We start from the raw sequence: 132,570 nt of genomic DNA on the forward strand, positions 1-132,570 counted from the left end.
ATGACATTCCCATTAGCCTCAGCTGTTCATGTACTGTATAGTGCTAATTCACAAATGTTAGCATGCTAACACACAAAGGTAAACATTACACCTAAACATCAGTGCATTGTCAGTGTGAGCATGTTAGCATGTCGGCGTTAGCATTTAGTTTAAAGTACCGCTTTGCAGCCTCAGCTATGGCTGTAGACTGCCAGTCTTTTTATATCAATATCATTCTATTTCATCCAAAAGGAACACCAAATGAAGTTACTTCATTCATTTCAATACATATACAGTATATCGTCAATGAAAAGTCTCCCTTGATTGCCTTTTGTCAGCCATAGGCTATTACAGTATAATAGAAATCATCATTATAACCGAATGACATCTGATAGCATGCTCAGCTTATTCAATATTTCAATATTTTGTTTGGGACATGTCATCGTATTAGGCCTACATTTGCTATGAGGTGGTGATAAGAGAATATTTTTTCATGAGCTATTAGTTGTTGCCATGAAAAATGAATGCCTGTCTCTTTGCATATGCCAGTTGTCTCAAGTCATTTAAATGCCTGGCAGACTAATTAAGACACAATCCTCTCAGCGCAGAAGGGCTTTTGCTAGAAGTGTTGGGCTTTTCTGTCTTTCTGCTTGATTGTGTTGTTCATCTCGTGGACCTATTCCTCCCTAATCTGTATTCAGAGTTCAGCCTTTCTCTCTCTCTCTCTCTCTCTCTCTCTCTCTCTCTCTCTCTCTCTCTCTCTCTCTCTCTCCCCCTCTCTCTCTCTGTCTTCATCCATGGCTAGAAATCATAGGCATTTTACTAGACCCTTAACCCATGACTGCTATTTTTCAGCTCAGGCTTATGCAAAACTGACTTTTTATTGTGAACAGTTATTACCCTCACTCTCCCTGGATTAGAGAAGGGAGACACAACGGCCAAAAGAACAAGACTGTTCATTCTTTGTCTGGATGTGATGTGATCTTCTTTCCTCAGTAACAAGCAAAATCTAACATGAAAAAATATAATCAATATGTGCCGTCATTCTTTTAGGATCATACTAATGGGTGTCTGTTTGTGCATGCTTAAATTTGTTGCGTTTGCTGGTGCAATTATTGTTGAGACTTTTTCAAGGCCTTGAGAGAAAGAGGATGTATGAGTTTGAGAGGGAGTCATTCTTCTTGGAAGTTTGGCTGTTGTTGGTTTCATCTAAATCTAATAGCCCCAAATTGTCTGCAGATGGCTTCAAACACTTAATCAACGTAAGTCCTGAACACAGACTCTTGTCCTGATAGTAAGGCACTCATGATGTTTACAATTTACTAGCTATCAATTTGCTGTTTTGCTTGAAGATTGTTTAACCTAGTAAGCTCAATACAAGTACTTTCATGTTTATCAGGGTGTGACTGATTTTACAGAAACCTGGTTAGCTCCTCTTAGTAGGGCTAATTGAATATTCAGAAGGGACCTTGTGTGTGTTGATGTTATGTCTCAGGGGATTGTTTAATTCTGCTAACAGACAAAAAAAAGCCTGTGTCAGCCATGCTGCTGAGGCTGCAATCCACCCCTGGCATTCACCCTGACGAGGGTCTGCTCCTTCAGCTGACCTCTGTGAGTTAACCGTGGCTCTATCTCCAGGATTGTGCCCGACCAGAGAATGAACTCCAATTTTACGTATGCATATGGCACACCGCAGCTGTCAATTTATGCTAATGCACTTTTGAATTAGCCATGAAAAACAATTAATTTTCTGAGCAGGTTGATGAGGAGTTTTCACAAGGAGCTTAATCACAATCTTGTGCCAGAACACATGCTGACTATGTGGCTTGCGAAGCGAGACACGGACAGAATTCAAAGAATGTCCATTCAAGATTAGGAAACAATCTCTTGACTACTTAATATACTGTACACACCTGATCTGTTGTGATGTCAAGATGGACCCTAGTGATTTATTTGAGTTAGTTAGAATGATATCAGTAATCCTAAGTAGATAATTCTTGCTAATAATACAGACTTACAAAATAAAGGATATCTTACAAGTTACAATACACAATGTTTGAGAATTTGACAGTTTTTAGACCTTGAATGAGCTCATGTAATATTTATGACATAATATGTTTCACACACACTACTGTCTCATACTGTTGCGCTTTGCTTAAAATAAAAGATGTTTCAACCATATAACCTTTTAACAAGAAATACTATTATAATGTAATTATGTAATTACTAAATGTAATTACTATATATTTAAGCATGAATGTATGTGAATCTTGAAGTATAAATCTCCAACAACAACAAAAATGTCCTTGTAAAATATAGGCCAGTTTGGGTATGGTTGTGTGAAGCTGCAGTCTCAAGTCCCCAAAGGCATCATGTGCAACAAAGAGCAGTGCTGTGGTTATATACTGGGCTGCTAAATCACATGAAATGTCTTTAACCACACTATTTCACAGCTACCAATCTGTGTCCTATTTTTCTCTCACCCCTACTGTCACCTGTCTCTCATTTCCTGTCCTTGGGGAGTCAAAGTTCCCTTTGGCTTGAAAACCTCTCAAATCTTTTTTCATCTGCTCAACTAATTTCCAGTACGCCAGGCAGTAAGATAGTACTGGCAGAGGTTTCAGCACTACAGATGTCGTAGCACCAATTGCTCTACAGTTTTCTGGCACTGCAGTCTGAGAGACAATTTCAAGGGTGTTACTGAGGGGACAGCAATGTTGAGTCTGTACAACTACAGTGTTTTACTTTATTTGTGATTGTGTACTTCCTAAACCACATCAAATGATGCAAACATACCTGTAGTGTAGCAGCTGTCTTTTCTTAGTTTTCTGGCCAGATTGCAGTATGGAGGAACATAATGTCTTTTCGTGGATTTAGAGAAACTGGATGACAATGCAATTGGCTACTTTCTCTTGGGTTTGGGATGTTGAAAGGCCACACTGGGCAAATGGTGGTGAAACATCTGTGTGTATTCCATCAGTATTATATGGTGTGGATTATCCAAAATGTACCATCTGGGCTTTTGATCCCATTCATGAACTGTGGCACTACAACACTATATTCTGCTATTTCACGTTTGTGTTTTTCTGGTGTACAAAGATTGTTATTGTTAGATCGAATATCTCATTTCATGTGTGTTATCCTGTCAGAACTAACATACATATGCATATGTATAAGCATTTAGCTAATATATAGGCATATATGTAGTGTGCTGTAAAGTATAGTGTGTTTATTAAAAAAAAAAACACAACTGGCTGCTGCTGCTAAAAAAAAAAATGAGAGCAGTGAGCCTGAACTAAAACAGTAAAGTTGTGGACCGTAATACTAAAACAGCAGTGAGCTGAAAGACGCTAAAATGCTTTACAGAGCTGAGGGGAGCTGCAGAGTTACGTGATAAATGTATGTGCACAAAACTCACGTAGCTCACAGCTGAGCAGAGCAACAGAGGTCTTCTGAGATCTGCCAGACTGCTCCGAGCTCTGTGCATTGGGGCCATGGAAGGAAAGCCAAACACTGTTCATCTAAACACACTGCCCACACAAAGATGACACAGAGCTGGATTCAAATTGACAAAGTATACCTTTAGCTATGGTGGCAGATCAGAAAATTATTTTATAAATTTTTTTTTTGTAACAGTAACTTGTAGCAGTTTGAAGTGAAGATCCTTATTAAAAGTAAATAGTATTACGATAAATGTGGTCCTACATTTGATTGACTATTGCTATGATGAAATGGACCTTAACCTTAACTACTGTTTCATATTAATTCACTGTTGAAACATCAGCTTTATTAACACAGTTTCTGTGCTGTTTCTGTTTGCTGTCTTAGCTGAAAGCATATTCACACTTTTACAAGAATAGCACATAGGCTGACACATCCTTACTCCTCACCAATCCACACCTTACTGTTGTCCTCACTTGCACCACTAGCTATGGCCATAAAATGGTGTAAAAAAAACAACATAAAATAAATTTTTAGAGAAATATGTATTTATTTTCCAACAGAAAAAGAAGAGAAAAGATTGCAGCTGAGTCTTTTAGCCCATTCTTATGTTTTATAATGGCAACATGAAACATTGGCTTAGTCTTATCTCACTTAAGGCATTTCACTGCTTGAGTTATGTTCAATCGACGAGACGCAAAGCTTTCATTTTAGTTCTGAGCATAACTCATTTCCCCTCAAAGAACATATTCTCTCCAAACACGTATTAGATGACGTGTGCTTGAAGAAAAACTCCTTTTGGCATTAAATCTTTTGTGTTCTGCGTTCATGAGTGATCTCTGTGTCACAGTGACACAGAGATCAACTCAAGGAATGCTCCACTGATTTTATTGTTGGCTGCAGTGATAAATAGATTGGGAAACATTTACAGTAGTTGCTCATTTTGGTTATAGCTGCTTTATTTTATTCTTCCTCTCTGGCTCTCTTGCTCACCAATGCTGAGCACTACGTGACGAGGGTTTGGAGGAGAGTTGTGAAGCCAGGTCACCTGAGGTCTTTAAGTCTACAGTTCCAACAGTGAGTTTTGTCATAGTATTGTCAATCTGGATTGTTTGTACCATTAAGGGATAAAGGTTGAAAACAGTGTATTATTCCTTCGAGCAGCATAACAAGTGGTTGAACGTTCTTTAACACATGTGCCATGATCTCGGACCATCTGTGTGGATATGTAATCTCATCGTCTGACATTTTCCTTTGTCTTTCTGCACACTAGGCTATATGAAATGTTTGACACAGAGGTCTCTGTGAAATAAAACCTTGATTTACTGACAGCTCAAATGACACAATGATTTTCTCTGAGGAAACCACACGAGAAGAGAAAGACACAAGCCTCTTAGCAGTGTCTTATTAATTAATAAATCATCTCCAAGGGGAAACAGAAGTGGTCTTGTCACAGTGCATCTAATGTACTGTTGCGGGCACTTTGGGTGAAAAGTAGAAGACCTCAGTGATTTATAAAACTCTCCCTTTGTCAGCTATAATTAAGCAGCATTTTGATAAGGGGACAATGCTTAGGCCATTTTTAGTCTTCAATACAATGATCAGAATTAGCCAAATTATATATCTTAGCATGATGCATTATATGGTCTGCTTCTACAAATAATGGTCTCATGTTGTAAAAGTCTATTAAAATCTATTTATTCCTGTATTGAATGTATTAAAATAGCGAAAGATTGTCACTGATGTAATTCTACATAACTCTACATGTAAATGCATATTGCTGAAGACAGGTGTGAGCATTTGCAATACCCCTCCTACCTCACTCACAGGGAAAGGATACGTTTACAGTTCCACTGTGACCAATGAATCATATAATTAGTCATCGCAGAGTGACTCCCCTCTGAGCTACTATTAGATTACTATGTCTCCTAATTACTCTGAAGTGTCTGAATTAGCATAATATTTCAGCTCCATCCTCGCAAAGTTTACAAAGTAAAGCTGCAAGCAATTATCTGTCACCATCTTCAGTCTGGAGAATTGATGGTTTGACCCCACTTGTCTGAACATCACATATGACACTCATACTCCTGCAGGCAATGTCAAATGAGACAGCTGGGACTAACTCTGGATGACACACATCACTGGCTGCTGCTAAAGATGTACCATTTGTCACAAATAAACTAATATTTCCTTTCAGCAACAGCTCTCTGTTCCACTGCAATTCATTGGAAAGATCTTCTGTGTTACACACACACAGTTACATGTCTTTGTCCTCGAAGTATATCAGTCTTCTTGCTAATGTGATCCAAGGATTGCTCATGGAGTCTGGTCGAGATTAACTGTCTGTTGACAGTTTTTACAAGAAATAATGCTGCCAGACTAAATTCTGAAAGGACTTAAGTGAATTGCCCACCAGAAAGACAGCCATCACAGTGCATTGGGCCAAACATTGTGAAGACTACAGTACAGTTTATCATGGCCTGCCTTGATGGCACAACCCTGTACTCTTTTCACAACTTACCAGGGAATATACTGCACTCTTTACACAGTGGAATACACCTATAAATGACATGTCAATGTAGAGATTTGAAGTGCTCTATGCATGAATTGAATTGTAAAAGAACAGAGGAAATCAAAGAACTCCAACTATAGAAATGCGTGGGATTACATGAAAACAGGAGGCTTGAGGAGCTTATTGATGAATTAGTGGGTGGATTGTATCTCAGGCGTATCTAAAGATGCATAAGAGCATCTATAATGTATTGTTTCAGGGTGACTCTGTTTTCTTTAGAAAACAAAATGATTTTATTACAGGAGATTTTAACCACGAGCAATAGCTTCTCATCAAACGAGCATCATTTAAGTTTACAGTCACCTATAAGAATTGTACACACTAATGGGATTTACTAGAAGTGTATAGCATTTCTTACAAGGTCTATTTATTCTTCTGCAAATGAAGAACCTCTGTCTTAACCTCCATCATCCCAGTACAAGTCATACAGGCTTTGAATTAATGAGCTGTAACCTCTGTGGCAGCGCCATCTCAGTAATGGAGGGAGAACGGAGCAAATCCACATCATCTCACTGTAACTGAGCAAAATGGCCTGAGAAACTGGATACGTTTGTAAATGAAGACTGATGTGGATTTTGGTTTAGGATGGGCAAATGTACGTCATACTTTATAACAAGTTCCTAACTTACAATTACTAAAATTCTAGGTATCTTAAAAAAGGGGTGAACAGGAAACCGTTTTATTTTACACTGTGCATCCACTGTGATTGCACTATAATTGCAGTACATACATATTTGTCTTGGTATAAGTACTAAATAAGTATTCTATTGATACCCTGTATACTAAATAATGATATGTATTTATGGCTGTGGGCTGTAATCTAAACTGTTACCTAATCCTACACAGCCAGCTGACAAATTAGTACTGGCCAGTGCTAGTATTACATAAAAAGTATAACTATAAAACTATAAAATCTGGATGGACCTTCATTACCTCAGGCCGGGACAAGTGGATGTTGGAAGACTACCAAGAGCTTCTAAATAACACACACACACACACACACACACACACACACACACACACACACACACACACACACACACACACACACACACACACAGAGCAAACCAACGGGAGGTAAATGTGCACTCAATTACCACCAAGTGCAGGGAGGAGGAAGGCCACACTCATTTACATGAAACAGGCACTCAGTGACATCTGCTACAAACACCCTGTAATGAAAATTGATATAATTTTTTTTTAATACAAATTCAGTAGAACAACATACAAAAATAGCACCATGAACACAAAAACAAAGCTGTAGCATTTATTTGCCCATACCTAAATAGAGATCAATGTTCAAAATAAAACAATGTGTCAGGCAGGAAAGGCTACAGGCAACGTTGCAGTGGAAAGGTCCTATAATAAGAACAAAGGTAATGCTAACTTGAGGTCACAATAAGACCTGTTGATTATTCAGCTCATTGCAGTGAAGTAAGATGAATGGTTGTTGATGCAGAACTGACTTTACTGCTCTCACTTTAAACATACTTACAAAAAGCAATCAAAAATACATCATAAAATTTAAAAGCCATCACAATTTTAAAAGCCAGATAAGATACCTGTCATAAGCCATGTGTCATGTCCATGTCACCCTAAAAATAAAAAACTTCTCTGCTCTATTATATTCTCACTAATGTGCAGAGTGTTTGTAGGTTGTTACCAGGGCCACAGGGAGGAAGGAGGAGGCAGTTCTGAGTGCAAGAGCTTTCTGGACTACCACATAACCAGGTTTTATGCTGCAAAATGACACATATCCCTATCTCCATGCCATAATTTAGAGACTATATTTTCTAATCACTATCACTCAACCAAACTTCCACCATAGCCTTGTTTTAAGGATGTGATAGCTAAGGTTATTCCTGCCTCAAAGGCACACAATGACCTCAATAGGTGCTGATGGCTTCAAACCTCACTTTCCAAAATGGCCATGCATGATATTGTTAGACATTTCCATTAAGATGTACATTAGATCTCTGCTCTGGCCCATTGATTCTCTTCTTTAATTAGTTAGTTTACTGGCTGTCTTATTTATTTCAAATACAGGCCACTATAAACTGCCAGAAATCTGTCATTGCTGACACAATTTCTTACAGATAGAAGTCAAATAATGTATCATTTACTTTTTAATTCCATTATCATCTCGCCCTTGAATTACATAATTTTTGGTTTTGACTGCAACCACATTGATTTCACCTACAGTATGATCCAACCCTTTCTCCTGCCAGTTATGTTCAACAATGGCAACTTTTTGCAGATATTTCATCAATACTTTCATTAAGAAAATATTATTATTATTTAAGAATAATATTATTATCTGAAAGAATGTAAGTGGATAGACAGAAAAAGTCCAGTGATATTGGCTCTGTAATATCTTCCCCTGAAATATAGGGCAAAAGGAACATGCATATAATTAACTCTAAAATGTCGTGCTTGACAACATCTTCAGTATATTCACTATACTGAAACTTGCTCCTACTGTAAATTTAACTGGGTTTAGCCAAAGGAGCATGTTAGTTGACAAAGTACCACAGCACAATATGAAAATCTTTTAAGATAAGAGATAAGATAGAACAATTACAATTACAACATAAGAATACATTTTGATCTTAATCTCACCTTTTTTCTGTTTATTAACCTTTTGCTTTTTCTTCAAGCTTGAATAAGTTTGTGACTTTCCAATAAAACATTGGCTCAGAATATTGAGGCTAATCGTGATTCAAACTTGTGTATATCAAGGATTCCTTGAGGCCCCCTCCCCTCACATCCAACTCTCATTCATTCAAAGGTTTTTTTATTTTTTCATTTTTGTTGCAAGCAGTTTGATGTTTGAAATCGAATGTATTCTTGATGAGGGAAGCTGGGAATTGGCTGGCTGTCAGATCAGCACTATTATCTGCCTTTTAGGTTTGAAGCAAATTAGACTTGGGGTCCCCAAGGTGCCTGGACCCTTGCATACTGGCAGTGTTGAATTCTCAGAGCGTGTCACTTCCTTGATGGAAATTCACTTTAATCAGAAGAAGATTCACAGCCCCTCTGGACTTGTTCACAGCTTTTTGATTTATTTTCAGGGTGTGTCAGATAGAACATTTTCACCTGAAACTAAGAAATGCTCAAGTGTATCAATTAAATACCATATGACTTTTTGACCAGTTATTAATCTGGTGCAGGTGCGCTAAAAACGTTTATTATTGAACTATCTCACCCAATGAGACACACATACAACCTCAACACACGACAGGCCCAGTAGACATACTTTGATGTTGCAGCATGTACCAAGATTGTGACAGAAAAGTGAAATTAAGGTAAAAAAAAAAACATTCTGGGCAAAATATAGGTTAATGGATATGTACCATCTGCCATGAAAACAAATGGGTGCAATTCATAGAGCAAACTTCTCTTGGTACATAAATTGAAAACACTAAACAGTTAATTCTATCCCAAAAATGTGTAGTTGGCTACATACTGGGCATATAAACTGCTTTTGTTTTGTGTTTATCTTGACTTGAAGTATGCCAAAACAGTTGGGTGCAGTGCCTTGGGTAGAACAAGCTGAATGCTCTTGCTGGTGCATCTGTGAAATACACAATCAACTTTTCTGTGGTGGCCTTTGTTGAGGCACAGAAAGACAGACAATTATTTTTATTTTTTCTTGATATTTCTTGCAAAGAAAATGGAGATGCTGTCGTCTGAAACAATACACTGAGGATATCCCTGGTGAGAGGGCTTTGAAAATGTAAATATGTCTTAGGAACTAAATTTTAATATTGAAGCGCATGCTGTAATTTTGTTAATAGAAGGAGCTTTGTAAAGTGATGTTTACATCACTCTGGTGCAATTTGACGAATCTTTTTGATTCATTGTTCAGAAAAAGGCAACCGATTTAAATGTCCAACATAAGTTAGTTTACAGGAATCCAATGGCAATAACACAAGTCAGGAAATGTAATAGTCTGACCTTGTTTGTTGGGCTGCTTTTGTGTAAAATGCATGAATTGTGCAGTGAAGTGATTTTCGTTGTGAAATCTGCCTCTTGGACCTTGGTGGCAAAAATGAATCCTGACCCCCTAATGCTCACACATTGACATGCATACATGCTGTTTTCCACTTGTTTTCATGCCTCTGCTTTTTCATATACATGCATGTGCACACAGAAACGCAAATGAAACGCATTCTATCAGAGCACTCACATTTCTGTAACAGCACAGTCTGAATCTTGTTGCACCTTCTCTGTTCCCATCCATCTTGTGTTATCTGTGTTTATAAGCTATCAGGTGTGTTGTGTTTTACCGATTCCCACAGGTAATTTGACTTGCAATATATTTTCAGAACATCTTCCAGGCGCCCAGAATAGTCCAAATCATTATGGTTTCTGGCAGATACAGAGCCAGCGAAGGATTAAACCGGAGAGGAGCCAAGGAGTGTCAGGATTTGGTTTGTTTGTCCCAGCTGTGTTGTTTACAACCCCCTGTGCTATAGTCTGCTCAGTCCAGCACAACAGACCTCAGACGGCAAAGAGGCGTCGGACTACAGGAGCTTTGTCAAGCCCATCGCCCCACCACCCCCCACTCTTATTTGCAGGCTCTGTGTGTCCGCCATTGGAAAGTGATTGACCACTAGCCTTAGATTGAAATTGATTGCATAAGGGCTATAACAATGAGAGACTGTTGGTATTCTGGCAGTGGCAGTGGAGGAGTGTCAAAGGATGGGATGCCACTGTCACTAGAACAACTGGGTTCTATATTAATGTATTGTCTAGTAGTCAGATTTCTAAGATGGGAGTAGGCCTTTGATCCGAGAGATACTGTGTTTCTAATTGGGTTGTATTGATCTATCCCACTCCTGTTCATGACGGCACAGTCGTGATGAATGTCAGTCTGCTGTGCTGAATGAAAAACTGAAGTAACCATCCAAACGTTGCCTGGGGTTCAGCTGGGTTGTCTGCGTGATGTGCGGAGCCAGGTTCTAGACATTTAGAAGAGCATGAAACTTAAATGGCAGAAAAGACATCATTACTAGTCTGTTTTGGATCACAGTTGTGGTTTTAAACCAGTTCAAGGTCCAGTGTCAGTTTGTCATTCCCCTATTACCCCAATGAGAAACAAATCCCTGCCATGTCTTTTTTCAATCATCAAAAAAATAATTAAAAAATGAATTAAATTAAATGACAGAATTAGAGGAAATTTGTTCACGGCTGCATTTTCATGAAAAAGTGCAGATGAGTAGGTGTGAATGAGAAAAAAGAATGCCCCTAATCTCAACCTAAAGCTGTTGCGTTTATTATTATTATTGCGTTATGGCCATTAATGTATGATTTTAAAGTTACACAACCATCATTTTTAGACATGTTGTGTGGCATTTATTTAATTGCTCTGAGCAAATTGGTCAGCTTAATGCACAACTTTAAATAAATTCATCTGACATTTATAACAAGCGCCACAGTATAGTATACCAAATGCACAACATGTTTTGGATCATTTGTGAAAGTTTCATAGATCCATACCATTGACGTTGACACAGGATTCATCTAAGAGTATCTGCCACTGATTCATTATGCTGCATTAGATGCCTTGGGAGGAGAAAAGGGGCAAAGCTTGAAGGATTGCACAGCATATTAAATCTGTCTCGCTGAACATCAGTAGAATGAAGAAATGCCATGGAGATCCAAATGCAGATATAAAATAACAAGTCGCTGGTTGAAAACAAATGACTTTTAACTTGCATGCAATCCCAGGAAATGGATGGTCGCATAACTCTCTCACTCGCAGTGATATGATAAAAAAAAAAAGCAGGTCAATGTAATGTCACTTAATATAAATGGGTCATTTTATTGATAGATTTGTGTAGCTTTGTTGCCTGCAATGTTATATAACTGTCCCTTCGCATGTGGAACTAATTAGAGATCATCATTAAATGTAATCATGAGCACATGTTTAAGTAATCAATCTTCAAATATTTGCAAAATCTATAGCAACATAATGAATCGTTCATAATTATGGCCAGCTAAGTGTTTGTACTTGAAAAAAACCACGGTCTTTAAACACCACTACCATGAACGAGCCCAGACTAGACTGGGGCAGCCAGGGCCATCAGACTAAAGTTAAATCATTGAAATTGGCAGGTCTTCTGACAGCACACTTATCTTTATGTGCTAATCTACCCAGCTTCATTGCTTTACCCTGGCTGTTTGCTAGTGTTTGCAGGTTCTGTCAGGTGGAATTTCTCTCCTCGCAGTGCTCCACATTCAGATTAGACTGCAACCAATGTTAAGAGAATGCTAATTTATTTTCTAAATCAGCGGGTCCCAGGGGTAAAGGGGCATGGGCTTTGCTTTGTAGAAGATTGGAAAGGATTATAATTTAAAACTGTGCATTGTGTAAGTGCATTAATTACATTTTTGCTTTTGAGGTTTACAAACTACAGTACATTTTGGTTTACCTGAACAGGGCTATGCTACAGTCGATTGGAGTAGACACACAGGATTTATCAAGGAGAAAATGTGTTTTGTTACTTGCTGTATTTGCATACTGAAACTGTTGATCGTTCTTTGTTATATAATGGATTCACTTCTCATACTTTTCCCAAGACATGCCCCAAAGACATGTTTGTTTCTAAGGCAATAAACAATTGCTGAGGTGATGAAAAATGAGTAATGAAAACATATCCAGAGTCTTCCCTTGCCTCGGGCTTGTGGAGGATGTGTGGGACCTCTCTGGCCATACTTCACAGAAGACGCAGAGGAGTTCTGACGCAGAGATGCACAATTTTATCACCCATGCCTCAAATTTTGCACTTTTGCATATACCTGTAAGGTGTTGGTACAAATGTGACATTTAATTAGCTCATAAGAAGTCAGAAGAATTTGCTGTGCGCCTCTCTCTCTCTCTCTCTCACTCTCACTCTCTCTCTCTCTCTCTCTCTCTCTCTCTCTCTCTCTCTCTCTCTCTCTCTCTCTCTCTCTCTCATGGACATGGTGTGGAAGGAAAGACTGCCACAGGACAGTAAACCGGTGTGGATACTCTTGTACAAGCCTCCACTGAACAAAAGGAGGGTCCTCCACGAGGCTCTGGCAGTGAATCTCTTTCTGTCCAAGATTAATCCCACCATGTCCTCCACTTGTCCATTCTGTCCACAAACTGAAACCATCATTCACTGTTACCTGGACTGTCACAGACTGAAACCTCTTTTTTTAACATTTTAAAAACTGTGTTTTTAGACTGTGGGAAGGTTTTTACAGAGACTGCTTTTTTTTTTGGTGCTGCCTACAGAAAACAAAATACAAAGAAGTGGCAAACTGTCGATTTATAAAAGCAGAAAAAACAAAATAGAAAATGTGTCCGGACAGGAGCTGACAAAAATGTACGTGTCTCTGGTAAAAGCCAGAGTGAGAGTGGACTTCGGATTCTACTTTCTGATGAAGGACATGAAGGAGTTTTTAGACCAGTGGTGTTTCACCACGGCTGTGTGTTCAGTGCAGGAGGAAGAGCTTGTCTTTCACTCTGTGTTTTTATGATATTATTATAGTTAATACATATATATACATTTATATATATATATATATATATATATATATATATATATATATATATATATATATATATATATATTGTTTTTGTGCATTTGTATAACCATGATGTTCTGGTAAAAAAAGAAAAAAATTATTATTATTGAAAATAAAGATAAAAAAATAAAATAAATCTCTCTGTATGTTTGTTTCAATCTCCCTTCTATCTGAATTATGTGCTTCAGTTTTTCTTCATGTGTGTTTGACGCTGTTTTGATCTGCTTTTATAATCTGTCCTGAGGGAATCACCATCACAAGAGGACAGCTCTACGTTAGTATACACCTGGCAGTAGAATGTGTCTTCAATCAGATGCATCTTAAATTACCACGTGTGATCAGGATGGATTTAAAAACTAGGTGAAAACTGGGCTTTTGTGTAGCCTGTCCTCTTTCCAGGTTGCATGGTGGAGAGGAGGTTGTGTGGCTCAGGCTCTAGCTGTTTGGTGACAAGTGGAACCTGCTTGACATCCTGCTGGATCCATCTTTTTCATACCGTATATGTTCACATTCTATGTATCATGTTGTCATATGGATTGTCTATATATTGTAATTTTACTACTACTAACTATTCTGTACACCTGACATCTATTGCATGTCTGTCTGTCTTCCTGAGGTTTCTTCCATTTTTTTTGCCTTTTGGCGTAGTTTCATACTTATCGGAAGCGAAGGTCGAAAGGACAGAGGGTATGCTGTGTAGATTGTAAAGCCCCTTGAGGCCAATTTGTGATATAAATAAAAATGTATAAATCAAATTGACTTGACTTGACTATGGGATATAATTAACACAGTACAGTGAACAAGTATAATTCTACCAAATGCACGTCTTTATATATATACTTATGTATTATGTGTTATAATGAAGGAACAAGAGCAACTTCTTGTACAGCGGTTTCATCCCAGCAGTGAGAAGAAACTCTTTAGCTCTTTATGTGCTGGGCTCTGCTGGTTTTGTGTCTTTTTTTTTTAGATACATGACTTTGGGAAACTATCTTCTTACATAATTATGACATAATAAAAGGTTTACATTACAACAAATCCAAAAAAAGTGGAGAAGACTTGACTCTGTCCCAATCAGTGTATTTAAGGTTTGTAGGTATTTTTAAGTTTAATAATGGAGTTACAACCTACAATTATTAAGGATATTTTGACTTAAGATTTAATTTGATTATAAGTAAGGTTTTATTTTCTTTCTAGAGTATAATTATGGTCTGTAAATTATCTTTGGAAATAAGATCATAAACATTAATTCAACATTAATGTTTGACAGTATAGCAGATTATTACTTGCGCTTAAAGGTCCAGTGTGTAACGTGTTTAGTTCATGAATATTTACCTCAACCATCAATTCCAAGTATTCCTTTTGGCTTGAAATTTTACATTTGCGTTTGCATGAACTGGGGTAGACGCTCCATATTCATGCGCCATCTTGAAATACGTTAGCTGGTAAGGGAAATACAGGACATACTTCTCCGCCTTTCGCGTTTTCACTGTCACATGATAAACTCACAGGAGCTGCTAATGCTGCTAATGGGTATCGTAGCTTCCTGGCCCTGGCAAGTTTGAAGAAGGAAACATGGAGGACCACATATATTAAAAATCCAAATTTCAGGAACAGGAGTCTTCTTCTTCGCCCAGAAAAAGAAAAAGGATATTGAAAAGAGCAAGAGACCAGCTTTTTGAAGCGTGAAGGCTACCGTAGCTGTAATACATACTTTGAACTGCGTGGTGCGAGAGAGTTGATTGCGATATATGATCTCAACGCTAGATGATAGAAATTCCTACACATTGGACCTTTAAGTCTGCACATTAAAATATGCAATAAGGAAACCCTCAGTGAAAATGTAGTTCAAACTGATTTAATTAGAATCACTTGACTTGATTTCAGGAGATGGCAATTAGCTTTGCACCTGATGTGGAATGTGATTAGTTTTTTAAAACATAATTACAATCTGCAGTTAAAAGAACTGTGTACAAGTGAGGTGTTTTATTTTTCAATTTTTAATGAGTCATGTTATCCCTACAGGAATACTGATATTGCCATATAATATAAAATATTATAATATTTTAAACACTATCAACATGAAGCTCCTCAGCTTCACAGGAGATTCAACAGTCAAATTGATGATCCCATATAAATGAAAGTTTAACGTATATTACACTCACTGATTACTTTCACTGACACTTCAACTACTTTTACCACTTACAGTACATGTCAACTGACACTTGAACTGCTTTCATCTCTTTCTCTTCAAATGACAATTCAAAAGCTTTCAGGACTTCACTCAGCACTTAAACTTGAAGTGACACTTCAACTTCATTCAGTGCTTACACTGAAACTTATTTCAGCACCTCCTTTTTTCTTTTAGTGTTTGTCTGCAACTTTAACTGTTTCTGTGAGCACAGAATTGTTCAGAAATGTAGCCTTTTCAAATTCTGCTTAGAATGGTATCCCTTTTCTTCTTAAAAACATACATTTTAGACACATTGGTGGGTTAGAATAAGAATACACAACTTAAAACTTTACATGATTTTATTTGTGTGGCATATTCCACCTCAAATTACAGACTTATTATGGTGGAGGGGTTTGTGAGCCTTGATAGCCATTAAGTTGTTTTGAGCCTCATGCTCAAAGGACATCCAGGGTGAAGTGGTCTCAGGTGTAGGCAATAGCAATTCAAGAAGAGCTCAACAAACAATTTGATAAAACCTCACCGGCAGTAAAATCCACAGGTGCCCACTCTCAGTGCAGGCCTGGGAGTGGGTGCACACAGTGAATGATTTAGCGTCCAGGTAACCCTTAGGGCTCAAGAACTGTGTAATTGTTTTGATTAGGCAAGTTATTTAGCATCGGTGAAGCCAGTGTTTGTTTATTCCTTCCTCAGTGGGTCCTCTGCTGAAACATCTCTTTTCACTGGGAGTGGATTCAGAGTCCATGTCCTCGGAGCAGTAGATGTTATTTCTCCCCACAGCTTACAGACTACTCATGCAAAAGCCTGTTGTCAAATCTTAGATGTGTAGATGGGGACAGAGTTGCCAAAGGTATAGCTTGATACAGGCTATTTCTCCCCAGGAGGCATTTCAATTTGTCAATGCCAGAAAACACAACTAAAACAATAGACATCAAATAAGAATTGTTTAGAGGCTGATAGAAAAAAACACAAACACTACAACTTTTTCACATGCACTTATTTCCCAATTTCTAATGTTCAGAGTTTCCAAGTGAGGGGTGGGTTGGTTTGGCAGGTTGAAATGTTCACTGCATTAAATAGTTGAAATGATTTTTTTAACTGAATGTTCAGACACTCTCAATTCGAAATAAATTGATTTGTGGTGAGTTTCTTTCACTTGAAGAGCTTCAGAGTGAGAATAAAAGATTTTAAAAAGTATTCTTGTCCTCTTTATTGTAATTCAGAAGGGGTGTTTAGGAGGTTTGTGTGGTTTATAGCAATATACAAAAACTTTAGGTAGGAGGTTATTGATGTATATCATTATTTATGAGTTGATTATTGCTTAGCTCTCTCTTCTCTCTTTTTTTTATCACGTATGAATCCAGGGTCATCTTAAGTTGATTAATAATACAATACTTCCACAATATTTTGATGCATTGTATCATGACAAAGGGAACTCTATGGTATTTAATATACTGCAAGAGAGTCATCTACAAAACAACATGAAATCTATGTAGGAAAATACACCCCTGAAATGGCAAACAAAAATGTCAAAGCAGGAACCACAGCGTTAATAGTGCATTATGAAGTTCCAAGTATTATGATATAAATATAATTTATTATTTATTATTTTCTTAATGCAACCTGTATTTCACCAGGCTCTCTCTTGAGATAGAGTATCTGTTTGATAGAAATGTAGGCCTATTGAAATAAACTATTAGCCTAGTATGAACAAGTATACTCTTCATGAAAAATGTCTCAAAATTGGTGGTAATACAATAGCAGCAGTTGTAGAAGAAGTTGATCTTGTGAGATTTTTCCAAGGCCAGGGTGCATTGTATAAAAACACAGTTTTTCTCAGTTGAGCATAGACTGTAGGTGCACTAATGTTTATCCATTCAGATGATCTGGTATGATAACTGGTAGAAATGGGGGCTTTTCTACAAAGGTCCAAGAATGGCTTTAAATAGCTGTATTAGCAATCCTCCTTTCAACGTTTTCAATGTGGTCCATCCAGTTAAAATGTTTGAATTACAGTGATAAGTACATGATTCAACATCCAAATAGTGTAGAATGAATAAGAATGTGTGAATGGTAGAAATGACCAATCCTGCACAAATAGTCAGTGTGATACATGCAACAACAAACAACAAAAGGAGCACTTATTTGTTTATTTAACCCCTTGACGCCTGAATTTATTCACAATTATATAAACAAAATATTATGTGTGTTTCTGGCTCCAAGCTGATGCTAAATTAAGTTGAGATTGTTAATTTGTCTATAGCATATGGAATCGATATAAATTTAGGTATGATGCAAATTAGCGACAACAGGCATTATGGTAAAATTCTTTACAAAATGGTAAAATTAATAAAACACATAGTAAATTTCATTCATGTCACAAAGTTGTTAGAACTTCTAAACTGTAAATGACAAATACATGGATCTTGACAACGGCAAGAAAGAAAACACTCTCCTACTCCCTAACATTGACAGTAGTTTCTTTAGGGTTAGGGGTAGGGTTAGGTTTAGGGGTAGGATTAGGGTTAGGGGTAGGGTTAGGGTTAGGGTTAGGGGTTAGGGTTAATTTTGCTTACGTGAACCGGATGTATCTCCCACTCCTACCGGTCCTACGAGAAACCAGTGCATGCAAAAGGTTCCTAGGTATGTATCGCATGTAAACAAACCGGCATTGGGGGGAATACACACGCTATCTCGCCTGCAGTCGGAATGGAAGGGGTTTGATGCAAATTAGCGACAGTCGGCGTTAAGGGGTTAAATGTCAACGTGATCCAGTGATGAACTGAAGGGTTTAATGTCTGCAGGAAAGAAATGAACTTGTCTGCTTCAGTATCACAACAGCACATATAGCAATAATGATGTCTGTGTATAACAAATCTTAGCAAAACATGTCCACAAAATATTACAATACAGATGTTTTTGTCCCATGCCGACTCTCTAGGTTACGAGAAAAACGTCATGTGCTTTCAGCTACTCTAAAGAGTGGTGTGTTTTGCACAAACATAGATACAAGATTGTAGCCTGCTATGGTAGCTCTATGAAGATTACATGAAATTAAACGCTGAGGGGAAACAGTGACTTTGAAATGTTTTGTGAAGAAGCCATTATTCAGACTATGCATCATATAATGAACCCAGGATCACTAATGCAACAGTCCTATATAAACATCTTAACTGGACTAATGCTTTGCTCGGATAACTGTTCTTAATTTTACCAGCATGTAAAGAAACCACTGGCCATCAAGGTAAATAATTGAGTATTGTTTGGGTTGTTTAGATTCATTGTTATTATTGATTAAATTATGCCTTTAATTTCAACAATAGCAATGACAAGGATTTAAAGGGAGTAAAGCTCAGAGGTAGAACAGGTTTCAATAGCTACCAAAAATGTCCCAAAATATTAGTAAACATTAAGGTTCAATGCTAACTGACCAAACACTTGCATAAACATAGTTTCAGGCACATATGCCATTACTACTGAATGAATCACATAATAAGCAAGCAAGAAAGAAAGATGTCAAAGGCATAATCAATTTCAATACTTATTTGAATACAGACAATCCCTGCACATCCCCATGGCCGACCAACATCAGAAGCCCATTGGGCAATAGATAACAATCACAATATTGCACAATCACTTCTGCAACAACTGGACACCTAGAAGAGTGTGATTGTGAAGGTGTAATTGGTCTTTTGTCTGACTCATAAAAAACACCTTTCTTTGCAAACTTTCCAAACTATACTTGTTACCAGAGAGAGAGAATCACTTATCAGTTTTCTTTTTTGACAGGACTCCATTGCAGTAGTCCAAAAGGGAGGTAATACAAGCATGAACAAGGTTTTCTGTCAGAGAGTGATGGCCGGAGTCTGGAGATGTTTTTAAGATGAAATAAGGCAGATTTGGTGATAGATTTGATGTGAGTATGGAAAGAGAGGGTGGAGCCCTGGATTACACCAAGAACACGATTTGCATGACATGTCTTTACAGTGTTTGAGACATTTAGGAACAATACATGTTGCCTCGAAACAAAAAAACCTCAGGCAAGCTGCATCTTAAGGAAACTCAGGCTGTTGATCGGACCTTAGAGTCAAGAGTAATATCAGATTGCAGAACAATACACTGTTTTCATTTCAACAAAGATGAAGGGACCATAGGGAAACACTGACTTTATAAATTGTCATATAGCCTTTAGTCCCCATACATTGAGAGAGAGAGCTGTGTTCATATTGAGTACTTTCCACACATGACATCAGTTCTTCCAGTCAGGTAGACCACTTTGACTATTCACATATTCAGTAATTTTTCTATGACTGTTGTCATGATTCAAAGGAGAGGCAGAAATCAGTTAGTTTGTATTTAAATTCTCCATTTGCATTTTAAATTCCATCCAAAAACATAAAACCCCTCTGAGCTTTTCTGAGAAAAGAACACTTCTCCACTTTTAATATAAAACTTGTTCCACTCATAACTGAGCTGGTCTCCTTCTTAACTGATCATGGGGTTATTTTGTTCTTATCAAGCCACTGCACATGCACAATAACCTAGACAACTAATAAAACACAATACTTTTATACAGACCTTTGTAATACAAATATACACATAATTACAAATTGAGCTTAATTATTCATAGTCAATTTTGGCTCTTACAGGTTGACCTAAAAGGGGCAACTTCAACATTGGTCTTGCAGCTAAGTGAAACACCATGCACACACAGACTTGAATATAAAATACTTTGAAATATATCACAAAGGTATGTAAAACATGTACTTAAACCCCTTACACAAGCTCATATAAAATATAATGTGTATATGTACATAAGCATAAAATATAACACATCCGACCATCATCCCCCACCCATATTATGTGCGAGTATTTAACAGTTAGGGGTCTCCACTGCAATGATCCATGCTGGATCATGTTGAGATGTTTTGACCCCCATAACATTTGGCTGATGACCAAAGGAATAATTTTGCAAATACAAGCAGCCAAATAAGGACTCTCCACAAGTGATTGTTCTCACTCTGAGATATGGTGAAAAGGTTCCGCAATGTCACATGATCTCAAAGCTTAGATTAGTCATAGCTAAGATGAGGTGTTTTAGGTACCTGGTGAGGATGCGGCGCTCTCCAATGTGCTGATTAAGCAGCTGTCAGTGAACTGAACCTGTTTAACTATTAGATCATATGAGTTATTTCTCTTGGTTGCTTGTGTATGTGCCTTGCCTGATAATAGGTAGCTATTGATAAAGGTTGACAGTTTGGAGTATAATTATATCCTGTTTGAAGCTTTCTGCACTGTCAAGTGATCGCCAATGTTGTAGTTTAGTCATCTCAGTGGCTGAAGTGTTTATTGTTATGCCAAGAAAATTAAGTAAATTTTTCAGTACATCCTCAGTCTCCTTTAACTGCACTTGAGTTTGTGACTGACTATTTTTTTTACACCTTCCTTTGGAGGAGTGCTGGGTATGACCAGCTGGAAGGAGACCCCGCGATATCTTTTTGACTGGTCTGGGAAAGCGTGGGATTCCCAAAAGAGCTGGAGTAAAAACATGTTTTGGCAACGCAATGTATCTGAAAATAGAATATGCATACATTTCATTAATGGTGTGGACACGCACACGCACATGCGCATGCGCACACGCACACGCACACGCACACGCACACGCACAAACACAGAAACCTTTCCTGCAGCTTTAAAGTTTCATTAGGCAACTTAACAGCTATCTTAACTGAGAATTTCCCATGAAATTAATTTTTCATTGTATTAAAAAAATTAATTTGGATGAAACCATCTCTTGAGTTTCAAAGTTGGTTACGTTAATTAACTGTGACATGTCCAGGTCAAAAAGTCTTACAAGAAAAGTAGAGCGCAGAATTCACTGTCAGCATATGAGACTGCATTTGTACCTTAGATAACATAAACAATAGCATCACATATTATAGCCTACTAAAAAGCATGTTTACAAAAATGACTGACTTTCCTAAAAGCATTGACCTCATAAAAGCAGTGGATTTGGATGTTTGATCCTAAATATTCCAGGGCTGTGTCACCTTCTGAAACGAGTCACTTTAAAGCACCTTTCAAAATGTGGCATCCCATAGCAATAGGAACCCTACACAGTGATGGCAGTCATGTTAATCCACTGTTGATCTACCCTGGGATCAAGCTGTTCCGAAATCAATAAAACCATGAAAGCTTGCCTTCTGGTCTTCATCACATCCTTTACATCCTCTAGTTAATACAGTTTGATACCGTGCAACTGGTGTGTCGCTTTGGTGTCAGATGAATGTGAAAAAAGAAACTGTGGTCATGTACATTTTCTGAATTGAGTCAAATCCCAACACCGGAACATAACCACATAGGCCAAAAAAGGATGGTTAAGTGTTTTAAATCATATTTAGAAACAGAAAATAGAAGGTGAATAAACCACATTTTACATCTTACAAATATTCATATGTTGTTCAAAAAGAGCTGAAATATTATATTAAAAACAACTTAAATAGACCAATAAGGATTTAGAGTAGTAACAAGTTGTTACCTTATTGCATTACTAATATTTAAAATATTCCTACAGGGTTTTACAGAATCCCTGTAATAGTTATGTACAGCTGTATGTGTATTTTATGTGTAGCCTATTACAGTAAGTTCACAGACAGTTCACCCACCATCCTACCTATGTATTTTTTCTTATGTATACCCCTACAACATCTCTGCTAGTGAGTGCCGACCTCCCCCCCCCCAAAAAAGGGGGATGAGGCTGGATTCCACTCCATATTTTGTGTCCCGCTTTGCCTGGTCGGTGAATCTGATGTGAACACAGAGCGCTCCTCTCCACACAGCATTTCCTCTTCAGCAGAGCGATCAGGGGCTTCGTCTGCTCAGCGAAGTTGAGTCAACACGCCGGGAAACGCACTGCATGGATTCATGTGGCACCTCCACACTCGCAGTCCTATTTTTCTGCGGCGCCCGGGGACTTTGAATCATTATTGGTTGCACTAGAAACCCGTTTTGCTTTGGGAAATGTGTTGGTAGATACTAATTAGTCATTAATTACCTGCGGATCTACTGCAGGGAGTTATTTTTTTTTAATTTTTTTTCACGGATACGGCAGAGAACCTTAAACAAAAAGGATCTTCACAGAAGTGAACAATGCTCCGACTAGAGACCATCATTTGCACTTTTTCTGTGCTGTCTGTTGCAGCAAGAGCAGATTTTAAGGCACGGAACTGCAGCGATGTGAAGGAAGCTTGTATCGGGAAAGGCTTCAGCTTCGCACATGTTCCTCTTCAGGAGATCCCAGGTAAGGCTGGACGAAGTGCGACCCGTCAAGTAGGAGCACGTCCTGCCAAATAGAGCAGTATAGATAACCTCGGGAATAAACAGGCTCTTGTGTAATACACGCGTCTGTATTTAATGTTAGTTAAGCTCTGGAGGGAAAAGTTAAGAATCCCCAAATATGCCATTGCAACTCATTTATGATGCAAAGTCATTCCTACATTATTACTATAGGTCTTTGATTGGATGCTGCAGGTGTAGCCTGCTATACAGCAGCACCTCAACCACCTGTCACTCTGTGAGTTGCAGCGAGTCTTAAGTTTGAAACAATAGTCCTAATTGACCTGATTGGATGGCGACAAACAGCTGGTGCAGCCTCCTGCATCAGTGAGTTACAGGCCTGTTGTTATCAGAAAACCACTCATTTCAAAAGCCTGAACCCAGCTCTCCGTTAATGTGAGCTCATTTACTGATTATATATTCATGCTGCGACAACAATATCCTATCAGCCAGCATCAATAGGCTACTGGATGTGTAAAGAGTCCCCCAGGCAGCTTAGGGTAAGATCTGTGTCCAGTAGAGGTCTGCGACTGTGCTAACAAAGCAGAGATAATGAATGATCAACTGTGCAGATTAACTCCTGTCCTGCGAAAATTAAGTGATAAGGTGAAATGGAACTGAGGGTTCTTGCAGTGCTTCAGTAGCAGTCCATAACCATGAGTCAACTACATAATTACAGCCACTACTACCCTTTGGAGAAGTTATTTCAAATACCTTACATAATGAATGTCACATTTAGTGTAAAACATGCAGAGATAAATGATAGCCTACAGGTTTAGTAATGTAGTAACATTTTTCATAAACAATTTTCCAAATACATATTTTAGATGAAAGTGGATATAAATACATTCTGTTTTAGCAGTTCAGATCATTTAATACAATGACTCATGAAACGTCTTAAACAATGTTTTACTGCAATAACATTTTATATAATAATTCCTAAATAGTATTCTGTGATTTCACATGGTCAGTGAAAGCCATTTACTTGGCACATTATGTCTGCATCTGAAGAAAAGTAATTAGGAATAAAAGTTTTTTTGTTATGTTTTTACATTACCCCCAGCTGAGTTGTCTCTCCAGGTCGTCATTGTTGTGCTTCAGGGTCAATCATTCTCTCTATAAAGCAGGAAATCTGGCACAAGTAAAAGGCTGCATATTTGATAACAGGCACACCTGTTCAGAGATGGGCTGAATAACCAACTGATTAAATCCTTTGGATCCATGTCCCTGACATCACAACTAATCTCCCAAATGAGTGAAATTTCAATCTCATCTCTGAACGTTGTCACACTAAATAAACGTCTTTTGATGTGGTCTTTGAACGAGTCATAACCTTACGTGTCTGCCGGAGAGACAACGCATTATCAACACCTCAGCAAATTCGCACAGTGATGGGCATGCCCTTCAGACTCGTGATTTATTGCCTCTCACTCATGCAAACAATAATGGAGCTAAGTTATTTCTTAGATTAAGTAAAGGTGGAAATACCTTTTGTTTAAAATTACAACATCTTCTGATCAAAAAGTAAAAATCAAAGATCAAAAGCAGGAGCAGAAATACATCTTCACCGTTTAAACTCTGGAGATTAATATAATTAATAAATTTGATCTCATGGATGGTACTTTACTTTTCTGTACTATTTCCATTGGGTCTATTGAGAATAGAGTAGTTGCTTAGGTTTAGTAGTTTTATTTTTGGATAAATCTGGCATTGCCTGCTTTGATTTATCATTTAAGTATGTCCTTCCTCTGATTAAAGTGCACACAATCATAGTAGAATTACTGTCTATTAAATTGTCTATAAAGGACAAAAAGAGAACACTCTATTGTGGTACAATTGTTTGCATTTTGGGGGTTTTGCTGACAGATTGCAACATAAACACTGCACACAGACATTTGTGTAGCCTTTATTCATCATTCTCATGTAGCAGGTTTGTAAGTAGCTTTTTAGGAGCTGCCGTGTGGCAGATGGGGAGCATCTTCAGTGACGAGAGGACTTGGGAGTTGATATTCCAGTACTTGCAGATTAGTTAGTCCTTGTGGGACTCAGTGTAGCGGGGCTCTTAAAGCCTCCCGTATAGCTTATTGTTTCTGTCAGCCTTACAGCTGCCATCACACTCTATTCACTCACTGATGATTTGGCAAAAACGTCAACCTTCGTGTTACTGGTCCACCTTTATAAATGGCTGCTCTTTGCTGTTTGATTTCTTAAAATCTCTGTCGTTATCTGAGACTTCAACAGTAATGACGGGATGTGTGTGTGCTCCCGCTGCTTTTGATGTAAGATGCCATTAGAGACCATGTTAGACATCAAATGAGATAGACTCCACTTCACATTTCTCTTATGAAGTTACATATATGCCACATTTTCTGACATACATTATCTGTTTAAAGTTAATCCTATTATACTGGCTAATTCCTAATCCTATTTATGTTAATAAATGCTATTAGTTTCCATTAAGAGCTATTTGCCTTTTTCAGATTTGACTGTTTTTGTTGTTGTTGCCTTTCACATTATGATCACACTGTATGTTATTTTTCCCAATATAAAGCACTCATTACAAACATTAGAAATATAATAGAGAAATAACAGCAGGGTATTATTGCAGGAGTATTGCACTCCATCCGTTGCCATTTAGACTGCTCAACCACTGCAACAATGTTTTTCACAAAGCTAAAAATGAAAAGCTTACAGTCCCATAGTTTTGGTGTTGTGTTTGGTCAAACAGAAGGAACCAGGTCAGGTGGAATGACAGCAGTGGAGTCAGTGTTATTGACAAAAATGTTGTTATGATCCAAAGCCTAAAGGCTCAGTTGGTACAGTAATTCCACAAGACTTAGGCAACGCTTCTGCCTGCTGACCAGTCCAGACTGGAGGCTGTCAACAGCTATGTGGTGAAGGTGTTTTAAGCGACGGGTGCATGGACTTGTGGATAGCTCTAAAAGTCTTTAAGTGTCTGTGCATCTGAAACAAGGATCTGGTTAAAGATCAGACCTGCACTCTGCAGTCTTGCCCCTGTTGTCTCAGTTTCCACTCAGTCAGTGGATTACCCAACGTCTGAGACAAGATGGGAAGATATGGAAAGTGAGTCACGCAGCACACTGCTGGATTCAATGGAACTTCTTAACATGCCATACTCTATGCTATCATTTGACGGCCAGCTCTGTTTACTCCCAGCCAGGAGATGGAGAAGGGACAGAAATAACGGCGCTGATATTTTATGTGATCCTTGGCGGCCTGCACAACGAGGCAAATGTTCTCTGCTGAAGCGTGTAATGTGCCCAGGTTCTCTACTGTCATGTAATGGGATGGAGAGGATTAAAAAAGGGCTAAATGGGAGTGCCTGCAGAGGCAATGGCCAGGTGACTTTGTTAGCCTCCGCAGCATACGCCACTGTTGCTGTGATGTATCGTCAGATTATTATGACCTCCCTGTCACTCACACATGTGGAGAGATCTGGGAGTCCTGAAAGGTATTGCAGCTTTTGATGTGTTTGTGTTGTGTTTTTCTGCATTTACATTTCAATCGACAAACGATAAAATTGCAGATAATTGTTTTTTTGGGATTGGCTGTTTTGTTTGAGTTTGTATATGGTAGCACCACTATTTGAGGCTGCATTCTTCTACGTATATAATGTAATGTGAATGTGTCCTACTGAGAATCCAAGGGGGGCACTATCAGGGAGGAAGAATCCAAACAATCATCATTTTTCCCGCGGCAGAGGGGATTTCTCAAACGCTGCCTCCATCTCCATGTCATCAATCATGCTCATGAATGCCAAAATGGCCTCATGATGGGCTTTCTCTGCAGGTGTTCCATCTGAGAGCTGTAGGAAACATTGTGTCCCGCAAATGTTTTAGGGTTCCAGCATTAGAAGGAGAACAACACAACACTCAAAGCATATCAAAGCATAGGTTATTTGTATATATATTTCTTTTTCTTTTCTTTTTTACGTTTGTAGTTCCCTTTTTAAATTGATGAGATACAATTTGCTTTACCATTTTGTATGATATTGTATGCAGAAGTGTATGAGGTACACCTGTACAATTCAATGCTATCCAACTCATTAGTTCTGCATTAAATACCCTGAAACCTTATTTTTTCAGTTAGTGTCTTACTATGAGCTGTGTCAGACTGGCCCTTATCCCGAAAACAACCTATAGGTTGATTGTGAAAGCAGCTAATAACTCCCCATAATTATATTTCTTGTTAGGCGGCAACATCTCATTGCTGAAGTAATTATCGCGAGCAAACGAAGAAGCGAGGTGACAAAGTATAAGAGCGCCAAATTCCACGTAAGGAGGCAGGTTGGGGTGGTGGATGGGTCAAACAAACACAGGACTTTCACTCAGGACACCGGGATTCATGCACCGTGTAAAACCATAAGTCAATTGTCACTTTTTAAAATTAACTGACTTTAACCCTTACTAAGGACTTTTGTTGCCTAAACGTAACTAAATTAGTTCAGTTTTACAACGTTAACTACGCGTTTAAAACTGTGCCCATTATGTTAAATAGAATGGTCACATGATTAAAATTTCCACCACGGTCACGTTATGGTCACATGTTTTAAAACGGCCCCTGTGTGTCCTCATTTGCTCTAGCCGCGAGAGGTCGCTGCCTAACAGGAAACGTAATTATGGGTCTTTATGAGCTGCTTCCATAACGATCATATATGTTGTTTAGGGAGCCTTGACAATTGACCTGTTCTGTTATTTAATTATTAGAATCTGTTGGCCGTGGGGTCCAACATAAACATAATATTTTCTGCCAAAGTTTTCTTTACTTCACATTTCTTCACGTTTTTTTATTTAATTTTTTTAAGATAATTTTTGGGGATTTTCTGCCTTTTAATGGATAGGACAACTAGGTGAGAAAGGGGAGAGAGAGGGGGTAGACATGCAGGGGGGGGACTGATTACCCAGGACCCTCATGTGAGGAGGGCCCAAAAATATGCTAGAATGAATAGCTGTGGATGCGGGGAAGGGCCCCCTTTCCACAGGGCCCATCATTTTGTGCTACACCCCTGGCCCTTACTATTTATGTTGTTGTATGTTGTCAGCATTGTCAATCAAATCTGATCCAACCACACCTACACATCCCTAATGAAGCTGATTAACAAATGGGAGTTTTTGAGGAATTAACTCCAAATAACTAATAACTAAGAATGTTTTTTGTCTTTTTTACCCAAATTTAACTTTAATGTTGCTTATGTAGTCATGAATATTTTAAGTTTTATAGAGATATTTTTATTTGAAACCATGTTTTCAGGGGTTTTAAATCATGTGATTGTGAAGCTAATGTGCAGTTGACCTTATGTCAGAGATGTGTCATCTTGATCTTGGTTTATACTGGACTTAAGTAAGTAAGTAAAGTTTATTTGTATAGCACCTTTCACAGATAAAAATCACAAAGTGCTTCACAATAAAATGCAATATGACTTCATTATATTGACCTTTCTTTACATACATGATGAGCAGAGGTGTATTTAATAAACTGTTGGTAATGCAGTTTTCTTCCATTCTTTGTACATACTGTATCTGTTCCTTTATTATATGTTGGCTTTAATTCATCATCATCAGATATTCAAACTACCTCCATCACTGTCAGTTGTATATGGGCCATTTGATTTCTTCAAATGCAATATAGAAGCGTACCACTTGCATGATCACCTTCATAGCGCCATGCAATTAGCTTATTTTTTCTGACCAACAGTGCAAAACCCAAGTTATTTCATTCTGTCAGTCTGGAACCTGCAGTCTATGCACTAATGCTCCCAAAAAGATGTCTGTTGATTTTGATGTGTCTGGGTTTCTACAGAAAAGGAGGGAAACTCATGCCTCCAGGGTTACTCTTTTTCTTTCTTTTTTTAATACTAAAAGTAGTTTCTGGAAAATATTTCTAAACCCTAATCCTGTCTGTGACCCACACTTTCTGTTTATTCTGTTTGTGGCCTTCAGCAGGGTTTATGTCCAACTTTCTCCTGCTCATAACCCTGGTTGCTGAAATGTTAATACAACACACACTTTAAAATCAGGCAGTTAATTTACAGTGCACATTATGTGAAGAAGAAAATCATTATTCAGATGTTTTAAGTTGTCTTTAATTTGTTTCAATATAGCAACAAAGTTTTTTGTAAATTCTGAATACATTAAGATTGAAAACAAAAACATTAAAAGAGACACTTGGTTATTGAAGCTTCACCAAATACTGTAAGCCTGACGTGCCTTGTTTATACCGCTGATATGCAGTGGTTATCATAAAGGTTACTGAAGGAATGATGGTGAAAACACAGCCATAAAGAATTATTGTTTGTCAAACTCATTTGAGATAAATCTACTGTGAAAAACAAGGAAAATGGATTGAAGTGATTCTCCTGAGACGGCATGGCAATAGCTGTTTCATGGTTTAAGAATCATTTGAAATGTGAAAGAATGAGTGCTCCTGTTGTCAACAAGAGATTGAATAGATGTTATTTTGATCTATTAGTTCCTGTCAAAAACTGTCCAATTAAATTCTAACCTGGAGCCACTGAGAAAGGGCTTTTTCATTCCTCATTTAACAAGCTGGTATAAACACATTTCCTCTAAACTGATCCTGTTTTTAGTTCTTTTTTTTTCTTTCTTTTTACTTTTGACCAGTACAGACTACACATACTGCATAGATGCCGGATTTGTTACAGAAACAGAAGCATTCAACTCCTTTTGGTGGGTTACATTTTATTGTAATCTGTTTCAACCAAGTTTAATTGATACAGTGGACATCATTCTGTTCACATTCTAAACTCAAAATGGATGTTTTCACTTCTTTAGATTAAAGTGAAAGGTATGGAGGTGTTACCTTCCTTGGATACATTGTGAGATTGACTGTCTCGTCTGCAAATCCTAAAATGCCACAGGAGATAAGTTCTGTATGTGTAATATTATCAATATATAGATGACTGCAGTGGCGTAACGAGCCAACACCGGGCCCCTATGCAGGATTATCAAGGCAAGCTCCCCTACTACAGCACGTGATGACGGCGCAATGTCCATGAGTAGGCTACCATGAATAGGACAGGATAGGATCATAGAGACAAAGCATATAAGAGATGAGATGACTGACAAAATCAGGAGTAGCCTACGCGCCACAACAACAACAAAACAACACTGGTGAATGTGCACATAACACATGAAAAAACACACAAGGGCAGTCCTTCCAGGATTTCACGGCCTTTTTTTGAGATTGTTGCGGCCCAAAATGCCTGATTTCACGGGAGCTTTTGTAAAAAGAATTGCGATAAAAGTTGCGATGTCTTTTGTATGTTTGTTGCAATGAAGTTGCAAAAGACAGTGAAAGTTGCAAAAAAAGTTGCAATTTATTTTTTATAGTTCTTTAAAAATAAAAAGGAAACTTGTTTTTTCGGGAGAATAATAATTATTACTATTAATCAATTACTCTGGGCTGAGATTTCCTAGGAACCTTAACAAAAAGGCTCAGGATGCTGTAAATGTTGGTATAATATGAAAATGGCTGCTGGATTTAAGACAAAAAATAATGTATTGAATGAATCAAATATGAACATATATGTCACTGTCAGGGGCTTGTTGATCTTTACATTGTTAGTTAATTTCCTGTCCTGGCCACACACACACACACACACACACATTCATACGGTTTGATAATGTACTACAGTACCCTGATTGGTCCGGCCCCGTAAGCACCGCTTACCCTGCTTACCGATAGTTACGCGTCTGGATGACTGCCGTTATTATTCAGACATATTTGGCACATATCTACTACTTGATATCTGACTACCTCATGTGATTCTATTTTTATTTTATTTTTTTAGAATTGTTGTTTCCAGTATTTGACACAATTCCACTGTCTCTTTTCAAGCTATCACTGCCTTTTCAGAAAACAATCCTCAGGATCAATGTGCGTCTCTTCATTGACATGAGGACACAAGGATCAAATATAGGCTTTTGGCTGTGACGTATAGCTGGTACCTTTCCCCGACACTTCGTCTGCCTGTCATAACCTAGCCATCATGAAACAAAGCCCCCCTCGAATGCCGCGCCGCTGTCATTGGATCTATCTTTAGCCACACGTCTGCCACTCCTGTCTTGTTGACAACGTCTGACTAGACATGATGTGCAACTGGAGAGGATGCTTGCCTTTACACGGCTCCTTTGGGCGCTTCGGTGTGGCATTTTCCAGCAAGCCGCCGTGGGGAGCTGCGTGTTGTGCAGTTGTGTCCTCACCCTCTCACTTAAGCAGTCTGCTGACCTGAGGACACTTGCACTGTAACAAGTTAGCAGGGCTAATAATGTCCACTGTCTGTACACTAAGCTGTAAATGCTGAGTGAAAGGTAATGATCAGTGCAGGTCTCAAGGCCCTCCAGGTCTCCAAACAGCCACCAGCTGCTGCCTGTAGTGCAGTCCTCTGCCATGCTCCACTTAGCAAGTTGACGCAGGAGAGAGTGGCTTGCTTGCTCACGTCTCATTCTCAGGGGCTTCGAGGCGTGCTGCCCATGTGGATTGAATATCCACACTAGCCATCTCATGCCTCCACTAGGATTGTTATTACATAGTCCTCAATAAATATCAAAGCCAGACATAGTGCTACATATGCTGATTATGCGGTACTTGTGCTGCACATGGTGTTAGGGAAATCCATACATTAATCTTAGCTGTAATGATATTGGTGCACCTTGCAGAACGATATGGTACATGAATATTCCATAGCTGTTACCCTTGGGGTCAAACATATTGTACTTTTTGGTTGTATATATATCTTCTTGGCAAAGATTTATATGATGAGAAAGCTCTAGTCTTTGTGTATTGTTTTATATGGAAGGGGATTGCCTCACTGTACAACGTAATGCAGGGCTGAAACTAATTATTAATAATCTAGAAATGTGTTCAATCACCTTTATCTCTTCTGTACTAGAATACACAGACTTTTCAACTTTGAACCCAAGGGAGTAATTGTAGCTTCAGAGACAGTTCTATGTTCAAATGTCAGTGTGAAGCCCAGTTTTGAAAATATATTTATATATATATATATATATATATATATATATATATACAACAACTTCTTCAAAGCCTCTTGAAAATGTTTCTTCTGCAGTCACAGAGGCCAGCTATGCATTTATATTTCCTTCCGCAAAGAGATTTCTGTCGTACATTTAAAAATATTGAGTCAGACCATTGAGTCAACACAGCGTTGTTTTATCATGCACACAGCCTTGCACATGGCATGTTGCAGTGGAATATCTTGACATATTCAAAAAAGAAAATACTGACACATGTGCTAGGAGAATGAAACTGTTCCAACATCTTTATTCCTGTCCTTTTTCCCTTCACGCTGACTCTCCTGAGGATGAAGAATACCATCATACCATTGTACTGTGCTGCTTTTGTGTAGACTGTTTTATGTCACTGAGAATTCATTTCCTCTTGAACCTGTCCTCATTCACCCAAGGACATACACTCCTCTGTAACAGCATCCCACAGTTATTTAAAACACAAACATGCCTTTTATTATGACTTCTGACATGACCCAAAATGTGATAGGAATAATACCATTCAATTGTGATTGATGCAAGTTCTAACTTGAGCGAGAAATTTGGCTATTCTGTACACAAAACCCTCTAGAGACATTATTAAGAATGTCAAGGAAAGACTGTGGAATACATTGATTTATAGATCCATGATGCTGATGTTCATATGCATTCAATTCTATCCTCATGTGGTTCCTGAGAATCTGATCTCATTGTAGTTTTCTTAGTTTTCTTGCCAAAGTCTGATAGTCCATCAGTTAGAGGACATGTTCCAGTGTGCAATAGAGTGAGGGGTGAAAATGAAACTATGTATATTAAGTGCCTTGGATGTCTGAGAGTGCATGACATTGAGTGAATATGATGAGTGTTGGATAGAACAGTGATTTATAGCAACCTCTAGCTAACCTCTTGATTTATTTTCAACAAGGAGGTAAAACGATTGAGCAAACTTAGTATGTTTTTGGTCTGATATAATGAGATCCTTACAAGGTATCGTTTCTAGATGTGATGATGCTTATGAAGCCAGAAAATAATTTGCATATCAATGTATTCATACATACAGCTATATCATCCAACCACTTACTTCCTTGCAGTTTGACTAATTCCTTGATTTATTTGATGATGCATTTGTTCATTTACTTATAGTTAGCCTGTCCATGCATGCCTCCCAAGACATCACAGCTAGCGAGTGTCCTTAATTTGATTCTCTGCAATAGTGTTTTAAAGTGCATATTGCTTTATGTTTGTGTCGGTGCTATGGATTCAATGATGTGGCTAAAATAACCTGAGTCTCACAGAGGCCAGCCTAAATCTCTTTAGCTCAGACTTTGCAACAAGATATTTTTCAGGGAAAATCATTTGAGCCCATCAGTTACATAGAAGCTCTAAAGAAGTTGAATAGAAGCTGTCTATATGATAAAAGAATTGAGCAGCACTGTATTTTTGGAGTTGAAATGAGTGTAATATTTTGTGTGCAGCTTTGACTGGATGAAGGCTGATTCTGATGCCCATCTGGTAAGGTAGGGAATTAGATCAGCCTTGGACAGCCTTTTTCTTGGGTAGACTATAAGCAAACATCAACTGAGCCATTTCAGTCCACAGTGAGCAAAACAAATAATTAATCGAATGAAGTAATTATTTAAATAAGTAATTAATTAGTCAAAAATATTTTTTTGCATTCTGTTGTCTCTGTATGAGCTGGAGCACCAATGAAGCAATAAATCAGAAAACATTTCCAGAGCTTGTGAGAATGGCAGATAAAATGCATGATTTCAACAATGTGGTTCGGTAGGAAAAAAATGGGCAGAAACTTGGACTCACTTTACTTGGAATATTCTGGAACAAGAGTAAACGTGTTATTGTGTAAGGAAATAAGCTGTGACAAACCCTGACTAAAATATTAACAAGTTTAATGACTAATAATAAAGATGTCCAGAGATTTTGTTGACAAAAATTAACCAAACATATGAAGGAGTTCAGACTTAAACACAGGACTCTAAACCCAAGAAGGAAGTGTAGAACTATATTTAAAAGAAAAAAAAAAATATGCCAGAATTCAGAAGACTTCATAGTTGCTTTTAAGTGATGAAGTGATGTCACAAGGAAGAAGAAACTGCATAAGCAATGTTGATCTCATTAGGTCCGAGTGTGGCTTCAAGTGTGAACTCATACAGTTTGTCAGGGGGAACCAGGGGACACAGCAGATGGTAGAGTACATATGCTGTGGGTCTCTTTGGCCAGGTACACTGATGAATACTTCCGAGAGTTGGCCTACCTTTGCTGGAATGCCCAGGAACTTGGACAATAATTTCTCCCGGCTAACTCATAAGTTTGTAAAATATGCTAGTCATAATGTATTATAGACTAAAAAACTATTGGGATTGACAAAGCATATTGAAAACAACTGAAGTACTTCTTAAGTCATGTTCTAATTTTGCTCATAAGGACATGAAAGCGTGAACTACTTTTTGATTGCATCCTTCTCTATAGTAGTCTTCCCTACTAAATGTATTACATTTAATTTGCTTCACCTGTGCAAGAATGATCATAGCAACCAAATAGATTAGTGTGGAAACACTTGCATGCAAAGTTGACGCTGATCTTAACGCTGGGCTTAGGTGCAAGGCTGCGACAGCTGAATGTGACAGACCTTAACTAGGAACAATGATGTGTTAATGTGTGTAGTTTTGAAATGGTAATTTCCTACACAACATATTATTGTGGAAGGGGAATGGGGGAGCAGGGAAAACCTTGGAGTTTCAGTATTAACACTGAGTCAGACAGCTATTTCTCAGTGACATAGAACTTGCATTGGTGTGACTGAAGCAATTACAGAAATAGCGGGTTTTTAAAAGGCACAATGTGGAGATGTTTTTTAAATGTTATTAACTATTCCTTTATAAATAATGAACATGAAACATAAAAGCAATAGTGAGTATATCTAAAAAAAAAAAGAGACAGGAAAAAAACTATTTAAACATTAAATTAATGATGTAGGATTATTACATAGATTCCCGTCAAGAAGGTTTACAAGTACTTAATTTCGAAGGATGGGGAAATGGTTACAGCTATGGAAATCCCAGTCATATTGTATTTGTATTGTATTATAAAAAAGATCAATACTGAAATCCTACTATTAAATGGCAGGTATGCATTGTAAAATGTGAGCACATCTCAGCAGGAAATATATATTTTTTGTAGAGCTTCATCAGCAGTGATAATAGGCTTGTTGATTTGACTGACACTCCATTTGATTACAGACATGAGAGTGACATGAAGTAATTGAAATATATGATGACAGCTTGTAGGTGTTATTAAATCACAGAGCGCATGCATCACCCTTTCATTAAAACACAGCTTTGAATTTTTCACAGTTTTGTTGCATGGTTAACACTTGTGACACAGCATTGATATGTGTATATCTGTTTTGTTATTAATATGATAATGTGAGCAGGATCCGCTGCTCTGTATGCATGTTAAACATCTTGTGCCATGGCTTGATGCAAAGTGAAGTGTCCTGCTGTTGGCCCTGGACAAATAAAGGACAGGGAATGGGTTTGTACAGTGAGGTTAGGCTGTGACAAGTCTCTTTGTTTCACCCTCACAGCCCTCTTTATTCTGAATGACTTGTCAGCTTTGATACGAGGCTAGTGGGAAATAATTCCTGGGTCACAGACAGCTTTAGGGGGTAATCAGACTGGGTGCCCATCCATCCATCTATCCATCCATCTTCGTCCGCTTATCCGGTGGCGGGTCGCGGGGGGAGCAGCTCCATCAGGGGACCCCAAACTTCCCTTTCCCGAGCAACATTAACCAGCTCCGACTGGGGGATCCCGAGGCGTTCCCAGGCCAGGTTGGAGATATAATCCCTCCACCTAGTCCTGGGTCTTCCCCCGAGGCCTCCTCCCAGCTGGACGTGCCTGGAACACCTCCCTAGGGAGGCGCCCAGGGGGCATCCTTACCAGATGCCCGAACCACCTCAACTGGCTCCTTTCGACGCAAAGGAGCAGCGGCTCTACTCCGAGCTCCTCACGGATGACTGAGCTTCTCACCCTATCTCTAAGGGAGATGCCAGCCACCCTCCTGAGGAAACCCATTTCGGCCGATTGTACCCTGGATCTCGTTCTTTCGGTCATGACCCAGCCTTCATGACCATAGGTGAGGGTAGGAACGAAAACTGACCGGTAGGTCGAGAGCTTTGCTTTCTGGCTCAGCTCTCTTTTCGTCACAACGGTGCGATAGATTGAATGTAATACCGCACCCGCTGCGCCGATTCTCCGACCAATCTCCCGCTCCATTGTCCCCTCACTCGCGAACAAAACCCCAAGGTACCAAGGTACTCTCCCTACCTGGAGAAGGCATTCCATCGGTTTCCTGCTGAGAACCATGGCCTCCGATTTAGAGGTGCTGATCCTCATCCCAACCGCTTCACACTCGGTTGTGAACCGATCCAGTGAGTGCTGAAGGTCACAGGCCGATGATACCATCAGGACCACATCATCTGCAAAGAGCAGCGATGAGATCCCCAGCCCACCGAACTGCAACCCCTCCCCACCCCGACTACGCCTCAATATCCTGTCCATAAATATTACAAACAGGATTGGTGACAAAGCGCTGCCCTGGCGGAGGCCAACCCTCACCTGAAACGAGTCCGACTTACTGCCGAGAACCCGGACACAGCTCTCACTGTGGTCGTACAGAGATTGGATGGCCCTGAGTAGAGACCCCCTCACCCCATACTCCCGCAGCACCTCCCACAGTATCTCCCGGGGGACCCGGTCATACGCTTTCTCCAAATCCACAAAACACATGTAGACCGGTTGGGCATACTCCCAGGCTCCCTCCAGGATCCTTGCGAGAGTGAAGAGCTTGTCCGTTGTTCCACGACCAGGATGGAATCCGCATTGTTCCTCCTCAACCCGAGGTTCGACTATCGGCCGAACCCTCCTTTCCAGCACCTTGGAGTAGACTTTACCAGGGAGGCTGAGAAGTGTGATACCCTGTAATTGGCACACACCCTCTGGTCCCCCTTTTAAATAGGGGAACCACCACCCCAGTCTGCCACTCCTTTGGCACCGTCCCAGACTTCCACGCAATGTTGAAGAGGCGTGTCAACCAGGACAGCCCCTCCACACCCAGAGCCTTGAGCATTTCTGGACGGATCTCATCAATCCCGGGGCTTTGCCACTGTGGAGTTGTTTGACTACATCAGTGACTTCCGCCTGGGAAATCGGCGACAATCCCCGTTATCCTCCAGCTCTGCCTCTAACATAGAGGGCGTATTAGTCGGATTCAGGAGTTCCTCAAAGTGCTCCTTCCACCGCCCTATTACCTCCTCAGTTGAGGTCAACAGTGTCCCATCCTTACTGTACACAGCTTGGATGGTTCCCCTTCCCCCTCCTGAGGTGGCGAACAGTTTTCCAGAAGCACTTTGGTGCCGACCGAAAGTCCTTCTCCATGTCTTCTCAAACTTCTCCCACACCCGCTGCTTTGCCTCTTTCACGGCAGAGGCTGCAGCCCTTCGGCCCTTCGGTACCCTGCAACTGCCTCCGAGTCCTCCGGGATAACATATCCCGGAAAGACTCCTTCTTCAGTCGGACGGCTTCCCCTGACCACGGTGTCCACCATGGTGTTAAGTGGGTTACCGCCCCTTGAGGCACCTAAGACCCTAAGACCACAGCTCCTCGCCGCAGCTTCAGCAATGGATACTTTGAACATTGTCCACTCGGCTTCAATGCCCCCAGCCTCCACAGGGATGCACGAAAAGCTCCGCCGGAGGTGTGAGTTGAAAGTCTGTCGGACAGGGGCCTCCTCCAGACGTTCCCAATTTACCCGCTACTACGTTTGGGCTTACCAGGTCTGTCCAGAGTCTTCCCCCACCCCCTGACCCAACTCACCACCAGATGGTGATCGGTTGACAGCTCTGCCCCTCTCTTCACCCGAGTGTCTAAAACATACGGCCTCAGATCAGATGAAACGATTATGAAATCAATCATTGACCTTCGGCCTAGGGTGCTCTGGTACCAGGTACACTTATGAGCATCCCTATGTTCGAACATGGTGTTCGTTATAGACAATCCATGACTAGCACAGAAGTCCAACAACAAAAAACCACTGTGGTTTAGATCAGGGAGGCCGTTCCTCCCAATCACACCTCTCCAGGTGTCTCCATCATTGCCCACGTGTGCGTTGAAGTCTCCCAGCAGAACAATGGAGTCCCCCACTGGCGCCCCATGCAGGACTCCACTCAAGTTCTCCAAGAAGGCCGAATACTCCGAACTCCTGTTTGGTGCATATGCACAAACAACAGTCAGAGTTTTCCCCCCCACAACCCGCAGGCGTAGGGTAGCGACCCTCTCGTCCACCGGGGTAAACTCCACCGGGGTAAACTCCAACGTAGCGGCGCTCAGCCGGGGGCTTGTGAGTATCCCCACACCCGCCCGGCGCCTCACACCCTGGGCAACTCCGGAGAAGAAAAGAGTCCAACCCCTATCCAGGAGTACGGTTCCAGAACCGAGACTGTGCGTAGAGGTAAGCCCCACCAGATCTAACCGGTAACGCTCCACCTCCCGCACCAGTTCCGGCTCCTTCCCCCACAGAGAGGTGACGTTCCACGTCCCCAGAGCCAGTGTCTGCTGCCCGGGTCTGGTCCGTCGAGGCCCCTGACCTTCACTGCCACCCGACCCCAGCGGTTCCTCCCACAGGTGGTGGGCCCATGGGCTGGAGAGATGGGAGCCACGTAGCTTGTTCGGGCTGTGCCCGGCCGGGCTCCGTGGCAAACCCGGCCACCAGGCGCTCGCCGACGAGCCCGCCGTCTGGGCCTGGCTCCAGACGGGGGCCCCGGGCTTCCTCCAGGCAGGGTCACTCCATCTCTACCTTGTTTTTCCACAGGGTTTTTGAACCATTCTTTGTCTGGCCCCTCACCTGAGACCACTTTGCCTTGGGGGACCCTACCAGGAGCACAAAGCTCCAGACAACACAGCCCTCAGGTTCACAGAGACACACAAACCTCTCCACCACGATAAGGTGATGGTTCACGGAGACTGGGTGCCATACCAGCAAAAAACTAACAAAAACCCCATCTGCATAAGACTTGGCTCAGTGCAGAGCCAATGAGTAAGCTATCCCAAAGCTGTGCTAAGAAATTTATCTAAAGGACACTTTAGTGTTTTACTCTAGTTTTTACAACTGTTTTCACAAACTCTTTGCAACTCTCATGGGTTACACACACATTGTTATTCTGTTTAAAACATTGGATCTGGGGTGATAGGAAAGCTGATACAATCTTACAGCTATAGTAAACTTCATAATATAAATCACATTTTAAAATCTACACAGGTATCCAAAGTCAGTACAAAAGTACAATTTCATAATGTGTCTCTGCATGTATGTGTGAGTGATAGACAGGAGAGAGGAGCATTACTTCGACAATAGTTTGGATCAGTGGAAGTACATTTCCAGGATAATTGCCTGAAATCTGGTGCGTGAACCTTCCACTCTCTGTGTTGCCGTTCTCAAGCTCTGTTCGCTTCGGGAAAGAACAACATATTTTGAGTTACCAAGCTACACGCTAAAAATGGCAAGTTTTGAAGAAAATTTGGATTGTGCAATACGGCAGGCCTGCTTGGTTCTTTCGGGGAATGATTGTAAAGATTTACAAAGAATATGTTAACAGCATTTACTATCTAACTGGGAAGTTTTGGGGCCGATTTGTGGGGATTTCTATGGACAAAGTAGACAAAGCGATACACTGAGAGCAAATTATGTTTAACCATGTTTCCAGCTAATTTAAATTGCTCACATTGCTGTATTGTGTGAACAGTTAACATCATTTAATATTGTATGTGGCGTTTTCTTTTGCAGGGTGCAAATGTTCCACCAAAACGTTCCTTCCTTTTTTGCAGAGCCATCATCGCGGAAATTAGCGCCACCCAAGACGATTGTGATTGGTTTAAAGAGATACAAACAACCCAGACCATTTTTTCTCCTATCCTAGAAAGTATTTGTGCACTTCGCAGCGCTGTGGAGAGGTCTGGCAATGCAAGGCTACTTTGACACTTTAGCAACGCTGTAGCGTGCCAATTTACAGTTTATTTAAAGAAACTTGCTGAGTCCTAATAGAAATGCTAACAATGGAACTGTATACAGCCAATAATGTCTGGCGGTGGACTTGATTGCATCGCCAGCTCTCATCTCCAGCTACTCACGGCACAGCAGGATTTTTGTATACCTTTTCCCAAAGCCATGAACCAGCAACATATGTGTACATTGTCTCCAATATAGTAGACTAGAGCAAAAAGAAATGCAGTGTGATTGCTGAAAGATCAACTGCTGGGGAAGTTGGGCGATGAACTGCATTGCTGGAAAAGCTGTGAGTGAAGAATAGGAGTGTTATTTGTACTTGTAAGGATAGAAGGATTAAAGCAATTAGTAGAAAATAAAATTGAGCACGCAACAAAAATACCATACCAAAGATGAAATGTTTTGTGCAACTTATAACTAACTGAAAAATCTTTTCACTCAGTGTTTTAACAAATGATCTATATGTAATAGTTATTGTTTCATTTCAAGCCCCATGAATTGAGCTCTGGGGTTGAATCACAATTATCTACATTGCAACTATGGGACTCACTAATGTGTAATAGTTTTTGGAATACAATTTCGGTCTATGGCAAAAAGGAGATGTTGTATCAGGCTTTTGCTGCAGGCCATACTTGTAAGTAGGATCAAGTCATTGCTGGTGTCATTCTTTTCATGTTAGATAGATGGACTTTATTGATCCCCAACTGGGACATTCATTTTATTGTTGACACAATAAAGAATAATAAAATAAGTTAATTTGCCTTAGTCTTAGTAAGACACTACAACAAACTTTAAGATGCAGCAGTTTGTCTTTGCTGTAAAAGAACTGTCTGGCCCACACCATCCTGTCAGTTGCTAAGGTGTGGTCTGTGCTCCGCTGGATAGATTATCTGGGAAGCCACAGTGCTGTTTTAACCTTGGCAGGGAAGGTTGTGGCACTTTGCTGAGTGGTGAAGTCCCTTGAAAGCTCCTTCCCATATGTTGATGTATGACAGTCTTATTTTTAAGTGATGTTGTTGCTCTGTTGAGACTGCTGGAGCACATAGGTTTGAGTAGGTTTGTTATGTCAAGATAGATTTTTTTTTCTCCTCTTGCCATATCTGATAAAATGGCTGCACTCAAACTGTGTTGCCCAAAGGTCTTGCCAGTAGACTTTGTGTAATATTAATGAAGTTCCTAAATCATAACTATATTTTGAAATTTAATTTCCAGTCAATGAAGGCCTGATCAGTATAGAGGAAGTGTGTAAAGAGAGAGGGGCTATGATGCTGGAATTGTGAGCTTCATGGAGGGTCTTATTTGACTAAACATCTGCAATGGGAGGTCCACCTGAATGCTCCAGTGACATATTTGCACTGGAGTCACCCTTTACTCCAAGATCAAAGCCTTTTTGTGGATATGCATACCAGATCATACTGTGTATAAATGTCTCATTATTTTGATGGTATCTACTCTAATTTTCAGACACTTTCACACACCATGTTCTTGTTTGTGATAACCATAACAATGAAGTTTTTTGGGAGAATTAAATATGTAACATTCCCTATCCACATGCTTGGCAAAACCCACTACCTGTTGTGAAATGAAATAGAAGATGAATGGTACATTTCTATAAACAAACTCCCATTATGAAAATGATGAAACACTTTTTCCACACATTTGAATTCCATGCATTTAATAAAAGGCTTTTTTATGTAAAACAAACCCCCATGGTGAAGATGATGAAACAATTTTAAAGTCAAAATTCATACCATATAAAGTATATAAGATACAGTACGTGTTTTCTCTTCTTTACCACCCTCTGTCTAGTTTTATGCCTTGTGTACCAACACACACAACGATTTACACTCACAACTTGCCATTTAATCTGTCTGTTAAAAAGTAAGCTAAGATTTATGTTTACTTTATGGAGTAAAGAGAAATTAACTGCACTGTTTTTATTTTCCACAAGCCTGTGTGGCTTTAGCCAGCAACTTAAGCATTTGTTCTGTGTCTCTCACTGCCCCCAGTGTGCAACACATCCCCCCCGCCCTACCACCTGCACACTAACATTGCTGTAGTAACTGAAAATAATTTAAATGAAATTATCAACATAAGGATACAATTTTCTGTTATGCTTGTCACACACTGTAGTCACGATTCTGCATGTGTTTCTTGATCTGCTTTGATATGCAAGACCCTGGCACTTAAGCCATTGGTTGGGAACCAATCTCTTATGACATATTACATACATTCTGGGTGTTACAGTCTAAATCTTTAATATGTTACCTCATGTTTCCATTTGTAGATGCCAATGTGCAAAACAATCTCCTGCTCATATCATATTGTTGCTCACTCACTACAATACGGTGCTCGCTAAGTGACATCAATTTCTTGTTCTACTGCTGTGCAATCTATCTGTTGCTGCATACAGTGAGAATTTTACAGTTGCCGTCTGCTTACAGCTGCTTCCCTGATTGGAAGCTCATACTGATTGCAGACGATGTACATTAGATCAGCATTTTATGAGGGGAAACTGAAATCTTATTTGATTTGGCTTGTGTGGGGAAGAAAAATCTGATTATAATGTGTGCAGGGGTACAGAAGGGTGAAATATCATCCATGTAAGTCATATGACTATTTAGGACATGCGATTAACATATTTTATGCCTATATGCATTATCGTTTAGCCTTGAATTTAAATTGTTGTGGGCGTGTTGATCTGCACTGTAAATGACAATCCAACTGCTCCCCTAACCGTCATCTTGTTTATTTATACCGGTATATCAGATGTGTTACGCTTTGTGTCATTCTAAAAATGTGGTAATTCTGAAGCCACATCCCAAAATTATTGTATTATTATTGTTAGTCTTTTTTATATCCCATGTGGAGTGGGATCAGATCACAGTAAACCCAACCACCTCATATCAGGCTCATTAGATTTTTGAAGGCAGCATTTCTTTCAGAAATCACATTCAGCCTCATCCTTAAATGTGATGTAATTAGATATTAGTAATTTAGTGTCAACTAAGCACATTTTAACTTATAAAATAAGATGGACACCAAATAGGCTACTGCTCTTTGTCTTCACTTGGTAAAGAAAGAGGCCCCACTATCCCATCTTTTATTTTAAAAGTAGGAACAGGATGAGCTTTCACGTCAAAATTTAAATTGGGTCAAATGTAGTTACATAATTCCCAAAGGTTAAGTTGTAGATCTAGTGGCCCTCAAATTTGTTTTGTGCTCTCTTAAATCTTTTGTCCTGAATACACTTCCATAGTTTTTAGACTGTGAAAGGGAAAAATTACAGACTGAGTCTTCTTAAAATGGCTGCTTGGGAAAATTGAAATGCTGTAGATCATTAACTTTTGATACACTTCAGTTTTTTAACAATTTCATCAATGATTTAATGATAGAGAATATTTGAAAAAAATGTATTATCTGTTCACCTCACTGATTTAACTTTGATAAGCCCTTGCCAATGATACCTCTTATTGTCAGACCAAAAAGAAACATTACCTGTGATCCTCTTCTACAGTGCACAGAATCATGTTAAAGAACTTACAAGGCACACGCCAGTTGTTTTACTCTGTCCATTTCTGAAATCAGCAACTCATTTAAGGATGGAAAATATCATGTTGGTGACACCTTAAATCTTAGTTTGTGAGCTACAGTTCTGAGAAACCAAGGGTTATGTGAAAGAGCAGGAACTACAATGCACAATCTACTCTCACCCCCTCATTTGTTTTGTATAGTTTTATGTTTAAAAGTTCAAATGTTTGAAAGGGCATCTGACAAACTGAAGTTCCAAATTATCTACACAGTAACATTTGACATCACAAAATTAAATTTTTGTTTGCTACTGTAATTCATTACTGGCTCTTTTGTGGTGCCATGTCTCAAGGGAAAGGCCACAGAATTTTGCGCACACCATGTTTTTGATTTTGTAGGATATTTACGAAGTCTGAATAAGTCTATGGTAACAAAGCCAATACCAAAAACGAAAAAGTGTGAATAGTTTAAACCAGTGTCGCCATCTCTTATCCATGGAATGTAGCTAAAGCCAGTGGGAGTTGGTGATTGGTCGTAGGTACACACATTCACAGCTCATTCACACTTCTGTGTGGCTACTGATTGGTCGACTGAATGTGCTGCAGCTAGCTAAAGTTGATTTAATCTGCTAGAGACAGTTGGGATTTTAGGTGACAAAGTCAGCCGTTGCCAGCCAGAAATTAGATGCCTGCATTTGTCTACCTCTGTCTAAAATCAAGCACCCATTGTTTAAAAAATGACTAAGAAATTTAAGTTGTAGCCTAAATCTGCCACGGACATCACTGTAAACTGCACATGTGCCCTGTAGTAACTAAGTGGAGATGATGCTTAGCAAACTCTCAATTTGAACACATTTCAGGTAATTAAGACCTCCATGGGATTTTGCAAACCACAATGGAAGAACATAAAAGTTAAATACTGTTATCAGCTCAAATGATTGTGTCCAAAATGAGACATTTTGCTGTAAAAGTTTTATTGAATCATTGAGTGAATTTTAAGCACCAGATTTGATGGAGTGAGAGAAAGATAGGATTTCTTGAAGTTGAATGTTCTAATTTTATTTAGCCTACTCCAGTCATGTTGTATAATTAGTGTCACTTTAAGTATGGATACAAAAACACTGTTCTGTTTTTTTGTTGTTGCTATTTTGCAGGTGAACACCTTCGTGTATGTCCTCAAGGAAACACATGTTGCACCCAGGAAATGGAGGACAAATTTGGCCAACAGAGTAAACAGGACTTTGAGAATCTGGTTGATGAAATAAGTCATGAATTGAGAAGCACCTTTGTTTCCAGACACAAAAGATTTGATGGTAAGTCTTTTTTTTTTTTTTTTTTGCTTAATGTTTTATGATGATACATTTTTCTATTTTGTCTCTTTTTGTCAGCAGTTTGTTGGTAAGTCACCATAGAAGGTTGACTGTTGTAGTTCTGTAGCTGTCTTCCCTTAAGAGGAGAAAAGATGTGAAATCTCATTAATATGCTTTGGAGTGGAGAACCCTCTTGTTGGATTAGACAAACATGGCTTCTTGCACAGCAGATTGACAGCTTTAACAGCAGTACAGAGCCACACTCTGCATTATTAAGGCTGTTTGGTGGTCCTGTGCTCTGTGTGATCTTGTCGTAGCCCAATGGGGACTGTCTTGACCACCACACATCCACTGAGCTTGGGAGGGGATGTACTACTCATTACTGAACTGAGATTCACTGTACCTCTCCACCTCTCCCTGTTGGTATCTTCTCTATGCAGTCTGCTCTTTCCAGTTAATTAGAAATAATAATCCCTCCAACTCCCAACATTATACTGTGTAGGAAGCAGCAGCTTATCACTGTGGACAATAGTAAAGGGTGGTGGAGATGAAAATTGTTAAGCATAACCACCTGTCAGCACTGTCAAACGATTTAAGAATGCAGCATAAAACCTTTTAAGATTACAGTACCGTATCTGAATTATCTTTCTCTCCAAGTGAATGGCAGGACTCTTCCTAAGAATAGAATATATACTTTATTGTTATTGCCCAAGCTTATGTACAATTAAATTTGCTGTGCCGTACCTGAATATGAAAGTAATAAATACACAAATACTCTAACATACACTCAGGCACAGTCATCACAGTCAATAAATATATGAACAAGCATGAACAAGGTGCTTCTCAGCATAAGGAAAGTGCCCTAGTGTTTCCTTTTTTAAATCAAGGAATATTGTATTATAATACTGAATGTACATTAAGAGTGATGAGACTTATAAGATGCTATCTAATATTGTTATTAGTACTTAAACCTTTGCATAGGCTATACTGTATACTTAACAAGCCTCCTATATTCAAAACCACACATCAGTTTTTGCTTCCAGTAGTTGATAAATGTTTAGTTAAAACCTTTTCCATTCATAATCATGAAGAAATGGCAACGCTGCAACCATGTAACCATCAAACTTTGGCAGGCTTGACTGAAATAACGGGTAATTCTTCAGTGCCAGTATCAGCAACTTTATTTATTATAGCACTCTCCAAAATAGTGGATACAAAGTGCCTTACAAAGAAAAGAGAAATGTAGATACCACACATAACATATAGAAAAGCCAAAGAAAACAAGAGAGATTAAAGTTTAAAAAGGCTTTTGATGTGTACTGAGACTTTTGCGGGAGGCTATTCTTCAGTCAAGGAGCAGCAAAAGAAATAGCAGAATCATCAAAATAAAAGGATATTGTATGCCCAACATGTTGCCATCTATGAGCACTGTAACATGACGGTTGATAGATGTTTACATCTTTTGTAAATGGATCATATTTAGTATGATTATTACATAATATTGTCTTCCTGTGACATGGTTTGCATATAAAACAAGCTTCCTGCTTTCATGTAATAGCAAGACATAAATTGAAGTTTGAGTCTTATTAGCAAATTTAGCACATTTTCAGCTCTGTATTTTAAATCTATTTGCTTGCTTGTCATCTGTGGTATTTAAATTGCAAAACGACTGTGAAAATGGAGAAAAGTAGGGGCCATGAATCTTAAATTACCTTTTGAATTCAAAATTGGTATTGAACAGTAATAGTACTACCGGTGCAGAGCAGAGACTACAACACAATAAACATGTTTGATCTGATGTTTAACTAAAATAAAAGGTCACACTATCTTTTTATTATTTTTATCTTATCTTATAGTTGTGGTCCAGCAGTATTAGCAAGTATCAGCATCTTTGATTTCATGTCCTTGTCTGTTATTTGAATTAAGGCTTATCTTCCACTACAGTATATCTCCTATGATTCCAACATATACATTTTTATGAGACTTAAGATTTTCTAGTTCCAGAATATACCACTGTTACATAATGCACACTTTGTGTCAGCACCTCTTTGTGCCGCATTACACCTTTTCACCATTCACAGTTTGTGGGATGATCTTTTACCATACTGATATACATAAATTACATAAGATACCTTATTTCAACATGAATACAACCTCTTCTGAGATCTCATGATTGAACAGCAACACTCCCAAAGGTTCAGTTAATGTAAAGTAATTCTAATGTTGAGGGCTGCAACTAATGATTATTTTTCATTGTCGATTAATTTTATTGATTTTTTTCTCGATTAATCGTTTAATTGTTTGGTCTGTAAAATGTCAGAAAATTGTGAAAAATGTTGATTAGTGTTTTCCAAAGCCCAAGTTGACCTCCTCAAATGTCTTGTCCACAACTCAAATATATTTAATTAATACCATAGAGGAGTGAAAGAAACTAGAAAATATTCACATTTAAGAAGCTAACTCAAACCAAGGAATCAATTATCAAAATAGTTGGTGATTATTTTAATAGTTGGCAACTAATTTATTAATAATAATCAATACATCTTTGCAACTCTACTAATCTTTGACCAAAAGTAAGAGGTTAAAGCATAGATATTCCATGTCTAAATATATCCAATGTCAATAACTGAATTGAGTGATTAATAGGACCGTTCGATACTCACTAGTCAATGTCTTTCTGTGCTCATTCTTTTCAAACTATCCAACATGCTGTATTATATGAAACAAATATTCAGTTACAGCATGCAACGCTCAGATGATTGCATATTGCCCAGAAACTCAATGTCACAATGCCTGGGTGATGGCTGTCTGTTTTTCTTTCCAGGAAGGAATATACACTTCTTTAGCTCACATGTGATTCCTGGAAGCGTGCATAAATAAATAAGTGTTATTTTGATCATCCGCTGTCAGGATAGTGAATGTCATAAGGAGCACTCCAGTGAGGGGAGGAAATGGGGTTTGTCTAGCAGCACTTAGATGCATGACTCCAGGCACCCCTGTTCCTCTTGGGGTTTGCTGCCATTCTCTATAATTCCATCAGCGTCAAAGCAGATGCCATATGCAGGGTTCGGCTCTGTAGCCCTCTGCTGTCTGGAGACTTTGTGTCTGCTGATGGTCTCGACTGACCACCCGCTCGGAAATCTGACATATTGATTGCTGGATTTGAACTCCACCCTTATCTTTACGTGGCATTAATTGAGTGTTGAAAGTTGTGTGGTTTTAAGCAGGAGATATCAGTTGAGATTTAACCAGCCAATAAATTTGAAAAGAAAATACATGTTTCAAGTGTTTCAAGCTAAATTTGTATATTATGAGTCTGCATTTTTCTGACTCCATGTTCCTTAAACAGTTTTTTCTCTTCATAAAGCAGTGATACCAACATAATTGTGTTGGCCTTGATACTGAATCCGAACACATACTGTAGTTAAGGATCCAAACAACACAGAGTTGTTAGATCATTTAGATGCTCTTTACTATCTATTTAGCACCTGGCTCTGGAGTCCCACCTACACAGAGTCAGTGTAGGCTATGTGTATATTCTCTTCTCTTTATGCAGAGTTTGTGATGAGTGTTACTGTAGCTGACAGTAGCTGGCCAGCCTACGCATACCTGACACCACAGCCTACGTGTCACAGTGAGAGGGCACAGTCTCAACTATGCCAAGACCATCCGAGCACAGATACAGAAATATCTACAACAACCCATGTTGTACTGTACAGCTGTGTGAATCTAAGAGAGAAACGGCATCATCTGAAAAATCTGTGCCAAACATGCAGCCACTTACTTACAAATTACTACAATGTATTAATACATTTAGCCTGTTTGCTAATTTATCTTTCAAAAATCATCTCTGAGTAATCTCATTGTTTTCTACATAATGCATATCCTATCCCTATTCCTAAGTCCTCAGGAAACAACCATTCAGATACATCAGATAAATGGCCAGCACAGAGCATTCTTTTCCACTTGCTCATTAAACACTAAGTCAGGGGTCTTAATTGCTAATCAATTGTTGGCCCTCCTCTGACCATGAACACCATGGTGCTGGGTAGCCAAATAGAATATGAATGTGGTCCAACCTCCACAATTGATCTTCTTTGGAGTTAATGACTTACTCTGATATCGCTTGTCAAAATGTCCCTGGCAGTCTATTAAAACAATATTTAGCAGCTGGCACAAAATGGCATCAGTTGTATTGTTGCATCACTGTGTCAAAATTGTAATACTTACTTACAGATATGTTGAAAATCACAGAAGACAATGGCTTATTTTGACTTAATGTTATTTTTTTTTTTTTTTTGTTGGGTCATTTAGGGGTGGGTGATATGGCCAAAATCTTAGGGTATATGTCATTTTATATCACGGTAACAGTATACATCACGATACAGTGATTGTTCTGTAAATTCAAATAGAAGTGGTTAATATAACCACACTGTATTTCATCACATGTTATTACTTTCTTCTTTTATTTCCATACAAACAAAAACAACTGCCTCACACAAGATAACACTTGAGTTAAAAACAAAAGACTCAAAACAGAAAAACTAAAGTTCTTTCATTGTATTTTAGAGTATACCAATAAAACCGACTTGATTTGCAGAATTCGCTCATCTGTCATGTTTATGACAAAACACTGTAAAAATAAACTACAGTGTGCACATGTTTGGTAATTATCAACTCCAGCTTCAGTATAAACAAGAACCATATTTTTTATTATTATTAAGGTTGGGATGCCTCCTCCTGCTCTTTATTTACAACTTCACATTCGTTCTCCATTCCCAAAATCACATTACCCAGCAGAGCAGCGGGATTCGCGAGAATCACCAGATCATGCCAGAATCACTAGATCAGAGGGAGAATAGCTCCCGTGGTGGTATTGCCAAATCTCTACTTGTGGACCCATTTCTACAGTTGCACGGTATATACCGTCATGTTACCCAACCCCAAGGTTATGATTGTGAATTGAATTGAATTTGTGTACCCTTTTGCAGTTTTGAATGTTGTTTTGTACAATTGATGATAGATTTGTAACAATTGTGAGTTAAAACTTAAAAATCACGCACTCTGTTAAAAAAAAAAAAAAAAAAAAAAGGTAATGGGTAAAGTTAACCTAGTAATTACGCTGGTGCCGTGCAGCGCTGAAAAGGGCATGCTTGCTCAGCAACACTCGCCTTTATATACTGTATGCAGTCCTATTGGACTGTCCAGTTGGAGAATGGAAAAGTAATAGGGAATCAAGTAGAAATGTCACAATATCCCTGTGCACTACAGGATGTGGAAATGCTTGTGACTGTAATCCTCTGTGGGATTTCTGATTGACAAACTGAAACATTTATGGAAAGGATTTCACTGTAATTCTAGGACCGTATGCCAATCAAAGTCAATTCATGAACCAGCACTCTATCAAACATATTCCAGTTTTCTTCCTCATGTTAAATCGTTGGATATGCTAACTTTCAAATATGAGGAAATAGAATCATATCAGATACACCAAATTAGACCTTTTTATTGTCTTGACTCACCAGCATACTATTGTCATAAGTATTGTCATACTATTTTTTATTTAGCAGCTGTGGTTTTACATTGAATTTCTTTGCTTTTAACTACCTCTGTGTGACTTACAATAGGCAGTCTACAAGAATTAACACATGAAAATGGAGACACAAACGGCCAGCCATGTCATGTACTGTACAGTAGATAGCACTCAGAGCAGCCATCTGTAGACCGGCGCCTCCTGTCAGGGCCAATCAATAATCCACTTATGATTGACATGTGGAATTAGAAGTGCTCCTTTTGCCACCAAAATTGTTAGTTTCATGTACAGGCATGAGAGCTCCAGTAGGTTGCAAACCAAGCTTTGTGTGTTATGTTATGCAGTTTAAATAATCACAAAGGGAGAGATGGGCTCCCTCTTTGATTGGCTGTAGTCCTGTAGGAGAAGACACTGAGTGGCTCTGCTGGAGATAACAGGCTGTTTATTCTGCTGCATGAGGTCCAAACAAGTCATTTTTGCAGTTGACTGGGTAGCTTCACTGATACATTATAGATAGTTTATTATAGATTTATCTGAAAATCTTCTTGTATTGAATTCATCAACTTTCTGTGAATGCATTTGGCTCTTTTGGTACCTTCTATTGGAGTATGGCCATTAAATACAATGAGGCAATATGCTGTAAACTTTTCACCACACATAAATGCCATTGCAAAGGAGCTACCAACAACAGTGCTTACAATAGTAGAGCATATTTTATATGGAGCATTTTAGTTTTGGTCAGTTCCTCAAGAACTTTCTTTTTAGATATGCACAAGTATTAAAGCAAATTCAACCAGTATCTTGCATTGTTAAACAGTTCCATAATATTTCTGCCACAAATATTTAGTTTGGAAGAATGCTAAATAATGCATGAAATAATCCAATTCAGAACCAAATTTACAAGCCCAGGTCAAACATCCTGGACCTCAACAAACCAACCAAAAAAAATTTCTTTTTATGCATGCCACCTTGTTTCCCCGAGAGTTGTCTTCTCAGGCAGAGCTTACTCGTGTGGATTTAGAAGCACTAACAAGTTCTACCAAATGATAATTTGTCTCCCTAGTTCCTTGACATTTTTTAACATCTCCATTTACCACAAAATAAATAAAAACTGCCTTTTTTGTAAATAAAGCCACTGCAACTGTATTTATTTCTGCCTGAAATTATCACAACAGTCTCTGTTGGGACTGATTGGTAACCGAGGCCCCAGCTTTGATGAATGAAGGTGAACAAATTATCTACAATGTTCCCGAGATTTTACAGTATTTACACGGCCTTGTTGTATTGACTCTTAATTTACACTCCACTCTGAGGCCCTCTTTATACCACAGCTTGTGTCCAAATACTGTGTATATGGAATTTGTCTGAGACAGGTTAACACACATTTTGAGATATCCATCCCAATGCCCATCTCAAAAATGGGCTTGCTAATTATCAAGATGTAAAACTGAAATTTAACTGTGCTGCTATATGGTCCATTTCCTGAAGTTTTAAACATTGACTATTAAACCACTATTACTACTATTATTTGGAAACCGATTTTAGGTGTTAATTGCAGCCTGATATATGCTTTTGATTACTTTGTTTGTGCAAGCAGATATATATATATATATATATATATATATATATATATATATATATATATATATATATATATATATTTTGTGCACAGATGTCGAATGTGGAAATCCATATTTGTGCACAGATGTTGAATGTGGACCAGGGAGAATGTAGTCCAAGAATGCCACAGTTTCCTCACCACACTGTTTTTTTTAATCATAAATTGTTATTACTCAACTGAAGAAAAGTGAATTGTGGTGGGAGACCAACCCTATTAATCCTCCTATATTGTGGCTGGTTACAGTTCAGGAGACTTTGTAGTAACTAATTCTCCAGGCCACTTCCCATGAGGCTCCTCAGAGTAGATGTCTTCCCATCCACAGCTCCCTCGGTTGGTTATGTGCTACATAGACTCTATTGTTTCCAAAAACAGTGAAATACTTATGAATAAAAAAAGCATGCAACTTGCCTTCTTTTCTATCATCTAGCTCAAATGTTTAAAATAGGAATGTTCTGTTTCTAGATTGTTGGAATTGAGACTACTACTGACATCTCTGACATCTAGGGGAGCATCCCTCACCAGGTTTCTGTGAGAGCAAGCAGCTGTGGAAGCACGGAAACACATGCTTTCTCTTTCTCACCGAGAGAATGGCTCTGCACAGGTCTGTTTGAGCCAAACTGAGCTTTCTTAGAGAAATGTAATAAACTCTGCAAGTTGGGAGTATTCAGATCACACATGTCCAGCATTTCAGCATCATTATCCTCTGTTTGCAGCTCTCTCAGCCATTCATTTGGACATACCTCTTAATTACTAATATGTGTAGATTTATGTAAGCTTTCCTGACAATTTTCACTAAATTTGTTATAGTAAAATACAATCCCTCTTATGACTTTCCCCTAATTAGATTAAGTTGTCTGTTTTTTTTACTAAATATATTAATCATTCAAAATTTAATTATTTGTCGTTATCAATCCAAAACAGAGCTTAGAATGATATAAAATATACTGTCCACATTTACGATAAATACTGCCTTAAAGGGGTGATAGAATGGTTATATACGGTATTTCACGCTGTTCTTTAAGGTCTCTTAATAGGGTGTGTAACATTGGTTGGGCTGAAAATGACTCTTTTGCTGTTTTTTTTGGCCCTAATGCTACCCTGTTAAATGGGACTGGACTGAAACAAGAGCTTTTCTGCCTTTTTATATGGTCTGCTCGTGAATATTTCAATGAGCTGCACGCTGGTTGGTTGAGCTTAGCACGCACACACACACACACACACACACACACACACACACAGAGACACACAAACACGTTCCCCTCTAGTATTCCGTATGTCCTGAGAGAGCTCCAGCCAGCGTGCAGCCGGGTCTAACAGTCTAGGCCGAAAGTCAGCGATCCGGGCAGGCACTGCGCCGCTGTCACAGCAAACTGTGGAGCTCCTGAACTCCGAAACAGTTGTACTAAATTTGCAATTAGCCATCAATTTTTGCAAATCGGCTCATATTTGAGCTTTATATAGTTGATTTCTCGCATAAAAAAGTCTCAGAAGTGAATTTAGTAATGCAACAGCAGATGAACAATGTATACAATTTCGGAGATTTGCGCAAACAAGATTTAGAAGAATAACTGACCTCAGATCAGTTAGTGGCCTATGTAAATTTTGGGGCGTTACAAAGATAGAAGGTAGAGCCAAATTGAGTTGAGAAGTTGACGTCAACTTTTAGGTTTGTTCAGATTCGCCCGTTTTCAGAGGCAGTTTCAAATTGTGAGATTTGCAGAGGAAAGAGGTGTCAATGGGTTTTTGAGGTTTGAGGTTCTATGTATGTCCTATTTACCCACCAAACTGTCGTTTTTCAACTAAGACAGGGTAAAATCGGTTTTGCATTCTATCACCCCTTTAATAACATTGGTTATATTCAATTAATATTTCAGCCACATTGGGCAAAGAACCTGACTGCATTTTAAAGGAAATTAGTTTTGAAGATGTCATTAATCAGTGTGTATATCGCTCAGCACCACTGACTATTTTCATTAACAACGAGTCTCTGAAGCACAAATCATGCATGGAGCTTTGCATATTTAAAGAAGTGCTCACTGTAGTCTTTAATTTACTATAGTCTCAAGAATTACTTTGACCAACATCACAAGTTATGCGTACTGTATGTGCTACTGAAAGAAAAAGTCCTATCCTCTTAAGATAGAAGGAACATATGTGAAAGAGTAAGGGGCCATCCACACGGAAATGCTTTTTGGTGTAAACGCACGTTTCACACTGCCTGAAGACGCACTTTTTTGAAACCTGGTACCAGGTTGAAAAAATTCAAAAACGCCGCCCTTGCGTCTTCATTTGGACAGCGAAAACCGCATACTTGCGATGATGTCATCATTACACCCCTCGACCTCTAGCCTTTAACTCTTATCCCGTGACGGCGTCTCATAACAACAACAATAAGTCATAACCAAGTGACTTACTGTCGCATAGAAGAGGAATTACCGTATAGTACAGGAGAAGCTCGCAGGCAGTTTCGACTTACATGAGCTGTTTAGGTTTAATTACTGATGTTAACTAGCATGTTAGTTAGCAATAATTAGCCTGTGCCCATGTTATCTCCTTACATCCACCTACACTCTCCGTATCTGTAAGATTGGGAATGATTAAGATTTCTCTTGGCACAGCTACCAGAAGACTTCCAACTTTCAGACATGTTGCTCACGTCACATTCTCTCAGTTGGAGGCTGCGCAGTAAAGCTGGCCATCACCGGAAAAGTGCTTCTAATAGCCTTCACTGGTCTCCGTCCAGAGCAACGCGGTCTATTGGTCCATTATATACTGTCTTTGGCTGGAGAAGATATTGAGCCTGTTAGGGTTACTAGGGCTGTTTGGTTTCTTCCTCTACTGTCTGTTTGTATACAGCACGCAAGCTTTATGCGCCTGCTCTGCCTGTTCTTCTCCATTTTGGTGAATTTCTGTAGCAGAAACAGCGCCACCTATAGGCCTGGAATAGGAAGTAGCGTGTTGAGTCATTTACACATGGATCCGTTTGGACGCAAACATTCTTGAAACGAGGCCAGGGAAGACGGGGGAAAAACGTTTTGGTACGTGTGGACGTGGCCTAAAGCTATTTTATCAGTTCCCCAGAGGACATCTTACAATTAACACTCACTGGTACCTAATAAGACGTGCTAATGAACAATAATTAATTGCGATGATAATAATAGAGAAAGCAAGTCTTTAACAAGCATATTGCATGCGATAAATCAGAAGCAGTTTTGGACTGAATAGATTTATGCAGGATTGGAATGTAGCATTTCTTCTGTGGCAAATGTGACCCTAACCCTCCAAGCTAACATGAAGTGAGTTATAGTAGCTGCTGGTTACAGCTAAAAATACATTTGTCTCAATCAGATAATAACATTATGAAATAACCTCCTGCGTGTTCTACCTTGCAGATGAGTCAGTCATATTGTACTTTCTGTTGGTGTGTGCAACATGGACAGCTCTTGTTAGGCTATCTAACCAGATGGGATTTGGTGTGGTATCATGGAGAGTCATACCATTTTGTTTCTATGCTGCTGCCATTTTTAATTTCTCCTGCATTGTTGAGCACTAATGACCACTTCAAATCCATTACAGTTCTGTCAGGGCCATTTCGATAAGTGACTGTAATGTGAATGACTCAGAGGGGCAGAATAGATCTCTTAGTGGATATTTGATCATATGACGAGCTACCGAATTGATTTACAGACGCTAATTCACACCATGCTGATTGTGAGATATACAAGGGTGGCAGTTACTGTTAAATGCAGAGATGGGATTCATGGTATCAATAGGCCGCATGCTGTTACAGGAACAACCCACACAGCTCATTATTTTTAATAATCCCCACCTTTTTATTGTTTGACTGCTGGCTTTGTTCACACCTTCACTGCTCTTATCACTAGGCCCTTGTACAGTGAAATTAGAGACTTTGAAGCTGCACTAATTCATTTTTCTATATTAACAATGGCTGAAATGACAATGTGTGATGTGAAAGGTGTTGCTCGAGTGACCAACCCAGAGAGAATAACAGCCTCAACTCCCCAAAGTCTTTTAGATTCTGTCAGCTCGTTGTTTTGGTTTTGTGGCTCACAACATTACTGTTATGATTCACTCTCTCTGTTCTCATCAATTCTTTTCCAGATGCAATAGGTAGCTGTTTTCAATGACAAATCTCTGCTAAACACACTCTATATACTGTACCTGCCCAGTTAACGGCAGACAGACAAAGTTAGTGACTGGCTGGTGTACATAGTGCAGCATTTAGCACTATGTTTACATTAGGACTTGGCAGAGACCAAAACAGAATGGAAAGGAAAGTAAATATTGGACTAGAATTTGTGTCCAGAAACACGATTCCAATTAAATGCTCATCTCTCTGGTAGATGTGTAAATAGGTGACTGTTTGCTAACATGTTCACCATATCAACATTATGAGGTGATTATATGTCAATATTGTATTTACAGCTTTCCGCTGATTCCAAGTGGCAAAATTAATTCTGCTTTATTTCTTTGGATGGGACATTATTGCCCTATAAATGACAATAACTGAGGAATATAACATACTTTCTGTCATCTCCATCACCCTTTATGACACTGGAATCTCCTCTGTCTAGTCTGAATCTATTTCACTTTGCAGTTAAATGTGCAGAGTTTTGAAGCCTATTTAAATTTAAATTTTGGTCCTTGAACGTCAGGACTATCATTATGGATAGCAGATGGTCAGAAATATTAACATATCTTTCCAATTTGTGGTGAGTCATAGAGGTCATGAGGTAAACAACAAGTGGTGTCTAAAAAGGAGAATGCAGAAAGGCTGCAAACCTTACAGACAAACTGTATTGTGGAATCATAATCATATTGAAGGACCATGTATTGCACTTCATCTGACAGCCTTATGCTTCCAGCATATGGAGCAATACTCCAGTGCAAATCTGTGAATAGGATATCATTCAGCAATATATAGCCTTTCTATCAAGGTACAGAAATGTATTTGGGGTTTACGGGCAATATATGGACAATACAGACCTCATGCACTGCAAACACAGAACTTATTGCTTTCCAGAAATATATATAAGGAAGGCTCCCATTGCAATGACAAAAGTAGTTTACTGAAGATAAAAATCAACAAAGATTTGATGTTTCTTCAAAATGAAATCAACATCAGAAGCCCTAATTGATTTGCCATTTTGGTACTTTTTGGTTGCCGATGTTTTTGCCGTCGGCATCGCAATCGAGCGATTCGAGTTCCTTATTATGCTGCATTCTATCTTGCAATCGGACACAGTTAATGTAATTTTGCTGCATGTCTATTTTAATCACAAATTAAAGAAAGGTTCCCATCAAGCCATATCTACAGTATGCTTGCCATGTAGTGTATAGTATAATCTATACCAACACAGTCACACGTGAAATAAAATCAGACAATAAGTAACACTCTTTCTTTTCTTCTTAACCTAGAATTCTTCCTGGAGCTATTGGAGAACACAGAGAGGTCCCTTAATGAGATGTTTGTGAGGACTTACGGCAAGCCTTACATGCAAAACTCTGAGGTCTTTGAGAACCTGTTTGCAGAGCTGAAGCGCTATTACACAGGAGGAAATGTTAACCTGGAGGAAATGCTAAATGACTTTTGGTCGCGTCTGTTGGAGCGTATGTTCACACTGCTCAACTCCCAGTACGTCATCACTGAGGACTATCTGGAGTGTATCAGTAAGTACACCGACGAGCTCAAGCCCTTTGGAGACGTGCCCAGGAAGCTCAAGGCTCAGGTTACCCGGGCATTCATCGCTGCACGCACATTTGTCCAAGGGCTCTCTGTTGGCCGGGAGGTGGCCCAGAGAGTGTCTAAGGTAACAGTGCTCACCACTTTGGTAAAATTTAACTGGATTATAAAACACTCAATCAACTGCATGCTTCTGTAATTTCAACTTAAAACAAAACCATATTTCATTTGATTGCTCTCATTGCTCATTCTGATGGAAAAAGATTCAGCATTTTTTTTAAGATCATTTTTTGGGGCATTTTAGGCCTTTAATTCCACAGGACAGATGAAGACATGAAAGGGGAGAGAGAAGGGGAATGACATGCAGCAAAGGGCCGCGGGACGGAGTTGAACCCGCGGCCGCTGCGTCGAGGAGGATTCAGCATTTGAACTCAGCTGAAATTAAGACTTGCTGTGTATCTACACAGATTTTCAAAAGGTCTTGTTTGGTGTTTCTGCAACAAGCACACATTTCCCCCTGTTTTTTTCCACTGCAAACAAGTTTCTCCCAGATACTTTTCTGACTAATGTGTGCTCTCTTGGTGCATGTCTTCAGGAAGTTTGGAGCTTGAGGCAGCTTGTTCAGGCGCTGTCTAGAACACAGTGTTGAAGGGTATGTGGATTGCTCAAGAGAAATGCCCAGACAATAAAAAATAAGACAAAAGACATGTTGTGCCATCACTGTTTATTGCTCTATTTCCTAGTATGTGTTTACCCAGTCTACAGAAGCCATTAATCATGCTGTAGCCTTAGTATTCTGTTTGATGCGATGTAATCTTAATGCAGCTTTTGCCGTATATCACACTGCTCTGGGAGTGTGTGTAGTTTAGATCATGTATAAAGTAAGATTAAAGGAAAAGCAAGAGGCTAAGGCTTGGATTTAGTCACACTCCACAACAACAGGGCTCTTTCTACACGCCTTCTTGTGGGCTGAGAGAAGCACTGATAAGCACTATGCTGCAAATCCCCAACCACCCTAGTTTCTTTTCACTACTGTATTGATATCAGTTAGACTGGATTATCAACACTATTATGAATATTTATAGACCTGCTGTACAGTATATAAACAGAAGGCAGGGTGAAAATATAGTAACCCTCAATCACCAGAGACCGAGAGGAAGACACTAAGGAAAAGACACTACTTTTATCTGAGACATCCGAAATTAGTTTTCTTGTAGCCCCACCATGGTGCACTCATTGAACTTTAAACATGTTCCCTTCACTGCATGTATCAGTTCCCCCTTGCCAGTAGTAGTGGTAACGCTCATTTAGGAGCAGCCACAGAGGATGTGTTGTTAGTATGTGTTTACTGAGTTACACTCTGCGTTTCTCATAAGCCAGCATGTCCCAGCGTCACCTCTTGACATTTCAGTGGGACCTGAGATCCAGGTCATGTGTCTGGGACTGCAGCCCTTTGATCCCCAGAGTATAAACTCATCATGAGGGATTGGGTGTAAGCATAATGAAATAAGACACCCTGCTAGAGGTGTCTGTTGGACAGCACCTCTAAGATGTGACATCCATGCTTAATGCTGCTGGGATATATATTGAATTAAAGTAGATGATGTAGTACTTTATTGCTTTTCACAGCTTAAGAGACAAAAAACAAAACCCGGCTGAGCTTTGAGGAAGTTGTATTTGGATTCTGCATCTCATAAGCAAAGCTCATACTTATCCCAGATCATTACCCAAACAGTTCATCTGTTTCTGCTTATCTGAAGTGATTCAAATCATATAATCATCGTTCTGGTTATTACTACTTAAAATATTTTCAACTTTGCTATCTGAATGCACTCACTGTAGTAAGGTGCCAATGAATTTGACAGAAGCAAAGGTGTAAGGAATGTGGCAACATTGTGCTCTCTTTTCATTAAAGTCACAGTGACCGTTAATGGGCTGAATCAACGTTGTAAAATGGAAATATTATGATATTTCACAGTATGTTGCCAGTGTATATTCCTAAGTGAACCATTGCCACAGGAGGGTTCCTTCACTCTATTAGTCACTTATTTGCATTTCTATTTCCATACAGTACACTGGAACATATTTATTGATTTCATTCACTTCTGTTGTTACTAGTGTTGGTTATTATTATTTGGAAGGTTTTTGGAACTCACAATGTGCGGGAATTTGACACTCTTTACTGTGTTTGTGTAGAATTATTAAAGTGTAGAAGATTTATTTATTATTATATATAAAATATTAAAATGATTTTATCATTTAAAATACCAATATATCACTAAAGAATGTGATGATTCATAATGAATGCTAATAGTAACACCAATGATTATTTCTCCTCATGACCTCTAAGTCAGCTGAGAACTGTCTCCTGTCTATTTTGTAAGGTTGTCCTACCCCTGTGTCAGGTGTGATAGATGTTGGCAGGAGCATTTCTATAATATTCTGTGTCAAGTTAATATGTGACATGTCACACCAGTTGTCGGTGAGGTGATGTGTGAGGGTTGTCTGTTATTCAGGGCGGGTGTGTTTGAGCCTTCCTCAAAGCCTGACTCTGGAGCTACAAAAATACCTCCAGTCCTCTCTTTATGATACTAAGCACTGGGCTGAGAAAGAGGTAGAGGTTCAGGCACATCACACATTAACACATATGACTAAGATGAGGTCATTTCTCTTTTTTGCAGACCTAGAGAAGGTCCTCCATGTTTTTAACTCCTCCAGGCTTGATTGTAACTGTAACTAATTTTATTCTGATCTTAACAGGCAAAATATCCACCGGCTAAGACAAAATGTTGCTGCCAGAATTTTATCACATTCAAAGAGAATTGTCTGTAATAAACCAATCTGTGCTGCACCACACTTACCTGTCTGTTACAATAATTGATTTGTTAAGATTTTATTGTTTGGTTTTAAAAGCTTTGCTTGGCTCCTGCTCTGTGATCAGCTCATTCCCCACAGGTCTGATCACAGCTTGAGCTCTTGTGGCAAAGCTCTTTCAGACTTTTAGTGGGTCCAAAATCTCTGTTTGTTACAGAACTTGTTGTCCGGGCTCCACATACTTTTCTTTTTTTTGGAATTTGAATTTTTTTTTGTCATCCCAGTCTTATTGTACTTGCTTTTTTAACCATCCATTGCTGTATTATCCCTGTTTTACTGCAAATTACGTTGCAGCATTGTTTTAAGAAGTGTTTTATAGATAAACAACGTATTAAAGTCAGATGCCACTGTCAGAGTGAAACCTTCAGCGAAGTGTAATTTCACTTTACTTGTCAATTTCCTTTCACTTGACATAGTAAATGCTTTAACAACTTAGTTGCAACAATATTACTATTTACTTAAAGTGCTCATATTATGCTTTTTGGCTTTTCAGTTTCCTTTATAGTGTTATATATCTTTTTTGTGCATGCAAGTCCACCCCAAAGGGACTTACCATCTCCAACAGAAAACACTGTTCACAAACTGCTCCAAACAGCTCTATTGTAGTCCAGCCTTTACTTCCGTGACAAACGTGCGTCACTTTGTAACACACATTATAATGCTCACCTAGCTGCTAGCATGGCACGCCCTCATACTCTGCTTCTGACTGGCTTGTAGTCCTTACCTAGCTACTGTGTGACTCCCAACAAAGATGGAACAGAAGTGTGATGCCTCACTCTGTATCTAAAACAGAGAGCTCAACACACAGGGTGAAAAGAGGAGCAGCAGCAATGTGAAGTGCAACAAAAATGTTTTTTTTGAAAATTAAACAATGTAAACCTATTCTGATGTAACCTTTTAAATAAAATTATGAACCTGAAAATGAGAATAATCTGAGCACTTTAAATAATTAGATATAAAGCAGTACAGATAAAGATCTTGAGAATAGCAGGTTGTTTTTATAGCATCGCTTGTTTTGTGACGTATTGTTCAACCACAGCAATCGTATTTGGCTGTAGCTAAATCATCTGAAACTCATATCTGCAGCATAGATGAAAAGAATTGCGACAGCGTAGCCAAATGCCATGACCACAAAGTCCCGTACAAAAACCATAGCCTATTTATTAATATTTCATATGGTTGCTTTTTTCTATGCTCTGAGAGCCGACCATCGGCTGATTCAATTGTTGCCTAGCAGCAACAATATAACAATACTGTATAGGTTGTTCTGCTTTAAAAGCATAAACTGGAATGGCAGTATTGTATCCCTGTGTGATAGGGCTCATATTCCACTGAGACAGAGAAATTACATTAATCATACTGCTGCGATAATGCAGTTACATTCAGTTTTAATTTTGTATACTTTGTATGAACTCATTGATTGTCTTTTGTGTGGCTTGAGGTATGTCATCAGGTAAAGAAACCTATGACGTTTGGTGTATATTTTCTTTTCAATGTAAACATATTCGCATAAGACATAAAATGCAATAGGAATTTCTTCTCTTTTGGGTCTTTACATTGCATTCATTTAGCAGAAGCTTTTTGCCCAAAGCAACTTACAATGAGTGTGTTCATTGTCTGTAGAAAAAGCTGGATCTCTTTAAAAATTGTTAGTGCATCCCTTTAAAAAAAATTAATTAAAAGAAATACAGCAAGAGTGTCTTCAGTGCTACAGTACATGTGCTTAGAGTAACATTTGTGTTTGTTTTATGAAAATGAGACATTAGTAAGTGCTTGCATGGCATATATGGGTGTAGTCTGAAAAGTTGGGTTTTCAGCCTGTAAGATACTTAATAAGATGCTTGTTGGTGCTTAATAGAACACAGACAAAAGTCCTTTAGCTGTGACCCAGGAGCTTTAATTTCAAACATCTTGACAGGGCTCCAGAGTGCAAGCATTTGAGTGTTAAATATAATGTTGAGTGCAGCGCGCTCTTAACAAATCTAATAAAATCAGCTTTACTAGGTCAAGCAGTCAAGTTTGTATTTGCTATCTGAAACGTCACCATACAAGCTTACACGTGGCAAAACAAACAATCACTGATAAAATGTTGCACTTTAGGACGCACATAGTCTACACATGTGGCCTGAATGTAATACAGCAGAGCAGCTAATTTAGCCAACGGTTAGCTGTTTCCTGTAGTTTGTTCTCTGGGTATTCCCTCACTATCACAATACCTCCTGAATGAGACAGATGAAAGCCTTTTCTTCTTTATATCTTGTTCAATCCCCGCTGTTCACAAAAGTCACACCAGTTAAGTCAATTTTATTTACAGTAAATAGAAGAATTTGTGATTTTAACTTTACAATTTGTATAACAAATTACAGTCTGTGTTGGAAAACATTTGGAAAGCATCAGTGAGTTGTGTTATGGGTAACTTGCTTTTGGATTAACAGCAACATTCTATGAAATGAATTCAATCATTGCCACAATTGATTGCTAATTATGTTGTTGTTTTTCACCCTCTTCAAATGCATTATGCATTAAATTGTGGCTAATTCATTCATTTAAATTTTGCCCACTAAAATAATAATCCTGTGGTTCGGACCGAAACCACTTGAATGTGCATCCAAGTGTAATATTTATGACTTGTGAACTGCGACACATCTATACAAGGAGCTCTTAAACACATCATAAGTAAGAGATCTGCGTTAGTATTGCTCATATGTCCTGAAATACATTATTTAGTTTCAGTATTTTTAAATCAATTTCTGTAACATAATCCTGTTTTAGAGGTACTTTCAATATCTGTGATAGATGTTTAGGCAAAAACACAAATGCAGGCTCAATTTAAGAGCTTTGAGATCTCAGTGGTCAGCAAATTGAAAGTCCTATCCATCCTATCCTTTTTGTATGTGAAGTAATGGAAACAAAAAACAGAGAAAGATGAATAAGTGAAATACAAAATGCTTGACAGCTAACTCTGGCTGATGAGTGGGCAAATGAATAGTTGTCTTTATTTAATATTTTACATTTAAATGCAGGTTAAATTGTCTGTTAATGTCACCCACACTATGATTGACAGTTTTCACAAACATTCAAAAGTCTTTGGTCAGCAGAACATCTCTCTTGTCTCGGCTCTTCTGGCATTTTGGAATGTGCAAACTAAAAACTTTTTATCAAAATAACAAATTGACAATATAATTTGTATAGCTGGTAGTAGTCTCTTTTTTGGACTCACTTTAAAATAGCCAAGAATCCTCAATTGTGGTGCGTTCAGTAACATTAAGTAAAAACAAGAAAAATACGTAAATGTAATGTAAATAACAATTATTTAAATCCTCCTTGAATTAATGCAATTACTAAAGGACAGAATGTAATTTAAATTATGATGGGTTTTGAAGGAACTGTCCAGGTGCTAATGACTGCCATCACACTCTGTGTTCTTGCAGGTAAGCAGCAGTCCAGCATGTATTCGAGCCCTGACCAAGATGCTGTACTGCCCCTTTTGTCAGGGCATGCCAGCAGTTAAACCCTGTAAAAACTACTGCCTGAATGTCGTGAAGGGCTGTTTGGCCAATCAAGCTGATCTGGATCCAGAGTGGAACCTGTACATTGGTAAGTCTTTTCAAGTGTCACTCCAGCCGTTTTTCACCTGAGTCCCATCAGACCAATTAGATATTTTTATATGTATTCATGCCTGGGTGTATGGCTCTACAAAATGGCCAAAATGGGTCTAATGGATGTGATAGATATGGGGGAAAAACACATCATATTAGAACTCGCAATAATGACACATTTGTAGAATCAATTTTCACATTCACCATTGTGTCATAACTGCAACTATGTGTTGCTTAACACAGTGTTGCATGGTAAAAAGAAAAGCTGTCAATGAGCTAAAAACAGTTTAAAGCATAAACTGAAAGCTGCAGACTGGAGTATTGATTGAGTGAGATTGGCAATAACTGCAAGCAACCCTTTACACTACAGGGAGTAACTGGATTCAATTATAATTTCAATTTATAATCACAAATATTGCTTAATGTGGCTTTACACCTTTTGTCTGTTAAGCTCATGAAAGAGTAAACACTTTAGTGTTTAAACTTTAATTATTTGGCACTTTGAGGCTGATGTTTTATGGTCACAAAGAAAGTCTGGTAAACAGCAAATCCTCCAAACTATACAATAATATAGATACCATACCCTCTAATACGACCCACTAAAGCATTTCTTTGTTTGACCCATCCACCACCACATCCTGCCTCCTTACACGGAATTTGGTGCTCCTATACTTCGATACCTTACTTTCTGTTTTGCTCCCATCATAATTACTACGTCCACTACAGGGCACCGTCACTAAAAACGTAAACGGGGAGGATAGTCTTAACTGTTAAAACTAATGGTGAAACTGAATTTATAACTTTCAGCAGAATACATTTCACAAATAGGTATTGAGTTGCTCATAGGATATTAATTATAATGGCCTTTCTTTTCTTCCATAATTTTGGGTGTTTTTGGGGGGGCCAAAGCAAGCTGAATGTTTGCAACTATAGTAACGCATTTTACACTGGTTTTGTTCAAAATGGACTGATATGATAAATAAAATGTAAAAACATCGCTCAGGTGAAAATGTTAACATTGTAAGTCTGCAAGATTACAGAAATAGGTGTGTTATGATGTTTAGTTTGACTTTCTATTTTAAGAGAGGTTACAGCTGGTGCTGTGTTTTGTGCATCATGTTTTGACAACATCTGTTCCATTGACACACCATGGGCCCTCGGATAAGAGGCTGCTTTATTTATCATTCTTCTATCAGCGTTTTCTTGCATGAAAAGATTTTATTCATGGAGAGTCCGCTCTCCTGCTGGGCTAAATGGGAACTTGTAATAGGGCAGAAGTGCACAGCGGGGAGTGTTAGGTTTTGTGAGGAGAAGTTCAGTGGGAACTTGTTCAGCTCAGAGACAAAAAGTACAAAGATGAATGTAATATTTATATATTTATTTAATATATTATAGAATGCCTAACACAGATGAATCCCGCTGTCATTTAGATAAGCTCATCCTGTAGGATTGAACTAAAATGGTGAGAATGTGACTAGGCTGCAGGAAAAGGAGCTCCCAGCACTGAAATTGCAGAAAATAAGAGTGGGAGTTTTTAGCAGAATTAAAGATACATTAAAATGAAAAATTTCTGGGGGCTGTTTCACAAAAGCAGAATTTATAAATCCAGGATAACCAGTAAAGCGAGGCTTGACCTAGTCTAATCTGTGCGCCCTGGCTTGGTGCGTTTCACAAAGGCCAAGCCAGGCTGCGCGTTCACGGCTTTCTTTAACAGACCGCAAGATCGATCACAGATTTACTGATGCTAAAATGGAGAACACGCATTGTTCCTACTTTATATAGTACAGAGTGAGCAGCAGCTTCTTGTGGAAGTATGATAACGTGAAACATATTATTTGTAAAAAAGAAACACGGCCTCTGTAATGAAACAGGCATTAATGGAGTGATGTCAGAATGGGGGGCATGCCCATGAAATGCACCCCGAGCAGTTGGGGGTCTGCGCTACCACTCCCAAAAAGCATGTCTGGGCATTTATATTTCAAAATCCCTCTTTTCTCTTTTTTATGCAACATCCGACATACTAGCGTGTTTACTGTATCCAGTCAAACGTGATATAGAGGTAACCAGCTAAGCCCTCCCATCATATAAAACCAAGTGTGGAGTTTGTTGGCTGTGCAGAGAGAGGTATGTGTTTACATGTCAGTTGGTAAAAGCTTAAATCTTTATATTTCCAGAAGAGCATATTTATTTTTATTTATTTCCTCTCATCCACCTCCTGATCTAACATCGCTGGTTGAGGATTCTCCAAAAACTAATTCTTGCAAGTCATGCTCACTTTTGAGTGATTAAAACCCTGAAAGATTTGATCAAATACCTCTCGAAATTATTCCCTTGCTCACATACTCTGTTTCACTCTGAAATATGTCACATAACAGAAGCTAATGCAAAGACGTTAGACATTTGTCTAACTTTGTTTCTCTGGGACTTAAGGCTAAGACATAAGACTCACAGAAGCAGAGGCCTCATACTTTATCCGCTTATCAAAACTGTGTTAGCAAACAAACGGCTACTTACCTATCCAGCAGATTCTGAGCACTTGATGAATGTACCTCCAGTATCCTCTCTCCTTTTTAGCTTGTGTTTCTTTTTTTTTTTTTTCTTTTTTTTTTTTTTTTTTGGGCTTCCTTGATGTTTGGCCCTCCTCACCAGTCCCTCGCTGTCTTTGGCACTCTGCCATTTTACGTTGGGCATGTAGTGTACAACCAGCTTGTGCAAGCTTGTGACCTTGGAGCGGCTGCATAAAGTTTTGTGCCCATCTTTGTGAGAGCCACCGGGACTGTTTGGACCAGCGGACCAAAACAATGACCAGTTCAAAGAGGGTAAAAGCCACAAAGAGCTTCAGGGTGGAGGGTTGATTCTCAGTTGGCTCAGAAGCATTAGCAACATTTTCCCATTACAGAGTCATTTGATTCAGGGTTCTTATCACAAATATCTCAATGGAGCTTTGACATATACTATATTTGATGTAGGCATAGACTTTGAGGACAAAGGTGAGGAATGAGTTTCAATAGCAAAGACCACAACAGAGATGTCTGTAAAAGTGCATAATGAAAAATAAAAGCAAATTGTTTTTTTTCTCAGTGAATAAAAAAGCATGTGAGTTGTTTAGTCTTCATTTTCTTAGTAATCAAGAAGGTTAGGGGTATTTTTGCTTCTTTTGCAAAGCACTTGAAAACAACCATTTTAACAGATTACTGTGATGATATGATACATGATGTACTCTACCTCCATTCATGCTGTCTAACAGTTTATTTCTGTGACTATACATTGCATGACAGGAAGGAAAGAGAGCAACATCTGTGGGTGTTTGCTGTCAATGCATGCACTGATATCGATATGGAAGCAGATGTGTTTGAATGATCTATGCTGGCCTGAATGTCACAGGGCAAAGCAGCTGCAGTGTGGAAGGATAAAGGACAAGTTGTTTGGGAACTTTCTTCTAAAAGCAGGGGTGTAGTGGAGTGTGAACACATTATCCCGGTTAATATTCCTTTAGTGTTATGTTCAGGAGGTTTTTACCAGGAGCTGAATTACACACTCCAACTGGTAAAACTGGTAAAAACACTGAATAAAGCATTTTCACGTTGTAAATTAGTGTTTCTCTGGTGCTGTTCGGCTCATTGCCGCTAACGTTAGCTCAGCTTGTTTCTCTAAAAACTTAAGATCCAGACCTTCAGGAGCACAGGTCTCCTCCTCCTCCCCAGTAATGTAGAAAATTGATTGCTAAGAACCTCCTGTCACAGCTTACATTCAACAAGCAATCAACAAAGTAAATGGGGCCCCATCAGAAGTTGCATTGATATCCCTAAATGACAGTTTCAACCAGCCCAACAGCCGTACCTTGCCTTACCTGTACGTCTGCATGTCTGTACTATAATGTTAATATATTTATCCTCTTCAGTGTCATCAACCAAGTGTATTTCAATCTAACTAAAAGGGTTCTACATTTACTCCACTAACAAGGAATATAATTCCAACACGGCTCAACTTGAATTTGACAATTTTACATTTTTGCCATTAACCGTTGTGCAGCGGCCATTTGTCTTCATCAGGACTCTTGTCAATGGGATTATTGTTCCTCAGTGTAGATTAAATGGCAGTTCTATATCTTTTGGCTCTGACACTTCATGCTCATTATAGGTCGAAAGATTTTTAATTAGCTTAAGGTCTAACCACAAAAAAGGTATTGACTTGGCTTGTGATGTTAAATTGTCAGAATGTGTCGTTATCTTACATACAAGCAAATGATTATTACTCCGACATTAGTGTTAGTCTTCTTGCCGTTATTTACACAGTGCAATCAAAGAAAAATGGGTCATATCAGCTCACTGAAAAAGAATAAGAAGCTTTGGCTCGAGGGCTCAAAGAGAAATTGGGAGAAACACCTGAGAGTCCTGACACAGAGCCAGTACAGACTTGAAGCTAAGATTTTGATTCCTGTTGCTTCCATTCAGACCAACATCATATACCTGCTCCACTGACCAGAGAAGACAAGATATTGGGGAGTGAAAACAAATCCAACCAAAGAGTGACAAATCCTTTAAACCTAGAGGCTGTGCCCATGATAGCAATGATTTTTCACTAACACCTTCTCACTGAATGACTTACAGGAAATAACACCTTCTGATTAAATGAATCCCAACTTGTGACAGAACTTCACATTAACCAAGGTCTCACCTTAATTTATCTATAAATCCATAATGTGTGGCACTGAAGAGACAAGCTGAAACAGATGTTTGAAGGGCAGCTGCACTGCTAAATACTCCTCCCACTTGAATTAATTTGCTGTATCTATACAGCATTTTTATAGAAAGAAAAAAAACTGTTTCAAGTTTCTCATTTTTGGATGACTTTCTTTGATTTGTTGTTGAGGCCAGTGTACAATAAATTATAGAAAAATTGCCATCCTAAATCACATCATTCCCCTGTATTTGTATTCATGTGACATACAGTATGTACCCGCATCTCGATGAGGGAATCTTTAATGTATCCACTAACAACCTCAAATCAGTCCTTGTGCATATTATGCTTGTTTTACTTGCCCCTGAGCAAGAGATTAATTAGACAAGCGAATAAGATATGACCAAGAAATTTCATTTAAAACATGAGCTGACTTTAGGCTCCAAAAGGCAAATGTCAATTGTACATACACTTGTCGCACATTGTCATTTTAGATTCATTTTGAAAGGTGCTGTTCCTGGAACTAATATAGCTTTAGTTCCAAAGGGTCATGTCATTTTTAATATTGATGTAAAACATTTTTGCTCAGTAGTGTTACTAAATATGTGTTCATGCAGCAGCTATAATAATACCTCTAGTTATAGGAAACATAAGTTAAACAGAGCTAGAATGTCAGGCTGTTGTGTATATTTCTGCCTAAATAATACACTGAATAAATCAAATCTGAATAAATCATACAGTAGATTAAATGGGCTCTGCTGAGTAGTCAGTCTCTAATCCATTTGTTCCCACTGGAGAACAAATCCTTGCTGACCTCTCCCCATGTTGCGTCTGAAGACGAGACTTGCTCTGGGCATTCATTATGGAACCAGATACTAATTAAAGAATGTTCATAAGCAATATATTATTTTCCCTTTTAATTGCAAATACCAACATTTTGAAATTCATTTATAATAAATACTACTTTGCTTATTATCATAAACCTGCATTAAAAAAAAAAAACAGTACATGTGTGCAATTTGATGAGATTAGGAGTGGGATTAGATTTTAATTACATGAATTAACTGAAGCATGGAGCGTCTGATGAAAAGCTGTCAGTCTGTTCACCGCACCTGAGAACTCCATACTGAACATAAGCAGGACCAACACGTCAAGTCCTCTGGGATATATAGAGCATTACGCTTTCTGCATAAATCCCTGGATATCTGTTTTAAGATGATCACTTTGACAGTGTTTACTCTTCTGGTTGGGTATTCTTTTTGTTGAACAATGTTCTGAGGCAGGCTGTTTTTAACCATTGTTATTTATCAGGCTGTCTGCACAAATGTCTTCTTCATCTCTTTTAAATATCAGTCACATGCTGTGGTGATACATATTGTCCCCTGCAATTTACACCCTGCCTCGTGTCATTAACCTTTTTTTATGTGGACAGGTAGTTGACACCTGTGATGGAACTTTTCCTCCTCCACCTTCACAGTATTCTCAGTGACACTCACGATTGGTTTTAAAAAGTAATTCTTCAGTGAACTGGTTGACTCTGCCACAGCTGTATTTGTAATCTTGTGGCACTGGTGTTTACAGACTGTTACTGTTCTCCCTGGAGAGACATGTTAACACATTGGAAGTGATCTGCATCAATTCTATCTGCTCATTTCTTTTAAATTAGGTAATTTGTTTCACTTGGTAACTGGAGCCAGCCACAACGTCACTGTTTATGAAAATTCAAGCCAACAACATATCCTCATCTTTGTGAGAAAATGTCCCATGAATAAAACATTGAGTGGCAAAACACACTGTAAGTGGAGAGCTTATGGCTGAAAGTCAGACCACAAAAATTTTACACTTAACCATAATTTAGGCAAGCTAATACACCTTTCACACCTACACAGTGAAGCAGGTTAAACATGCGTTGCCAGCCAATCTAAATAAGTCAACTCACTTCACCTAATCTTGCGTAGTGACCCTCCTCCAATCAAGTTTGAATGTGGTTCAGAGAATACTATTAAAGTGCTCATATTATGCTCATTTTCAGGTTTATAATTGTATTAAGAGGTTATATCAGAATAGGTTTACATGGTTTAATTTTCAAAAACTACTACTTACTGCACATTGCTGCAGCTCCTCTTTGCACCCTGTGTGTTAAGCTCTCTGTTTTAGCTACCGAGTGAGGCATCACACTTCTATTCCATCTTTGTTGGGAGTCGCACATGCACAGTAGCTAGGTAAGGACAACTAGCCAGTCAGAAGCAGAGTATGAGGGCGTGCCATGCTAGCAACTAGGCAGGCATTACGTTCGTCACAGAAGTAAAGGCTGGACTACAATAGAGGTGTTTGAAGCAGTTTGTGAACAGTGTTTTCTGTTGGACATGGTAAGTCCCTTTGGGGTGGACTTTGGGCTTTTTCACCTATAACGTGCACAAAAAAGACATAACACAATAAAGGAAAGGGAAAAAGCATAATATGAGAACTTTAACCATATTAATTTAATTTAGTGTTATTAATATTTAACATAGATTTAACGAACTATCCAACTGATCTGACAAAGGAAGAAAGAGACAGAGAGCACATGAGAGAGAGAACAAGTGCATTGAAAAAGCTAAAACATATCTCTATCTGGTACCTATGCAATATAGTTGAAAGTATTGAATTATAGTTGAAGGCTTGAGTGTTTGAACGGTAACAGCCACCGATTAACCTATGACAGCAGTCTCCTGTTAAATAACCAGTGTTGTAGGAAGTATTAAGATGCTTTATATAAGTGAAAATACTAATGACACTGTAAAAATGTAAAAGAAATTCAGTTACTTCTGTCTTTATTTTGACTATTGTCTAGCAAGTGGTCACTGATTTTTCTAAGATCAGCCGCTCTGCTTTGTTCATCCTGCATTCTGTATCATCACAAATTTATTAGATGGCCTCCAAGAAAAAGGGAGACAGAAAGCCGCATGCATCTGATCTGTGCCTTATAACACATCTGATTGTGCAATTAAAGCTACAGGGGATTTAAAATCAGAGAGCTTGAACTGTCAGAAGCAGCAATGATTCAACCAAAGGTCTTCTATATTTAGTTTGCATCAGGCACGGCGCCAGGATTCCAGTTTTGGATGGGCCAGACCAATTGTGGGTGGGCCTTAAATTAAAAACGTTATCAAATCCCTGTTTAACCTAATACAAATGACTGGCTAATATACTGTTATATTATATATATTATATTACATAATAAAGATTGTAATAGCTTGATGCTATTTATATGTTGTTGCATTGTAAAAAGTTTCGGTGCAAAGGACGGACCTATCCGCGATCGCTCTCCTTGGTTCTGACCAGAAGAAGAGCGCTTTGGACTCTCCATTACCACCATACCTGGCTGTGCTATAGCGCATCTCTCCTAACCTAAGGCCTATAGACTGTAAAAGGGGTCAGGAATCTAATATTTCCCCAAAACACAGTTTAGTTCTGCTCGTATAACATGAGGCCGAATATTTCACAAATCTTTTCAATTGTTTTAAGTTTTCATCAACAACACTGCCCGACAGTTTCAATCAATACTCGGTCACAGAACAACGTCATCTGTCATGTAAAACAAGACTCAAGTTATTTCCTTACTTTAGTGTGATGATTCATGTTATAAACATGTTTAACAAACAAATAAATCGCATTAACAAGCCCCCTAAAGCATTATTGGCCATAACAAGAGAAAACCATGAGGGAACAACAACTTGACAACAGTAACAAGCTGTTTTGGAAATAGAACTGCGCCTACAGCTCTGTAGCGGGTTATTAATTGATTATTTTAATCCATATATCTCATATAACGACATAATACAATACAGGCAGTATTCACAGCCTTCACATACCTTACTGTTATCCTCTGGCGGTCCTACACAATTAAACTCCCTAAAGCAGAAGAAGTGACCGGATACTTTAGCACTGGTTGAGTTGCGGGCTCATCCATAGGGGCTATATCATCCACTCGCGAGGCAGAGGCAAAGGCACTATAGCACCAGCGCTGCTCGCACTAGCCGCGCTAACCGCGCTAGCATCGCTAGCATCGCTAGCATCGCTAGCATCCTGCGGTTCGCCGAGACAAAGATGTGCTCGCCGTTGTGGATCTCAGCTCTCCTTCATCTCCTGGTTGCAGCGATGACTCTGAGAACGTTTGTGCACGTTTAAGGTACCTAAACAACGACTGTTGCAACCTTGTCCTTTACTGGAAATGATTGTCACACTCTCAGATCACTGGGAGCTAGCCTAGCATACTGAAGAAGTAAATTTGAAGTGTCCGCAGCTCAAGGCCAGATAAGCCGCGCGGACTCCACCGCTTGCTGTGACAGCTCTATGCTCCTCGTTACTCGCTTTAGGTGCAAGTTTTAAGAGTTATAAAAGAGTTACGCAGCAGTCAAGGGAATCAGATTAGAAAAAGAGCTTTAATGTGCACGAAAGAAAATCAACACACAAGAAAGACAGAGCAAGTACCGGTAAGCTTGCTAAAGATTCCTTTGTCTAACTCCACTTTTTATTGTCCAAAAAGAGAGATCCTCCTCCTGAAAAATGCTCCAATGATCACACTCAGAACATGCGTGTAAAGCTTCAATTGGCTACTTTTTAGGCCTAAGACAACCTCTTCTGGGGATTTTCCACTGTATGATGTCATTTTGCTGATCTTGCATTTTGAATGTTTACGCTTAAGGCGTTTTTGGTATGAACTTTTCACCGGATGGACTATCCCCAACTAGCGCGACTGCTTCAGTGGTATATCATTGTGGCTATTAGCTACTGTATCGCGGCAGACTTATCTGTGGATGACTGCAGCTACACAGCAACTGAAGCCTGTATGAGGGGGGAGAGTCTATGTGTAGGAGTGAAGAAGGCAGCCGCTGGAAGCACTAAGACCAAAGAAAGTCTATGACTCCCAGCAGGCAGACACATTGACATCTCTTATCTGTATCACATTGATATACGTTGTATATGTCCCCATAATTCAATTAAAAACCAGATTTATCATATTTTTGCCACAACAATACCTACAAGCTACATCCGATCCGAACCTCACTGTCTGCTGAACTTGCGCAGAAACATAAAATTAGACATTAGTTTTTTTAAATTGTTTTTGAAAACTAAACATTTAGACAATTTTAGCACAAATTATGAGATTATTTGCAGATTTTTAATAATTCTTCACCAAATTATAATATATTAATTAATTAATGTTTTTTGAGGAAATGTTTTGGGTGGGCCTGTTGAAAAGTGGGTGGGCCTAGGCCCGTCAGGCCCACCCATAATGCCGTGGCTGGTTTGCATTAAATCTGTTTAACTCCAAAGGTGTGGGTGAAGTGGCTTTTAGGCACTGCTGTTCTACTGTATATCACTGCTTTTCAAATGCATCTATCCTGGATAAGAATTCAGACCTCAAACAGGAAGGAAAAACACGAAGAGAACAGAGGATACAGTTAGTTTGCAGGTACATTTGACAGTAATTTTTGTTTGACATTACATCACAGATTTGACCCTAAACAGGTTGAAGACTAATTATGGCCAGTCGCATTCAACCTTGGTCGGAGGAGGGTCACTAAGCCAGGTTAGGTGACGTGTGTTGACCTATTCAGATTGGCAAAGGTAAAGGAGCTTCACCAGGAGGGTGTAACTTAACAGTAAACCTTGACCCAAAGTTATACAGAAGCTGCGTTTTCTTAAAATAAGGCTTAACTTTTTTTTTTAAATGTCTGAGTAAGTGCAATTTTTCTTAAAGCAGCTATAAGAATATTTTTTTATAATAACAATGGATCAAATTACATTGTAACAATTGTTAAGGGATTACTTGTAGTGATGAACCTACAGAGAATTATCAACTGAATCTGCAGCTCCCCTCGACTTTACAGAGTTGTATAGACAGTTTCGGCTCATTGTTTAGTTGTCCGGCTGCAACCTTACTGTTTTGGTTCGCTCTCACCGCTCTCGTAGAGTTTTTTCGGCTGAAGCAGAAAGCTGTTTTCAGTGAAAAACTTCTAAAGCCCACAGTATACCTGCTTAGCACCAAACAGCAAACTGGTATACATAGTGGAGCATTTAGCAGCTAAAGAGCCATTTTACTCATGAGTTGGTAGAGACTAAAAGCAGAGCTAAAAGAGAGGGAATAATAAAATTAATTATGATGCTGCTCTGTAACTGTTGGATGTCTAAATACGTATTTGCTAACAAGTTCCACACTTATGAGGCAATCTACCTTAAAAAATTGGTTCTGATTGTTTCCAAGTCTGCCATGTATGTATGTTGAGAAAGTTATTGATCCCTACTGTTAGTACTGGCCATGAAGCAAACTACACTGTAAAACATGAAATCCATGCAAACAACTTTCAGACTTACAGCTCGTACTGAAAATAAATTAAATGTCTGAAAAATCAAGACCATTTACCTTGACACAAATTTGAAATGGTGCTTGATAAGATTATTGATCTTGCTTTAGAATAAAATAATATTTGATCACCCTTAAATAATATATATCGGTAACACTTTACAATAAAGGTACATTAATTAGCATTACTTAATGCATTAATAAGCATTCATTAACCGTTAATTACAGTTAAATAAGGTGTCTAGTAAACATTTATTAACAATGCTCATGTTTGTGAACTAAGGTATTAATTGATGCATTATTTACCATTCGTTAATGCCTTAACTAACTGTTAAATACAGTTAATTAAGGTGTATATTTTACCATTAGTTAATGCAATATTAAGCCTTGAATAACTGTTAGTAAAAGTTAACTAAGGTGTCTATTTTAACATTACTTATTGTAATAATAAGCCTTTACCAACTGTTAGCAATAGTTAAATAAGGCATCTGTTTTACAATTAGTAAATGCAATTTTAAGCCTTGACTAACTCTTAATAACAATTAACTAAGGTGTCTATTTTAACATTATTTATTTTACTAATAAGCCTAATGTGGAAATAACAGCTAACTAAAGTGTCTAACTTTCTGGTATTGATTGATTCATTGTTTAATGGTTTGTAATATGCTATTAGTTATTACAGTAATAAGCATCACTTAACAGTTAATCATACAATATTAAACATTAGGTAAATGTTGACAAACGTCTCTTCATAACATCAACTAAGGGTTTACTTGTTAATTAAGGTATTTCCTAATATTACTAGGTGGTTGATAAAGACGTTTGACAGCATGTATGTCTTAAGGTTCACAGCCAAGCCATCTCATTATGAGAATACTGTTTTTATTGTTTATTTATGGGTTATGGTTGTCCACATACTTTTGTCCACTATATTTGTCCATCCTAACATATGACTTACTTTTGGTAGAGGGTGAGCTCAGTGAAAAGACTCCATAGTCTCCATGCAAAGGTTTGCTTGTTCCTTTGTCTTCATGCAGACATTAACTTAACGCCCAACCTATATAAATTATTGTGCATGCTATATAAGCATTACTTAACCATAACTGGTGACTTGATTAATGTATAATAATACCGAATCAGCATTACTAAACCATAATTAAACAGTTATTAATGCTCTTTGATAGCCTTACTGTAAAGTTGAGAACATATGCACATTAACTATCAATTGATTAATGTATAATAATACTGAATAAGCATTACTAAACCATAACTAAACTGTTATTAATGCTCTTTGATAGCCTTATTGTAAAGTTGAGAACATGTGCACCTTAACTAACGTGATAAATGTATAATAATACTGAATAAGCATTACTAAACCATAACTAAACAGTTATTAATGCTCTTTGATAGCCTGGAAATCCAGACCCAAATCCGAAAGATTAAGGGTCTGGCATTGAGTAATGAAAATGGCCCAACTTGAGGGGCGGCACCAAACATGCATTTGAAAATCTCACTGCACGCAATTGGATAACACTACGACCAATCACAACAATACACGAGGTGACATATCCAGAGCCCCATACGCTTAGCTACCAGCGGAGCTAACTAGTAGATTAAACTGTTGTCATCTGTTTAGCTCACCTCTGGCCCGCATATATCAGATACACCAATGTGATTGGTGCAGCTCGGCTACAAGGGCATAGGTAATGAGCATCGTTACTCAATGACAGAGTGACTCACTGAGCAAATTCAAATTGTGCTTTCGCGAGAAGTCTAGATTTCCAGGGTAGTTCTTTAATAGCCTTATTTTAAAGTTGCGAACATATGCACCTTAACTATCACTCTACTAATGTATAATAATACTTAAATTGAGACTGCTAGCTAAACTATCTATCAACTGGTTCTTCAGCTCAAGGAGAGGAAGCTCATAGACATTGCCAAGCAATGTAAACAAGCTGTTGATGTTGATGAAGCCATTTTTTTAAAAGTACAGCAGTTGAAAGATATTCAAGAGCTTCTGCCAATAAAAAACATTAAAATAATTTGCCTCATGCAGGCATTTATATTGTTATAAAGTTATAAAGTGATACAGTTCACGTTAAAGTTAATTAATACCCAATCCTATAATTGTATAGACCACTGCAATGTTTTCTTTATGATTCATTCCTTTTGGAGGCACTGTAATTGTATTATAAATTACAATAGCAAGTGGCAATTTGTAGTGATTGTTGATCTACATTTTGTATGAATAATTGTTTTTTCTTTTAACATGTAGCATATGGTCTCTTTTTTGGGTGGATAACAGATGGTTGTCTAAAAACATATTTCCATTTGGTTTACTACTGTTGAATGACAGTGACAGTTTAATTAATTATGGTGAATTAATGCACAATTACTCAAGGGGTATATGCTTTCGTCTTTAAAATATTGCTCACATCGAGCATTAATAGCTGGTTAACTATGGTTAAGTGATGTTTTAGCAGCACTAGTATGCATTTATCAAGTCTAGGTTAAGGTGCATATGTTCTCAACTTTCCAATAAGGCTAAGATCATTAATAACTGTTTATTTAATTATGGTTTAGTAATGCTTATTCAGTATTATTATACATTAATCAAGTGGCCAATTATGGTTAAGTAATGCTTATGTAGCATGCACAATCATTTATATAGGTTTGGCTTTAAGTTAATGTCTACATGAAGAAAAAAGGAGCAAGCAAACCTCTGCATGGAGACTATGGAGTCTTGTCACTGATCTCACCCTCTACCAAAAGTAAGTCGGTCAAGTAAAGGCCGTTTTACAGTTGTGCGGAGGCTCCACGCAGAGCTCTCGCCTTAGCCTACGTAAGTGGCCTGATGTTTATACTTGTGCGCTGGTGTGTGAATCAAGCCGGCATGTGTGTGTGTGTGGGGAGTGGGTGCAAGGGAGAAGTGAGAGAGTGACGGCGATTAGCTTTGGAGCGAGTATCGACTCTAGAGTCATAGTGAGAGAAACAAAGTGTCTCCGCTGTGTTTTCTGACCACGGTCTGAAATCTGGAGCAGGAAAAGTTAACCCTCTTCTTGATTTCACGTTGTTTATGGAGAAGGAGAACCAGGAAATGAGCTGGGGGAAATGCAACGCTACCAAGCCATGGCCAAGCGGCGTGCGTCGCTGCGACGTGTGCGCATCAGGCTATGGTGTAGGCTACGGTGTAGGCTACGGTGTAGGCTACGGTGTAGGCTACGGTGTAGGCTACGGCGTAGGGTCCAGTGTAGACGCAGAGGGGTCTGCGGGGGTCTGCGGGGCTACGCCGTCGATTTTACGCACAACTATAAAATGGCCTTAAGTTGGAGGATGGACAAATATAGTGGACAAAAGTACGTGGACAACCCTGACCCGTAAATAAACAATAAAATCAGCTTTCTCATAATGAGATGGCTTGGCTGTGAACCTTAAAACATACATGCTATCAAACATATTTATTTACCACCTAGTAATATTAGGAAATACCGCAAGTAAACCCTTCAAGAGACGTTTGTTAACATTTACCTAATGTTTAATATTGTATGATTAACTGTTAACTGATGCTTATTACTGTAATAACTAATGTAAATAGCATCTTACAAACCATTAAACAAGGAATCAATCAATACCTTAGTTAACATTAACATTAGTAAATGATAGTTAGACACTTTAGTTAGCTGTTATTTCCAGTTTAGGCTTATTAGTACATTAACTAATGGTAAAATAGACACCTTAGTTAACAGTAATTAACAATTAGTTAAGACATTAACTAATGGTAAATAATGCATAAATTAATACCTTAGTTAACATGAACAAACATAAACATTGTTTACACATTTTTATTAGACACCTTATTTAACTGTAATTAATGGTTAATTAATAATTATTAATGCATTAAGTAATGCTAATTAATGTACCCTTATTGTAAAGTGTTACCGATATATCTTTAGAATTGCCCTTTTTTCAGTATTTGGAATAAATATACAACTCACCCATCCAAGTCATCTATTAATGCTTCCAGCTGTGAAAAAACTGTAAACTTTGAATTGAAAAATGAGGGCTTAGGAAATGACATTACATTATATAGCTTACACACAGGAGTTATTTCTAGCAGAGTATAGACCCAGCCGGTGCCACCCTTTCACGTCATTTGTCTAAAAGCCTTAAACAAATATTGGGCAACATATTGTGCTCCTTCTCAAGGCAGCACCAGGTCAACATTGTGCTCTCGCTCTGTTTCATGTGCAAAGGCATTTGTAGCTACATTAATTTCCATTTTGTTTCATAAGTCTTTAATCCCTCACAGTTACATGAAGATGTGGTTGAGTGGATCTAATTGCAGACTCACGTCCCACCTGTGCAATTACAAATCTACAGAAAGATAGAAATTTTGTGAAGAGAAAGAAATTATTCTCTCTGGTGTATTTATGAGCAGCGAGGCCTAACATTGTCTTTGCTCGAAGCTGCTCCATTGTCTTTGCTGTTGAGCCTGTCCAGATCATGTAACATGGATTTTACAAAGTGAAAGAAAGGATACTGACTGTGGGGAAGGGCTTCTTCAACATATTTGTGTGCAAAATTGTTGAAACACTCCTGTCTCACATCCATAGGCTGAAATTCCATGACATCTTTCCAACCCCATTAGTAACACAATATGCTTGTGAATGGCTCATTATTGGATTATGCTGCTTAGTTTCATTAGCAGTGCAGTGCAGTATCAGTGCTGCTCCAGTATATGGCTTTTACATTACTAGCCTTGCATACTATTTAGTGTGCTTTTATCACTCAATTGCAAATATGTACTGTAATAATGGAAAAAGAATGACGATGAGTGTGTCATGCTTTATTTTTAAACACGACTTAGAGTCTGCACACTAGCAGCTCTCTGAGGCTGTACTCAGGCACAGCTGTGCTTTGAACTAAATGCTAACCTTGGTATGCTAACATGCTGATGTTTAGCAGGTTATGTTCACCATCTTAGTGTTACATCCTAACATTTGCTAATTAGCAGTGAAAACAAAGTACAGCTAAGGCTGATGGGAATGTAATAGATTTGCAGGAATTTGGTCATAAATCAAAGAAATGTTGCACTGATGATGGCTCTAGATAAAGTTAATACAAATCCTGTTGAAGGGCACATTGTTGTCTGTGCCAAATCCCATGGCAATCCATCCAATAGTTGTTGAGAAATCTCACTCAAAACCACACATTCTGACCTCAGGAAGGTGCTAGAGATAAGGCCAAGGAGATCACAAAATTGTAGGATACATCGTCTAGGAAAAGCCTGCTCTCATGAACCATTCGTTCAAAAACCTACAAAAAGTTAAGCACTGTAATTCGTAAGCATTCCACGTTTTTTTTTGTGCTGTATTCACAACATTAACAGGGGTGGATGGTTGGGAGTTAACATGCAGGACTTTCAAGCCAGAGAGCGGAGTTTGCTTCCTGGAGAAAACTAAAGCCTTTCACCCAGGAAATGCATGGTCCTTGAAGAGTGTTTTAGTTCTGTGTAGGCCTATGTAGCCTACTGTATTTATACAGTCATGACATGCTCTTTGTAATCCTTGTATCAGCAGAGGGTATTTTGATAAATGCAACAGTATGTTGTCCTTTTCTGTGGCTGCCCTTAACAAGTCACTGGTGGTTGACAAGGAAGACAATAATTACCACCAGCCATGGAGAAAATTCTGCTTCTATTGTAAATATTATTTTTTTTATAACAGAATAAATTATCTTTTTGAAAAAGCTTTTACAGGTCCCATGGCATAAACATTTCACTTTATGAGTTTTTTTTAACATTAATATGAGTTCCCCCATCCTGCCTATGGTCCCCCAGTGGCTAGAAATGGTGATAGGTGAAAACCGAGCCCTGGGTATCCTGCTCTGCCTTTGAGAAAATGAAAAGGTCAGATGGGCCGATCTGGAATCTTGCTCCTTATGAGGTCATAATGAGCAAGGTTACCTCCCCTTTCTCTGCTTTGCCCGCCCAGATAATTTGGCCCACCCATGAGAGAGAGAGACATCATGGCTTTCAAACGAGCAAAGTGGCAGTTGGTCAAGGCCACAACCCCACCCTCCACCTTGCCCCTCCCACTCTCCTCCTCAATAGCTACAGACTCAGAAATGGCACATACTAAGGAAAGCTCATTGTGGGACTGGTTCTAGTGACAGTAATTCTGCACCAAGGCTAAATTTCGGGAAAGATACTTCAGATACAGTATTAGGGGACCACTAAGGCCTATATAAAAGCATCCAAAGAGTACCATGTCATGGGACCTTTAAGGTTTGGTAAGAAAAATTAATTATTGTGTGAATATTGTGTGTGTGTGTGTGTGTGTGTGTGTGTGTGTGTGTGTGTGTGTGTGTGTGTGTGTGTGTGTGTGTGTGTGTGTGGGCGCGCACATACATGTATGTTCAAGGACTTTTCTGATCAGGACACTAAGTGTGACCAAGGAACAACATGCATTTTCTTTGTATCCATTTTTATACAATTTTATATAGCACCATTAGTTGGTTGACTGAACCACAGATGAGCTATGCTTTACAGAATCCAAATTACACTAGAGCCATTTTTCATTCTGTGGAGCTCTTCACAGGCAAAGAGCCATAGATGGGCCTGTTCACTTTCCTTATTTGTCCTTGTCTGCTGGAGGTTGCCGCTGGCTGACATAGCCTGATTTTAAGTGGACATCAATCTCGATGAAGAGGCAGAGGCCCAGAGTAATATTACCTTCTCAGATTGTTTTAGCTGTTGAGCAAGACAATGCAAATAAGCATGTTTCACATGCCAAACTTAAACATTAACATCTAATATTAAACAAAACAAATTTGGATAATGCTGCGGTTTCAGGCCATTGTGCCACTTTTTAGTTTTACATGTCATGCAGGCACAGTCTCACTTGTTGTTTTTAAAATCCTCAGCTCTGAATAGGACAAGATGCGTTTATTTGCATGGCTGTGTCGTGATGATAAAAAGATTTCCTCCGGCTGGCCAGTGGCCTATCTCAGTGCTGCAAAAGTGATGCAGGGAAAATTTGGCTCAGAGTGGCAGCCATGCCACAGCGGACTGGACTTCATGCACTCCTCATAAATGATGGTCATTAATTCTCCATGTAGGTAGAGTTTTTTCCACATGCGGCGTAGGAGCCCTTCCTCTGGGACAAAGCCATTCCCTAGCCTGACTCAACCCAATCAGCACCACTTCTCATTCTTCTGCTCTCTTCTTGCTCTCTCTCTCTCTCTCTCTCTCTCTCTCTATCTCTATCTCTCTCTCTCTCTCTCTCTCTCTCTCTGTTCCTGTCGCTCCCTGTCTGCTCTCCCTCAGTTATGTATGAAGACAAAGTTCCTGGCCCCCTCTGTTTGTCGAGCCCATCTGATAAGTTGCAGAAAAGTCGCCATGGTTTCCATCGTCTCTGATGCTAGAGGCACTCTTCTTTTCTCTTATGAAACATGAGTTGTTCCCAGTTGGCTCTCTTGACCTACATTTTCAGTATTTGCACTTGGCAGTTTTTAAGCTTACGCTTGAATTGAGATTGTTTTTAATGTGTTTGTTATCAAGTAAGCAGACATACCTGAGGCAGATGAATGAATTTACATCAAAATCAGATTAAACAGCAAGCTATATGGCAATGTCAGGTTCAAATTATAAAAAATATACAAGAACAAAAACAAAGCTGCCTAAATTCCAGTTTAGCATCATGAAACACATTAAAGAAGCTGCTCAGCATAAATGCTAATAGACTATTAGTATAAAATCTTAATTATTTTTGTTGGATTTTTATGCTGGTACAGGTGTCATATATACTAAGACCATATGGTTGCACAGTGGTGTGATTGAAGTGCTCCTTCAGAAAACCATTTGGCGCCAACATAGTCTCTGTATTAAAATTTCAGCAAGTGTCACAGGCTATTCAATCTTTCTATGTTACCAAACAGAAGAGCTCTTCAAAGGCTCAGACTTTGACATAATTGGAAAGGATATCGAGCCAGAGCTGCGCTAATGTTTCACAGCTCTTTTCCTCTGCCATTAGCAATCTCAGGACAGGCCTGCTATCAAAGAACTGTCTGATTTGTTTTTGTTTATTTATGTTCAGTATTTGTCTCCTATATCCCCTTTAAGTCTTTGGCTACCTTTACACAGAGTATCAGTCATTATCTTTTCAACTAAGGCCTATTGTTTTCATATATGTGGTTTTTACAGTGTCGGTCACTGCTTTTTGCACTGTTCTCTGGAATTTTATCTGTGCCTTTACCGCTTGGGAATAAATTATACCATTCTCTTATGATGGGTGGGGTGATGGGAGCAGCAAGCCAAAATAAATATAAAAAACAACACTCTTACTTACTGTATTTCAGTGCGGATAAAATAAACTAATGAGGCAGTCACAAGCACGTCAGAGGTCATCGTTTCCTTAGTCTCTAAATGGCAGGATGACCTTATTTAGTATGGACATAATTGTAGAGTCATTACAACAGCCTAGTGGTGAGGTCTTGTCCTGGGAGGTCTATGGATGGAGAAACCTCTCCTGACAGACTACTTAAGTACTGTCTCCAGATCTGGGACTCGCTCAGTTATGAGTTAGTGGTTTGGTGATGTCCAACTCCCTGTGGCACTCCATTCAAATGCAGAACTGCCATTACAGAGACAGTGGTACATTATTATCACATTAGTATATAAACCCTGCGAGCGTGAGAGCACTTTACCACTGTTTCTGTTTCATGGCAATATCAATTGACGCACTTAACCTCTAAAAGTCGACAGCTGTTGCCTAACCACTTTGAGCTACTGTGAAAGCTGCACCATCACAGCTGTAAATATAACATTTTTTAACTGAACATTTCTTTTTAAAATGATCAGAGGCGTTAATTGAAAGTGATAAAAACAAATAGACTCTGGAGATGATAATGGTAAGTGTCTCATGTTCAACGAGGCCTTCTGGCTGGTGTCCACACAAGGATAGTAATGAGCCATTGACCTTATAGTATTCATGGCCTGCCCGGATGTAAAAAAAAAAAAGAAGAAAAATGCTAGGCTTTCAAAAGTTTAATTAAATCAATTAGTCATCAGCACTATTTGTTGCATGCAACATAACAACATTTTGTTGACGTGATTGAATTAATCTACATAAAAATTGAATTTGCCCCGAGAAGCATTCATGCTTCATAAGTGTGTGTTGGTGGACTGTGATGAGAGGTGGAGGTAATGGACAATACTGTGTAGTTTTCAGAAGGCAAGATGCAATAGTTTGCTGTTTGAAGCTATGACCGTAGTCTTTTAAATGTCAGAAAATAGTGAAAAATGCCCATCACAATTCCCCAGAGCCCAAAATGATGTCTTCACGTTGCTTGTTGTATCTAACTTACAGTCAAAATACCCAAAATATTCAGTTTACAGTGATATAAGATAAAGAAAACCAGCACATCCTCACATTTGAGAATCTGGAACAAATTTTGGTCATTTTGCATAAAAAATGACTTAAACAGTTGCCAATACATATTGTTTTGATTAATTGTTTTAGTACTGATTAGGTAGGCATAGCATTTTAGCATTTAAAAAAAAGCATTTAAATACAAGTTAGCAATATGGAAATGAAACTTTATTTCTTTAGTTGTCCAAGGAGTCAACCTGCTTCTTCTTCTATGCGAGCTGACAGAGCCTGACACAATGCCAATCAAGAAAACACAAGCAACATGGCAAATCAGAAATAAATTAGGAAAACACTAACAGCAGTTTGACAACTCGTGCATTGCATTTTGGAAAGCACTTCAAATACAGAAAACATAAGCAAATACAGACAACCCTTACAATCTAAATGCAAGCAATTACTAGCAGAAAATACACGCAAATGCAGAAATACTGTAAATGCACACAACCGAACTGATCTGCATCACAGTATCCAGGGACATGAGTGGAATCCTTCTTGCTTGTATTTGATGATTATGTTATGCTCATTTGCAGTGAACTTCTAATTGTGTAATCAAACGTGTTAATATGTTTTCTCTATTTGCTTGTATTTTCTTAAGTTGCAGTGCACTGAGTTATCTCAAGTGATACTAATATTGGACCCTGCCACATCATACTTGACAGGAGTGTGTTACTGAGCATGTGAATGGGACTACATAATACATCTTGGACAAAATTGGACAATTTGTGCTATGTTGAAGGTTATTTTTGTATGCAAGTGCTTGACCAGTTAGATACCAGTGAAAAGTGTTTCTCCAACTGAATGTGTGTCTGTTTGCATCTCTGTTCCATCCGTCCCTCCCACACCCCACCTTTTACCACTGTTATTACAGATGCCATGCTGCTGGTGGCACAGAGGCTGGAGGGACCTTTCAACATTGAATCTGTCATGGAGCCTATTGATGTCAAGATTTCAGAAGCCATCATGAATATGCAAGATAACAGTGCCCAGGTCTCCTACAGGGTAGGTCAATTGGGTTTATTCTCCAGAGAACTAAGCAACACCTCCGACAGGCTGTTGAAGTCCAACTTGAAGCGTAATTAAGAGGGGATCTTGGGGCTGGGCTGTGTCTAAGGTGTGTAGTACAACACATTCTAATTATGTCCAAGTTTAGGTCCTATATTTGAATTATATGTTTCAATTTGGTCAGATAATCTTAGTTCAACTAACAGTAGTTAATGTGTTTCCTGTGTTTTACTGCATTTTTCTTTGCCCACAAAATTGTATTTAGAAAGAAAAAGAAAAAAAATTGTAGGTGGTTTGAAGATTTTTTTCTGCCTACGCAGTTTTAGATGCCTGTTCTCATTCAAAGCTAATTGCTCTGTTGGCTTTCCCATGCAACAGATGTTTTGTTTATCTGTTAAGTATATGTGGTATTTTCCCAAAAGCCCGTAAAAACTTAACTCTGTCATCCTAAATAGCATTGGTCACAACTCCAAGTTGAATCACCTATCTACGTGGTTACCTCAACTTGACAAAAAGCACTGTCACGCTGGTAATGTGGGGTGAATGCTTCACAAGACCTTAACAAAACAGTATGTTTTCCCTATTTTCCGCTTCCCAAGTAATTTAAACCCCTGACAATTGGGTGCCCATGTTTTTGTAATTGCAGGTTTTTCAAGGCTGTGGCCAGCCAAAACCCGCAGGAATGACTAGGTCTACACGTGGTGTTTCGGATGTGTTCAACGCTCGCTTCAGGCCATACAGCCCAGAGGAGCGGCCTACCACTGCAGCTGGCACAAGCCTAGACAGACTGGTAAGGAGACAGAGCCAATGCTGCTGTTTTTAGGCGAGACACTGCTTCAGTGTAAACATCATTTGTCTTTTTGACTTGACACTGTTGATTAAAGCTGGTGATTTGCCGTCGTAAGCCCCTGGAGCCGGAAATTAATTCTTTGTACTCCTCCTCCATTCAGGCCCCTCTATCGATTTGTGTTTGTTAACGAATCAACAGCTTTACCCCAAGAGGGCAGCGGAAGGTGCGCTGCGCTGCGTTCAGTGCCCTTCTCATCTCTGTGTACTTGGCAAACAGAAAAGAAAGGGATGAAAGAAGAGATGGATAGATTTTGTGAGGCTGACCATATCAATTGTTTGCTGTAAAGCACACCTTTATTTTCTATCAGATTAGCTGTATGTTTGTTGGATTGAATCTTGATACATGGATTTCCATCTCAAACAACCTTGAAACCTAAAATGCTGCATCGGGGTAAAGGTTACCACGCAGCTGACACACATATTCAGCTGAGAGACAGTTCTCATCATGGATTACCTTTGCAGCCACAGTGCCCTTCTTTCATCCCCTCTAGCCCTTTTCAAAGTAGATCTTTTCAAATTGTATCTTAGCTATGTTGAAGAAACTAGAAACCAAAACAATTTTTTTTTTACATTATTGACCTGTTGACCTGAAAAGGAGCAAATGTATTAATTCAGTTTACTGGAATGGCAGTCTCGCCCACAGTGTTTAAAACATGCAAAATGAAATAGCATTGTGTCAGGTTAATAACAGGTTGATGAATACATTATTTGAAAAGAAGCAATTTTTGCCATCTGGCTCTTGGAATCCCACAACAATTAATTAGTTATTTGTTTTATTCAATGCTAATTATGTTTTTGCGCAATCTAATTCATTCTCCACATTTTTGATGTCTCATATAGCAGTTGTCTCTATAGCTTTGTATGTCCGTCAACGATTTCTTCCCCTTTCACTGAATTAATTAAGACTTTCTGTTTCCCTGCCTTTATGCTGCAAACCAGAGGATTGTTTGGAATGTGATGCAACACAGTGTAAGGTTCAACATTTTATACTCATTTCAATTCCATCTGCAACTGTTTGATGCATTATGACAGAGCAAAACTGACATTTTAATATTGTGAGGTTGGGGATACATATTGTGTTTTAAGCATTAATGATTTACAGCAAACAAGCATTGTTAACTGTAAATCCCAGTAGTATGTGGCACTTGGTGTGCTAAGTGTCAGTCAGGTTCTCATTTCCATCTCGCATGGGAGACAGTGTCACCTAGTCGCATAGGATTTCCTATTTTGTCTTTAATTTATTAGGGGATCTACTGCAGGAACTGTTAAGACCTCGATAATAGCCGCTGTGGTGTATTATAGCATCAGAGTATCAGCTGTTAAACATGGCATTTTACATTTGAGTTGCTAACACCACATGGATTGTTGAACACATGCCATGGTGTCCTCAGCTAGTGAGGATTCCTCTCTGGAGATCCAACACCCCATCTATTCTAGAGACATCCCAGTTAAAGACCCTCATTGCTATAGCTAATAGAGTCAACTCCTCGAGGAAGCCAACCAATCAGCAGGTGACCTGCTCCATCAGAACTGGCAGAGGGGAGAGCTGAAACCAGCATCTGCTGTAATGGTACAGTGAAGTAGGGGCTCCAGACTGCTCATGAATAAGCGGGCAATTAGCCTGCTTGGAGAATCTCACAAGATGGAGCTAAGTGACAGGAGCTCATTTTTAACATAATGATAACTAGACCAGTGTACCTGAGTGTTTTATTTGTTATTATTTTGTTATTTTTTTTTTTTTTTTTTTTTTTGGGGCTTTTGCCTTTAATTGATAGGAAAGCTGTGAAAGGGGGAGAGACAGGGGAGAAGACGTGCAGCAAAGGGCTGCGGGTTGGAATTGAACCCGGGCCACTGCAGTAAGGACTGAGCCTACAGGAAGCTGCAAATCATGACAATTCAGTAATATGCTGTAATGGGAGGTTGTTTGGTTCATAGAAAGAAAAATAAAATGCTTAGTTTGTCGTTTTGCTCGGTCCAGTTCACATCCATCATCTCAGCCGCAGTCAGAACAGAGCAAAATTAGCATTCATTTGGAGCCATAGTTCAGAAAAATATATATATATATATATATATATATATATATATATATATATATATATATATATACATGTATTCACTGTAATTAATATTCACTCTGCTTTTAGCTCTGTTTTTGGTCTACACTAATTCCTGAGAAAATATCTGGTTCTTCAGCTGCTTAATTGTCCACAATGTTCACCAGCTAGCTGTTAACTTTTTCTGCCTGCTGTTTGGTGCTGATCAGGTAGTGTATTCTGGGTTTATTAGGGCTTTTTCCTTGGAAACAGCAGCCTTGCTGCGTCCGCAAAAGTCATTGTTGATCAGATTGGTGAGAGTGAACCCAAACGGTAAAGTTACAGGCCTTAAAGCAGCACTATGTAACATTTCCCTCTTCTATCCCCCTACAGGTTGGAAGCGGAATTGTCCATTACATTACATTATGCAAGTTTGCCAGATCGGGTAGCGGATCTGTAGTTCGAATGAACTGGACAATGTAATGTAATGGACAATTCCGCTTCCAACCTGTAGGGGGACCAAAGCGGGAAAAGTTACATAGTGTTGCTTTAAAACCAAAACAATGAGCTGATACATGCTATAAAGCAGTGGTTCCCAACCTTTTTTCCTTGGCGCCCCCCCCTACTCATGTCTAAGAAAAGCTGAGCCCCCCTGCCCCCCCAAAGTTGAGGTAACTCTCGAGATAGAGCCTTACCTTCTTTTTTGATACAGAGCAGTTATCAGCACTTTTACGTTTCTCCTCCGTGTTTCATTCAAAAAATAGTGTTGCCGTGGCGGCAGGAAAAACGAGGATGATAGTAGCTAGCAGCTGACCTGATGACAGCAAGGGTCCCAGGTTAAAAGGTCCCGGAGGTTTGGCCTACAATTTTAAGCGAGAACAAAAATATATAGTTTTTATACAGACTTTTGTATACATTATATATTCTAGTGTATTATCATAATTTGTTTAATATGTGCAAATATTTTTTTTTACCTCAACCTCAAACCAGATAAAGACTTGTGCACCCCCTGTGATCTTTGCCGCCCCCCTGAGGGGTGCCCAGACCCCTGGTTGGGAACCACTGCTATAAAGCACAGTAATCCTGAGGGCCAAATGGTCTTTTGTTAACAAATAAGTATTGATTATAGAGGCCTATATATATATATATATATATATATACAATTTGTCTATTAATATTGTCAGTTAAAAAAAAATCACGCACTGTAAGAAATTGCAAATGGCACTTCATATCCACTCATATTTGACCATACGTGGCTGTTAAGCACATCAGATACTGTGTAAAGTGACAGCATGTGACAATCAAAACAGCTGAGTGTGGAATATCTTAAGGTGCCGCTCTTCTAACTGCAACTAGATGCTGGCTCAAATAATACTGACACTGTAAAGTCCATTATATAACCTCCAACTTGTCTCTAAAAATACATTGTTAATAACTATTAATATATGATAACATCAGTGTTGTAAAAAGAAATATAAAAATAGCCAACAGCTGTGTTTTATGGTGACAATTGTGTAGTCCCTCTGGATTAGGTTTCTTATAATGAGCTGTGAAACAAAATATTAAATACATAAAATCATTTCAGAAGGCCTTTATAGTCCAAGCTGCTGCATGACATAAACCAAAACTTACAGGATTGTATTTGTTGTAAGTCTTTAACAGCTGCTGAAATGTCCCTCCTCTGTGTTTGAAACAACTTAAAGGTTTAATTTAGACAATAATGGCGCAGTTTTGACTGATAAGTGTGTTATACGAGTACTATAACAGTAGTTTCATCTCATAAATGAAAACTGACTGCTGAGTGCTTGTGTGACATAGTTTTTGGTTACAGTAAATGAAACAGCCACAGTGGTAGAGTATTAGTCAGCATTAAGTATTCTTAACTAAAGGTGGTAAAAGTTATATTCAAACAGTGAGACATAGTCTTTAACATTGTGGTGAGTCATCTTGTGGGAATATTGAACTAATTGGTTTGCTCAGTTAACATTGAATTACGTTGGTCAAGCTTATATGTTTTAGAAATCACACACATCTGCTGTTAAGTCACTCCTGCAGTTTACCTCCAACATTGGTTGTTAACATATAGTAAGCAAGCAAATGCATGGCAAGAACAAGTATACAAATGTCCTAAAAAAGCATGACTGGCCTGGATATTCATACATTTCTTGTGAAAAGTTTGATGTGTTTCTATTGGGGTCCTACAGTTACCACTACTGCCTCTAACAGCCACTATACTGGCAGGCAGAAAATATGCTACTCTCGATCTTGCTGCATATAGAAGCATCAATACTGACTGCTGAGGTAGCTAGTTTGTATGAGATAATCTTATTAAAGGACATTTCCACTATAGTGAAAAAAACCTGAACGAATGGAAGTACCTTTGCAGGGATCATTTAAAAACAAAAATGTCTTTAAGAGAAAAAAAACAGCATTTGCATTTGTTAAAGAAGGTGTAGTACAATGAGTTAGGCAACATAGGCTACTAAACTACTGTAGCCATGCTGTGGTCAAATGAAGACTCCAGCAGGATGTGATCTTCACTATGGCCGCATTAGCTTATTAAGAAACAGACGTGTTATGGACTCATCAGTAGCCACTCATTATATATATGTATACAATTAAAAGTGTCACCATTGTGTCTCTGTGGTTCTTCAGAGTAGGTGGTGGTCAGTGGGTAGGTTGTGTGAAAAGCAATGTATTAGCCATTGTTATTTATTAATCTGTTCCTGCTTCCTCCCTTCAATATGGCAAAGCTGCAATACCCCAATATGTTGTTAATAATCTTTTTGAAAGGGTTTTGAACAAATAGGTGTCAGTCTGAAACAGCTTTTTATATCCAGCATGAACAAAACAGAAGTTTTAAATGTAGGTTTGTACCAGCTCTTGGATGCCTGGTACACCTGAGAAATATTACAAAAATATGATAAACAATAGTGACTTTTGTTTCTAGCTGAAGCTTTCTGTCAGTATGTATGTCTTAATTAAAACTGCTGCCAGTTATTTGTTCATGCCTTTATGCTGTATGCTCGGAAAAGGTATACAGGTGTTATTCTCATGTAGCTGCTGCCTCCTGTCATTATTAATGTGGCAGCATTTATGTGTAGCAAGAACATGACTGGGTTCCCTGTGAGAGGACATCTTTGTTGTCCCACACACTGTCCTCCTTTACATTCTGGCACAAGATAATTATCTGCGACAGTGACACTACTCAGCCTCGTAATAGTTGACAATTGTTTAAGTTGTCCTTTGATAAGAACTCCTTGTCTGGATTTAGCGGTAAGTTTGTGAGTAAAACAAAGTGCAAGGAATGGCAGGGAGAGCTTGCGTTCATTTCTTCTGCTGGCTATAGAGAAGCCTGGAGGAGCTGGCCCACCTCCAGCTCAATGAGCCATGGCTGTTTAATTGCCTGACATTCTGTCAGAGCACACGCCCTCAAAGCTCTGAGAGAAATGGAGATTTGAAAGTCCAAAGAGGGGATAAAGGCACAACAGACTGTCAGGCTCAGAGGCGCATTATAGATAAGAGGTGGAGCTTTTAATTTGACATTTGTAACAAGTTTGGTGCAATTCAATTTAGTGTAGTTTTATTGGTCCTTTTTGTCTCCCTTGTGTAATACATGGTTCAGGTTTTATCTGTATGGCACTATAAACAATTGGGGGAAGAAAAAAAACAAGACTAGACTGTAGAAAGAGCCTATAGAGAACAATATCTGTCAAAAAAGGATTCCTTTGATCCATAACTGTATGTCTGTTAATAGCATTGGAGCCTCTTTTTACATAGCTTTCACATGATTATTCTTGATTTTTTTTTTTAATGATCAAGACCTCAGCTATAGGCTTATTCATGTACATGCTTTTCCATGATTATTAATAAATGAAACCCAAGTCATCAATTACCAGCTACAACTTCCTTGATGGATTCAGAAAGCCATCTTCATTAAGGCTCGGTCAGTTCATTGATGTGTATGCCTAGACTCGTTGGGTTTTTACAGAATTTCACGGAAAACTATCTGGAATGTCTGGAAGTTTTAAAAGCACATACTTAAGTTGTGTTTACTGGTACAAGAAGAAAACTATTCTAAGATTTCATAAAATTATTATAGTATTCTTGCAATTTTCCAGAAAATGAGACAAAACAGAAGAAAATACAATTGAGGTTCCATTTACCTTTATTGGTTAAGTACTATATAGTCCGTTTTTGCATTACAAATGTTTCCAAATATGATTTTCTCCAAAATGTTAGCATTTTCTTAAATCCCCTTTTACCTGCTTCTCAATATTCAAATATAAATATAATATTAAATATTTTGTTTTTCTGTGCACACAAATATCATAGAAGCTTGATGGTTGAATGACTACTAAGCTATAATTGTTAACAAATGTGCAGATATAATTTATCCCTGCCATTCTCTTTTTCTCATCTCCCTTTCTGTCTCACCCTGTCAAACATTTTTTGTTTGACAATGAAATTTTTTTTTAAACCAAAGTCAACAATCAAGAGTGGCTATCCAGCATGCTTTCAGCCACAAACCCTAATAGTAGTCTTAACTTGTCACAGCAATTGAAACCGAAAAACAGTTTACCTAATATTGTAGGAAATAGTCTGCATGGAAACTGCCTAACACAGTGGTTTCCAACCTGGGGTCACAAAATAAATATGAGGGGTAACACGAGGATTAACAATGTAAAACGAAAATGGTGTGTTTGTTTTTCTTGGGAATTACTGCATATTTTTACTTACTCCATATTTTTACTTCTCCTGGCCTCTGATAATTATTCAAAGAAAACAGTAAGACTTGGTTGAACTGCTCGCTCTTTTTGAAACTGGCACGTGCTGGAATCTGAACAGCCAAACTAGTCGTGATGTCACAAATCATGCTCTCACGTACATGTCTTAAACCCAGATTTAAGGTGAGCAGAGAACCTTTCCCTCTTTTAGCAGATGAATGTGAAAACAGCCATCTGAAGTCCGACTCTGCACATACTGTACATCATTCTGCACAGTGAAGGTCAAACATCCAAGAGAGCTAAATGCATTTAGCTTGGAGTTGGACTTTTTTAGAAAATAATCAAAAGCCACCTCCTACTGTGACATTAGATTAAGGGCAGTTTGTCGTGTTATATCCTCAAGTTTGCTGTACGCCTTATCGTGCCAATGTGCATTTCAGTAGTTGATTCAAGTCCAAAAGAGACAATCACTCCTGTCCTGGCTAGCCCTCTCAGTAAGAAAAGGTGGCAGCATTGTTGATCAATGCTTAGAATTTCTGTCTTACAGCAAGAATGTTTTGCACTTTAATCTTTGTTTTCCCCATGTTTGCTTCTGTTTTTTTTGTCTCTCTTGAGGTACTTTCCTACAACCATGGCATGCAGGTCAATAAACTGCAGTTAGGTGTGACTGTGTGATTGTCTGTCTCTGTTTGTTAGCATTGTGAGAGACCAGTGATCTGCCCAGGGTTTTTCCTTGTTTTCTTTCCAGCCGTCCATGACTCTGATTAGGGTTAAGCGTGTGAAGAGTGTGAAATAAAAGGTCCGAAAAGGTAGTTTTTCTGCTACGTGGGAGTGATCTGACTGAATTGCCCAGTCTGTCAAGCTGCTTACCGAATCTTGTGAAATTACTTTTAGTTTCTGCTCACATTCATGTTTGGATAAATTATTCACTCAGACCCTTAGTACATGGGTAACGTGCAATAGTATAACATTAAGTAAAACAGAACATTTATGCACACAATCCTTTTTTGCCATGTTCAGTTGGAAACACAGAGTAAAACATCCGTGTGTGGTTTGTGAAATCAGAAGCACAACCACTCCTTTCCCAAATTCTTGACCCTGGCATTATATTTCTGCCGTCCAGGAACATGTCAAGCCACTGAAACATTCTTGTTTTGGATACAGCTTAATGGAAGCAAAGTGGGCCTATCCACAGCTCCTTTCTCTGAGTTGTTGTACCTACTGACTCTTGCCAAAGCCATGCAATTATGGAGATTCCACAGATTCTAACATAACTTTTTCTAAGACCACAAAAAAATAAATAGTCTAAAAGTGCATATGTGGCATGATAGTTCAGGGCATTGTTTGATTGTAAATTTAACAATTCCCTTGATTAGGGGTGGCACTCAAGCCTAAATATTTGATAGTATAATGATAACCTGACAAATTCCAAATCTTTAAACCTTTAAATGTAAATCACTGTGTTTACTGTTGGTGAAGTTAGAGAGAAAGTAACTTCCATTTCCAATAACGATACGCTGGTCTGATTGTTTTGGTCTGAATGTGGTGTAAAGCTGTGGCCTTACACCACATGCAGACATTCTACAAGCATTATCTACGTATATCTCAGTGTCCATCACCCACACACTTTTAAAGGAACATTTTAAAGCTTGTTGTTAGGTTTGCTGCTCGTTGCCAGTTAAAGAAGGGTGGAGCTGATGTGGGATAGGGTTAAATGCTAGGAATTGAGGTTGCGGGATTTCTCGCTAAAATATGGCCCTGTTTCCCGGGGGGAAATACCTGCGGGAACCCTGGATTTTTAGCATTTTGTATAATAATAATTTGTAACATAGTGGCCATTCTCAGGATAAGTCCTGAGCTCCATCAGAGCTATTGGGACGTTTTAATTCTCAGCAGAAAATCAGAAATCTGTTTCTTTGTTTTTTTTCACCTCAAAGATAGTTTACTCTTAAAACAAATTGCTGTTCTATTACCACATAGACTAATTAATATGGAAGAAAAACCTCAAATTACAAGAACATTAATACAGTATAATACATTTCCCGTACCTCTGGGGTTAAGATCTAATATAATTTAGTACAAGCAATCCCGGGAAGTAATAATTCAGTCAGTACCACTGTTGACGTATCTTTGAACAAGGCACCTATAACATCCAACTGCTCCAGTGGAGCTGCTCAGTGACCAACAGATCAGACTGTCATTGCACTGGACAGCCTCCAGTTGTCGATGTTTGTAATTGTGTAAGTGTGGAGCAGGACATTAATTGAAAAGAACTTTCAACCTTATAGAATCTAGATAAAGATTTTGAAAAAAGGCCAGTTTGTGTGTGTGTGTGTGTGTGTGTGTGTGTGTGTGTAACCATGCATTAGTCTCTTTTCTTGCACACTAAAGAGCAACAGAACACTTTGTTTTTGAATGGACCTCTGGGATCTGTACTATATTTAAACCCACTTAAGATGACCAGTAACCACAGCAACCACAGATCACCACATCCACCACAAAGGAGCTGATGGATTCCAGTAGGAACACTTCATGATCTGTTCATAAATGTATCACACACCATAACAAAAAGCAGAGACAATATTGGCTGTGTCCTGATTGCATGAGTGAAAAGTCTCACCTTCTGAGAGGGAGAGAAAGGAGCTGTGTGTGCAGATGAATAGAAAGCACAGCTCTCCCTCATTACACAGCCATCACTTTGTGTCAGGTGAAAGGGCATATTTAAATTATGCGTCTGACGAACATGCAAGGAGACGTATTCCATAGCAACACATCTCAATCAGACTGCGTGGGGTTACAGCCTTACAGTACACCAAAGCTTCACGACATTGGCCCTGTAGTGAGATAAAGATATCACACAAGCTGTATTAAGCCAAAAGGTGCAACAACCATAGAATAGCTATCAGCCACAGTTCACTTCTGTCATACCATAGAATAGCTATCAGCCACAGTTCACTTCTGTCATTCACAAGGCAACACAAATAATGTTGTCAAGAAAGTTCTAGAAAGCTGTGGCCTCACTAGTGCTAACTCAACAACTCATAGGCTCTATAATCTATTAGAAATTATAAGAGAGGAGTTACAAAGTAATAGCAAGTCACCAGTATGAACATTTAATCATATTGATTTATTCTCTGAGACAAACCAGACATGTGTCTGTGTAGTGTGAAACTAAGGATAACGCTTCTATCACCATTTCACACACTTTAGACCATTCACCAATTCCAAAGTCTAATCCAAGGTGGTTGGAAGTATACTTCAAAGGGATACCAATTGGGGTCTGTATCACAAAGTGAGTTCTGGGCCTATATTTATCACAGTTCTGTGAAGTAGATTTTTAAAAAAGCTCTTTGGAGCCAGCGTAGGAGAAAGGAAGTTTCATACTAGAAGGGGAAATGAAGACAATTTTGTCAAAAACTAATTCCTTCTTACAGCAAAGTGAAATATTTAGGAGTAACTCACAAGCAGTCATGTGAACATTACTGTATACCCAGAGAGGAATGGCAAATCAAACACAGGCATTTCACATAATGTTTGCACTAGTGTTTATTCTTTCAAAGAATCCTTACGTTTTCTTAGTGTCTGTTATTCTGCAAATGATGATTACATTTTTAAGTTGATTTTATGTGTGAGCGTTTGAGTAGCAATTACCATGCCAAATTCCCAAGTAGCTACCAACCATAAAATAGGTATAGATTAATGAGAAACTTTTCAAAATGGAAACAAAAGAAAACCAAACTGGAGCAGGAAAGGCTGCTGCTGAAAGAGGAGGTACATCTGTCTCCTGGTTTCCATCCTCACTGAAATTCATTGACATATACTTCTTAAGTGTTAAATACGCATATAAACCTTGAATGGAATGGAAAAGTTCAACAGTGTCAGATGTTAAATATTGTTTCAATCAAGACAGTTTTGTTTGAAGTCAAGACTGTTGAATCTATGTAATATTTATATTTGACCCACCCTCTTGATTGTAGACTTACATCTATCTACGAAAACAAACGATACAGATCTAAACATTTGTGATCGGAGTTCTGAAGTTGCATGCAATTGTGTTTAAGAGTTAACAAAAGTGAGGGCACCTGGGTAGCTCACCTGGTAGAGTGCGCCCCCATATATAGAGTTAATTTGCCCATACTGAAAATAATAATTTCATAATAATTAAGCTAAAATGGTTCAGTTTTTACCTTTTTCCTACGCCATAATCATGGCGATATTCGTACAACGTGTGAATTTTAAAATGTATCCCTGTGAAATCAGAGTCCAAGTCAACCAGCAATTATAACGCCAAGACTCCATGCATCGTCCCGTCTTTTAGCGACTAATACTGGTGCCATAAAGGCACTGCTACTTTTCATATCTGTCAATACATTAATGAGGCACATTGGCCCCATTAGACTCTAGGCTGCCTGCCTCTCTGGGGAACAAGGGCAGCAGGGAGAGCGCAGGCCTGCCGATGATTGCTCTGTTCTCCACAGAGCATAGCTTCCCTTTAATCATCGCCCTTTTTCAAACTTCTCCTGTCGTGGCCTTGGGCGAATCACAAGAGCAAACTCACCACTGTTTCATTAATATTCTGTCATTTTTTTCTCACTATGGGATCATTGTGTGATACATTTTGCTCACTATGATACACCATATTGGGACAGAGCAAATGGTTTGAGGCAATATTATGCAAAGCAGGCCACTGAGTATGTGTTCATTGACAGTATGTAAATAGTGCATGAGCTACACCAATGTGTCATTAATGAGAGAAAAGACCTGATCGTGCTGTGTGAAATATAGACAAAAATGAAGTTAAGGCCAGTTAAGGTTGGGCTTTGACAACACCTGTGTGTTGACTCATTTTAACGACAGCATTTTCCAAACATGTCCCTAAAACCACAAGGGATAGCTGCAACTTTAAAGTGCTCATATTATGCTTTTTGGCTTTTTCTCTTTCCTTTATTGTGTTATATACCTTTTTTGTGCATATTATAGGTTTACAAAGTGAAAAAGCCCAAAGTCCACCCCAAAGGTACTTACCATCTCCAACAGAAAACACTGTTCACAAACTGCTCCAAACAGCTCTATTGTAGTCCAGCCTTTACTTCCATGACAAACGTGCATCACTTTGTAACGTTAACGTTGTAACGTCACGTTATAATGCTCGCCTAGCTGCTAGCATGGCACGCCTTCATACTCTGCTTCTGACTGGCTTGTAGTCCTTACCTAGCTACTGTGTGACTCCCAACAAAGATGGAACAGAAGTGTGATGCCTCACTCTGTAGCTAAAACAGAGAGCTCAACATACAGGGTGAAAAGAGGAGCTGCAGCAATGTGCAGTACAAAAAAAAATATGGTGTTTTTTTGAAAATTAAACCAAGTAAACCTATTCTGATATAACCTCTAAATACAATTATGAACCTGAAAATGAGCATAATATGAGCACTTATCATTAGTGCTTTATTTTAAATGTAACATATCTTTGGGGATTAATTCTCAGTAGAGTAATCAAAACTGATCAAATTGGCCGTAAGGGACCAAAGTCGTTGGTTTGTAATTATGCGTCTCTTGTAACAACACAGCTTCTGCTATTTTTGGAACCAGCATTATCTTTTTTGTGTTTTTTCAAGGTACACAGAGATTCAACGTCACATTAAATTGAAGGCATGATGAATTGTTTATCCTGCAACAGTCATGAAGTTAGGCCTCCAGGGTGTCAAAGAACTGAGCGATTAAATTCAGCTTTCTCTCACTGAAGTATGGAATCAAAACTAAATTTGACAACTTATAGTCAGCCAATATGGCAGCAACTCCAAGACAATGTACTTGAGCAATTACATCAACGAGCTTTATTGTTCAAGGCAGCAGTTTTTTTAAATCGTAAGGTATGTGTAAGATTGATAAAGTAATAAATATTCATTACTCTTGTTTATTGCCACGATAGTATCTGTATACTCTCCCCACTTTCTGTCAGATATACCATTAAGATGGATATCACAGCATTTCCGCTACTGTTCAAAACCCAGGCTGCAAAATCAAAACAAATGCAAAATAATGGCCATTTTTGAATAACAATAGAATTTCACTTCATGTCAAGTATCCCAGTGCTATCCCTAAGCTCCCAGGAAGCAGCATGAAAACAATCTCACAGTGCTGTCACTGACAGTGCTGTCACCAGGAGATATAAAATAGATATATGCACTGCCGCCACTGACGCTTTGTCGTGATGTCCATGTTAAAGTCGCAGAATTCTGCCGTGGCAGATTTATGCTTAGACATAATCATTTGTAATCAAGGGAAACAAGAAGGGCGGCTCCAGCTGACAGTTGAAAAAAGGGCAATGGCCCACACAATGATGCTAAAAATGGGTTTATCTTGATCACATTTAGTGTAGCCTGGCAGCAGAGGACAGAACCACCATACCACCGTCATATCCAACCACTTTTTAGTTCGCAAGTGGTTATGCTGTTTTCTAACTATGATTTGCTTTGGTGTACTATTCCAGGGCTCCAGACTGCAACCATTTTTTTTTAAACGGTGCAAGTATTCTTTACAACATACTCGCACATGTGCAATCTGCAAATTTGACAACTTTTTTTTAATTTCATGTAGAAAAACGAGGAGGGAGCGAGTCTGCAAGAGTTGGCCAATGTGTGTGAGAGAGGGAGGGCCGTGAGTGATTAGTCAGCTGTGTGAGTAACATCATCTACACTTGCTGTCTCGCTTTTGTGGCGTCACGATCATCGCCTGTAAAAGTGCGCGGTCACGGAAGGCTTGTATCATGTGGATGCGCCGACAGTTTTGTTGTCATTACTTAGAATTCCTCATGGGGGCGACAGTAACTACGCACTATAGCTTTAACAAGGAACTTGAGTTTTCAATTTAAATAAATAATTATATATTTTCATTCTGATAATGTTACTTGTTCTGAAGCTGTAATGAAAGTGATCACTGACCAGTGACCACTTACTTCATGTTTACATTTCTATTAATTTGTTATTTTTTGGTTTTTGCACTCTAATGACAGTAATAATACTTTGTTTACATTTCTGAATGTCCATTTGTTAAGCACCATTCAATTAAAATGTGTATGTGAACTGAAATAAAACCATATATTGTAGTTTTTGTATTTATTACCAAGGCATTTATCAGTAAAACAGTTAAAATGGGGAAAATGGGGAAAATTGTGTTGCAGGTCGATTTAAGATAGGCACCCCTTAATTTTCTGCCTGTGCACCTAAAATATTCAGTTAGGGACTACAGTGCTCCTAGTAAAAAAAAAATTTGTCTGGAGCCCTGCCATTCCCATCTGTGTGAGTAGTGCAAGATAAACAGCTGGGCAATGTCTTTCTAGTCTCATCTATTGTGAAGTCACAGAGGGGAAACGTATTTGCTCTTGCCCTCTGTTGATGGATATTGATTGGATGAAAACAGCCCACATCTATATGCACTCTGGTAGTTACCTGCTTGAAGCAACACTGCCAGTCACCTTTGAGGTGGATGTTTCCAGACAAGGACAAAACGAGACCTGACAAAGGAGGGACAACTGCTGCTCAAAACATTATCACAGAGGTCATTTACTTGGTATGCTTTAGACTAGCCAATATTATTTCTACTTTACCGATTTTTTAATGTGCTAAAAGTGCTTTGGAGTCCAGATGGCAGGTCTTGGATGAGATAATCCTGCTGTTTATGAGTAGACCTGAAACAGTGAGGAGGACTTTATGACGTGTTAGACACCAGATTAAATAGCCGTGTCCAGGAACATGGACCCACAGGGCGTCAGCACCCTGATACTCGACACTGTGGCAGTTGATCAGTTGGCTACATGACCACATAGTGCACCCAGATTTAGAGAGGAGAGTGTATTAGTTTTTTAGGATTGGCTCAGTCAATAATATAACCTGATGAAGAATGTGATGAAGAGGCAGAGTTATTCTTACTGTGGCCTTCCTCCTTGTGAGAAACTATTCGGGCCTGTCCTCAAAGTTGTCACTGGTCAGGGAGAGACTTATGGCATGGCCAAGGTCTTGGTATGAGCAGAACCGACTCCCTGACCTCTTTCATTTGATACGAATGCAGTATTCTTCCTGCATCTCAATTACAAACTATTTTAACGCAGACAGGAGCAGCAGTTGCCAGGGAAAATAAGTTGATCGAGGAGTTGCCTGCCCCTTGTGGTTTGGTGGTGAGACCTGCTGCCGAGTCTATGATTAGATTGAACATGCACTAATTTAGCTCAGACTTGCAGCAGACGGATATGCTCTGTGTCAAGCAGCGGCGACATCCCCAGATAGTTGCTTGAAAAAAGGACTAATTGGTAATTAAACAAGATGCATGTGTTATAACTAGAATGAGACAGAACCAGCTGACAGAACAGCCAGCTGAACACTAGGTCAGCTTTGGCATTTGCTGTGAGCATGATGCTTTTTCAGACTAAAAGTTAGAGAGATAGTCTGTTTGTGTTTTTTGAATGGCAGATAGAACGTATAGGCATCATCCCACAGCCAGATAAGAGCTTAGGCTGCTGACATTGTGCTGTTGCCAGGAGTGTGACTGCAGCTTCAAAGCCAGTGACACGTCAGCTTTTGATCTGAGAATAGGCAAGGGCATCTGAAAACCACTGGTCAAAGTACAGTTCACTCACATGTTTGTGCTGAGCTGAAAGGTGGCAAACATCTGCCACCCTGTTCACAGAAAAAGAAACCATGACCTGCCTGTGTGTGCACAAATACAAGAAATACATGGAGTATCTGTAAACAAAGACCTTAAGCCTGCAAACGCCTTTATCTCATTAATTCATATTGTTCCATCCATCCATCCATCCATCTTCGTCCGCTTATCCGGTGTCGGGTCGCGGGGGGAGCAGCTCCAGCAGGGGACCCCAAACTTCCCTTTCCCGAGCAACATTAACCAGCTCCGACTGGGGGATCCCGAGGCGTTCCCAGGCCAGGTTGGAGATATAATCCCTCCACCTAGTCCTGGGTCTTCCCCGAGGCCTCCTCCCAGCTGGACGTGCCTGGAACACCTCCCTAGGGAGGCGCCCAGGGGGCATCCTTACCAGATGCCCGAACCACCTCAACTGGCTCCTTTCGACGCAAAGGAGCAGCGGCTCTACTCCGAGCTCCTCACGGATGACTGAGCTTCTCACCCTATCTCTAAGGGAGACGCCAGCCACCCTCCTGAGGAAACCCATTTCGGCCGCTTGTACCCTGGATCTCGTTCTTTCGGTCATGACCCAGCCTTCATGACCATAGGTGAGGGTAGGAACGAAAACTGACCGGTAGATCGAGAGCTTTGCCTTCTGGCTCAGCTCTCTTTTCGTCTAACGGTGCGATAGATTGAATGCAATACCGCACCCGCTGCGCCTATTCTCCGACCAATCTCCCGCTCCATTGTCCCCTCACTCGCGAACAAAACCCCAAGGTACTTGAACTCCTTCACTTGGGGTAAGGACTCATTCCCTACCTGGAGAAGGCATTCCATCGGTTTCCTGCTGAGAACCATGGCCTCCGATTTAGAGGTGCTGATCCTCATCCCAACCGCTTGACACTCGGTTGCGAACCGATCCAGTGAGTGCTGAAGGTCGCAGGCCGATGATGCCATCAGGACCACATCATCTGCAAAGAGCAGCGATGAGATCCCCAGCCCACCAAACTGCAACCCCTCCCACCCCGACTACGCCTCGATATCCTGTCCATAAATATTACAAACAGGATTGGTGACAAAGCGCAGCCCTGGCGGAGGCCAACCCTCACCTGAAACGAGTCCGACTTACTACCGAGAACCCGGACACAGCTCTCACTTTGGTCATACAGAGATTGGATGGCCCTGAGTAGAGACCCCCTCACCCCATACTCCCGCAGCACCTCCCACAGTATCTCCCGGGGACCCGGTCATACGCCTTCTCCAAATCCACAAAACACATGTAGACCGGTTGGGCATACTCCCAGGCTCCCTCCAGGATCCTTGCGAGTGAAGAGCTGGTCCGTTGTTCCACGACCAGGACGGAATCCGCATTGTTCCTCCTCAACCCGAGGTTCGACTATCGGCCGAACCCTCCTTTCCAGCACCTTGGAGTAGACTTTACCAGGGAGGCTGAGAAGTGTGATACCCCTATAATTGGCACACACCCTCTGGTCCCCCTTTTTAAAAAGGAACCACCACCCCAGTCTGCCACCCTTTGGCACCGTCCCCAGACTTCCACGCAATGTTGAAGAGGCGTGTCAACCAGGACAACCCCTCCACACCCAGAGCCTTGAGCATTTCTGGACGGATCTCATCAATCCCGGGGCTTTGCCACTGTGTAGTTGTTTGACTACATCAGTGACTTCCGCCTGGGAAATCGACGACAATCCCCGTTATCCTCCAGCTCTGCCTCTAACATAGAGGGCGTATTAGTCGGATTCAGGAGTTCCTCAAAGTGCTCCCTCCACCGCCCTATTACCTCCTCAGTGGAGGTCAACAGTGTCCCATCCTTACTGTACACAGCTTGGATGGTTCCCCGCCCCTCCTGAGGTGGCGAACAGTTTTCCAGAAACACTTTGGTGCCGACCGAAAGTCCTTCTCCATGTCTTCTCCAAACTTCTCCCACACCCGCTGCTTTGCCTCTTTCACGGCAGAGGCTGCAGCCCTTCGGCCCTTCGGTACCCTGCAACTGCCTCCGGAGTCCTCCGAGATAACATATCCCGGAAGGACTCCTTCTTCAGTCGGACGGCTTCCCTGACCACTGGTGTCCACCACGGTGTTCGTGGGTTACCGCCCCTTGAGGCACCTAAGATCCTAAGACCACAGCTCCTCGCCGCAGCTTCAGCAATGGAAACTTTGAACATTGTCCACTCGGGTTCAATGCCCCCAGCCTCCACAGGGATGCACGAAAAAGCTCCGCCCGAGGTGTGAGTTGAAAGTCTGTCGGACAGGGGCCTCCTCCAGACGTTCCCAATTTACCCGCACTACACGTTTGGGCTTACCAGGTCTGTCCAGAGTCTTCCCCCACCCCCTGACCCAACTCACCACCAGATGGTGATCGGTTGACAGCTCTGCCCCTCTCTTCACCCGAGTGTCCAAAACATACGGCCTCAGATCAGATGAAACAATTATGAAATCGATCATTGACCTTCGGCCTAGGGTGCTCTGGTACCAGGTACACTTATGAGCATCCCTATGTTCGAACATGGTGTTCGTTATAGACAATCCATGACTAGCACAGAAGTCCAACAACAAACAACCAATTCATATTGTTGTTTTTAGAAATAATTATTCTTTGTCAACGCTGCCCCATGTTTGTCCATTCAAGCCAATTACTTTTCTACTGTGGGTAAACATTGTACTGTATATCCAATATGTTTGGGTGGATTTTATTTGTGGTAAAAAAACAAAACAAAAGGTCTGGATCATGGCACGCTAAGCTGTGTGACCTATAATACATTATGGGCTACTTTTTAGTGCTGTTTACTGCTGAATTGATCTTCTGTTTTGAGGATTAGCTGTTTAGTAAACATCCTGTTTTCCTGTTCCTAAAGAAACAGAACAGGAACACAGAAAGAGAGAGTGAGAGAGAGAGAGAGAGAGAGAGAAGAACATTATAGATGATTGATTTGTTACATTTATGATTAAATTAATATGTATTAGAAGATGAATCATGTACTAAGTGGCAGAAAAATTATGAGCCATTGCCATCATGCTCCACAGCGGATTTTCATTGTGGTACTCAAGGAGAAAAGATGGGAGAGGACAGATGCTATACAGTCCAGGGATGTATGAGCACACACTGTTATATAAAGACCAGGGGCTTTTTTTCACAAAGCGTTTTTTTAAAAATAGTAGTCTGGTCTAAGATCACGGGTCAGCTAACCATGAAACCTTCACGTTCACTTCGGACTGTGGTAACAGGAAGAAAGTCCAAAGACAGCAGAGACGAGAGTCATAGCGAGGGGGCAGAGAGAGAGAGAGAGAAACAGCATGAAGTAATAAATGGTTTGTGACAAAAAGCAGGTAGACGATGGAGAGCGAAAGAGAAAAAATATGGCTGAGGAGGAAGAGCGGGCAAAACTACGCCTTGCTGCAGTATTTTATCCTCAAGGTTTAAGTTGATGCTTAATCATGAATCTCTCATTGTTTTAGCTAAGTCTCAAGAAAAGACAGAAACCAACAATGAATTAATCCTTTGATTATCTCTGTAGCCAAAGCCTGATATAGCTCACAGTATTCCTCTGTGTCATAGAGCTGCATTGTTGTCCAAAAACTATTAAATACATAAATTAGCCAATTATGAGTGGCATGTTCCTTCCTTACAATAAACACGGCCACTGTACTTTATTCTGAGTCGATCCCACATACACCGTCCTGCTGCAACGTTTACTCCTGTTTGAGTTATATTTGCTAAAAACTACAGAGCCCAGCTGTTTTAAAAGATTACTGGGCCTTTTTGTTTAACAATGAAACTATATATCTGTGTGTAACCTGTTTTTTTTTTCAAGATTTACATCTTCAACCAATGGGTTGAGGCTGAATTCCACACATGGGGTCGGGAAGTCAGAAAGTATTTAAAGAGACAATACATCAGTGTTAAGTTTGGTCTTTTGATGGTATTTGCTGACTGGAGAATATAAAATAATGTCAGACTTATCCTTTAAAAGATTTTTTCAAGGGTTTGTATTGTGCAAAGGGTGAGACAAATATCTAAATTGTCCAGCTGAGTCACTGGAACCTTTTGCACCTCCAAACCTGAAATATCATAAATACATTCTTCAGATGTGCAATGTTTTTAATTCCTAATGTGAATATCTAGCTGTACGACAGTACTGTACGTCAAAGACAACTGGATTTTCTGTTTTATAGGAAATGAAAATGAAAGAAATCTGTTAATACTAAAATCCATTTACCTTTCTAAACATCCTACACCTGTACCCGGATGACTAAGAACCTTCATGGGCCTTAATGTGAAGCGGAATATTGTGTTACAGTTTAATTATTAAGACATCTCTAAATGGGCATTTCACAAAATTGCAGGGAACATGCCTTTAAGAAATATAGAATATAGATAATGTGATGCATAAAACAGAAAGGGAGCAATGCTGTGTAAAGCCCTGTAGGATGGGCCAGCCTTCCTTGTAAAAGTTGGCAAAGTGGAATATATATTCAAGTCTTCTGTTATTCATTTTGGTGTAGATCACTATATGATATAAACTGTCACAACATTACTTTATTTTTTTAAATTGTATTTAACCTTTATTTAAACAGGAAAAAACTCATTGAGAATAGAAATCTCTTTTTCAAGAGTGTCCTGGCCAAGACTGGCAGCTGTACAATCACACATACACACAAACTACACAAAAACATTAAAAACATAAAATAGCTGAATCAGAAAACATTTCCAAGGTCAGCCACAATCATAAACACATCAGGCAAAACATCTACAGCAGATGTGTCTGCCTCCAAGTCATTTAATATCCTCTTAAAAGCAACCAATGAGATCAGCTCATTAAATTTTAAGGATTTCTTTAACTTGTTCCAGGTAGAGGGAGAAGCAAAATTGAACGCCTTTTTTCCCAGTTCAGTTCTGAACAGACAGCAAGAAAAGATGCTGAGACCGAAGATTGTAAATATTTTTAAAAATATTTTTAAGATTTTGCAAAAAGAGAAAAAAGATGAAAAGAAATTGGGTTTTAAAAAGATAAGCTGTGATGAGTTGGGTCGAGGGTTAAATCACTGATCTAATTATATCCAATATAAAAGTAAAACTCCAAAAACAGGACTTTATCTGCAATACTTTAGAGTCAGTTAAAGTAAAGTCTTACATTTTTCAATAGTCTGATGGACTTTTAAGTGATTTATTTACGGAATATGAGAATGTATATCAAACCATTTAGTTTATCTGAAAATTTCAAAATCACCAAATTTGGAGATGCATGTTTTTTTATTCTACCATGATAATCACATTCATGTGCTAAGTGTGTGTGTGAGTGTGAGTGTGTGTGTGTGTGTGTGTGTGTGTGTGTGTGTGTGTGTGTGTGTGTGTGTGTGTGTGTGTGTGTGTGTGTGTGTGTGTGTGTGTGTCAATATGATTGTGTGTGGGGGGTAAAACATTCTATTCTATCAGTGGAAGACTGCTTTCAGTAAAACACATCTGTAGCTACTGCGTATAATATATAAGTTTATTTCCCCCTGCACTTGTAATACCTTCAGATGCATATGTTGACAATGTTTTAATATTTTACTTAAGCTCATGAGGTCCTTTCAAAGAAAACCTATAATATAAATGGCCATGGCTTGCACATCCAGTGAGTAAATGTTTCTATCAACTGCCTTGTCAGCCCTTATTACAGAACCATAGGTATCACACACTAATAACAACTTTAATGTCATAAGGTATTTAAATAGCTATCACACTTCATGATAATAGTCATCGTTAGGATGTCACTGAAAACAAATACACTGTAATATCCTAATGTGAGGCGACCTATGTATGATCTTTATTGTGATTATGTGATAATGAGAATATCAACCCTGTCAGCTAGGCAAGCAGATTGTGATGAGGATCTCTGATCCACACACGCCCTCTCTCCTTTCTCACATAACATCACTACTGGGATGATATTTTCCTGTTTAAACTGTAGATTGTTTGTACGTAAGTCTTTCATTAGTCTTTCTACTGTCATCTGTTTCCATGGCAATTACAAGTCTTCATGTTATAGACCACATGGAGATCCATGTGAATGTGAAGTTTGATGTGAAAGAAACATCATTAGTCTCATTTTCTCTCTGTAGTTTCTTTCTGGTTGCTCATCTGTCTCCCCATTTCTCAACGACATAGTGCCATCTAGTGTGCAGTGTAGCCGGTTGCATGCCAGGGCTGCTTGTTGCAGTCTTATTATTTATTCATGGGCAATGGCCAGGGAAGAGAGAGCAGACTTTTCCCAGAGGTATATTTATTATTGTGTGAAAAGGCTCAACCTTTCTTCTTCTTTTAATTTTTTTTTGTTGGTTTAAGCTTCATATATTTTAAGGCATTCTAGATCAATCAAGTACTTTTATTTACTTTTATATTTTTTCAGTTTTCCATCTTAATAGGGATTTTTATATAACTGCTAAGGCTATGTGTTTGTTGTGGTTGGTTGAAATGGAAAACATCCAATCACTCTGTATAATGGATATATGGCTTAGTACAGCACATTATAGAATCATTAAGACATCGTTAGTCATCTCAGCCTATAAGTGGACTGTTTATCTATTTTCAGTCACATGAAACATGGTAGTATCATGTTTAGTGAAGGTGCTAATTATATATTTGCATTACCTTAAGGTGAGTTTGTCATTCCCAGTTCAATTCACACTTTTTTACAGGTTTTGCCTGCAGATCATAAGAAAACCTGTGAATCTCTCACTTGTTAAACTAAACTTAATGTTTGAGGTTTAGTCAAACATTGCCAGTCAATCTCTTGCATTGAGTGCAGCCTTGACCCTCTGGGCAATATCAGAGCTGCTGAAGTGCTTTGGCATCAGTGTGACAGGATTAACACATCAAAAGCAGAGTCGGGGCCTACAGCAGCGTCACACAGTCAGTACAGCACCTTTCATGTTCTGCTCAGGTTCACTACAATTTCACGTAAGCCAACAGCAAGTCAGTCGGAAAAAGATAATGGGGCCAACCTGCTGCTATCAGGCTTTCCCTCAGCTTCAGTGAAATATGTCAAATTCTGTGTTTGATAAAAGATTGGAGTTCAACGGGCTCAAGTCAGAAAACGATATCTGACTGTGTCACATGGCCGGGATGCAAAGGAGCATTTAAGTCTGACATTCAAGATTAAATTATTGCTGCGAGCCTGCATGGTCTTACTTTTCATGATGCAAACATTCGATAGTCAACACGGAGGGAAAATTAAACCCAAATCATTTTAGGGGAGTCAGAGAGAGTTAAAATGTCTCAGGGTTAAATCCCAAGGATTTATAATCCCTTTGATAAGATGTGGTAATAAGTGACGCTGGGGCAGTTTTATAATGAGTTTACACATGAGATGTATGCTGAGTAAGGGAGAGTTTTTTTAAAAGACTTAAGCTCTGTTAAAATATAAATGCTAGATTTTTATACCTTCAATCTGTCATACAGTATACATCAGAAACTTCAAAGATATCTTACGTACTGTCTGCAGTTTCTCTCAGATGATTCTACAAAGGATATGTGGTAATTATGAATAGTGTTGTAATGCTTTGGGGGCTACAGCATCAATAAAGGAATAGGGATGTGTGTTAGGTTTGTCATCAACTTTTAAAAGAAAAGGCATCGTTCACACTCTGTGCTATATTTCTTATTTTCTTGCTCGGAATAAATAATGTCTGATTAAAGAAATTGTGTACAAATATGCATCCAGTGAATTTTTTCTTTTTTTTATATATTTCCTGTATTATTTACTGTGCATATGCATCATTTTCAGCTGCAACTGCTATATTGGAACACAGACTTGATTTGTTTAGTCAGGTTTTTTTTTCCTCCCATGTATAACAACGCCTGTTTTTGCTTAGGTGGTTGACATAAAAGAGAAACTAAAACTGTCAAAGAAATTTTGGTCCAACCTGCCTGAGGCGATGTGCATGGAGGACAGAGTGACCGCTGGAAATGCCAGTGATGACGAGTGCTGGAATGGACACACCAAGGGCAGGTGAGTGCACCAGGGCCTGGGGGCTAACGCAGGCTGATACAAAAGGTTATTAGAAGTCCAAAGTCTGTTCAGCCTGACTAATGTTAATCAGTCTAATCCTAAAATTAAAGACCAGATTATTTACTTTCCCTGAATTAAACTTGGCTGTGCAAGAGCTTGGCATACTTTGACTTTTGTTAGTCAACTGAACAAATAAAAAGTGGTCTCTTAAACACTTAATAGTTGATCACTCTGGTTTGCTTTCACCCTTTACTATAAATTATAATCACTTTTTAAAATGCTTTTTGAATTTCTTTTAATGTTAATTTATGGAATTGTGTTTTTTTTATTGTTGTTTAAAATGTGCCAGCATGGTGTGTTCCTGATAATCTGATTTAATTTCTTCTTTTTTTCAAGGAAAGTATTTGCACGAGTGCTCCAAATGCTCGCAACCATGGGGTCACAGTTAATAGATTTGTGCTACTTTTATTCATACAATCAACTGTATGATGAAAAGACTTCATTCGTTCTTATTTTTAATTAACTGAATAACTCTTAAAGCCGATCATTCAACCCTGTATTGGGTGTGGAAGCTGCTGCTATTTTCAGTGACAAAAGGAAGAGAATTTCACCAGTTGACATCAAATGTTTCCTCCTCTAACTCGTCGTGTTTTCAGAGGTGTATATTACCCAAAGTGAGCTGGCCTAATGGGACACAAATGCTGTTGTCTGAGATACTTTTTGGTATGCCCTCACACAATGACCAGCTGCTTATTTATCAGACATGTTTTCCCTAGAGAAATATCCCACAAATACGTTGGAACATTACCCCACATGATTAGGTCAAATACTGCCAAAACTGTTATAACCTCAAAGAACCACTCTCGAGTGCAGTATGAGAATTAGACCCATGGCTTAAAACAACAAAATATGTGTGTATCAGTCCACCCTTTCTCTAGCCTTCTCTTTGTTTTTATTTATGTAGGAGAATAATTTGCACATGAGAGAGCTCAGACTCTTAATACATTTTTAATGCGTTTGTCTAGTTTCACAAATATTCTTTCTCATTGACTAATGATCACTCGCCGGATTCCTTGTCTTTTAAACAAGCTCCTTAAAAAAAAATAAGTCATTACGTTTATTTTATTTGATGTATTAAAGGTACTTCCCTGAAGTTCAAAAGGATGGACTGACCAACCAGTTGAATAACCCTGAGGTGGGTGTGGACATCACGCGCCCAGACACCTTCATCCGCCAGCAGATCATGGCTCTGAGGGTGATGACCAACAAGTTGAAAAATGCCTACAATGGCAATGATATCTACTTTCAAGACTCAAGTAAGCAACTTGCCACTTTCCCCATGCACACACACTTGACAACATGCTACTTTTTGTCTTACGGCAGGAAATGTATTTTTAGTCTGACCATTGGTCAAAATCATGCTCACTGGTCACTCATCTTGATAAGATGTCTATTTTGAAATACTACCTAACCTTGAGGCAGAGATAATCAGCATCAGGAAAGCCACAAGAGGCACTGAAGGAGCAAATAACTAACATGGGCAGTGTGTAAAAAAAACATAGTGGTCCATTCTTCATCAAGGTATGTGAAAACTTGATGAAGACAGTTATGGAAAGATTTGGAGGCAGCGTATTCGTTATGCAGTATTCTTCTTCATTTAATATCAGTCCAAAACAGACCATCCATCATAGATTTAGGATTTGGTTGGGTTGGGTGTTGTATTGAGATTTAAAGAGAGCACAGAGTCATAAGCAGATACAGACTGGTATTGTACTGTATATGGCATTTTATTGTTAAATCTCCATAAATAAAAACAATGAGCTGAAAGAGACTTGACTGTGAAAAAGTTGCATACTGTAGTTTTAAAGCAACAGTTTAGGAATGAAAAATGTGCTTGAATTGCTGACTAATGTTTTGTCAGTGATGTGCTCATGGCTTGTGTTTTGTTATGTTGTTGCAGGCGATGAAGGCAGCGGCTCAGGCAGTGGCAGCGGCTGCACAGAGGTCTGCCCCACCGACATGGACGCTGTCAGTGCTGCCACCAAAGCCCCGGTGGTGGAAGCAGACCGGAGGGGGCCTGTGGATGACTCTGCCCCACTCCGTGCACCCTCTGTAGCCCTGCCAACCATGCTGGCCCTCTCAGCCCTGGCACTCCACCGACAATGGAGATAATGCTGGAGGAACCGGTTAAACATGGACAGCAGGGTTTTTTTCTTTTTCTTTTTTTGCAGTTTTTGTATTCAGGCAGATTGGAGCTACAGTCAAGCAGACAGTATTTAGCCTGCCAGCCTGGAGGCTAGAGGAGTCTGCTCTGAAAAAAAGAGAGCAGTCATGCATCGTGATTTTCCACTTTCCCAAAGATTGTGCAGTGCCAACCTTAGACTTGACATTTTATGGCATCACTTCACCATCTAACAATGATGCCAACAAACTCTGTTTCAGAGATTCCTTGCACATATGGCAGGTATTAATGTAGGTCTCCATGTGGAAAAATATAACACGCACTTTGATTGTTTTGTTTCTTTTAATGCAAAAATTGTTTGTGTTGAAAAATTTTGAGAATGTGGTTATTTGATGCACCTGAAAGAGGAACAATAAGGTCAACATGTGTTTAACATTATATTTTGAAACAAATACAAAGGATAATGACAGAAAATTCAGGAACATATGGTTTCCACCTACAGTTTTAATTGAATCCTTGTTTCATAGCCATTAAATCATGTGCCAATTATTGATTTATGATGAGAAGCGATTGAATATTCATCAAAGTCATCATAAATCCATGTTTGTTTTTAGATCAGATGCCGCCACTGAATCATGTTGCTTCATCTTGTGTTTTATGGTCATTTCAACCATGACGTTTAGCGAGATTGTCGGTTAAGTATATAATTGGTTGGTCATGTATCTGCTCAGTTCAACGTCCGCCTTGTGCTAAAACTCACACTTTGTTTAAAGAGATAAGATTGACATTTTTATATACTCATTTGCCTTGCAACAAATGTGCTATCTGCAAAATATTCTCATATCATGCTGGTTTCTCAAGCTTGGCTTTAGGAATAGACAGCCGGGACAGAATTTATATGGAGCAATTTATTGACACAGAGAAGGTGCCACCAATATACAGTAATACCATAATGATGCTGGTTCTGTAGTGTAATAGGGTGCATGTCCTGGTGTGTAATTAATGATTTAAAGCATAACTCTCGCCAAAATGCGACCTAGGGTCTTTTTGTGAACATACCCGAGTCAAACTTTCGTTTAAAAGCATATTTAGGACGGAAGCGTCACTTTTAAGATTTACCGTATTCTAGTTTTTCGGTCAAATGGCATTTTGAATGGGAGTGGTAGGGGCAATTTTATGCTAGCCTCAAAATAGCTATTTTTAAAACACTAAGAAGGCTCAACACAACATGAAACTTTGCTCGAAGTATCACCAGGGGCTCTACACCTTAACTACACCGGTGCACAAAGGGTATACTAAATCTGTGGCTACTTGTTTTGATATTGACTCATTTTGACTGCCGAGGTGGTATTGGCCGAAAACAACAAGAGCTACGGTGAGTTGTTCAAAACCTTTCTTTTTTGTAAACTCTGGGTACACAAACAATGTTCTTAACGCTTTTCTTAAGGTGTAGAGCCCCTGGTGATACTTCAAGCAAAGTTTCATGTTGTGTCGAGCCTTCTTAGTGTTTTAAAAATAGCTATTTTGAGGCTAGCATAAAAGTGCCCCTATCACTCCCATTCAAAAGACCATTTGACCGAAAAACGAGAATACGGTAAATCTTAAAAGTGACGCTTCCGTCCTAAATATGCTTTTAAATTAAAGTTTGACTCGGGTATATTCACAAAAAGATCCTAGGTTGCATTTTGGCGAGAGTTACGCTTTAATCAGAGGGCTAAATTAAAATCCTCACTTATAGGTAATGATTGATCGATAATACATTTATTGTTTTTATCAGTAGGGCTTCATGTCTCCATTAAGTGAGTAGTCACTCAGCTTCCAATTAACCACTTTATAGCAAAAGTGACCTGCATGCAAAGCCATTTAATAAAGAGATTTTAAAAAATCAACAATTTTTTTAAATATATTAATGATGTTCTTAAACATACTCTGCTAACATTATAAAGCCTTATAAAGGCACAATGAGTAAAAATCATGCATAGGTGTGAATGGACATTGCTGTATAAAAAGCACACCCGTTCAATACAGAATCACCATCACAGACGGGAGTATTCTGCTGCTGTAATCTTTATATTCATATACAGTAACTGGGGCCTATAACATTTGCTTCTGCATCCTCGGAATAGTCTACACGTATTACACGTGATTTCTGGATTTGCATATGCAGGAACAAAAAAAAGGTGCACACTTCTGCATATGTGATTGAATAGCAAAAGCTTATCCTGTAACAGCGTTTACAGTTTGGGTAAAATAGCCATATGCATTGTGTTTGTAAAGCTAGAAAACTGAAATACTGTCAGACAGTAGTAAAAAGTTAAGTGTTGCTATTACTCCAAATATATTGCCACCTTTTTTTAAAAGGTGAGTAAATTATTAAGAGAAGACATAGCAAACAGCACACAGTGCTTACTGGAAATGCAAAGAAAGGGGCCCTAAATGTATCTGTAAAGCTTGAATGGTTATGTCTGCAGCACAGACTGGCTGGAAGCCGACCACAGTCACCTGTGAAATGAGAATCTGTGTGGAGAACGGACAGGCCTGAATGCTTCAGTGAAGCTCCTCAGTAGAGCGTACTTACAGAGAATGTGAGAGGCCTGGCACTGCTGAGGGGGGCGGACAAAACCAGCCTGTATGTACGTCCACTGTTCTCTGAGAGCCCGTCAGCTCCATAACCACCAGGCCAGCTAAGCTTACATATCCAAGGAATTAACCAGTGCTATGCCCTTCCTTCGCAGTATATCAGTGAATATTTGTTGAGCTTTTCTTTATTGCATTTAAGTCAGTGTTTGCATCCACATCGCAAGAACAAAAATACAGAGAAAATATGTCAAATGCGTCATTTAAAAGGATTCTTTATTATGAATATTAATTTTACAGGATGCCCTTTTTATGTTTTGTATCATTGAACTTTTAATGGTAATATTTTTGCAATAAAATATAAAAAAAATGGATGTCTGTCAGACAAATTATCTGATAAAATAGAATTAGCATGAAATGCTATGAGTCTTTTTTTTTTTTTACAATCAATGCATTTCTGTATGAAGTAAAATCCTAATGAGGTGAAGTGTGTTTGGAATTTCAAACTAAGAGGGGTGAATAACTAGTTAAGCAAATATGCCTTATTGTTTTCCAGTGCAATTAATATGATTGCATTTGTGTTTTGTTACTGTTCATGAGAATAAATATTTATTTAAAACATTCCAATAGATTTCTTTGAAGTGGCTGTTACAAAGGAACTGTAAAATGTTCATAAAAATGGAAATGGGATCATGCTTTTGTAAGCTCACAAAATTAATGAAATTATACATTCAATTTGATTGGTATTGGGAAGTTTCTATTACTATTTCCAATCAATATTACATGATTCACATAATTGTTCTTATATGAAATTGGATTTAATCTAAAAAGTTCAAGTGTAGTTCATATACAGGATTAATATTTTCCTCTTGCATCACAGTAGGGCATACAGAACATTGGTGATTGGCTGCTCCATTTCTCTAAGGTATTGAAGTATTGAAGTGTGTTTCAGAACAACAGGCGAAATCTAGGCTTCCTCTGTGTAATTTCTATTTGTGAAGTCTGCTTTTATCAGAGGTTCAAAGCCTCTATTTCTCCGTTGACGCAGGTAGAGCACAAAGATAAGGAGAAGCACCAGGAGACCGATGAAGACTCCCCCCAGAGTGGAGCCCAGCACAAACACAGCCGGCCCTCCATCTGCATCTGTTAAGATGAAGGACAGGTGGAGAAAAAAACTAAATGTATATCATGTCAATCATTGTGTTAAAATAAGATGTTTAAAATAGGGATTTTGATACATAGTTGTGAACCAGTGTTGGGCAGTAACGCATTACTTAGTAATATATTACTGTAATGTTATTACTTTCCATAGTAACGAGTAGTGTAAGGGATTACAATTTCCAAAACGGTAATTATATCAGTTATGTGATTTGTTTTTGTCCCAGGTAGGCTTTCATATGATGACGTGATGTGTACTATTGCTGTAATTTAACACACGGCAGGTCATGGCCAGGGCAGGTCATGTCACGCCAGTGGACAAAAAGCTAAACGAAGGATCACGGAGAAAGGAATAATTTCAACAGCTGGAGGTATTTTCATTATATAAAGCCTTTGATCTGAGTGGGAACATCGATGACATCCAACATGTCACTGTGAGCAGAGCAGAGTCCCTCTCCTCTCTCACCTTGTGCACGCAGGCAGAGCAAGTTACTATGGTAATGGGAATCTGCGTCACCAGGTCCTTCACATAATGTAAGTCTATGTGAAATTCAACAAAAAACTTAGTAGGCCTATGTAAATGTGTGATAATCGTAACATACAGTTGAAAGTAATATAGTAATGTAACGAGTAACGTAACTAATTAGTAAATTAGAGTAATTAGTAAAGAGTAACATAATACATTTGCCGAGTAACTTGCCAAACACTGCTGTGAATCGACATCAATGACTGGTTTGATATTTTGTTGTACGGATTAGACAAAGGAGATAAAAAAAGTTAACTTTAGAGGTGCAAGTAGGCGGGATTTATTACCTTCGGACAGAGCCAGGCTAGCTGTTTCCCCCTGTTTCTAGTCTTTTTAGCGAACCTAGCCTCATGTTTACCCTACAGATATGAAAGCTATTTCGAACTTCTCATCTAAAGTTATAACTACTCGGCAAGAAAGCAAATAAGCATATTTCCTAAAATGTCAAACTATTCCTTTAAAAATTTGCTCACCATCTATGGAAATGGCATAGGAATATCCCAGCTGCTCAGATGTAACATAGATCTCCTCGTTGGTGATCGGAGGGAAGAAGGGAACCATGTTGTAGTCCCTGTTGTGACCAATGGGGGCCATCTCATCTGGGAAGGTGGCATTGGATGGAACGAACCTTCTCATCCACTCGTCAAAAATGGCATCAGTGAACGCGTGGAGCACCTGCAAGGTAAACAACCGGAAAAAACACGGTGATTTTAATGACAGCAACTTTACCCCATCATTTTAAAGTAAAGGATTACTTCACCCTGTCATTTCAGAGTAAAGCATGGAATCAGATTCTGACCAGAAAGATGGGATCGTTGGCTGCAGAGTGAGACAAAGCGCTGGTTCCATTGACCATGGAGTGGACGAGGTTGTGAAGGTTATTGACCGCTTCATCCAGTTCTCCATCTGGTTTTTCGTACCCTTCAAGAGCATTTCTGTTGGTCACAAAGCACAAAGTCTGTTAAATTGTAGTTTTGCAAAAGAAATAGCAGGTATAAATTTCAAATGATTATTTATGCAAAATAGTAGCGTTGTACCTAAAACTAAAGGAGGAGTTGGTGAAGTACGGAGGGCTGTCAAAGTCTTTAATTCCCAGACAGCTTCTGACGTCGGTCATGGTGGGCAGAGACATGTTGCCTCTCTCCATTATCCCTCTCTGAATGGAACCCTCACGTGTGCCATTACAAAGAGTCACCAGGCGATTGTACTCATCCAAACTGCAAATTCATAAAATATCTGAAATATTTAAAAACATGCATTCATTTGCCCCACAATGTTAATTTCATCATAATCCAACCAACAATTATTAAATCTGTTTCCATTTCCATCAGTATTTTGTGCTGACCTGTCACATACCACCCCCCATCTGGAGAATCTGGACTGGTTACTGACGAGGGATGGGTTGTTTGGGTTTCGGCCTCCCAGCAGAGAGTCGGTACACACATCACACTCATTTTGCCCCGTGGCAAAGTTCCAGTAAGGGATCGCAAAGTTCTCATTGCTGGTCAATCGCTGCAAGGAATAGGCACATTTGTTTTTACATTAGTATTAAATTCAATATCAACAATTTTGACAGCCAATATACGAGCCATGATTGCTACACTCTAATTGTGACTTCCTCAGTTTGGATCCAGTCTCAGATCTAAGATTTCCTCTACTTCTCTTCCCTGAGCTTTAACATCCCTCGCTTCCATTTTTAAAAGTTTTGACCAATTCTCTGCGTTTTAAAGATCTTCCATAATAATTCACCTGAAATGCACATGGCATTTCAAAACAATTATACTGTAGAAAGGTTATCTGCTTCTTAGGGCAGACTGATTACATCAAACAATTCAATACAAGAGTCTCTGGTATGTATGTAATCTAGCTCTGGGGAGTTTACTCCCCGGAGTCCTTATGTTTCTTCTTCGCAAAGCTATGCTCTGCGATTCTCTGCATTTCCCGGCCGCATCCTGCTGCGTCCTGCTGCATCCGCAGCATCCACCCGTGCTCTGCAGTGCCACGTTACATCCCGCAACGCCCTGCTGTGATGTTCCTATGCACAGAGTAGTCAGGATCCGGTATAGGAGACTGCACTACTCAGTACTCTGGGTCTGCCGAGGTTTCTTCCTAAAAGGGAGTTTTTTCTTGCCACTGTCACAATAGCCACTACTAATGCTTGCTCTTGAGGGAATTACTGTAATTGTTGGGGTTTTGGAATTTATAGAGTGTGGTCTAGACCTACTCTATCTGTAAAGTGTCTCGAGATAACTTTTGTTATGATTTGATACTATAAATAAAATTGAATTGAATTGAATTGAATTATTTGTGCTTATAAGAATGTATTCACAAACATGGCATTGATTAATAAACTGGATGGATACATTCTGTATTAAAAAATAACAACTTGTGGGTGTTTATGTAGCTGTGGTCTGAAAAAGAACCTCCAAGATATCAAACACCAATATTTAGTCCACTTAATGATTTAAAATGACTTACAAAAGCAATTATTATATATATGGTAATAACACATTGAAAAGCTGGTCACTCCAAGGAGAAAATGAAGCTATAGCATAAGTTCAGTCAGGAAGACTATACTTTTGCATGCTTAGGCCTTCTTCATTTCTCATGCATCTCAATTTAATCACACACGTTCATTCACTCCTTGCTGTACTGCTGCTCTCATCAGCTGGTCACATCAGCTGATCTCATCTATTCAGTAGGTCAGTGACACATCTTTATTGTAAGCCTATCATCCTGCTTCTGCCTCAGTTCCAATGTGATTATCTGTGCATTTATGCTGTAATTATGCATGCAGTGTGTCACAGCTGTTTAAATCTGTTCTCCTCTCTGTTGTTGTCAGCAACCATCAGAACCATCAGCCAGCACCACCAGTGTCAGGACTCTGTAGGGTGATTTATCTGGCTGCTGCTCAGGGCGGACTACCTCTGTTACAAGTCTCCCTGTAGAGTCTAAGCACCAAAGACTTTTTACCAAGACTTAAATAGCACATATCTGTATTCACTTGTCTCTCCTGATTGAAATTTGAATGTTAACAGTGACACAAGTCTATTTATATATTCCCAATTGTTTGGTTTAATCAGAAATCAACCATTTTATTGTTACTGATCCAATCCTGTCATGCCACAAAAAAAAGTTAATAGTTTAATGATATGTTTTTAAAAGATTACACATACTTGTAACTCTCTTTCCAAGCTGAGGAGGTGATACCTGTGCCAGGTGATGAATGCTGGTCCTTTGTGTGAGAAATCAATGGCTTTGAACGGCCGACCGGGACCTGCAGTGTGAAAGTGTTGGATGAGCTCTGTGTGATCACAAGGTAATAATGTGCACATCACTCACTATTATATGTAGAGGAATATTATTTAATCAATGTACGAGCAAACAAATTACTTTTGATTTATATCACGAAAAATTATATCATTAAGTAAAAATCTAAACAATACCTGCTGTCCCTCTTAATTTGTTTTTTATTCCTAATATCTAATTATATATGTTTGTTTTATGATGCTGTTCAAAGTTCGATTACTTCAGTAATGTTTAGAAACATAGTAACATAGACCTGTATTTTCAATTAGGATCAACTAAGAAGATTGAATTTTTTGTGTTTTTATGTTATCATATTCCTAATAAACAGACTAAGTGAAAACAAACCACATGAACTAACAAGTTACAATAGTTTATAGCCACGAATTGTGCTCATTTACCCAGAAGAGTGTCTCGGACAGAGTAATAATGTTGCCAGACAAAGAAGTCGTAGATGGAGATGCTGGCAAACTGGGGCTCGGTTCCATTTGGTCCCAGGAGTCCCAACCAGTGCTGGGTGGCAATGACATAGTCTGGGTGGGTGGTGGTCTTAGAAAGGTCCAGAACATCGAGAAACTCCTGGAGCTCTTCTGGGGTCAGGGAGTGGATGTTCTTCCGTACCACAGGGGCTTTCCTCTGGTCACAGTTTGGTCCGGTCCAGCCAAATTTACACTGACCACAGTCATACCCTGCAAAGTTACCTGCAACACAGAGAGCAAACTAAATGTGTTAAACATATTAATGTTGTTGATGATTTGTGTTGATTCAAGCGGTCGCTTTGGTGACCCGTCAGAATGTGTAACTGTAGCGCCGTCTCCCTGCCGCAAATAACCCTAACCCGGGCAGAGGCCTTACTGAAAACTATATAAAAATGGCATTCTTTTCACTGTTAGTTTCGTTTGCTGTTATAGGTCATTTAAGACCATTGTATGAAAAATGACAGAGCTTCAGAAACATTGAAAAGTTACATATAGTCACTTTAATAAAAGTGTAGCCTATATGACTCACCAGTACATCTGCAAGTTTGATTGAAGAATTTGGTCGGCCACCTCTCTCGGTCATCAACATTTCTCAGTCTGTATGGTCCTCCCCATGGTTTGTTGTCGACTCGAACAGCCGAGCAGCTTCCTCTCCCCGACAGAGAGCCGCACACATTGGCTGCATCTGAGCCCAGAGCGGGGCAGCACTTCTTGGACACGATTCCCTCAACTGTGCAGCACACTCGAGGAAACTGAGCCTCCGCAGGCTCAGGCCAGAGGAGCAAACAAAGAAAACCAAGACCCAGAGCGTTCATCATATCTCACCTGTTTGTTTCCTCCAGTCAGTGGTGACAAATCAGTTAGTACTTCAACTTGTAGCAGTAATACGGCCAATTAGTTCCCCCAGAAGAGTGTGCAATCTCAGTCTGCTATGGCCCCCAGTTGTGTATCTTCAAATTAGATACAGTGATAGTTTTAACATCGGTGGAAACAACACTTAAAGCCAAATCATGTTGTGTTCCAGTTGGTTACATGCACATTAAGAAAGCCTCTAATTTCTGTTCTTGCTTTTGTAGAGCTGAGGAGGATTAAGCCTGTCGGTCTTGTGATCATCAGGTGACAGAGCTTGCTCTACACTGGAGTAAGAGCTGGATGAATAGGCTATAGGGAACTGCCTAAAGGGTTATATAATGTTGGAACGCTACTTTCTACTAAAAGACTAAATTGTTGCTGTTTCTTTGAAACCATCATTAAAACGTCCTGAAGGCAGATCATTATCCTTCTGTTAAGTCAAAGAGTTATTCAAAGAATCGAGTAAATGATTCTGAGAATACATGAATGAATTTCATGGGACCATGTATCTCATCCAACAAGTCCTCTAAACCAGAGATAGTCAACAGCTGGTCCGTGACCCCTAGCCGGGTTCTCAGAGTTAGTGGAAGCAGGCTGCCAAACTATGTTTAAAAAATAAGGTTTTGAAAGTTACGTCTTTCAAAAATTTAAATGTCTGAAAAGATACATTAAAAGGAATCTAACATTGTAATAGTAAAGATAAATTGGCCTTTTTGTGAAAAAAAAACATTTAATGTACACATTGAAGATAAGCATAATATAGGTAAGGTAGTCACTATAGTCGCCATTCAGTTAAAGGTCCCATGGCATGAAAATTTCACTTCATGAGGATTTTTAACATTAATATGCGTTCCCCCAGTCTGCCTATGGTCCCCCAGTGGCTAGAAATGGCGATAGGTGTAAACCGAGCCCTGGGTATCCTGCTCTGCCTTTGAGAGAATGAAAGTTCAGCTGGGCTGATCTGGAATCTTGCTCCTTATGAGGTCATAAGGTGCAAGGTTAACTCCCCTTTCTCTGCTTTGCCCGCCCAGAGAATTTGGCCCACCCATGAGAGAGAGACATCATGGCTTTCAAACGGGCAAAGTGGCAGTTGGTCAAAGCGATGAAAATGGTAATTTCCTTTTAATACGACCCACAGGAGCATTCCATAAACAATCCTAGCGTTGGCAGGAAATACGAACCACAGGAGTGAAAAAAAGAAACTAGGCCTATTTGGTTATGATCGTAGTTTAGGTTAAAATCTGAAATATAAGCCTACAAATTATGAATAGCAACAGTGTGATTGTAGATATCTGATGTTGGAGTTCTTCCTTATAAATTAAAATGAAAAGTCCAAGAATAATAGCCTATATTGCAGATAAGCCTATCTAGTTTGTAGAATGTTCATTATGGATAGGAAAAAAAACCTTTATAGATAAAATAAATAAAAATAAATATCCATTCTAGCTATTACAGTATGTTAAAAAAGGCTTGCCATAGGCGATTGCCGCCCCCCAATTCATGCCGTTTGACTTGAATTGGACACAGTCAGGAAGAGAAATTATTTTAAAAGCAAAAAATGAATAAACTAATTCAGCTAATTTCTTTTTTTTTTTAAACATGAAGCGATTAAGATCATATCCATTACCTCCCACACAACTTGACAATCCATGAGGTTGGACAAAAAACAGAGATAATCACTTGATCTTTGTTTGGAGCCATTATTGAGTGTTTTTTAACTGCCCTCATACGACCCTGCTAGAGTTTGTTTTTAAGCCTTTGTTTATTGTATTACACCTATTAAAGAAGCCTTCTAATGGGAGAAACTCCTGACGCTTTATCTCTTTGACTGATGCATTCCAGTGGTCTGACATGGGACTGCTGAGAGCTAAAGTTCAGTTAAGGGGAGTCCATATTCCACCACACCAAAGAGAAAGTCATGGAGTGCTTTCCAAAGTCGATTACTTATTACTATTGTTATGAAAACTATACATTGATGAGCTATGAGCGTATCATAACTGAGGCAAGATTAAGAGATTAATAACATTTGGAAATGTATTCCATTACCATCCCTTTCCTGTCATACTTTTTCTGGAGTCCTTTTATTAGTGATAGAGCTGTCAGTAATACTTCAATCATATAAAAGCATTGTTTTCCAAGCATTTCCATGGAGTCAGCTTGCCTGCTTACATCCATATCTCTCTAAATGCATTGGGGAAAAAGAGTTGAGCTTTGTTATAATAGAAATCCTGGGGTCTGAATCTAAATTTACCAATATAAATAAAATCACAAAGAAAGTCAATACGTTACTGAAGAAGTGACATATTTCAAACCAGTCCAAGTCCAAGATACCTTTAACCCTTGTGTTGTCTTCCCATCGACCATGCAACTTTTTGTTTTTCCTGGGTCACTGGGACACTTTTCTCTTTTGTTTTTTTTAGTTTCTGTTACTTTTTTTCAAAGTTTTTGTCACTTTTCCCGATGTTCTTTATCATTTTTTATGATGTCTTTGTCGATTTTTTCTGCGCTTTTTGACATTTTTTTTTCAGACTTTATTGTCACTTTTCCAACGTTCTTTTATCAATTTTCTTCTTCAAATGCTATAAAATTTAATAAAACAGCCAAATTCAATAAAAGTAATGAACTGATCTTTTATTTTACATGTGAACAGTGTTGTACGGAACCATCCACGTTATTTTTTTTTTTGACAATGGTTGAGAGAAACCCAAATTTCTGATATAGAAACTTTTTGAAAATGAGTCAAATTTGACATGAAAGTCTGTACATGGAACATACATAAACGTGGTCTCATTAGAAAAGTAATATGAGTGTTTTACACAACATGCCGTATGAGGTTCATTGCACTCAACAGGATTAGTGAGCATGATTAACACACAGGTAACACACCTTAGAACTAAAAAATGACTGACAAAATTGAGTATTAATGTTATATTACAAGAATTAACTAATAGATATAGTAACCATTTAAAGCTCAAATGATGTAGGCTATTAATGTAACGTTACCATGCAAGAGGCATATGTTACATTAGCCAGTGTAACCTAATGTCAAACACTTCTTTGCAAGTGTACTAGAATGGAAACAAACAATAATGCTGTTAAGTTAAATGTTGGCTAAATTTAGGCTATTTATCATTATTTATTGATGTAAACCTATATCTTGTTGTGAATATTTTAATGAATCGTGTTAATTAATTTTATCCAGTTAACAATTTAACATTACTGTTACTGTAGCTACTGTTCTTTTTATCTAGTATTTGTTTATTTTAAGTTATAAGTTAAGTTAGCTAATATGAGTCATTCATGTTTCCATGAGGCCTAATGTTTGTCATTACTATGTTGCAGATAGAGCTAAAGACTAACATTCATCCTAGTTTTGTAATTTGATTTTTTTCTCTCTCTATCTTCAGGTTATGACAGACTTCACATGTTGGACTTGTGTCCAAGTTTGTCAATGGTTGAGAGATATTGACTTGGGGGAATTCTGTGAAACATTTGTGGGTGAGCTTCAAGTATTGCGATGCACCAGTGCCCTAACTGCCATGTAAAAACAGTCTCTTACAACAGATACCTCAAACACCTGCAGTATTTCCACGAGAATGAGCCAAATTTCATTGTTGTATGTGGACACAATGGCTGCCAAAAAAGTTACAAAAGAGTGAGTTCTTTACGTGTCCATGTTTTTCGGACTCACAAAATCTTGAGAAACGCAGAGGATTCGGAGAACAACCAGGAGATTCCAGGCACCTCACCTACTTTTAATGATTTTGAGGAAATGTTTGATTCTGAAGAACAAAATATCTCTTTTTCTGAAAAAATATGTCGGTTCAGATCACTAATTGAGAGACATTTTGCATTGTTTTGTTTAAAACTTCAAGAAAAGCACATCCTCCCCAAAACTGTTCAGCATACGTTTAACTCATGAGGTGAAAATACTGCTTGAACTTTTTAATGAACAGTCTAGAGACCTTCTACGGTTCTGTCTTGAAGAAGCAAATATCAAGATTGACAATCAATCACAGCGGGCCGCTGTGCTTGCGCGCCGCTGTGCTTGCGCGCCGCTGTGCTTGCGCTTTGGTCGACGAAGCAACAAAACGTCCTCGCAAGCCATTGAAATGAATGGGTTTCATAGTGCAGTGCAGCGCCGCGCCGCGCGTCCTGTTGCAAAAGCATGTGGAAAAAAAAATACAAAGTTTGCTAGGCCAAAAAGACCGTTAATCTCGCGCAAAAAAAATGTACGCCGTTAAAATGGGTTTGCGTTAACGCCGTTAATAACGCGTTTAACTGACAGCCCTAATTTTAAGTTAAATTACTGAAATAAATGAACTTTTACACGATATTCAAATTTTTTGAGTTTCACCTGTATATACAACCCAAGCTTGCTCCAACAGTTTTGCAGTGTGGCTCACTGTGTTAGCATAAAGTTAAGTGTTTCACCAAATCTACAATCCCCCACCCCACCCCCTCTTCTGTTTAACAGGACTCCCTGCTTGAATCGCTAAGGAATAAGTTCAAGAAGGAAAGGCAGCCACTTGTGGCCAACAGTGAAATCCAGTGAATGAAAGGGAGATGGGCAGGAAGTAAGCGGCCTCACCAGACAGCTAACCCTAATCCAAGCACCACGGTAAAAATCTCAAATTCTGCAGTAGACTTTGCAATTTCTCAATCACTGAAAAAGCTTTTTAAGGGATTTAAAGGGATTGTTCAATTTTTTTAAACTAAATGGTATAAAATACTTGTCAGTAGTATAATTGATGCAGGAATTGCAGCTGCAAAACAACATTGTAAGGGGATTACAGTTACAGACCCAGAACCAGATATGATGAATGACAAGTCAGAATTATAATAAATTGAAGAAAAGTTTTACTGCAGATTGTTTGCAGTTTCGTCAGCAGAAGTCAGCTGCAAGACTCACACAGGAGTTCGTAGGCGGCCCCGTTTACAGTTACAAAGATCACAGCAGTTATACCATTTCCAAGGTCTAAGCTACGTCATTGCTTAATGATTCTGATTGGCTAAGAAATAGATAAACATAGTAATTTTCCACACATATACAGTACAGATAGACGGAAGCATATCTCCTTCTGATTATGCAGCTGACACTCGGACCCTGAAGTAAGGCACGTCGTGACCTCCCAGGTCTCCAGATTTGTAGGCCAGATTTGGGTTGCTGGACGCCAGCCTGTCCCGAACAACAACTCAGTCAATCTCCAATAATGCCAGTGGTCCCTTAACCTGTAACCAATAAGACTAACGCCCGTTTCACAGATACTCTGTGTACTTGTCAACGTCATGCCAAACAATGGTTAAATAGGACCGGAGTTAAAAAAAAGCAAACTTGACCTTTAAGGTTTCAAAGAGTTGTCTCTATAAATATGGTGGGATAACAACTAGGACATTACATTTTACTGACAGCCCCCAATATGTAACAATTTAACTACCTCAATAGGTTGATGCAGGAGAATATGAACATCAGGGAACATCTGAGAGTAATTAAAGTGGAAACAGAGAAGCTTCGACCAAACTTAGAGCTCCTCAAAGAAAGGATGGCACTGATAAAAGGCTACAGAAGAAATTTTGTGTCCAACCACAGCACAGAGGAAACTCTCTCTGAGTTTCCATGTTTCAGACTGGCCAAAATGGTAAGTACAGTAGTGTGCTAACTACCTCATTATTTAATTGTATGAGTTGTAACTATATTTTAATACATGTCTTTTCTACTTTGCTTCATCTTAACATAAGCTCCTTTGGGACCTGCGAGACCACACAAACATTGATGCAGACCAACAGATTGTCACACAACTCTCTGCAATGGCACCTCGAGTCCTTCAGGTTTCACGGAGTCCACTTAAGGAGAAGTTCAGGTGCATTATTGATGACTGTGAAGATGGCAGGCTGAAAAAAGGTAACTAAATCTGCACTGCTTAGATTTTCAGTGTACTACTTAATTGATCTAACACCCCTACATATTTTCCATATACCTGTGTGACCCATATCTTACCTGTCTTCTTTTCTGCAAGGAGCCGTCTCACACACAATAATAGATGTTTTTTTTTTTTTAAAGGCATTAGGTACAAGCGTCCAACATGTTATTTTAACTAAATGTTATTTTGTATTAAGGCCTACAGTTGGAAGCAGCCATTCTGATCTTGCAGAAAGATGGGTGCTATATAGCACCTGTAAATATGGGTGCTATATAGCACCAAAACTGGTTCCCCTATGATTACGAGACAATGAACCACTTTTAGTGCTGTTTAGCACCATTTTTTTCTAGTGTGTACATAACTACTACAGTTTGACTTTTTGAAGGCCAAAGGTCGTAGGATTTAAGATGTGTTCCTTATATTTTCAGCAAGTTATGATTAACAAAGATTTGGTATTGGCAGTTGAATAGTATTTGTCATTCTTGTTCATGTTTAAAAATACAAACATTTTGAACAGAAACAGAATTGTAAATAAACATATTTTATACTATACTATATATATATTTCATGTATTATAACAAACAGTGAACAATAGTTAGTAACATTTAAATTGTTGTCATCTGGAAATGTTTTTTTAATTGGTTCTCTTTTTGTTTCTTTATTATTCAATTTTTTAAACCTTTTAATATTATGTACCAATTTTTGGCAATTTAGTTGTTCATTCAAAATAGTCAGAATTCCAATAACACTGAATTCGGATTGACCTTAATCAATTGCAGTGTGTGATGCTCAACAAGCAGATGCATACATCTGCCTGTAATGTTAAATTATCCAAACAAAATAATTATTCTTTCAGACATTGAGTTTCCACTATTTTAACTGGCTATTGGAAATTTCTTCTACCAAAAACTGACTTCTTAAAAAATGCGTAAATAAACAGAATCCATTATTCCTACTGAAACACATGATGGTGCCAGAGAGCCATGAAGAAACACAGCATCACATATAATGGCACGGTTGTGTGAGTGACAAATATTTTTTATAATCTAATATAAAAAAAATATATTTTTCTTCTGCTGATCAATTTAGGATAATATAAGAATAACGGTCAACATATTTCTATGATTATCTAAGGATGTTTTGAGGTGACATGATGGAAAGATACAATTTTAACTAAAAACAAAGGAATAGTGGCAAGAACAGATTTTGATTTGCATATCACTTAGTAGTTATAAAACTCATTGCATCTATTCACTGTCTTTTCATATGGAGTTTCCAACACAAGGATGAGCATAATGGTCCATAATGCATCTTTGAAGCAGAACAAATGAAACCATTCTGTTAATAGTCTTTCAAAGAGAATCACAGATGGATGTGATTATTCATTTGTGAAATGATCTACTTGTTACCATGTGGATGAAGAAATGCATCCATTTTCTTGACAGCTTTGTGAATATTGCTCTTAACACCTAACCCACTCTGCATATGTTTTATAGGAACATGTTCTAGCTAAATAAAAGAAGGCCTTTTAAAATTTTAATTGAGGCCACTTCAGATACATTTACAGAGAACAGAGCTCAGTGTCCTAGAAACTGGTTAAAACCAAGCGATTCACATGTTTTTATTTGGTATTATTTCATTAATGATGTGTAATGTGAGGAGCCACTCGACAACACCTGCTGGGTTTTTGGGTTTCTTTTCCATATTCATATTAGTTTTTTTCTAAAATGAGCACATACCAAATGTAATGCACTTTTCCTCTTGAGAAAATGCACGAAAACTAAACTTTAAAAAAATGAAGAAGAATGGACAACAGGTCATGGAAATGCTGTTGCAGTTTAGTCATTTTTAGCATGGAACCCCACATATACAAAACCAAATTACTAAATGAAATAAATGAATGACTTTAAACAAACACAAGATAAAACAATATCTGCCTATAGGTCATAATACATTTAAAAACAAAGCACAGGTCTCATGATCACCTGTAAATTATATAATGCCTCACAATACTTTTATTGTAGTTATCTAAATATTTAACAAAATACCAATCACTGTTTGTAATTATTCCAACATTGAGATAAAGCTCTTTGCATTTAAAACATCCTGGCATGCAACATTTTTACAAACTCCACTTCCTCTCCACAACTGAAAATGATTCTATCCTATCAGAAAACAGTAAAACCACTGTCTGATTAATCTCTCTTATTTACACTTATAGGACACTTCCTCTTTTTACATTGCAAAACAACACTGTGTTAATCTTCTGCAAAAGTCTCCTATTTCTTTTGTGGTGTTTTCAGTTATGGTTTCTATAGTTTTTTTTCTGATATTATGTGGACATTTTCTAGTTGTGGCTTTTGTCCTTTTTGTGTCAAATGTCAAAACGGTCTCTTAAAAAAGTGCTATGCAAATATTAAAAGTACCTTGTGGTAGTATGCCTCCTTTACATTCACTATGTCAGCATATTGTAGTGTGAAAGAAGGAGTGATACTGTGCAGACAGAGCGATGCAGTGTCTGTAGACAATAGCAGGGGGGCAGTGTTGCTGTGTCTGGTGGCCCTGGTTCACTGGAATGACTGACCCTAACAGTTTGCATTTCCTTCAGGATGCTCCAAGAAATATGCCATGAAATAGTCTAGGATTGGACATCTTTGTACTTTAACTGTCACCATTTCAAATCTCAACCATGCCAAGCAGTGACTGACAGTATATACAGTGGGCTGGGTGGTATGCAGTCGTATAATATGAGTAGCCTGCATAGAGTTTTAATCCTCTTTAGGACTCCTATCCATCTCCGAATTAATATCTAGGGGCCACGTATCCGTCTGCACTAGTTTGTGCTTGTATAACCCACTTCTCTTGCAAACTGATCAAATTATCCACTGGAAAATAAGATTAATAGTTACGCTGTGAAACATGCTTGAGGTCAATTATTTGGGAGATTCCAATGATATACTCATTACACTATAAAGCCAATTCAAGGACGAGCAGCATGAAGAACGGTGTTGTAGATTAATTGCCATTAAAGGTCAACATGCGTTCAAATTGACGAAGATGGTATCCATTTTATCAGTATGAAGTGCACAGTATATGGGAAACCTATAATGCTCATTACATGCATTTAAATGAGTTTCTCCTAATTACTAATCAGTCTCTTGTACCATTAGAGATGGAAATTAGAAATACAAAACAGACCTCTGGGCATCATTCACTCAGAATATATTATGTTTCCTTTATTACTTGCTATTTTGAAAATGAAAACCCACAACCCTCGAAAACTTTTTCAAATATATTTCAAAGCCGGGAGTTTCACTTTTTATTACTTAAGCTAAAATCTCTGGAAGTGTGTATCACTAAAGAACTATTGTTTTTGAATATAACAGAGTAGTGTGATGTATTTTTGTTCATAAACAACAACAAAAACTAAACATCTGGCCTCTAAAAAACTAAATTATACTGTTTATTTTGCTATGCCCCAATCAGAATATTGGCTAGACCCTTCAGTGATTCTTTCTTCAGTGATTCCCGCCCACTTCTCTGGCAGCTTACCGATTTACATTTGAGCATAATGCAAGCATTAGAGGAGGCACAAGGCAGCCCTGATAAGTTACAAAGTGCTCCAGGGGTAAACCTCGTAAGAGAGGGTTTGGAGTTATTTACAGCGTTCAAATCCTTCAAAAATTCATGTCTGGAGGATGAGATTGGTTTTGCAGTTGATGCTTTGTACACAAAGCAAACACAATGCATATGGAGGGTGTTTAGCTGTAAATGACCAGATGACATTAATTCTAATTGACTGATCTCATCCCATGCTTAGGACCAGTGTGTATGATACTGCTCAGGACACAAGGGTCCTGTCAAGGCACAATGTTACACACAAAGCAACAAAACAGAAACACTAAGATTGGCTTAAGAAATGAGGAACACAGAGGACTAAAAATGATTTTTAAATGCAATTTAATTTTTCAATGAAGCAATACTTAAGTTGTATGGCATTTTCTATTCAAAGATATGTTTTGATTGTGCAATTCTCATAATAAGAGTGCTCAAAAATTGCAAAGCCATTACAAAGGAGGTTAAAGGCAATGGAATTCCTTCTTATCACAAATGCTTTCTGTACAGTTGTTCCATTTGAAATGCATTTAATTGCAAATAGAAAAGAAGAGAGAGAAAGCCAACAATGCGAGGGTCTGAAGCATTTTTCTCGTCTGCTTTGAGTGAGCGTATTTAAATCTAAGCGGGCAGACAATGAAGGAAAGGAATCGTGCTCTGAATAGCCTCTCTCTCTCTCTCCTTTTCATTCCCGGGCCAATTCACAGCCTTCCTCTCCTCTGCTGTTAGGGGCGGGCTTTCCACTCGCAGCTCAAACTTCCTCTGTAGAACAACACATCCACCCGATAGCAGTAGCACCACACATGTAGTCAGTATTCATCATGTCACTGTGAGAGCCCTGTGTGGGAGTCTGGGGTCCTCTGTAAATACTGTCTCTGACAATCTTGAAGACACACTTGGAGTCCATGCTTTGCTCTCCCAGAGCTGTTCACCCACTTGTTTGACAAGGATGCAGCTCCTCGCTTGCATCAGGTTTTGCCAGGCCCTTCCTCTGAAGCCACGGCCAAGCCTTGACCCGAGATCCCTCTCCCCACTCGTTCCACTGAGGGGAGGAGTATCTGGGGATCGTGGGGCACAAAGTGCTTGAAGCTTGTGTCTTTGTTGGGGCAAGCAGGGAGAGCACACCCCCCAGCAGATATGCTGACAGTCTCATGGGAGCAAGAGAAGAAGTTGAAGCAAGAAAGTGCACCCTTCAAACTTTCCAGTGCAGTGCTAGGAATTCTATTTTTTCTCAACAAAGATTTATACATATTTATACAAGCCCAAATACTGATAGGAAGGTGGTAGAAAAAAATCTTGGAATTGCAGAGGTAAACTATATGTAAATGCCATAAAGTAATAGACTTGTAGTGCAAATCACACCATTTTATCTTTAATTTTGCTTTCGTACCCTCCCCACTCCCCCCCCATCCTCTTTCCTCTGGCTTAAAGGTGCATCAGAGATATGCATTTAAGCATATTCAGAACACGGGGCGTGAAATTAAATGTGTGGCAGAGTGAGAAAAATATACAGACGCTGGAGATGCCTTAAAAATAGTCATTTATGCAGATGGAGAGGAGTGAAATCATTTGCAATGGGATGACCCTCTCTCCAAGCATTTCTCCCCTCACTGTTCTTCCCTAATCTTGCACTGTATCTTCATTTTTCATTGAACTCGCCAGTTTGCTGCTAAGCAGCCTTGTAGATAAGGCAAAGTGCTAAAAGGAGACGACAGAAGGAGCTCAGTGGGCCCGTTTCTATTGCACTTTCACCCAAGGCAATGGGCAGAATTTAACGGATTCCTTCCAACATATGTTTTTGCCAGATAAGTAAACAGTGTGTGTCGGAAATGAAAAAAAAGCATTTGCAATTTAATGACATTACA

At 38.9% G+C, this 132,570-nt stretch overlaps 2 protein-coding genes across 3 annotated transcripts; one reads left to right on the forward strand and one right to left on the reverse strand.

The window, feature by feature from the left end:
* Positions 1-22,549: 22,549 nt before the first annotated feature.
* Positions 22,550-113,338, forward strand: LOC114564000 (glypican-6). 2 transcript variants are annotated; one of them, XM_028591087.1, is made up of 10 exons: positions 22,550-23,043; positions 44,889-45,047; positions 57,638-58,029; positions 64,208-64,373; positions 85,704-85,834; positions 86,484-86,627; positions 87,626-87,655; positions 109,953-110,089; positions 111,230-111,405; positions 112,050-113,338. In XM_028591087.1, the coding sequence occupies exons 1-10, from the start codon at positions 22,893-22,895 to the stop codon at positions 112,259-112,261; spliced, it is 1,698 nt and encodes a 565-aa protein (XP_028446888.1). In that variant the 5' UTR covers positions 22,550-22,892; the 3' UTR covers positions 112,262-113,338. The 2 variants fall into 2 exon arrangements, with proteins under 2 accessions (XP_028446888.1, XP_028446889.1); XM_028591088.1 differs by lacking the exon at positions 87,626-87,655.
* Positions 113,339-115,155: 1,817 nt separating this feature from the next.
* On the reverse strand, positions 115,156-121,394 carry dct (dopachrome tautomerase). Its single transcript, XM_028591201.1, has 8 exons — positions 120,847-121,394; positions 120,240-120,539; positions 119,709-119,809; positions 117,878-118,044; positions 117,570-117,749; positions 117,332-117,467; positions 117,006-117,207; positions 115,156-115,991 (listed from the first exon to the last, which is right to left on the reverse strand). The coding sequence occupies exons 1-8, from the start codon at positions 121,133-121,135 to the stop codon at positions 115,816-115,818; spliced, it is 1,551 nt and encodes a 516-aa protein (XP_028447002.1). The 5' UTR covers positions 121,136-121,394; the 3' UTR covers positions 115,156-115,815.
* Between the last annotated feature and the right edge of the window lie 11,176 nt (positions 121,395-132,570).

The sequence above is a fragment of the Perca flavescens genome, chromosome 11 (genome assembly GCF_004354835.1).
Source record: "Perca flavescens isolate YP-PL-M2 chromosome 11, PFLA_1.0, whole genome shotgun sequence".
NCBI classification, from domain to species: Eukaryota; Metazoa; Chordata; class Actinopteri; order Perciformes; family Percidae; genus Perca; species Perca flavescens.

Excerpts from the sequence above, each read along its gene's own strand:
- LOC114564000 (XM_028591087.1), top strand. The coding sequence starts at position 22,893 with ATGCTCCGACTAGAGACCATCATTTGCACTTTTTCTGTGCTGTCTGTT. Across the intron at positions 45,048-57,637 it reads CAGACACAAAAGATTTGATG|AATTCTTCCTGGAGCTATTG; the intron begins GTAAGTCTTTTT and ends TTCTTAACCTAG. Across the intron at positions 111,406-112,049 it reads TATCTACTTTCAAGACTCAA|GCGATGAAGGCAGCGGCTCA; the intron begins GTAAGCAACTTG and ends ATGTTGTTGCAG.
- dct (XM_028591201.1), bottom strand. The coding sequence starts at position 121,135 with ATGATGAACGCTCTGGGTCTTGGTTTTCTTTGTTTGCTCCTCTGGCCT. Across the intron at positions 117,750-117,877 it reads TGGGGGGTGGTATGTGACAG|TTTGGATGAGTACAATCGCC; the intron begins GTCAGCACAAAA and ends ATGAATTTGCAG. Across the intron at positions 117,208-117,331 it reads CCAACGATCCCATCTTTCTG|GTGCTCCACGCGTTCACTGA; the intron begins GTCAGAATCTGA and ends TTTACCTTGCAG.